This window comes from Pipra filicauda, unplaced genomic scaffold, assembly GCF_003945595.2.
Source record: "Pipra filicauda isolate LSUMZ 115617 unplaced genomic scaffold, ASM394559v2 scaffold598_size243975_pilon, whole genome shotgun sequence".
NCBI classification, from domain to species: Eukaryota; Metazoa; Chordata; class Aves; order Passeriformes; family Pipridae; genus Pipra; species Pipra filicauda.
In genome coordinates, this window is record NW_024104751.1 from 7,193 (window position 1) to 150,535 (window position 143,343).

Genomic DNA, 143,343 nt, shown 5'->3' on the forward strand with positions numbered 1-143,343 from the left:
ACTTCCCGCCGCCGCCCGGCGCCGCGGCCAAGGACACGCAGCCGGAGCCTCCCTCTCTCCTCGACACGGTCAGTGACAATCCCTTGCTCTTGTCTACTTGTTCCCTCCTCCCTCTGCCCCTTTTCTCCTGCCCCCTGGGATGGCCTTGTCGGGCTCCGGGCTCCGCGCCCCTGGCTTGTGGAAGTGGTTGCTTTACAGGTGCTTAAATATGTTAATTGTACCTTTTCATCTGTATCGGATAAAGGTATCGCGGTAACTCCTTGGGGTTCGCAGCAGAGATTTGCTGCTGTGGATATGATTTGTTCTTCCATAGAATGAAATCGCTGCTGATTGTGATGAGAGTTGACCTGTGTTGCCTCGCCGTTTGAGTTTTGGAGACAAAGCTTGCTGATGTGTAGCATTTGCACCCGAGCTTGATGTGCAGGATGGACTGTGGTGGTGTCAGTCCCCAGGCCCTATGTACTGCCTTCTTCCTTATTGCCTTTGCTGACTGCTGACCGTGGTGGTATCACATGTGGCTTTTTTTCTGTCCTCATCTTCTGACATTCTCCTCTACATGACATGTGAGGCAGGGTGACAGTTTGGACGTGTGGTTTAACATATTTTCAATCTCCATGGCATAAATTTCTCCATTTTGGTTGGCCCAGTAGTGTCATTTTGAAAACTGGGAAGGGACTGTGGAGATTTCCTGGGGGTTTAGTTTGTTTGGTGTCTTCATTATTGATTTCGAGGCTGTTTTGTTTTTCCCCCAGTTTTTGTTAGCTGTAGGTTTGAAACTGCGTTTGTGGCTGGACAGAAGGCTTGGTGTACACTCACCTCTTTTGATATTTTTATCAATATTTACATTAGCAGCACCCTTACAGCTTCCACGGAAATTCTGTTTTCCACAAGAACACAATAATCCCTCAGCCAAGTTCTCCTACCCAGGGGATGGAATGGACTGCATTACTGTGCTCCTCAGCATCTGGGTTGTTCTGTCTCTCTATTATTGTGACATCAGTGCCCGTTGCCATGAGAGCTGTCCCGAGCAGAGCTCTGCAGCGAGTGTTACTCACAGGTGTGTGACATTTCCCTCTGAAACTGCTGACCCGAAGGATCAGCTGCAGAGAGTCTGATGGACACCGGGCATGGGATGCCATCTGTGTGGCTTTTACAGTGTTGCAGTTGCTGGGGAGGGTAAGAAAAAGCTGAGCCCTGAGGTGGGAGATTGTGACTTGTGCCAGAGGTGAATGTGGCAGTGACAGTGAGTAGGGCCTGTGCATGTGCTGATGTGAAAGGTGCCCCTGAGCAGTGGGAAGACTTGTGTACACAAGGGAACTGGAAATCCTTGGGAAGACCATGGTTCCTGTCATAAGAAGAGAGGACTGGGAGATGATGGTCTTTTCTGAAAGAATAAATGTTGCAGAGTGAGGAATGGAGGATGATGCCTAGAGGAAAGTGGGAAGCAGGATGGGCACAAAGTGTTTTTGCCCAGGATCTTTTCTCAAGTGTCAAGGTTGTGGAGTTGGAGGCCTTCTGGATCTTGAAAATGTATGTGGTATTGAAATGGCCACAAAGTCCTAGGAAGTTATGAATATTTCCTATCAGAAACGGTTCCCTGTGCTGCTGCAGCCTGGCATAGGGAATGTGTTGGATAAGAGTTGGGAACATGCAAACTGATGACCATTTTTGCACCGTTTTGGGGATGTTGTTGTGGGAGGGAAGCACTTCAACCTGCGGTCTGTGTGTATTGTAAGACACCTGTAACAGCTTCCCCAGCTGTTGCCTCTGTGCTCCTCTTCATAGAGGATATTTAAGGGCAGTTGAGGAGATGAGTGTCATCTCTGTGCTCTGTTCTTCCCTACTTGTGCTCTTGGCCAGTCAGTCTGGGCAGAGCTGGTGTGTCCTGTTACCACACACAGCTCATTCTGGTGTCTGGATGTACACACCAAACCTCCACATCTACAGAACAGCCCAGCTTTGTAGAAATTTCTGTGGTAGAAATTCTTCTACCCTGTTGACACTTTGATTGCACTTGTGCTTCATTGTTTGGTTTGGTCTTCTTGAAGAAGATCTGTGGGGACATTGGTCAGAGCTGTTCACGCCTCTAATCACAGAATATTTAAGCACTCGATTTGTATTTGACATTGCTGCAAAGGCAGAAAGCATCCTGTCCTGTGGGAAGAGTCAAAGAGTCCCAGAGTGGGTTTGCAGCATTCCATGTATTCTTTGTGCCAGTCATGAGAGAAGGTGAGGATGTGGAAAGGTCATTGGGGATGAAAAGGAGAATGTCTGCTTAGCTGTGGAGATCCCAGTTCACAGGGTGCAAGATGGAAGATTATAATGGAATACCTCAGGAAGGGTCCCAGCACACAGTGCTGCTCTCCTGGGGTCCTGTCAGGACCTCCAGATGTTCTGAGTATCTCAGGGCACAGTTGTTGTTTCTGGTGTTGCTGCTTGTGAAGACATCTGCGGTGTTTGTCTTACTTTCTTGGTTTTGATGTGGAATGTTGTTGGTCAAACAGAAGCTTTTTGAAATTTGGATCATGCTGCCAAGCCTTCTCTAAACCTTTCCTTGATTACCTCTCTGCACTTAATCTCGATACACAGGGGAAGGATTGGTCTTGGTGTTCAAGATTTTGACAAAAAATTCTGTTTCACTGCAGCCAAACAGGACCATTTGTTTTCTTGTCTCCTCTGTCAAACTGCCAAAGTTTGGAGTTTGTTTTGGTGTTTCTGTTGGTTGGTTGGTTTATTTCCTCTTTCTCAGTGGCAGTGTGTCAGATATTTGGGCCATTTCCCATCGGTGTGGGGGATGTGTGTTCTGTTGTGTGTCCTGAGCTAAGTTTCACTTTGAGAGAATGTCCGTAGCTTACAGCTCTGCTTCCTCCTTGCCCTGTGAGAAAAATGCATAATGGGCACTGCACAGTGTCCAGCTTTTGTGGAACATGAGTTACTGCTTTTGTCCAGCTTCCCCAGAAACAGATAGTGTTAATTACAAACATCCTTTTAAATCTATTTCCCTCCCCCAAAGATGTTTGTTTTCTGAAGGAGGAATCAGTGAGGCTACAGGTAAGTCACACACCTAAAGTGAGTGTGTTTGAGAGACTGGTGTGCATTAGCTCCTGTTCAGTTGTGGCATCTTTATGTTGAGTCAACACAGTGTTGATCCTATAGGACAACAAAGTACCATTTCCTGCTCTGGTACCTTTTGTGCTGGTTCCAGGCCCAGCCTGAGTGGGTGAGAGCCAGCAGGGCTGGAGGAGGGACCAAAATCCCCAAAGAGATGTGTTGGGGGTCAAGGGGATGTTCTTAGTGACAGTGCTGTGGTGTTTCCTTCATGGCTTTTGTTTGACTGTGTGACAGGTGGATCGTGCTGAGTGATGGATTTCATGGGCATTAATGCTCATAGATACTGAGGTTCTGGTGTGTTGCTGTGGCAGGGAGTGCCTGCCTGAAGAAGAAGGCAAGGACAGCCTGCAGGTGGAGAGTGAGTCAGGAAGGATCGAGGAACATGAAGAGCCCTGAGGAGCAGTTTTGCCCAGTGCTTTTTCAGTCTTTGTGGAGGATTGTGGTGCTGGGCTGTGATGGGTTTGAGTTCCTGAATGAGAAACTGCCCTGGGTGTGTTGGTTCCTTCAAGCCTGTTTGCACAGATATCTCAGTAGCTCTGTCTTCAGGTTGTGTGAGAGAGGGTGGTGGAAGGTGTTGTGATGTAGCAGAGCTGTTGTTTGCCATCTGAGTGCCTTGGTGTGTTCTTGCTGGGTCCTTGAGAGGGCTGGAGGCTGAAGAGTGTGGCCTTGATGGTGAAGGGAGGGGAAGATAGAGGTGCATGGGCGGGAGGTCAGCGAGAAAGGTATTCCTTAGCCAGAGGGATGGGAGGTGGTAGGGAAGAGAAATGAGATCTGTTGCCAAAGAAAGGACATGTCCATGCCTGTGGTAGGATTGCTCTAGGTATTTTTAAAATATTTTGTTAAGGGAAAGGCTGAACAGAAGCTAGAAGGATGGAAGCAGAAGAGAGGGGAGACAACGACAAGGCACAGTGAGGGAAGAAAGAAAACAAAGAGAAAGGAAGAGCGAAAGGCAGAAGAAAAAGAAAGAAGGGGAGGAAAAAAGAAGGACGTGAAGAAGTCAATACGAAGAAGGATGAGAGCTCTTCCCAATCGACTTCTTCATTGTTCATTGTGAGCACTTGGAAGATGTTTTAGGAAAGGGGAAAAAAGAAGAAGAGACAAGGTGGAAACAGAAGAGGAGGGGGTAAACACCCATAGGATAGGGTTAAGGAGAAAAAAGGACATAAGGAAAGAGAACAGGGAAAGAGAAGAGAGAGACACAGAAGGGATAAAAAAGGAATGCAAAAAGGAAATAAGAAAATATAAAGAAAGATGGGAGCTTATTCAAGGAAAAATAAAGCCAGAACGAAAGTAAGAAAGAAAGGAAGAACAGAATGGAATCATAAAGGAGACTAAAAAAGGAAATGACCATCACTCACGGGCGTTACCTGTAGATGCTGAGTGGAGGTGGTACCCAACAAGGCTCCAATGCACTGCGGCTCTAATGCCCCGTATTTAGAGACGATGGCTCCGATTTGATGATCTCCTCTGCGGCACTGGAGGTAACTGAGGAGCTTCCAGCGAAGTTAATGAATAGAGGAGGATGAAAAGCAATGGGAAAAAGGTGTAAAGAATGGGGAACGGCAGGGCAATGACGAAGAAAAAGAAAAAAAGGAAAGAAGAGAAGAAAGTGAAGGAGGAAAGAAAAGAGTATTAAGGAAAAAAGTAGAAAAGAAGGGAAAGGAGACAGGATAAAAAATAGAGAACTGAAGGGAGCAAGAAAAAAAAAGAAAGACGAAGAAGGAGGAAGAAAAAATGAAGGATTGTTTGGAAGGGAACAGCAAGCGATAAGGAAAAATGACTGAGAAAAAGAAAGAGAAGAAGGGAAGCGGGACATGTCAGAGGAGATGCGTGTGTCAGGCAGAGGTTTGGGCGCTGTGTGGGAGCGTGTGAGGCGGCGGAGCAGCGCACGGTGTCGCTGCAGGCTGAGGAAGGGCGTGTGGGCGGCTCCTTGGCGGTGCGGCGGAGAGCCCGGCTGTGAGCGCGGGGGGGCGGCTGGGGCCGGGCAGCGGAGCCGGTGCGTGCGGGCGGCGGCGGGAGCCGTGCGGGGCCCGTGCGGGGTCGGAAGGCGGCGTCGGCGATGGGCGAGTGTTTGTGGGGTGCGGTGTTGCGGGTGGTGGCGGTGCAGGCGGCGTGGGCGCTGTGCTGGGGGCAGGTGCGGTACTCGGTGCCGGAGGAAGCGAAGGCCGGGACGGTGGTGGGCCGTGTGGCGCAGGACCTGGGTCTGGAGGCGGGCGAGGCGGAGGCGCGGCGGCTGCGGCTGGTGCCTGGGGGCCGGCGGGCGAGCGTGGAGGTGAGCGGGGCGAGCGGGGCGCTGGTGGTGAGCTCGCGGCTGGACCGGGAGGAGCTGTGCGGCAAGAGCGCGCCGTGCGCGCTGCGGCTGGAGGTGCTGCTGGAGCGGCCGCTGCGCGTCTTCCACGTGGAGCTGGAGGTCACCGACATTAATGACAATGCCCCCATCTTCCCCGCCGCCCGAAAAAACATCAGTTTACCGGAAAACTCCCCTCTTGGTTCTCGTTTCCCACTGGAGGGCGCGTCTGATGCGGATATCGGAGCGAATGCTCAGCTCTCCTACACACTCAGCCCCAGCGAGCATTTCTCTCTGGATTTGCAGCGGAGTGACGAATACCGTGAATCCCTGTTTCTGGTACTCACGAAACCGCTGGACCGGGAGACGGTTCCCGTGCATGGGTTATTGCTGACGGTGAGTGACGGGGGCCGGCCATCTCTGACGGGGACTATGGAGCTGGTGATCTCGGTGCTCGATGCGAATGACAACTCGCCCCAGTGTAACCAATCGGTGTATAAAGTGCAGCTGCCGGAGAGCGCTGCAGAGGGGACGCTGGTGGCGCGAGTGAACGCCACGGATCCCGATGTCGGAAGCAATGGTGAAGTGACGTTCATTGCAAGCAACATTTTTCCGGAAAAGGGATTAAACCTTTTCCCTTTAAATCCAAAGACAGGCGAGATCCGTCTCATGGGTGCCCTGGACTATGAAGACATCCGTTCGTATGAGATACTAATTGAAGCGACAGATAAAGGGACACCCCCGCTGTCGGGCCACTGCAAGGTGGTGCTGGAGGTGCTGGACGTGAACGACAACGCGCCGGAGGTGCGGGTGACGTCGCTGTCGGTGCCGGTGGCCGAGGACGCGTCGCTGGGGACGGTGGTGGCCCTGCTGAGCGTGTGGGACCGGGACTCGGGGTCGAACGGTCGTGTGCGGTGCTGGGTGTGGCCGTCGGGTCCGTTCGTTCTGGAGGCGACGTTGTCGGGGTCGTACTCGCTGGTGCTGCGGGAGTTGCTGGACCGGGAGCGGGTGTCGGAGTACGAGGTGGAGGTGCGTGCGGAGGACGGCGGTTCTCCGTCGCTGGGCGGCCGCGTTGGGCTGCGTGTGCCGGTGTCGGACGTGAACGACAACGCGCCGTCGTTCGCGCAGGCGGTGTACACGGTGCTGGCGCGGGAGAACAACTTGGCGGGCGCGGAGCTGGCGCGGCTGTGGGCGCGGGACCCGGACGAGGCGGGCAACGGGCGCGTGAGCTACTCGTTGTGGGAGGGCGCGTTGGGCGGGGGGTCGGGGTCGTGGGGGTCGGGGGGGTCGGGCTCGGTGGGGGGTGTTGCGGCGTCGAGCTACGTGTCGGTGGAGGCGGAGAGCGGCGTGTTGCGGGCGCTGCAGCCGCTGGACTACGAGGAGGTGCAGGTGCTGCAGTTCGAGGTGCGTGCGGTGGACGCGGGGGAGCCGTCGCTGTGCGGCAACGCGACGGTGCAGCTGTTCGTGGTGGACGAGAACGACAACGCGCCGGCGCTGCTGCCGGCGGCGGGCGGCGGGTCGGAGGCCGGGTCCGTGTCGGGGGAGGCGGGGACGCTGTGGGCGTGGGCGTCGTGGGGTTCGCCGTCGGGTCAGGTGGTGGCGAAGATCCGGGCGGTGGACGCGGACTCGGGCTACAACGCGTGGCTGCGCTACGAGCTGTGGGAGCCGCGGGGCAAGAGCGCCTTGTTCCGCGTGGGGCTGTACAGCGGCGAGGTGAGCACGGCGCGGGCGCTGGAGGAGGCGGACGGGCCGCGGCAGAGGCTGGGGATCGTGGTGCGGGACCACGGCGAGCCGGCGCGCTCGGCCACGGCGACGCTGAGCGTGTCGCTGGTGGAGTGCGGCGAGGCGGCGCTTGGGCGCGGCTGCGGGCTCGTCGGCGCGGCTGCCGCCTCTCGTGGGCGGGCGGCGAGAGCGGCTCTGGGCCGGCGGCGGCGGCGGCCGACGAACGTGTGGGCTGAGTGGTGGCGATCATGCGGCGGCCGTGTTCAGCCGGTTCCTCCTGCTGGCCGTGGTGTGCTAGTACGGGGCGTCGCGCTGGGCTCCGCGGGCGGGGGGGGACAGTGCTGGCGGGCGGGGCCGGGCCCACGACGCTGGTGTGCGCCCACGAAGTGGGAGCTGGTCGTACTCGCAGGCGCCACAAGCCGAGCCTGGCGTGGCGGACGGCGCGCCAAGAGCGACCTGATGGTTTTTCAGCCCAACTTCCCGCCGCCGCCCGGCGCCGCCCCAAGGACAAACGGAAGCCCGGAGCCTCCCTCTCTCCTCGACACGGTCAGTGACAATCCCTTGCTCTCGTCTACTTGTTCCCTCCTCCCTCTGCCCCTTCTCTCCCGCCCCCTGGGCCGGCCCTGTCGGGCTCCGGGCTCCGCGCCCCTGGCTTGTGGAAGTGGTTGCTTTACAGGTGCTTAAATATGTTAATTGTACCTTTTTATCTGTATTGGATAAAGGTATCCCGGTAACCCCTTGGGGTTCGCAGCAGAGATTTGCTGCTGTGGATATGAATTATTCTTCCATAGAATGAAATCACTGCTGATTGTGATGAGAGTTGACCTGTGTTGCCTCGACGTTTGAGTTTTGGAGACAGAACTTGCTGATGTGTAGCATTTGCACCCGAGCTTGATGTGCAGGACAGGCTGTGGTGGTGTCAGTCCCCAGGCCCTATGTACTGCCTTCTTCCTTATTGCCTTTGCTGACTGCTGACCGTGGTGGTATCACATGTGGGTTTTTTTCTGTCCTCATCTTCTGACATTCTCCTCTACATGACATGTGAGGTAGGGTGACAGTTTGGGCTTGTGCTTTAACGTATTTTCAATCTCCATGGCGTAATTTCTCCATTTTGGTTTTCCCAGTCGTGTCATTTTGAAAACTGGGAAGGGGTTCTGGAGATTTCCTGGGGTTTTAGTTTGTTTGGTGTCTTTATTATTGGTTTCATGGCTGTTTATTTTTCCCCCGTTTTTGTGAGCTGTAGTTTTGAAACTGCGTTTGTGGCTGGACAGGAGGCTTGGTGTACACTCACTTGTTTTGATATTTTTATCAATATTTACATTAGCAGCACCCATACAGCTTCCACGGAAATTCTGTTTTCCGCAAGAACACAATAATCCCTCAGCCAATTTCTCCTACCCAGGGGATGGAATGGACTGCATTGCTGTGCTCCTCAGCATCTGGGTTGTTCTGTCTCTCTATTATTGTGACATCAGTGCCCGTTGCCATGAGAGCTGTCCCGAGCAGAGCTCTGCAGCGAGTGTTACTCACAGGTGTGTAACATTTCCCTCTGAAACTGCTGACCCGAAGGATCAGCTGCAGAGAGTCTGATGGACACCGGGCATGGGATGCCATCTGTGTGGCTTTTACAGTGCTGCAGTTGCTGGGGAGGGTAAGCAAAAGTTGAGGCTTGAGGTGGGAGATTGTGACTTGTGCCAGAGGTGAATGTGGCAGTGACAGTGAGTAGGGCCTGTGCATGTGCTGATGTGAAAGGTGCCCTTGAGCAGTGGGGAGACTTGTGTGAGGGAACTGGAAATCCTTGGGAAGACCATGGTCCCTGTCATAAGAAGAGAGGACTGGGAGATGATGGTCTTTTCTGGAGAATTGCATGTTGCAGGGTGAGGAATGGAGGATGTCTAGAGGAAAGTGGGAGGTACAATGGGCACAAAGTGTTATTGCCCAGGATCTTTTCCCAGTCTCCAAGGGTGTGGAGTTGGAGGCCTTCTGGATCTTGAAAATGTATGTGGTATTGACATGACCACAAAGTCCTAGGAAGTTATGAATATTTCCTATTAGAGACAGTTCCCTGTGCTGCTGCAGCCCATCATAGGGAATGTGTTGGATAAGAGCTGGGAACATGCAGACTGATGAACATTTTTGCTGCCATTTTGAAAAAGCTGTTGTGGGAGGGAAGCACTTCAGCCTTTTGTGTGTGGGTATTGTAGGGCACCTGTAACAGCTTCCACAGCTGCTGCCATGGTGGATCTGTGCTCCTCTTCAGAGAGGATATTTAAGGGCAGTTGAGGAGATGAGTGTCATCTCTGTGCTCTGTTCTTCCCCTACTTGTGCTCTTGGCCAGTCAGTCTGGGCAGAGCTGGTGTGTCCTGTACCACACACAGCTCATTCTGGTGTCTGGATGTACACACCAAACCTCCACATCTACAGAGCAGCCCAGCTTTGTAGAAATTTCTATGGTAGAAATTCTTCTACCCTGTTGACACTTTGATTGCACTTGTGCTTCATCGTTTGGTTTGGTCTTCTTGAAGAAGATCTGTGGGGACAGGGATCAGAGCTGTTCACAGCTCTAATCACAGAACCTTTAAGCACTCGATTTGTATTTGACATTGCTGCAAAGGCAGAAAGCATCCTGTCCTGTGGGAAGAGTCAAAGAGTCCCAGAGTGGGTTTGCAGCATTCCATGTGTTCTTTGTGCCAGTCATGAGGGAAGGTGAGGATGTGGAAAGGTCATTGGGGATGAAAAGGAGAATGTCTGCTTAGCTGTGGAGATCCCAGTTTGCAGGGTGCAAGATGGAAGATTATAATGGAATACCTCAGGAAGGGTCCCAGCACACAGTGCTGCTCTCCTGGGATCCTGTCAGGACCTCCAGATGTTCTGAGTATCTCAGGGCACAGTTGTTGTTTCTGGTGTTGCTGCTTGTGAAGACATCTGCTGTGTTTGTCTTACTTTCTTGGTTTTGATGTGGAATGTTGTTGGTCAAACAGAAGCTTTTTGAAATTTGGATCATGCTGCCAAACCTTCTCTAAACCTTTCCTTGATTACCTCTCTGCACTTAATTTTGATAGACAGGGGAAGGATTGGTCTTGGTGTTCAAGATTTTGCCAAAAAATTGTGTTTCACTGCAGCCGAACAGGTCCTTTGTTTTTCTCCTCTCTTGTGCCAAACTGCCAAACCTTTGAGTTTGTTTTGGTGGTTTTGTTGGTTGGTTGGTTGATTTCCTCTCTCAGTGACAGTGTGTCAGACATTTGGGCCATTTCCCATCGGTGTGGGGGATGTGTGTTCTGTTGTGTGTCCTGAGCTAAGTTTCACTTTGAGAGAATGTCCGTAGCTTACAGCTCTGCTTCCTCCTTGCCCTGTGAGAAAAATACATAAGGGCACTGTACACTCTCCAGTTTGTGAGGAACATAAGTGACTGCTTTTGTCCACCTTCCCCAGGAACTGATAATGTTAATTACAAATATCCTTTTAAATCTATTTCCCTCCCCCGAAAATATTTGTTTTTGGAAGAAGGAACCGGTGGCGCTGCAGGTTAAGTTGCACACTTGAAATGGGTGTGTTGGAGAGACTGGTGTGCATTAGCTCCTGTTCAGTTGTGGCATCTTTATGTTGAGTCAACACAGTGTTGATCCTATGGGACCAACAAAGCACCATTTCCTGCTCGGGTACCTTTTGTGCTGCTTCCAGGCCCAGCCTGAGTGGGTGAGAGCCAGCAGGGCTGGAGGAGGGACCAAAATCCCTTTCCCCAAAGAGATGTGTTGGGGTCAAGGGGATGTTCTTAGTGACAGTGCTGTGGTGTTTCCTTCCCGGCTTTTGTCTGACTGTGTGACAAGTGGATCGTGCTGATGAGTGAGGGATTTCCTGGGCATTAATGCTCATAGATACTGAGGTTCTGGTGTGTTGTTGTGGCAGGGAGTGCCTGCCTGAAGAAGAAGGCAAGGACAGCCTGCAGGTGGAGAGTGAGTCAGGAAGGATCGAGGTACATGAAGAGCCCTGAGGAGCAGTTTTGCCCAGTGCTTTTTCAGTCTTTGTGGAGGATTGTGGTGCTGGGCTGTGATGGGTTTGAGTTCCTGAATGAGAAACTCGCCTGGGTGTGTTGGTTCCTTTCCAGCCTGTTTGCACAGATGTCTCAGTAGCTCTGGCTTCAGGTTGTGTGAGAGAGGGTGGTGGAAGGTGTTGTGATGTAGCAGAGCTGTTGTTTGCCATCTGAGTGCCTTGGTGTGTTCTTGCTGGGTCCTTGAGAGGGCTGGAGGCTGAAGAGTGTGGCCTTGATGGTGAAGGGAGGGGAAGACAGAGGTGCAGGAGCAGGAGATCAGCGAGAAAGGTATTTTCTCTCCAGAGGGATGGAAGGTGGTAGGAAAGAGAAATGAGATCTGTTGCCAAAGAAAGGACATGTCCATGCCTATGGTAGGATTGCTGTAGGTATTTTAAAAATATTTTGTTAAGGGAAAGGCTGAACAGAAGATACAAGGATGGAAGCAGAAGAGAGGGGAGACAACGACAAGGCACAGTGAGGGAAGAAAGAAAAGAAAGAGAAAGGAAGAGCAAAAGGGAGAAGAGAAAAGAAGGTGGGAAAAAAGGGAAGGATATGAAGAAATCAGTGCAAAGAAGGTGGAGACCTATTCCCAATCGACTTATTCATTGTGAGCACTTGGAAAATGTTTTAGAAAAGCGGGCAAAAAGAGAAGAGACAAGGTGGAAACATAAGAGGAAGGGGGGGAAACCGCAGGATAGGGTTAAGGAGAAAAAAAGACATAAGGAAAGAGAACAGGGAAAGAGAAGAGAGAGACACCGGAATGGATAAAAAAGGAATGCAAAAAGGAAATAAGAAAATATAAAGAAAGATGGGAGCTTATTTAAGGAAAAATAAAGCCAGAACGAAAGCAAGAAAGAAAGGAAGAACGGAATGGAATAATAAAGGAGACTAAAAAAGGAAATGACCATCACTCACCGACATTACCTGTAGATTCTGAGTGGAGGTGGTTCCCAACAAGGCTCCGATGTGCGGCGGTTCTAATGCCCTGTATTTAGAGATGATGGCTCCGATCTGATGATCTCCTCTACGGACTGGAGGTAACTGAGGAGCTTCCAGCGAAGTTAATGAATAGAGGAGGATGAAAAGCAATGGGAAAAAGGTGTAAAGAATGGGGAACGGCAGCGCAATGACGAAGAAAAAGAAAAAAAGGAAAGAAGAGAAGAAAGTGAAGGAGGAAAGAAAAGAGTATTAAGGGGAAAAGTAGAAATAAGAAGGGAAAGGAGACAGGATAAAAAATAGAGAACTGAAGGTAGCAAGAAAAAAGAAGAAAGACGAAGAAGGAAAAAATGAAGGATTTTTTGGAAGGGAACAGCAAGCGATAAGGAAAAATGACTGAGAAAAAGAAAGAGAAGGGGAGCGGGACATGTCAGAGGAGATGCGTGTGTCAGGCAGAGGCTTGGGCGCTGTTTGGGAGCGTGTGAGGCGGCGGAGCAGCGCACGGTGTCGCTGCAGGCTGAGGAAGGGCGTGTGGGCGGCTCCTTGGCGGTGCGGCGGAGAGCCCGGCTGTGAGCGCGGGGGGGCGGCTGGGGCCGGGCAGCGGAGCCGGTGCGTGCGGGCGGCGGCGGGAGCCGTGCGGGGCCCGTGCGGGGTCGGAAGGACTGGTCGTGTGCGGCGGCGATGGGCGAGTGTTGTGGGGTGCGGTGTTGCGGGTGGTGGCGGTGCAGGCGGCGTGGGCGCTGTGCTGGGGGCAGGTGCGGTACTCGGTGCCGGAGGAAGCGAAGGCCGGGACGGTGGTGGGCCGTGTGGCGCAGGACCTGGGTCTGGAGGCGGGCGAGGCGGAGGCGCGGCGGCTGCGGCTGGTGCCTGGGGGCCGGCGGGCGAGCGTGGAGGTGAGCGGGGCGAGCGGGGCGCTGGTGGTGAGCTCGCGGCTGGACCGGGAGGAGCTGTGCGGCAAGAGCGCGCCGTGCGCGCTGCGGCTGGAGGTGCTGCTGGAGCGGCCGCTGCGCGTCTTCCACGTGGAGCTGGAGGTCACCGACATTAATGACAATGCCCCCACCTTCCCCGCCGCCCGAAAAAACATCAGTTTATCCGAGAACGCTTCTCCCGGGTCTCGTTTCCCGCTGGAGGGCGCGTCAGATGCGGATATAGGAGTGAATGCGCAGCTCTCCTATACACTCAGCCCCAGCGAACATTTTAGAATACAGGAAGAAAATAGTAACTCGCGCAGTAAGTCACTGTTTCTGGTACTCACGAAACCTCTGGACCGGGAGACGATGGCCATGCACCGGTTGTTGCTGACGGCGAGTGACGGGGGCCGGCCGTCTCTGACAGGGACGATGGAACTGGTGATCTCGGTGCTGGATGTGAACGACAACGCGCCCCAGTTCAACCAGTCGGTGTATAACGTTGTTTTGCCCGAGGACGCAATACAGGGGACGCTGGTGGCACGACTGAACTCCACGGATTCAGACACGGGAATATATGGTGAAACGATTTATGAAATTGATACTGTTGTTCCTCCTTCTGCCTCAGATATTTTCAGCATCGATGCAAATACTGGCGAGATCAGACTAAGGGGAGGCCTGGACTATGAGACAGTTACGATTTATAACCTAAATATTAAGGCGACAGATAAGGGAATGCCGCCGTTGTCGGGTCACTGCAAGGTGGTGCTGGAGGTGCTGGACGTGAACGACAACGCGCCGGAGGTGCGGGTGACGTCGCTGTCGGTGCCGGTGTCGGAGGACGCGTCGCTGGGGACGGTGGTGGCCCTGCTGAGCGTGTGGGACCGGGACTCGGGGTCGAACGGTCGTGTGCGGTGCTGGGTGTGGCCGTCGGGTCCGTTCGTTCTGGAGGCGACGTTGTCGGGGTCGTACTCGCTGGTGCTGCGGGAGTTGCTGGACCGGGAGCGGGTGTCGGAGTACGAGGTGGAGGTGCGTGCGGAGGACGGCGGTTCTCCGTCGCTGGGCGGCCGCGTTGGGCTGCGCGTGCCGGTGTCGGACGTGAACGACAACGCGCCGTCGTTCGCGCAGGCGGTGTACACGGTGCTGGCGCGGGAGAACAACTTGGCGGGCGCGGAGCTGGCGCGGCTGTGGGCGCGGGACCCGGACGAGGCGGGCAACGGGCGCGTGAGCTACTCGTTGTGGGAGGGCGCGTTGGGCGGGGGGTCGGGGTCGTGGGGGTCGGGGTCGGGCTCGGTGGGGGGTGTTGCGGCGTCGAGCTACGTGTCGGTGGAGGCGGAGAGCGGCGTGTTGCGGGCGCTGCAGCCGCTGGACTACGAGGAGGTGCAGGTGCTGCAGTTCGAGGTGCGTGCGGTGGACGCGGGGGAGCCGTCGCTGTGCGGCAACGCGACGGTGCAGCTGTTCGTGGTGGACGAGAACGACAACGCGCCGGCGCTGCTGCCGGCGGCGGGCGGCGGGGCGGAGGCCGGGGCGGTGTCGGGGGAGGCGGGGACGCTGTGGGCGTGGGCGTCGTGGGGTTCGCCGTCGGGTCAGGTGGTGGCGAAGATCCGGGCGGTGGACGCGGACTCGGGCTACAACGCGTGGCTGCGCTACGAGCTGTGGGAGCCGCGGGGCAAGAGCGCCTTGTTCCGCGTGGGGCTGTACAGCGGCGAGGTGAGCACGGCGCGGGCGCTGGCGGAGGCGGACGGGCCGCGGCAGAGGCTGGTGATCGTGGTGCGGGACCACGGCGAGCCGGCGCGCTCGGCCACGGCGACGCTGAGCGTGTCGCTGGTGGAGGGCGGCGAGGCGGCGCTGGCGGCGGCGGCGGGCTCGTCGTCGCTGCTGCCGCGCTCGTTGGCGGGCGGCGCTCGTTGGCGGGCGGCGAGAGCGGCTCTGGGCCGGCAGCGGCGGCGGCGACGAACGTGTGGCTGGTGGTGGCGATCTGCGGCGTGTCGAGCCTGTTCCTGCTGGCCGTGGTGCTGTACGGGGCGTCGCGCTGGGCGCCGCGGGCGGCCGTGCTGTCGGGGCCCGGGCCCACGACGCTGGTGTGCGCCAGCGAAGTGGGCAGCTGGTCGTACTCGCAGCGCCACAGCCGGAGCCTGTGCGTGGCGGACGGCGCGGCCAAGAGCGACCTGATGGTTTTCAGCCCCAACTTCCCGCCGCCGCCCGGCGCCGCGCCCAAGGACACGCAGCCGGAGCCTCCCTCTCTCCTCGACACGGTCAGTGACAATCCCTTGCTCTCGTCTACTTGTTCCCTCCTCCCTCTGCCCCTTCTCTCCCGCCCCCAGGGACGGCCCTGTCGGTCTCCGGGCTCCGCGCCCCTGGCTTGTGGAAGTGGTTGCTTTACAGGTGCTTAAATATGTTAATTGTACCTTTTCATCTGTATCCGATAGAGGTATCGCGGTAACTCCTTGGGGTTCGCAGCAGAGATTTGCTGCTGTGGATATGATTTGTTCTTCCATAGAATGAAATCGCTGCTGATTGTGATGAGAGTTGACCTGTGTTGCCTCGACGTTTGAGTTTTGGAGACAAAGCTTGCTGATGTGTAGCATTTGCACCCGAGCTTGGTGTGCAGGACAGGCTGTGGTGGTGTCAGTCCCCAGGCCCTATGTACTGCCTTCTTCCTTATTGCCTTTGCTGACTGCTGACCGTGGTGGTATCACATGTGGCTTTTTTTCTGTCCTCATCTTCTGACATTCTCCTCTACTTGACATGTGCGGTAGGGTGACAGTTTGGACTGTGGTTTAACGTATTTTCAATCTCCATAATGTAATTTCTCCATTTTGGTTTTCCCAGTCGTGTAATTTTGAAAACTGGGAAGGGGTTCTGGAGATTTCCTGGGGTTTTAGTTTGTTTGGTGTCTTCATTATTGGTTTCATGGCTGTTTATTTTTCCCCCGTTTTTGTGAGCTGTAGTTTTGAAACTGCGTTTGTGGCTGGACAGGAGGCTTGGTGTACACTCACTTGTTTTGATATTTTTATCAATATTTACATTAGCAGCACCCTTACAGCTTCCACGGAAATTCTGTTTTCCACAAGAACACAATAATCCCTCAGCCAATTTCTCCTACCCAGGGGATGGAATGGACTGCATTGCTGTGCTCCTCAGCATCTGGGTTGTTCTGTCTCTCTATTATTGTGACATCAGTGCCCGTTGCCATGAGAGCTGTCCCGAGCAGAGCTCTGCAGCGAGTGTTACTCACAGGTGTGTAACATTTCCCTCTGAAACTGCTGACCCGAAGGATCAGCTGCAGAGAGTCTGATGGACACCGGGCATGGGATGCCACCTGTGTGGGTTTTACAGTGCTGCAGTTGCTGGGGAGGGTAAGCAAAAGTTGAGGCTTGAGGTGGGAGATTGTGACTTGTGCCAGAGGTGAATGTGGCAGTGACAGTGAGTAGGGCCTGTGCATGTGCTGATGTGAAAGGTGCCCTTGAGCACCTTGAGTGGGAAGACTTGTGTGAGGGAACTGGAAATCCTTGGGAAGACCATGGTCCCTGTCATAAGAAGAGAGGACTGGGAGATGATGGTCTTTTCTGGAGAATTGCATGTTGCAGAGTGAGGAACGGAGGGTGTCTAGAGGGAAGTGGGAGGTACAATGGGCATACAAAGTGTTTTTGCCCAGGATCTTTTCCCAGTCTCCAAGGGTGTGGAGTTGGAGGCCTTCTGGATCTTGAAAATGTATGTGGTATTGAAATGGCCACGAAGTCCTAGGAAGTTATGAATATTTCCTATCAGAGGCAGTTCCCTGTGCTGCTGCAGCCTGGCATAGGGAATGTGTTGGATAAGAGCTGGGAACATGCAGACTGATGAACATTTTTGCTGCCGTTTTGGGGTTGTTGTTGTGGGAGGGAAGCACTTCAACCTGCTGTGTGTGGGTATTGTAGGGCACCTGTAACAGCTTCCACAGCTGTTGCCTCTGTGCTCCTCTTCAGAGAGGATATTTAAGGGCAGTTGAGGAGGTGGGTGTCATCTCTGTGCTCTGTTCTTCCCCTACTTGTGCTCTTGGCCAGTCATTCTGGGTAGAGCTGGTGTGTCCTGTTACCACACACAGCTCATTCTGGTGTCTGGATGTACACACCAAACCTCCACATCTACAGAGCTGCCCACCTCTGGTTTTCTATTTTAGAAATGCTTCCAGCCAGTTGAGACTTTGATTGCACTTGTACTTCATCGTTTGGTTTGTCTTCTTGAAGAAGATCTGTGGGGACTGGGATCAGAACTATTCACACTTCTAATCACAGAACCTTTAAGCACTAGAATTGTATGTATTTGAAATTGCTGCAAAGGCAGAAAGCATCCTGGCATGTGAGATGACTCAAAGAGTCCCAGAGTGGATTGCAGCACTCCACATATTGTTTGTGATGTGGAATGTTGTTGGTCAAACAGATGCTTTTTGAAATTTGGATCATGCTGCCAAGCCTTCTCTAAACCTTTCCTTCGTTACCTCTCTGCACTTGATAGGCAGGGGAAGGATTGGCCTTGGAATTCAAGATTTTTTTAAAAAAATTGTGTTTCGCTTCAGCTGAATGGCACCATTTGTTTTTCTTCTCTCCTTTGTCAAACTCCCAAACTTTTGAGTTTGTTTTGGTGGTTTTGTTGGTGGTTGGTTTCTTTCCTCTCTCTCAGTGACAGTGTGTCAGATATTTGGGCCATTTCCCATCGGTGTGGGGGATGTGTGTTCTGTTGTCCTGAGCTAAGTTTCACTTTGAGAGAATGTCCGTAGCTTACAGCTCTGCTTCCTCCTTGCCCTGTGAGAAAAATACATAAGGACACTGTCCAGTTTGTGTGGAACATAAGTAACTGCTTTTGTCCACCTTCCCCAGAAACTGATAATGTTAAGGGAAAATATCCTTTTAAATCTCTTTTCCTTCTCCGAAGATGTTTGTTTTCTGAAGAAGGAACCAGTGATGGTACAGGTAAGTCACACACCTCAAGTGGGTGTGTTTGAGAGACTGGTGTGCATTAGCTCCTGTTCAGTTGTGGCATCTTTATGTTGAGTCAACACAGTGTTGGTCCCATAGGGTCAACAAAGCACCATTTCCTGCTCTGGTACCTTTTGTGCTGCTTCCAGGCCCAGCCTGAGTGGGTGAGAGCCAGCAGGGCTGGAGGAGGGACCAAAATCCCTTTCCCCAAAGAGATGTGTTGGGGTCAAGGGGATGTTCTTAGTGACAGTGCTGTGGTGTTTCCTTCCCGGGTTTTGTCTGACTGTGTGACAGGTGGATCGTGCTGATGAGTGAGGGATTTCCTGGGCATTAATGCTCATAGATACTGAGGTTCTGGTGTGTTGTTGTGGCAGGGAGTGCCTGCCTGAAGAAGAAGGCAAGGACAGCCTGCAGGTGGAGAGTGAGTCAGGAAGGATCGAGGTACATGAAGAGCCCTGAGGAGCAGTTTTGCCCAGTGCTTTTTCAGTCTTTGTGGAGGATTGTGGTGCTGGGCTGTGATGGGTTTGAGCTCCTGAATGAGAAACTCCCCTGGGTGTGTTGGTTCCTTTCCAGCCTGTTTGCACAGATGTCTCAGTAGCTCTGGCTTCAGGTTGTGTGAGAGAGGGTGGTGGAAGGTGTTGTGATGTAGCAGAGCTGTTGTTTGCCATCTGAGTGCCTTGGTGTGTTCTTGCTGGGTCCTTGAGAGGGCTGGAGGCTGAAGAGTGTGGCCTTGATGGTGAAGGGAGGGGAAGACAGAGGTGCAGGAGCGGGAGATCAGCGAGAAAGGTATTTTCTCTCCAGAGGGATGGAAGGTGGTAGGAAAGAGAAATGAGATCTGTTGCCAAAGAAAGGACATGTCCATGCCTATGGCAGGATTGCTGTAGGTATTTTAAAAATATTTTGTTAAGGTAAAGGCTGAACAGAAGATACAAGGATGGAAGCAGAAGAGAGGGGAGACAACGACAAGGCACAGTGAGGGAAGAAAGAAAAGAAAGAGAAAGGAAGAGCAAAAGGGAGAAGAGAAAAGAAGGTGAGAAAAAAGGGAAGGATATGAAGAAATCAGTGCAAAGAAGGTGGAGACCTATTCCCAATCGACTTATTCATTGTGAGCACTTGGAAAATGTTTTAGAAAAGCGGGCAAAAAGAGAAGAGACAAGGTGGAAACATAAGAGGAAGGGGGGGAAACCGCAGGATAGGGTTAAGGAGAAAAAAAGACATAAGGAAAGAGAACAGGGAAAGAGAAGAGAGAGACACCGGAATGGATAAAAAAGGAATGCAGAAAGGAAATAAGAAAATATAAAGAAAGATGGGAGCTTATTCAAGGAAAAATAAAGCCAGAACGAAAGCAAGAAAGAAAGGAAGAACAGAATGGAATAATAAAGGAGACTAAAAAAGGAAATGACCATCACTCACCGACATTACCTGTAGATTCTGAGTGGAGGTGGTTCCCAACAAGGCTCCGATGTGCGGCGGTTCTAATGCCCTGTATTTAGAGATGATGGCTCCGATCTGATGATCTCCTCTACGGACTGGAGGTAACTGAGGAGCTTCCAGCGAAGTTAATGAATAGAGGAGGATGAAAAGCAATGGGAAAAAGGTGTAAAGAATGGGGAACGGCAGCGCAATGACGAAGAAAAAGAAAAAAAGGAAAGAAGAGAAGAAAGTGAAGGAGGAAAGAAAAGAGTATTAAGGGGAAAAGTAGAAATAAGAAGGGAAAGGAGACAGGATAAAAAATAGAGAACTGAAGGTAGCAAGAAAAAAGAAGAAAGACGAAGAAGGAAAAAATGAAGGATTTTTTGGAAGGGAACAGCAAGCGATAAGGAAAAATGACTGAGAAAAAGAAAGAGAAGGGGAGCGGGACATGTCAGAGGAGATGCGTGTGTCAGGCAGAGGCTTGGGCGCTGTGTGGGAGCGTGTGAGGCGGCGGAGCAGCGCACGGTGTCGCTGCAGGCTGAGGAAGGGCGTGTGGGCGGCTCCTTGGCGGTGCGGCGGAGAGCCCGGCTGTGAGCGCGGGGGGGCGGCTGGGGCCGGGCAGCGGAGCCGGTGCGTGCGGGCGGCGGCGGGAGCCGTGCGGGGCCCGTGCGGGGTCGGAAGGACTGGGCGTGTGCGGCGGCGATGGGCGAGTGTTTGTGGGGTGCGGTGTTGCGGGTGGTGGCGGTGCAGGCGGCGTGGGCGCTGTGCTGGGGGCAGGTGCGGTACTCGGTGCCGGAGGAAGCGAAGGCCGGGACGGTGGTGGGCCGTGTGGCGCAGGACCTGGGTCTGGAGGCGGGCGAGGCGGAGGCGCGGCGGCTGCGGCTGGTGCCTGGGGGCCGGCGGGCGAGCGTGGAGGTGAGCGGGGCGAGCGGGGCGCTGGTGGTGAGCTCGCGGCTGGACCGGGAGGAGCTGTGCGGCAAGAGCGCGCCGTGCGCGCTGCGGCTGGAGGTGCTGCTGGAGCGGCCGCTGCGCGTCTTCCACGTGGAGCTGGAGGTCACCGACATTAATGACAATGCCCCCATCTTCCCCGCCGCCCGAAAAAACATCAGTTTATCCGAGAACGCGTCTCCTGGGTCTCGTTTCCCGCTGGAGGGCGCGTCTGATGCGGATATCGGAGCGAACGCGCAGCTCTCCTACACACTCAGCCCCAGCGAGCCCTTTACGCTCGATGTGAAATCTTCTGATGAAAACAGGAAATCCTTGTTCCTGGTGCTTAGGAAAGCGCTGGACCGCGAGACGTTACCGGTGCACCGGTTGTTGCTGACGGCGAGTGACGGGGGCCGGCCATCTCTGACAGGGACGATGGAACTGGTGATCTCGGTGCTGGACGTGAACGACAACGCGCCCCAGTTCAACCAGTCAGTGTATAAAGTGCAGCTGCAGGAAAGCGCTGCAGTGGGGACAGTGGTGGCGCGGTTGAATGCCACGGATGCGGACGAGGGCACTAACAAAGAGTTTTCTTACAGCATCTTGAGTTCTGTTCCTTTGGATAATCGCAATCTATTCACCATTGATCCAAAAGCGGGCGAGATCAGACTGACAGGTAGCCTGGACTTTGAGGACGTTCGTTTACATGAGTTGCAAATAGAAGCAACAGACAAGGGGACGGCCCCTCTATCGGGTCACTGCAGCGTGGAGCTGGAGGTGCTGGACGTGAACGACAACGCGCCGGAGGTGCGGGTGACGTCGCTGTCGGTGCCGGTGTCGGAGGACGCGTCGCTGGGGACGGTGGTGGCCCTGCTGAGCGTGTGGGACCGGGACTCGGGGTCGAACGGTCGTGTGCGGTGCTGGGTGTGGCCGTCGGGTCCGTTCGTTCTGGAGGCGACGTTGTCGGGGTCGTACTCGCTGGTGCTGCGGGAGTTGCTGGACCGGGAGCGGGTGTCGGAGTACGAGGTGGAGGTGCGTGCGGAGGACGGCGGTTCTCCGTCGCTGGGCGGCCGCGTTGGGCTGCGTGTGCCGGTGTCGGACGTGAACGACAACGCGCCGTCGTTCGCGCAGGCGGTGTACACGGTGCTGGCGCGGGAGAACAACTTGGCGGGCGCGGAGCTGGCGCGGCTGTGGGCGCGGGACCCGGACGAGGCGGGCAACGGGCGCGTGAGCTACTCGTTGTGGGAGGGCGCGTTGGGCGGGGGGTCGGGGTCGTGGGGGTCGGGGACGTCGGGCTCGGTGGGGGGTGTTGCGGCGTCGAGCTACGTGTCGGTGGAGGCGGAGAGCGGCGTGTTGCGGGCGCTGCAGCCGCTGGACTACGAGGAGGTGCAGGTGCTGCAGTTCGAGGTGCGTGCGGTGGACGCGGGGGAGCCGTCGCTGTGCGGCAACGCGACGGTGCAGCTGTTCGTGGTGGACGAGAACGACAACGCGCCGGCGCTGCTGCCGGCGGCGGGCGGCGGGTCGGAGGCCGGGTCCGTGTCGGGGGAGGCGGGGACGCTGTGGGCGTGGGCGTCGTGGGGTTCGCCGTCGGGTCAGGTGGTGGCGAAGATCCGGGCGGTGGACGCGGACTCGGGCTACAACGCGTGGCTGCGCTACGAGCTGTGGGAGCCGCGGGGCAAGAGCGCCTTGTTCCGCGTGGGGCTGTACAGCGGCGAGGTGAGCACGGCGCGGGCGCTGGAGGAGGCGGACGGGCCGCGGCAGAGGCTGGTGATCGTGGTGCGGGACCACGGCGAGCCGGCGCGCTCGGCCACGGCGACGCTGAGCGTGTCGCTGGTGGAGGGCGGCGAGGCGGCGCTGGCGGCGGCGGCGGGCTCGTCGTCGCTGCTGCCGCGCTCGTTGGCGGGCGGCGAGAGCGGCTCTGGGCCGGCGGCGGCGGCGGCGGCGGCGACGAACGTGTGGCTGGTGGTGGCGATCTGCGGCGTGTCGAGCCTGTTCCTGCTGGCCGTGGTGCTGTACGGGGCGTCGCGCTGGGCGCCGCGGGCGGCCGTGCTGTCGGGGCCCGGGCCCACGACGCTGGTGTGCGCCAGCGAAGTGGGCAGCTGGTCGTACTCGCAGCGCCACAGCCGGAGCCTGTGCGTGGCGGACGGCGCGGCCAAGAGCGACCTGATGGTTTTCAGCCCCAACTTCCCGCCGCCGCCCGGCGCCGCGGCCAAGGACACGCAGCCGGAGCCTCCCTCTCTCCTCGATACGGTCAGTGACAATCCCTTGCTCTTGTCTACTTATTCCCTCCTCCCTCTGCCCCTTCTCTCCCGCCCCCTGGGCCAGCCTTGTTGGGCTCCGGGCTCCGCGCCCCTGGATTGTGGGAGTGGTTGCTTTACAGGTGCTTAAATATGTTAATTGTACATTTTCATCTGTATCCGATAGAGGTATCGCGGTAACTCCTTGGGGTTCGCAGCAGAGATTTGCTGCTGTGGATATGAATTATTCTTCCATAGAATGAAATCACTGCTGATTGTGATGAGAGTTGACCTGTGTTGCCTCGACGTTTGAGTTTTGGAGACAGAACTTGCTGATGTGTAGCATTTGCACCCGAGCTTGGTGTGCAGGACAGGCTGTGGTGGTGTCAGTCCCCAGGCCCTATGTACTGCCTTCTTCCTTATTGCCTTTGCTGACTGCTGACCGTGGTGGTATCACATGTGGGTTTTTTTCTGTCCTCATCTTCTGTCTCAGTGGGGAGCAGAGGATTCCTAGAGGAAAGGGTTATGGTGAGGCAGGAGTGGAACAGAGCATTCTTGCTGAGGATCTTTTCCAGACTCTAAGGGTCTGGAGTGGGAGACCTCCCTGGTCATGAGAGAGTGTGTGAAAATGGAAATGTCCACAATGTCCTTTGGAGTTATGAACACCTTCCACCAGAGACAGTTCCTTTTGCTGCTGCTGCTGCCTTCCTTATGTAGGCCGTGTGTATGTAAGAGCTGGTGAGATGCAGTGTTGAATGTTGTCTGATGGACTGCTTGTTTCCAAAAAGGTGTTGTGGGAAGGGAATGCTTCAACATTTCTCCAGGCACTGCTCGACAGTCTTGAACAGTTTGGGTGTTGTTTGTTATTGAAAATTGACTACCTCCTCTTTGATTCTGCTGTTATGCAAGGTGAAAATTGTGACTTCAGGGTTTTGTCTGCCTGTGGAAATATAAGCTGTCCGATTTGGTTCTACCACTAGAGTCATTATGAAACTTGGGAAGATGTGGTGAACCTTTCTTATGGTCTCTTCCTGAGTATCTTGTTGCTCTCCTTAGCATTGTAATGTGTTCAGAGAGAGGCGTGTTCTCCAAGATGAAGTGCTAGGAAGTGAAATTTTCTTCTCCTGCTTTCTTTGTTCCCTGGGTTGTGGATGTACTTTACTAGCCAGAAAAGTAGCATGAAACATGCTTGAGTCTTTTGATGTTGTAGCAAAACTTATATCAACAACAGCATAATTTCAAAAGCCGTGGAAATAATTTTTTAAAAAAGAAAACAAACAATCCAGAGAATCACCTCTCCCAACAAAACCCAAGCCAATTTTTCCTACACAGTTGATACAATCTGTTATGCTGTTGTGCTTTTTGGTTCTTATCCCAGAGCGTGTAATGAGGTGGTGGGTGAAATCTTTGTGCACTGGACTTCCCCTCCTTGTGCAGTTGAACGTGGTAGAGGTGGTGTGTCCTGTTGTCAGACATGGCTCATTCTGATATGTGCAGGTAAACATCAAACCGTGCAGAGCATCCCAGCTCTGTTTTTTTGTGATATAATTTGCCTCAGTTGGTCTTGTGAGACCACTTGCGCTTTGGCATTTGATATGGTTCTCTTGAAGAACAAAATCCATGGGGACTGCTCCCAGTCCTGTTCTGATCCCTATCAGAGTTCTAATCACAGAATCTGTAAGAACTGTCATGTGCAGCTCTGAGCTATGTCCATGTGAGATTGCTGAAAAGGAGCAAAGCATTCCTGGTGAAGATCAGGTGCTGGGAAGACACAGCCCGATGCTGTGTGGTATTTACATACTTCATATTTCCTTTGTGGTGATCATGAGGGAAGATGAAGAGGTGCTAAGGCCTGAATCATATGCAAAGTGGGCTTTACAGATGGGACCTGTTGCTGGAGTTGAGCAATGTTTGCTATCTTGGCAGTGATCCTATGAATGGCTCCAAGTAGGGCCTGGGCCTGTGTCATGGAGAGGGTGAGTTTGAGTGGGGAGGAGTGTTGTCTGAGGGAAATGGAGATGCTGGGTAGGACACGGTCTGTGTTATTGGGGAGGAATTGGAGAATGCCTGCTTAGATGTGGAGATCTCATTTCCCATGGCACAGGATAGGAGATGCCCATAGAAAACCCTGAGGAAAGGCCTGGCACACAAGGCTGCTGTCCTGGGATCCTCTCAGGAGCTCCAGTACCTCTGCATCTCCTTGTGCTCTGTTGTTTTCTGTGGTGTTACTGCTTCTAAAGTTACCTGCCATATGGCAGGCATATGCCTTTAATTGCTTTTCTTTGTTGTGGAATGTTGTTGGTCAAACAAAAACTTTTTGAAACTTGTATCATTGTACCAGCTTTCTCAGAATGTTGCCTGAGTCATTTCTGTAGTCTTGGTGTTGCTAGGGAAGGGAAGAAGTTGTCTCTGTATTCAAGATATTGTCAAGCCTGGCATTTCAGTACAGTGGGATGGGTCCCTTTGTTTTCTCCTCCTCCTCCTCCTCCCTCTTCTCTGAGTGAGAACGTTGACCCTTTTTTCTTCTCTCACATTGGCAATGTGTTGATAACTGTGGATGACATGCAGACAGCAGAATATTGGCAGCTATCAGGTGGCAGGTGCTTGAACAGTAATCCATCAGCCTCAGGGAAGGTTTTTCTACTCTCCTGAGCTGAGTTTGCTGTTGAGAGAATGTCACTGATGTTCAGGTGTCCCTCCTGCTTCCCCTGTGATAAAAGTGCAAAAGGGAGCACTACACGCTCTTCTGTAATTTCCAAGCTCTTAGTGAATGTATGTTTTTTCTGTACAGCATCCCCCAAAGTTACTCATATTATTAAGGGAAAATGTCCCTTAAACCCAGTTTTCCTGTTCTGAAAATGCTTCTTTTTCTGAAAATGACACCATTGAGGCAACAGGTACCTGTAGAGGCTGTGTGTGAGAGACAGGTGAACTTTGGTTCCTGTTCAGCTGTGGTGTCTTCCTGTTGGATTGGCTGAATGTTGCCTGGATTGAAATGCCTGTAGGTTTGGAGCACCACTACCAGCTCTCATTCCCTTTCTGCTGCTGCCTGGCACAGGGTGAGCAGGTGGAAGCAAGGACACATGGAGAAGTGACCTTAATGGATTTGTTGGAGTAGCTGTGTCGTGCATGCAGCAGATGTTCTCAGTGGCAATGCCGTGGTGTTATCTTGGTGGCATTTTGTTGGCTGTGCAGGTAGAACATGAGTCATGAAGAACAGCTCTAGCTCTTCATCAAGGAGTTCTGAGCAGCTGTGGTTGCCCAGTGCTTTTTGCAGCATTCCTGAAGGATTGGTGTGCTGGGCTGTAATAGGTTCGATTTCTCAACTGAGAAATTCCCTGGGGTTATTTGTAAACTTTGATGCATTTTTTTCAATTATATGTCCCCTTAGCTGGGGTTTGGGCTTCTGTTCCAGTGGGGAGAATGTCGGGGGGAAAAAAAAGAAATTAAAAAAAAAAAATGAATATGAGGAATTGTGGCAAAGAGAAGAATGAGAGCCCTTTCAGAAAGGCACGTCCTTCGTTGTGAGCATGATGTACACATTTGGAAGTATTTTGGTAGAGGAAGAAAATAACAATATAGAGACTAAGATGGAAATGGAAGAAGAGGTGAAGAAAAAACCAGCAGCGAATCTAAGAGCAGGGAAGAGAAGACGCGGGGAAGGTGAACAAGGAAAGAAAGAAAAGGCAAGAGAAAAAGAAAAAAGCATAAGGAAATGAAAGAAATTTAAATGGAAGGAAGAAATCCATGCAAGTCCAAAGCCATCCAGAAAGAAAGAAAGAACGGAAGAATGGAAGAACAGAAGAGACTATAAAGGACCTGAGCAGCACGCACCGAGCGGAGTCGGTCCCTTACAGCCTCCCCGCCCCGGTTAAAGTACCTCGCTCTGGAGCGGACGTCCCGTAATTAGGGATGATGGCTCCGACTTTGATGGTCTCAGAAGCGCAGGCAAAGGGCGAACTGCCGGGGGATTGAAGAAGAGAAAAGGATGGAGAGAGAAGACAAATTAAGAACAAGGCACGACACGGAAAGGAGGAAAACGAGAAAGACGGAAATGAAGAAAGAAGACTTGAGAAGGAGGGAAGAGCAGAATACAAAGAGGTAAAAAGCATGAAAAGAACGCCTCCCGCCTCCATTCAGTATAGGGAACTGAAGGAAAAAAATAGAAGAAAGTCAGACGAGAAAAGGGGAAGAAGGAAAGAAAGAAATATTTGCAAGGAAACAGCAGGCGATAAAGAAAAATAAGTAAAAGAAAAACCAGCACGGTGAGAGGAGCCGGCAGAGGAGATGCGTGTGTCAGGGCAGAGGCTTGGGCGCTGTTTGGAGCGTGTGAGGCGGCGGAGCAGCGCACGGTGTCGCTGCAGGCTGAGGAAGGGCGTGTGGGCGGCTCCTTGGCGGTGCGGCGGAGAGCCCGGCTGTGAGCGCGGGGGGGCGGCTGGGGCCGGGCAGCGGAGCCGGTGCGTGCGGGCGGCGGCGGGAGCCGTGCGGGGCCCGTGCGGGGTCGGAAGGACTGGTCGTGTGCGGCGGCGATGGGCGAGTGTTTGTGGGGTGCGGTGTTGGTGGCGGTGCAGGCGGCGTGGGCGCTGTGCTGGGGGCAGGGGCGGTACTCGGTGCCGGAGGAAGCGAAGGCCGGGACGGTGGTGGGCCGTGTGGCGCAGGACCTGGGTCTGGAGGCGGGCGAGGCGGAGGCGCGGCGGCTGCGGCTGGTGCCTGGGGGCCGGCGGGCGAGCGTGGAGGTGAGCGGGGCGAGCGGGGCGCTGGTGGTGAGCTCGCGGCTGGACCGGGAGGAGCTGTGCGGCAAGAGCGCGCCGTGCGCGCTGCGGCTGGAGGTGCTGCTGGAGCGGCCGCTGCGCGTCTTCCACGTGGAGCTGGAGGTCACCGACATTAATGACAATGCCCCCATCTTCCCCGCCGCCCGAAAAAACATCAGCATCGCGGAATTGTCTGTGGTGGGGTCTCGTTTCCCACTGGAGGGCGCGTCAGATGCAGATATTGGAGCGAACGCGCAGCTCTCCTACACACTGAGTCCCAACGAACATTTCTCTTTGGATTTACAAAAATCAAATGAGCGAAATATTGTTCCCGAACTTGTTTTAAGGAAACCTCTGGACCGGGAGACGATGCCGGTGCACCGGTTGTTGCTGACGGCGAGTGACGGGGGCCGGCCATCTCTGACAGGGACGATGGAGCTGGTGATCTCGGTGCTGGATGCGAACGACAACGCGCCCCAGTTCAACCAATCGGTGTATAAAGTGCAACTACCAGAGAACGCTTCAGTGGGGACGCTGGTGGCACGGGTGAACGCCACAGATGCAGATGAAGGAAGTAATAGTGAAGTGACCTACACTGCAACCAGCTTCATTCCGCCGAGTGGAAGAGATGTGATTTCCATGAATCCGAAGACAGGTGAGATTCACCTGACGGGTGCTCTGGACTTTGAAGAAGTCAGTATATTTGATTTCCGTATAGAAGCGAGAGACCAAGGGACGCCCCCGCTGTCGGGTCACTGCAGCGTGGAGCTGGAGGTGCTGGACGTGAACGACAACGCGCCGGAGGTGCGGGTGACGTCGCTGTCGGTGCCGGTGCCCGAGGACGCGTCGCTGGGGACGGTGGTGGCCCTGCTGAGCGTGTGGGACCGGGACTCGGGGTCGAACGGTCGTGTGCGGTGCTGGGTGTGGCCGTCGGGTCCGTTCGTTCTGGAGGCGACGTTGTCGGGGTCGTACTCGCTGGTGCTGCGGGAGTTGCTGGACCGGGAGCGGGTGTCGGAGTACGAGGTGGAGGTGCGTGCGGAGGACGGCGGTTCTCCGTCGCTGGGCGCCCGCGTTGGGCTGCGCGTGCCGGTGTCGGACGTGAACGACAACGCGCCGTCGTTCGCGCAGGCGGTGTACACGGTGCTGGCGCGGGAGAACAACTTGGCGGGCGCGGAGCTGGCGCGGCTGTGGGCGCGGGACCCGGACGGGGCGGGCAACGGGCGCGTGAGCTACTCGTTGTGGGAGGGCGCGTTGGGCGGGGGGTCGGGGTCGTGGGGGTCGGGGACGTCGGGCTCGGTGGGGGGTGTTGCGGCGTCGAGCTACGTGTCGGTGGAGGCGGAGAGCGGCGTGTTGCGGGCGCTGCGGCCGCTGGACTACGAGGAGGTGCAGGTGCTGCAGTTCGAGGTGCGTGCGGTGGACGCGGGGGAGCCGTCGCTGTGCGGCAACGCGACGGTGCAGCTGTTCGGGGTGGACGAGAACGACAACGCGCCGGCGCTGCTGCCGGCGGCGGGCGGCGGGTCGGAGGCCGGGTCCGTGTCGGGGGAGGCGGGGACGCTGTGGGCGTGGGCGTCGTGGGGTTCTCCGTCGGGTCAGGTGGTGGCGAAGATCCGGGCGGTGGACGCGGACTCGGGCTACAACGCGTGGCTGCGCTACGAGCTGTGGGAGCCGCGGGGCAAGAGCGCCTTGTTCCGCGTGGGGCTGTACAGCGGCGAGGTGAGCACGGCGCGGGCGCTGGAGGAGGCGGACGGGCCGCGGCAGAGGCTGGTGATCGTGGTGCGGGACCACGGCGAGCCGGCGCGCTCGGCCACGGCGACGCTGAGCGTGTCGCTGGTGGAGGGCGGCGAGGCGGCGCTGGCGGCGGCGGCGGGCTCGTCGTCGCTGCTGCCGCGCTCGTTGGCGGGCGGCGAGAGCGGCTCTGGGCCGGCGGCGGCGGCGGCGGCGGCGACGAACGTGTGGCTGGTGGTGGCGATCTGCGGCGTGTCGAGCCTGTTCCTGCTGGCCGTGGTGCTGTACGGGGCGTCGCGCTGGGCGCCGCGGGCGGCCGTGCTGTCGGGGCCCGGGCCCACGACGCTGGTGTGCGCCAGCGAAGTGGGCAGCTGGTCGTACTCGCAGCGCCACAGCCGGAGCCTGTGCGTGGCGGACGGCGCGGCCAAGAGCGACCTGATGGTTTTCAGCCCCAACTTCCCGCCGCCGCCCGCTCCCGCTTCAGAAAGCGGTTCTGCTGGGACGGGACCATCTCTTTCTCCTCTTACTTCAATCGTGGTAAGCGTCTTCTCCATCTTGTGTTTTAGTTCTCTCTTGGGTTGTTCTGTTTACGTGACAATTTTCATGGATCTTCGATGCATTAAAACACTTTTTCTGCGGTTGAATATTTAAGACGAAGTCTTAGCTTTGTGATGCTGTTGAATGTAGGCTTGATAATTCACGTTAGACATGCGTGTTCGCCTTTTGAAATGTCATTGTTTGATTACCTGAAGGCCTCTCAAAATTTCAAAATTTTCATGCCGTCTCTCTTTTTTTTTTTTAATCTTTCGTAGGACGTTATTTTTAATCATATTTGTTGTAATTTTTTTTTTACCGTCGACTTGGTGTCAAATAGCAGTGGTGGTAGTTAGCGGATATTTTGTTTCCCTGTTTTAATTGTGTTTCAACCTGTGAACCCTCCCGGAATTGCCGAGGCGTTTGGATGTTCCCTCAGGCTGAATGCAGCTATTCTTGAAGGAGGTGTGGTTACTCTTGGTTTGATGAATATTGTGTTTGTATGCGCGTCGACTCACTCGTGGGCTTATTTGTTCAGAAGCCGCTCCTAAGAAGCTGAAATACATGAGGGGATAAATTTGGGCTGGAGCGAGGGCAAGAAATGTTGGTCGAGGTCGTGAGTACTGGTCTGCGTCTGGAAATCCGGTGAAAATGTGCGGTGGGGGAGTGGAGTGAAAACCAGACTGCTTTATGAAAAAATGGAAAACTGTTTGAGGGAGAGGGTGCTCCCCGACCTTTCCACACGACCTGATCCTAACGTTTTTGTAGTGATATGGCGTTTCTTCTACCCTGTCCCTCCCAAAAACGTGCTGTGGAAAGTACAGTCTGCATTTGGTGTGAGCGGAGAGAGGCAGGAAGAGTGTTTAAGGGAAAATTATAAGGGAGAGTTTCTATGTGTGGTGTTGAACGGTCCAGGGATGGTAGATTGAAAACTTTTGGTTCTCCCAGCAGCAGAGCAGAAAAAGCAAGAGAACACGCATTCGATACTGGTTTTCTCAGTAACCCTGCGTGGAGAGCACTTGCTGAATTAGCGGGTGGTTAGAACGCCGTTATCGAGGCAGCTGATCTTGTCCATGCGCTGCTGGCGCTGAATCGACCCTGTTCTCATCTAGACCGGCTTCAAAGCACTCTTTGAGATGAGACGTTAGGGTCACATTTAGTGTTTCTTGTTCGGTGTTAGAAAATGAACACAATTTTTACGGGGAAAAATGAAGATGTCTTCGATTTAATTTTCTCTATAGCTTATAAAACCAAGTCTGCAAAGCTGTCAGGGTAATAACAAGCAGGACTTTTATATAATTTCTTTTCGTGTTACGAGTTTAATTCGCCAAAGATTCCCTTTTGTATAACCACCGTATTTTTAAGACACAGTAGTATCTTTAACACAGTATGTATGTTTTGACAACGTATACTTTATTGAGTTTTGAACTCATAGAAGCTCTTCAGACGAAGGACATGGACTAGAGAAATAAAACGGCAGATCGTTGTTTCTGCCATTGTTTCTGTTACAAGGATGGTGTTTATAGATGCACCAAAAACAGCAGCGGAAGTTGAAAACTTCATATCCTTTTTGAGAAGTATCGTAGGAGTGGGTTCTCTCCCGTTGATCATAGAAAAGTGTTTAAATGTGCCCCACGATTTCCTCTTTCCTTCTCGCATCTGTTTTAGATCACTTGGTACCGCCTTTGAGTTCTTTGTGTATTTGCTGGGGATTGTTTATTTAGTCTCCTTTGATCATGTCCGGTTGCTGACGTGCTTAAGGGGACTGAGTCATCACCTCTTAAGTATGCGGTGAACTGCCTTCACTTGTGAGTAGCGAGGTTTATCCCAGTGCTACAGAACTACCAATTTCTTTCGTTTATTCACTTGAATGTGATGGAAGGCAGGACCATGTGATGGTTCGCAGCAAACCGCGATCTTCTAAAGGAAAAACTTCTGGTTAAGTTTATAAGCAGATTTAACTCATTCTGTAGAAGAAGATGGAAAATCAGCATTTGCCCACGGGAGTGGGAGGCGACTGGTTTCCTCGGGTTATGACTAAGGGTGATTAATGCCGATTGTTTGGGCAGGGAAGGATTTGGTTTCCCTTCGGTTCCTCTTGGTTTCTCCGACTGCAATATTGAATTGAAGATCTTATCGGGGTTTATTATAGACGCACACTGTCAGGAAATATTTCAGTATTTCTTTTAGAAACAGAAGGCAAGCTCAACTTTAGAAACAGCTCGTGGATGCTTTTGCTTCGTGGCATAGTCTGGGCAGGAGTCGTTAACAGAAAGCTCTAGAATATCCAGCAGTGCCTTGAATAAACGATACCAATTTCGCGCAGGGTTGGCAGTCGCTGCGAGCCCAGGCTCTTCTTCCCGCCGCACATTGTTTTGGAGAGTGATGCTGATTAACAGCGACGTTACCAGGCACGCTGCAATCCTGGCAGCGGAGGCACGGCTCGGGAGCGCTGCCGAGCGCTTCCCCGGGCGGCTCCGGGAAGCGGGAGAGGCGGAGGAGCAGCGGCTGCAGCGCTCGCCCGCCGTGGTGGCCGGAGGTTGTTTTGCAGCCTCAGAACTGATGGTTTTACAGGCAGGGAAATGCCCGGCACGGCTGCCGGAGGAGTTGCTGTAGACGCCGCGTGCTCGGCTCGGAGCTGCTCCGCCGCACGAGCAGGACTAGACCATTCCTCCCCGGTGTCTGCCGCCAAGTCCAGTGGTCTCTGACTGGGAGTCACTAGATCGATCTGTACCCTCGCGTTAGAGAGACAAGTTCTTGCCTGCGATACGCTGAATAGCACGTTGTGAGTCCGTATTTCTGTAGCTTGATATGTGTAATGAGGATTTTCGTAGGGTTCGCTGAATTCCAGAAATCCTCTGCCTACGAGATTGTTCTCCCAGGCTCCGGATGGCTAAAAGTCATCTCCGCTCCCGTTGTCCCCGCGGAGCAGCTGCGAGCTCCCGTGGCTTTTTGAAGGGCATCCTGACATCTCCGCCCACTTTGCCGGCAGGCACAGCCTGCCTTGGCGGAGAGGGGCTCGGAGCTGCCGGGGAAAGAGCGGGTCAGCCTGGCGTTGCTGCCCGCAGTTCCGTCCGTCCCGTCTACCGGGAGAAGCGCGGGGCTGAAAGGGAGCCCCGAGGGGCAGAGGGGGACTCCTACGGGCGATAGCGTGGACTGCCTGCCACACGTCCCGATCAGGAGGAGCCCGGTGTTTCGGGTCGCCGCGGTACCCCCGTCTTTCCTCTCGTGTCTGTCCCCATGTGAGAGGCGGTAGCGGGGTCCCTGCACTTGCGTCGGTGGCTCCGCGCTGGCGATTTCGACTCGGTCCGAGGAATAACTCCGGCCGTCCTCAGTCCGCGGGCAGACCCTATTTACTGTCGGGCTCCCATCGCTGTGCGAGCTCTCATCTTCCAGGCGGAGATGAGAGCAGGGGCTGCCGGTGGGTCCGGGGACAGCTGCTGCGGCCATCGGTTCCCCTCGGAGGAAAAACCACAGGGCTGTCGCTCCGTCTGCTCCCCCGAACGGATTCAGCCTCTTCTGCCGTCTTCAGCAGAAGCGCAGTGTCCTAATTCAGTATCAACGGGCGTCCTTGGGATTTTCCCAGGCCCCGGTACCGAGCGGGACGTGTCCTGCAAACCTCCCTCGAAGGCACCGCCTCTGACGGATTCCCCGCGGAAACTGCGCCTTAAAATCATCTCCGACGTAAGGATGACGTTCAAACACGAGTGTCCCTTCGTGTGGGGCGGCCGTGTGCTCCACAGCCCCGACGTGACCCGGTTTTACTATTCGCCTTTAGATTTTTGCCTTTGCTGGCTTAGCAGTTCTTTGTGGCAGCCACTGTTGATCCGAGCACAACATGCAGGGCTGGACTAGTGATGTCTTATTGCAGGAAAAAAGGGGCGGATTGGCTGAAAATGTGAGATGGGGAGGGAGAAAGGATACGGAAAGGATGTTCAGGGCTCTGAGGCGGTGTAAGTGCAGCACTGCAGCTGCCTGTCGGGTGGAGGAAGAGCTCTATGAACACATCGGGGAGTGAGACACGATGAGGGGTCGTGTAGCAGTGAATGAGACCTCAGAGGTCCAGGACCACGCTCTTGGGATCAGAGAAAGCTGAATTCCTTAGTGAGTCATGTCACACTGGCTTTAAGAATTGGTCAACCCCAGGGAAGGGAATAGGGAATATTTTGGATATGGCAAACTGAAGGCACACGTGAAATCAGAGACGGGGAGTTTTAAACAGGGCTTACATTATCCACTCTGATTACAAGAGAAGTGTCTACATTAAAGTCGTTGAATGCAACTGAGTACATTAATACAACAAAAGATACATTAATGCATTAATACAACTGAGTACATTAATACAACAACAAGTGACTTGAGATGGAGAGGAGCCCTGTGAGATTGGAGACCTTGAAAAGAAGAATTAGGTGGAAAGGCAGCCCAAAAAGAGTGTGAGTAGAGAAACTGAGTGTAAAGGCACCATCGGGGCAGCTGAATGTGGAAGGGAAAGCTCGAACAGGCAGGGAGGAACATGCCTGGGATTCTGTTGAGCAGAGCAGTGGCTTTGCACAGAGGGCAAGGCTGGATTCTGCGCCCGGGGCACAACAGTGTTACTCCCTTCCTGGCAGGAGTGTCTGCAGTGTAACTGGCCCTGGATATTTAGTATTACTAAGCACTGGATCTTGACTGTGATCCAAACCTGTCTACCTGAACAGTGGATGGATCAGGCAGTCATCCATGCTGGATTGGGAAGGCAGTGTGGTGGGATCTGGATTTTGAGATGGAGTGGGAGTTGTTCTGACCACTGAAGCTGCCTGACACATCGCTGTCCACAGTGGAAAAGGACAAAAGGACAAGGGATGCCAAAATACTAAAGCAGGGTGGTAAGCTTTAAAAATGTTGTTAAAACCAAAGCAAATTGAAGGCTCTCTTGGAGCCCTGTAAACAGCATTGGGCAATGCTGTGAACTTAGAGATGTAGCAGAAAGATGAAGAATTTATTTCATGGTTAATGAGTAGTAAATGAATAGAATAAAGACTAATATCATTGTAGGCTGCCAGATACTTCTCGGAAGGTGAGTACACCTTGGAAAGAAGTAAATGTGCAATTACTTTGATTTTGGGGCATTCATTAATCAGTTTCTGCCGGCACTGCTGGTATTTTGGGCACCGGTATGCATAACAGCAGCTTGTCATTTTGATGTTACATTTAAGGAAAATCTGCCTTTGAGGGGGTTTGTCTGTTCAAAAGGAGGATGTTGGGCCCAAAATTGTTGTGTTTCTTCACTGTAAACCGAGTGACTGATGGGTGAGTGGAGCCTGTGTGTTTTATCTCTGTGTGCACCTGAGGTATCACCACGTGGCTGTCCTGGCCTTTCTGGGCAGGTGGATTTATTCTTGCTGCAAGACAATGTTAAGGGAAATATATCAGTCTTTCCTGTGACTTTTTTAGGTGTTATTGCATTGATTCAGGGTGTTTATAATGACTGCTTCACTACACAGCAGTAAACCCAGCAACTTTTCAGGTATTGTAGATGACATCATATCTTGGCAGAAGAGGAATTTAGGGCAGATTTGGAGTGGAGAGAGTCTGGATGACAATTCTGTGGTGACTAGGTGGGAATTGGGGGTTTCTGCAGTCAGCAATCAGGAAAAAAAAAGGGGTTAAACAGCATACCATGAGTACTTACATTGTATACCGTGTGCAATGGTTTTTGAACAAATTTGTGACCTGTGTGGATGCACAGCAGCCCTGCAGCTCCAAATCTCAGCACCCGGCCCCCCCCTTCCTCCCTCTCCTCCCCCTGCAAAGGCTTCCCCTGGAGCTGTAAGGGGTGTTGTAACATCAACGCAGTGGAAATAAAATGCAACATTCAGGTACTGCCAGAACCTACTGGAGTTAAAAGTTATAATAGCCACAGACAGTTATGCTGGAGCTGACCAAGACTTGCTTCAGTGTGGGCAGGATAGGAACCTGACCGGGAGGTTTTTGCTGAGTTGTGAAGATGCAAACAGATGTATTGATTATTTTTTTTTTTTTAAATTTAATGTACAACTTTTGGCTGTGCTCCAGATTTTCTCCTGCTTTGAAAGGTTTTGATGCTATGTGTAATTGAAGTGTTCTGTTTCACTTGCCCGGCAATGCTCAGCTGCATAAAGAAACCCCGTGAAAGGGTTAAGATCTGTCCTTGTCACACATTTATAGCCTCTTGCTTTTCCTCGATCAGAAGGAAGCTGGAAACAGAACAGAGGAGGTTGGAGGTGCTGCCAGGGCTTGGGGCCCATCTGTATAAGCTGCTGCTTAAAATCGTTCCAGGAGGATATTTGGAAATATTTTATGCCTTCTGCCACCTGCGTTGGGGGGTAGTTGGGAACCGTGCCCTGCATGCGGAAAGTCGGGGGAGCAGAGAGTCATCATCTGCAGTCTCTGTGTGGTACCAGCTCATCTTTCCCCACAATTCCTGGGCATGCCCTAAGTGCAAGATCTCTCTGGCACCGATATTTACTTCTTTACAAGTAAAGACTGCTGCAGCCTCCCATTTCCCCCCGCCACCCGAGCCATCCTCATCCTGCTTTGGCGGGCTGGATGGGAGCTCGTCTGTGGCTGGGGGTGATCTGACTGTCACAGCAGAGATCTTTCTCTCCAATAATCCGTGTTAATTTACCTTGTCCAGAAGGTGAAGCAGGAAAGAGACTTTTTCCTTTTTTTTTTTTTTTCTTTTTTCTCCTCACCCTCTCTCCGTTTTTTCTTTTTTTTTCCTCCTGAAGTTTAACAGGGGTAGAGTCGACTGCCTCCTTTAATTGTGCTCTTAGAACCCCTCTGGGAAATGTTGTGCTCAGCCGGAGCGTGCCTGGGCTGTGTTGACCCATGTTTAGCCGATGCCTGTCACTTCTCATCCGCCTTTCCCTTCCAGCGCGGTGCTCTGACAGCGCATCCTCTCGCTGCCTCTCCCGCAAGGACCGCAGCGAGGGAGGACGGGGCGGGGGGGGTCTGCTCTGCATCTCTTCACGGAAACGCATCCATGACGCGCACTCGGGGGCTCGGACGACCCCCCACTCCCCCTGCTCCCCTCACCCGCGTCTCCGTCGGGGCGTTAAAAAGCAGGGGAAGGAAGAGGAGCGGGGGGGGGAGGAGGAGAAGCAGCCGCCGGCCGGCGGGACAGCGGCGGCGGGGGGAGCGCGGCCCCTTCCCCCGGTGGCGCAGGTGTCGCCGCGGCCTCTGGGTGGCGTCGCCGCCGCTGCCCGTCTAAGAACCGAGCGGGGCCGGCGCGCCGGGCACAGCGAGCGGCGGGCGCAGCGCTGCGGAGCTGCCGCCTCTCCCCGCACGGCAGCCGCCGGCCCGGCGCGGGGGGGGAGCGGAGCCGCCGCGGAGCCTCCCGCGCTTGCAGAGAACTTCTCGCCTTCGCCGCCTCCCGCCGGGAACTTGGGGGGGTGTTCGCTGAAATTCTGGATTATGTTCCTGCTGAGCCGGTCTGCGGGGAGCTGAGCCAGGGGAGGAAGCATGCGGGGCTATTTAATGGTCTTCTGCCTTATTTGCTGCACCGCGGACGGGCAAATAGTGTATTCCATCGCCGAGGAAACAGAGCGTGGAGCGTCTGTTGGGAACATAGCGAAGGATTTGGGAATAGATGCAGCTACACTTTCAGCTCGGAAATTTCGCATGATCACCGGTTCAAGTAAGCAATATTTTAATATAAATGCCAGCACGGGGGCTTTGACTGTTAACGAGCCCATAGACAGGGAGCAGCTTTGTGAATTAAAGTCTGTCTGTCTCCTGAATTATGAACTCGTGTTAGAAAACCCTCTAGAGCTTTATAGGATGGAATTTAAAGTCTTGGACATAAATGACAACTCCCCCAGCTTTCCCCTAAGTGAATATCATATAAGCGTGCCTGAGTTCCTGTCACCTGGGGCACGGTTTACACTGCCCAATGCCCAAGATCTTGATGAAGGTGCTAACGGTGTCCAGAATTATACTCTGAGCCCCGACGAACATTTCCATTTGGAAATGCAGATACGCGGGGACGGGAGTAAATATCCTGAACTGGTGCTGAAGAAAGCCTTAGACAGGGAGCAGCAAGCCACTCACAGACTTGTGCTTACAGCCAAAGATGGTGGGAACCCTCCAAAGTCCGGCGATGTCCCGGTAATTGTGACTGTGCTGGATACCAATGACAATGCACCAGAATTTGAGCACTCGGTCTACAGGGCGAGTATCTTGGAAAACTCCCCCAGTGGCACTTTGGTAGTCCAAGTGCACGCCACGGACTTGGATGAGGGTCCAAATGGAGAGATCAGGTATTCATTTAGCAATACGACTTCTGCTGACTTACAGCGCATGTTCTTAATTCACCCACACACCGGGGAGGTGACAGTCAATGGCGTTTTAGCTGTTCAGAGACCCCTTCTCGAGATGCTTATTGAGGCAAGGGATAATGGGGCATTTGGCATGTCCAGCACAGCTAAGCTGCTGGTGGAAATCACTGATGTGAACAACCACGGCCCAGAGATTACAATTACATCCCTTTCCAGTCCCATTCCTGAGGATGCTGTTCCTGGCACGGTGATAGCTCTGCTGAGTATTTTGGATAAGGACCCTGGGGAGAATGGGAAAGTAACCTGCCAGATCCCTGAAAACCTTCCCTTCCAGTTAAAGCCTTCCCTTCAAAACTACTACAGACTTGTCACCAGTGAGGTTCTGGACCGAGAACTGATCAGTGAGTACAACATCACCATTACTGCCACAGACTTGGGTTCTCCACCCATCACCACTCAGAAGACAGTTTGGGTGCAGATTTCTGACGTGAATGATAACCCTCCTGTCTTCAGCGCTGACGCATTTGATGTGTTTGTGGAGGAGAACAATCCACTTGGTGCTTTTATCTACCAGGTCTCGGCGTCTGACCCTGATATAGGGGAGAATGGACGGGTTTCTTACATGCTCAGGAATTCCACAGTTGCAGGCAGTGCCCTGACCAGCTTTCTGTCTGTGAACTTGGCCAATGGGAGCATCTATGCAAAACGTGCCTTTGACTTTGAGCAGCTTAAGAGCTTCTATTTCCAAGTGGAAGCCAAGGACAACGGGTCACCGGCCTTGAGTGCTGCCATAACAGTGAATGTTTACATCTCAGACCAGAATGACAATGCCCCAGCCATCCTGTACCCCACCAGCCAGAACGGCTCCATAGCCGTGGAGGTTGTGCCCCGCCTGGCTGACGAGGACTACCTGGTGACCAAAGTGGTGGCGGATGACGAGGACAACGCTCAGAACGCTTGGCTTTCCTATCACCTGGCCCAGGCCTCTGACTCCACCCTGTTCCAGCTGTCCCCGCACACGGGCGAGCTGCGCACCACGCGCTCCATGCGCTCCACCGACTTCCTCAAGCACAAGGTGGTTGTGGTGGTGCGGGACCACGGGGACCCTCCGCTCTCCTCCACCGTGACCGTGGGCATCCTGCTGGCCGACACCCTGCCCCAGGCACTGCCCGACTTCGATGACAGCGGGGAACGGGTGCCGCTGCTCAACGCTACAAACATCTACTTGATCATTTCCCTCGCCTGTGTCTCCTTCATCTTTGCGGCGTTCCTCCTCTTCCTCGCCGCTGTGCGGCTCTGCCGCTGCCGGACTTGCTGCTGCTGTGGCTGCTGCTGCCCAGCTGATGATTATAAAAAATATTGCTACAGCGTGCACATGCTGCCCAGCTCCCACCTCCCACCGGACATGCTGGAGGTCACTGGTGTGGGTAAACTCACTCACACCTACTTGTACAGGGCATCTGTAGGTCTCGGGCCTGGTAACAGCAGCATCCCAAATGGTGATGCTGGGAACGTTCCCAGTGGCTCGAGGTTGCAGGTGCCAGGGCCCTGCATCCAAGTGCAGCAGGTCCAAAGTGACCGGTTGAGCGCTGTCCTCGTGGTAAGTACTTCTGCCTTTGTCTTTTTTTTCTCCCAGGCACGTGGCCTTGTGTCTGCACTGGGGTGTTCCATGCAGAATGTACTGAGGGTGTTTGTAGGAAAACAGCTGTCAGTTCATGACACCTGGAGGAAATTTCAGATTCTTTTATATATTTTCTAAGGCCAAGGATCTCTTTGTCTGATATGTGGTCGTGGGATGACAAAAGAGATTATGTCTGACCTTCAGACATAACTGAAAGTGAAGAAGATAGAAGTGAAAACTAAATACCTTGCAAGTCAAGCCAAGTCTTCAGAGAGCTGGGTAGGGGCATGATAAGAGTCCATGCAAGTTTCTAATCCATGGGTGGTTCTAAGCTACACTGTGTAGAGCCTGTGATTTTATTTTTTTAACAATTTTTTAATCCCCACCCCCACAATGTGAGACTTTTTCATTGAGGGAGAGTAGTTTGCTGAGCCAAGATGTTGGTTTACAATGCCCAAGGTAAGTCTGAGGTGGAATAGTAGGAGTTCTGGCACCTTTTTAGAAAATGTGATTTGTAGTGCTCATCTCTCTTTCCAAGCAATCCATAGGTTTTGTGAATCTGAAATAATTTCCTTCTGAGCCTCTGACCAAGCTGGTTTCTTCTCAGTAGCATCATGGGTGACTTTGCAGGAGGAAAGAATCTTTACTGTGATCAGTGTAGGGCTACAAGGTCTCATCTGCTGGGTCTTGCTCTGTCACTTGTCCAAGACTCAGTTTTCTTACATATTTTTAATAGGTGCTGTGAGTCATCTGTGTATTTTTGTGAACTTCTGAGCTGTTTTGCTGCAGACTGTCAAATTCCTTAGTGTATATAATAGTAACTAAGTCCTGTTGGCTCTGTCCAGGCCAGTACTCTGTGTGTGGGAAGAGCTACTCCAGATGTTTCTAAGGAAGCTGTAAGAACCCAGGTTAGACAGACATGGTATGATCTGCTTCCTGCCATTGTTTTTGACCTAGTTTACAATTATCAGAGCTTGTCCCAAGTCTGTAACCATTACGCTTATTTCCATTTATGAAATATTTAATGTACCTTTAAATGTATGTAAATGCCCAGTCCCCGTTTGAAGGGTTGTAAGGGTAGGTTCAGTAACTTTGTTGGATAATCAAACACACATCCAACTATATAACACTTGGTTTTATGACTCTTGAATTTCAAAGTAGTGCACTATTGTAAGTTTTCCCCTCTAGAAAAGGTTCCAATTAGTTTCTCACACTTTCCTGTATTTCTCTGTTGACAGGGTCAAATTGGTTTGTGGGTTGTATTTTTTGCCCCATCCCTCCCACTTTTTTTCTGAAACCTTTTCCACTGACAAGGAAATATATTTTATGAACTATTTGTTATTTGATTTACACATGATGGTTTTACCTGCTCTTTAATCAAAGCCAGAATCAGTTGAAAGTTCTGTTCTCTGTAGCAGCAGAGGGTTGCACATGTTGTGGGTTTCTCACCATGCAAGGAGGGGTGTGTGGAATACCCAAATCTTGCAAAAGCAGAAGAATTGGTGTCTTTCCATAAGAAATTGTAGAGTCCAGGCAAACAACAGTTGGCAGTAAAGAAGAATCTGTTCCTAATGCATTGGTGTTCTTTGGGGGTGTCACTAGTTATTCTGAGAATCTGAAAAAAGGGTGAGTTAGAACCCTTGTAACAGGGAGTTAACAACCTTTTTTGGCAATCTCTTAACTCAGGTGTCTGCAAGAATCTTGACAGTGTCTTGGGGTGTAACCTTGCCTGGAGAGTAGTTCATAATTGCAAAACTTATATAACAACATTTATATATGTAAAGTCAAAAACTGGCACACCTCATTTCCTTCTTCCCAAAAAGATCCGGAAACTCAGGTTACCAACACATTAAAGAACTTAATTGTAATAAATATGCAAAAGTATCCCTGATCTCCATGATGAGAACAACTAAAATGTGTCTCATTACATCTCACTGTGTTTCAGTCATTCAGATGAATTTTTAAACTTGTAGCATGAGATACTTTTTAAGGAGCTTTTAGTAGTGGGTGAAAAAAAATATCCCAGATGTCATCTTTGGCAATTTTAATTCCTTGGCTCCTAATACTCAGAGATGGGCTACCATAGCTGTGACCTACATGGAAAGTCCAAAGGCTTTGCAGTAATTGAGCTGAGCAGGGGATCAGAGGCAGAGACTGAAAACCCGTCTACCCTTAAAACCAAAATAACGCTGGTTATTATTAATTTGGTGCTGATAATTACGGTGGCATTCCAGCTGGAGAATTAACTACATATGCATATTTACCAGTTGAAATTTCAGTTAAAAAATTAAAATTTAATTTTAGATGTCTGTAAATGCTTTCAGGCTGATTTATTTGGAGATAAAAATATAAATCTATGTGACCCTTTGAGCTTTTGAGGAGAGCTCGCTGTATTGCTCTCAAAGAATATAAATGTAACAAAAAGAAAGCAACAAATATTTAAAAGGTGCTGGGAGCCACTTCATAGTTATAATTTAAAGCACTGGAAGGTATTTCAAAATTACAGTTTTAGCAGAACTCAAAATATACCTTTATCTGATTTTGTTGGGTTTCTTTTAAATTGAGGAAGTGATTTCAGTTTTCAGTACACGTAGAATAGAAAAAGGTTTTTTTATGAAAAATGAAATGAAATTCTAGAAATTAAACATTTTCAAGATTTAGGTTAACTTCTTTGTTCTTTTTCTGCTTTTGCTACTGAATTAAACTATAGGCTTGGGTGATTTTTTCATATGCAGACGCATGAGACCCTTTCTGCTTTTACATTTTTTATTTGGGTTAGAGCTAAAAATAGCTCAATGTATGGCCATAATAGCAGTAGAGTAAACTGTAATTGTATCTCTTTCAGTATTTTGCTGTGCCTTTCTGCAACATGGCATAAATGGCAGATAAATGAAAAGCGTGGTACGCTGGTGTGTTGTATGAGAGACAAAGGCACTGGTGGTTACTAAAGTAAGCAGTGGTCCACTGACTTATTATTGTGATGTAGCCATGGATTGCTGCAGCCCTTTTATTTGCTTGTGTTGCCCATTGTGCTGCACAAAAGGCCTGTAAGATATTTCCACATTGGGAGCATCGTGACCTCTCTGTGACTTGACATTCAATATTTAGGTTACATCCAGAAATAGAGGCAAACCTTGCAATGGAGAATATTTCTCGTGAATCTGTAATGGGAGTGGAATAATTCTGTGCAATGTGACACGCGCTTCCAGTGACAAAAATGGATACACTTACTCTGGAGCAGGGGCAGGCAATCCAGGCTAAACTGCTGCAGGCTAAGCATCAGTTGTTTCCTCTTAAGTGAAGACCAGACATGTGTCCAAGCCCTCCCTGCATCTCATCCTGAGGGGAATATGCCCCCATAACAAAGTCAAATGTAAGAGGAAAGCACCTCCCCCATTTTTTCCTGTCTGTGCTGATGACAGCCTGCCTAGAATCAGCAGTCTTATACCCACATTGTAAAAATTCAGTTTTTAAGAAGATTTCTTGGCTGCAGAAGTTACTCTTGGGGTCAGGCCAAGAAAATCCTAGAAGGAGCGAATATCAAAGAAAATTCAGCAAGGGAAACTGCTGTGGATCTCCCTCTTTCTGACCACTTCAGCTGCCTTTTGCAAAGAAGGATGCAGCTCTGAAGTTGAACAAAGGAACACCGAGTCCTGGAAGGGCTGCAAATGGCTGGGCTGAAACTTTGCTTGTCTGATGTCTGGCTTGGAGTATTATTTTTGGAGGCGGTGGAAAGGAGAGTGGCAGAAGTTGTAGGTTGACACAAGGCCTTGAGGGGACGTGGAGAGTAATATGAGTGTATTTGGAGAAGCAAAAGGCAAAGGCAGCAATGGGCAGGGATGGATGAGGTTGAATGGTGACCTGGGCTGAGGGAGGGTAGATGTGAGTAATTCTTGTATGAAAGCACAGAACAAGGAAAACACAATTTGGATCAAGTACAGTCCTTTCCTGTATACGTCACCATTTAATCTTAAATATTCAAAGTCAAAGATTTAAATATAAATTGCAAAAATGATCATTTTAATTGCAAAATTCTCTAGGCTGTGCCCATTATTCCTACTGGAAAGTTATTCCTCTAAGGCTTTAAAACACTGTTTTGACATCCTGCCAACAGTTCTTTGCTCTGAATTTGTAGACATTTGGTTTTGTGCCAGCAATTCCCTTTTAGTGTAAGTAGTTCTTTCCCTCTCTGCATCTTGCTTTCTCCACGGTTTAGAAAGCAACCACATATTTTCTTAAGCTTTGTTTCACCAGAGTAAACAGGTCAATCTCTTTCAGTCTTTTTTTCCTATGGTCACCTCTGTACTTGTCTGATTACACCGATACTCCTTCTCAGCACCTGTTTCTTGTTTGTGGATATATATTTCTTGCAAATATATGACTAAAATTACATATATTTCAGACAAAGGGCCTTCTATATACATAGAAATACTTCCTAGTCCAGGGCATAGGGAATACATCATCTGATATTTCTTGGGAGGGCAATTATCTTCTCCATAGTTGTAATATGTTGATTTATCAGTGGTGTAAGTGTTATTGCAGAACTTCTTTGGGATAGAGGTGGATGGGGAAAAGTTAATGCCCAAGATGGTGATTCTTCTCTCTAAATTAACCTAAATGCTTGATGTTTGAGCCTTAGATGTTAAAAAGTCATAGCCACCTGTGAGAGCAACTCACCCTGTTCGTCTTAGAAGAGTTTAGACAGTGCTGTTTGTGGGCTGAGACTAAATGCTTTAAATAATTGAAATGAGTTGATATAAGGTAGGAACTTATGGGAATCTGCACTTTGGGTTATTAGATGTCATCCATTTCTGTGACAGGTGTCAAGATTTTGAAGTGAATGATGCCATATGATTGTCTTCTGCAGTTGTTGTTAGAATAGCCCAACTTCTTGTGTGTTAAATATTCTGACATAGCACTGTATTCAATGCTTTTGTAAAATCAGAATAGATGAGATGGATTTGTGTTTCCATTGAAGAAAACTGAAGACCAGCCTAGCAAAGAGTTGTCTTTGATAAATCTATGAGTATTTTCCTTCCTTTTCCGTGTACCCTCTTTTATTCCTTCCTCCAAATTTGTATCCAAACAGGGAAATGGGCTTGTGGTCACATAGGCTGGGTTTTACTGTTCTAAATTCCTGTCTCTGCAGTTGCTTTCCTTCAATCCGATTATTCCACTCCAGACTTGACAGGTTTTTATTAAAAAAAACCCCAAGCAACCCAAGCCAACCCAAATTCTCTTCAATCTTATGCTTCTAATTCTCAGTTCTTTTAGACATCAGTGATGGAAATCAGGCAGTGGGGATTTGAGGATGCTGAACTCCCAGCATTTTGGTTCTGCCTTGGTGACAGTGATTTCCTTTCCCTTGGAGTAATTTGTCACACAGTCACTGTCAGTCTCAAGATACTGAAAATAGAGGAAAATACAGATTAATTGTTGTAGGATGGGGTGGTGGCTCTAGGGGATCACTGGTCTATGTGTGCCATGTTTTTGTACCGTTGGCCTTTGCATCCTCTGTATCCTGTTGGAGAGAAGCTGCTGGGCTTTTAGTGTTGCCCAGTGTAACTGTGCTAATGCTGTGTATTTTGGGGATTACAGGTAGCTTGTTTCAGTGTAACAAAAGGAATTCTGCTAAAGGTGTGACTTGCTGAGGACTGTTTCAAATCACAATTAATCAAAAGAATGGCAACAAAATCCAACATCCCAACTGAAAAGGGAGGCAATCAGGCACGTGGGAGTTAAAATATTCAGTTGAGAATTTGTAAGGCAAAGAAGTGGCCAGGGCAACAGCTCAAAGATTTGGTGCTAGCAGAGGATTTTGTAGAATAAAAGCAAACTTGACCAATAAGGCAAGTGGAAATTAAGTATCAGAGAAAGAAGGTACATTAAGAAATAAAGAAGTAGCTTGTAGCCTCTGGTCTTTGAGCAACCTCTCTAAGGAAAATGAACAAGTTTTTGTTCTTTGGGTTCTTTCTTCTCCAAAGGAATGATTTTTGTATTTTGATCTGTTGATTCTTCCATCTCCCCCATGGCTGGTCCCAGCCTGATGGGTCTTGACACCACGTTTAGTGGCTTTTTATTTCTTTATTCTGCATAAGCTGCCTTCACAAAGTCTTTGCACAACCGGTCTGAAAAATCAAAGTTTAAGATGTTCCCTCACAAAACCTGAGGGTATTGATTCCAAAAGGTTCTGTGCTGTCATTCCACAACCTTTTCCAATTCCTTTGTTGGGGTCAGAAGCAAGGAAGCAGGGGAAGTTTTACAGCTGAGTGAGCTCTTCATCTTTTGAACTACATGGCTGTTTGCCATGTGTCTTGGGAATGTGTTTTAGACACCTTTAGACAGTCTTGTGGAGCATGGCCTACATCAATTCTATTTTATATATATTCCTCCAAGTGAATCCTTCAGTTATTTTGATTTGTTTTGTTGGGGTGTGTGTGTTTGATTTTGTTTTTTGTTGTTTTCTTTCTGTTGGGCAATCATGAATACCCTAAAGATAATCAAACTCTAAAGCTCTTTGTTTTCAATATCATGTTGGTAGAAAGAAAATCTGCTGGAAAAAGGAAGTGATTTCTTCTCTCCAGTCAGAGGAGATTTAACTGCCACCATATCTCACCTTTTTGGGGCTGATGAAGTAAAATCATCGTAGCAAATGACTTGTCTAATCAAAGTTGCCAGCTGGAATAGCTTCAAAGGATTTGGGGTTGTTGGTTTAGGACTGCTATTTGCACTTTCATCTTTGTTTTAATCTTATTATATATTTGTCTGGGGATTAGAATTAGCGAGTTCCTGTCTTCTCTTTTACAACATCATGCTTCTCTACAGGGCATTCAATCTCTTTAATGCATCTCACCTTATTTGATAAACTACAGGAAAAATTAACCTGAGTTAATACGGAACATGGAAAGATGCCAGTTTGATCGTGGTCACAAATGGCTGCAGAATACAAATGTTCACTGAAGAATATTATCATTTTGGAGTCTTAATCAATCTAGTAGTGAGGCACTTAACTATTTTTGTGTAATGTTTTGTGAAAAACATTTCTTCACTCAAGCTGCTCAAAGAGGACCCAGATGTTTTTGGATAAAATCCAAAACCATCAAGCCCTGGAGCTGTCACTGTTGTATGAATTAATAGTTCATCACCAAGTGTTTCTCTTCTGTATTGCTTTGATTATCATCTAGGACATGGGGACAGTGTTCTTTAATGTAGGCAACTGAGGTTCTTGGAAAACTTGGAAAACTGGCGGTGTTGGAGTTAAACTTGATTGGGGGAAAAAACCAGCGACAAAACCAAACCACACAAACCCACAAACCCCACCCAAATCCCAAGCTCCCCCCCCGCCCCCAAATCCCCACCAAAAAACCCTCACCAAAACCCAAAACAAAAACCAAATTCCAAGAAACAATGAGAGGGGAATTAGCAGTAGTTTTCCACTGCCTAACAGGCATTGCAGTGGTGGAAAAAGGGGAAATGATTAAAAATTGCAGCAAAGGAAATACTTACTGGTTATGAGAAAGGAATTCTTTCTTGTGACAGTGTTGGAAAACAGACACAGGACCCTGAGAGGGTCTTCATCCATGGAAATACTCCTAGCTTGACTGGATAAAAATCCTAAGCAACCTAATCTGCCTGTCAGGTTAGCCCTCCTCCCTTTGTATAGAGGTCTCCTAAGGTCCTTTCCAACCTAACTTTGTTTTTCTGTGATTCTTTCCAGTGTGGCAAAATATAAATATTCATAAGTTGTTATACCCTTTCCAAAAATAACACTTAATTTCATTTCCAAAAGCCATGCAGAAGTGTTTACAGGGGTTCTGTATTTTTCCTAATAGGTGCTCAAAATCCTCTATAAAAAATACGAAAATTATGCCATAACATCTGAATTCCTTCCCTGTCAGATGCACAGCTGGTGACATCCTCTTTTGTGGATCCTAATGCTGGGTTGTATCCAGTTGTGTCCAGCTGCAACTACAGTGATGGTTGTACCCCAGTAACACAAGTTTAGGAAGCTCTTGCTTTGCCACCAAGCACGAGATCAAAACCACACAATGTAGCTTTGGGGAAAGTTTTAATATCTGAAACCAGCTTTGTACTTTTATTGTAGCCTTGAGTTCTCTTGTGAAAGAATCCTTTTTTTTTTTTTTTTGCAGTAGAATGGCTGTTTTCCTTTACTGGAAAGTATTTATGCTAATAATTCAGCTCTCACACAAAGCCTAGATCTTGCCCTTATTTTCAGCTCCACGCAACTGAGACAATTTTAATGTTCTTCTCTCTCTCCCCTTATGAAAGGAGACTTCCTTAGATAAAACAACACTGGTGACAGCTTGGAAGCAGCTGTTTGTCATGTGCACTGAGGATTGTAGGGTAACTGTGAACAGGGAAGACAAGGTAATACTCCGTGGAGTATCCTGATTCAGTGGGAAGCTGTGGAAATGGCTCTACTCGAGCTCTTATTTGTGGTGTGCTGCACAAGAATCTGTAGCTCTTGTATTACCTTTTGCAAGGAGATTCTGCTCCTTCTGCTGTGAAATCTGTAGGTTCTGTTGCTCTGTCTTGAACCTGTAGGTAACTCTGGCACCCAAGCAAAGCTGATGGAGAGGGATTATATATGATCCCTGTAGTCTGATTCATTGACAGAAGCAATGATGGATGTCATCAGGGGGTTGGTTAAAGGAGATGTCAGTTTTTATACATGATGCATGCTGAATAATTGAATTTTCTACAAATGGTCTCATTTGAGAGGGTATATTGTGGTAATGTTTTGTGTTTCTCCTGGATGACATTTTGTGAACTGTTAAAAGCAGTGCTAAAGAGGCAGACAAATTAATGGGGTAGAGGTGCCTGCCAGATTAGAAATACCAATAAGCTAAAAGAAAAATAGAAGTGCAGGGGTTTTTTTTCTGATTTAATATAAAACTCCGTTTACAGGACATCATTGTTAATAATTCAAAATGAACTTGTACTTACCTAGGCTTGTACCTGCACTGTATCATTGACACCATCTGAGAGTTAATTGTAATGGTGTCAACTGCACTGATCCTTCCAAACTGAAGTCCTATAAGGAGTTTTTAATTCCTTTTTCCCTTCTGCCAGTTGACAGGGAGGTTTTTGGAATAATTCAAAAATCTCTCCTTTAAAATATGAAGTGATAATTTCCTTTGTAATAACCTTTTGAAGGCTTACTTCTCTACTTGCCATCAAGGTTCTAATTAATTTTATCACAATTTATTCATTCACTGGGCTTCTAACAATCTTGTGGTCAGCAGTGTGAAGTATGGGTGGGGAGAATAAAGAAACATTTGAGCACCTACAAGCCTATTTCACCTCATTTCACAGCCTTATTATGCCCCCTCACAGGATTATTATCTGAGATTACACTGTTGTAAGACTCATGCAGAAATTTAAGATTTACACTGGGTCGAGTATTCAAGATTAGACATTTGACTGAGCATTCAGGATTAGTCAGCTTGCAGATTTTCAGGACTACCATTGATGTTATTCTGCCATTATAGAAAGGAGATGATAATTTGTTTAATGAATCAGCCCTTTTGGACTTGGAGGATTTTGAGGAGTCTTGGATTCCATCTCATGGCAGCCTGAAAAGCTGAAGATAAATTCAAGTGTCCCACTTCTCTCCTAACTGGTCTGTAGAACAGAGATCATGGTAGAACAGAAGTAGTAGAAGAATGGAATTACAATAGCTGAGATTTTGTTGTAGTTCCCCCCCCCCAAAAAAAAAAAAAACCATTGCCATATGTTTTCTCATTTGTTAAAAAATGTACTGGCTCCAAATAAATCATTGTCTTGGCATAAGAGTTTTTTATGTGCGGGCTGGTAAATCTCCATAACTTGTGGCTGTCTAAAACACATTAAAAATCTCAGTCAAATGTATATTACATTATCTCATAATATATTTCATCTCTCTATTCCCAGGGCCTTCAGTCACCTCCTCAAAGGTAGCAGAATTATTCTGTTTATTGGCCATAGTGCTGTATAATTAGATTGTTCCAAGTATATGTTTGGCTGCTGCTAGTGCTCAACCCTCGTTTGCTTCCAATAAAGCTGGGAGAGTTTTATATATAAAAGTGTTCTGTCTGAAAGAACACTTTTTAGTTAGTATTATAAATAGTATTGAGTCACTTAATATCATGAATTTTTAATGTACTATTAATTCTTCCAAAAGGAATGTTTTTCAAAAAACTTTAACAGAGAGAAACTGGACCAGGAGGAATTACTGTCTACAGTAGCATCTTGTGTTCAAGCTAAATTTGCTTCTAGGAGCAAACCTATATTGTGTATAGGGGGATATTTTGCCTAAACCAAAGGATGGGTTAATGAGGCATCTGGAGAGAACTCTCACCTCTGGTACAGGTGGAAGTTCAGCAGTGTGAGCAACTTTATAATGACTATTTTTTTATTTAATGAAAGCAATTGCAATTGGTAGTCTTGGAGCTGTGGAATTCTATGTTTTCAGTTCTGTCCATCATTGAATGAATGAAACCCTTTCAGTATTTCAGGCTGTGTTCATACAGTTATTTTCTAGAAAAGTGGTCTGATGTTATTCATAAAATCATAGAATTATAGAATGTTAAGAGGTTGGAATGGACCTTAAGATCTAGTCCCCCCTGCCATGGGCAGGGACACCTTCCACTAGCCCAGGTTGCTCCAAGCCCCGTCCAACCTGGCCTTGGACACTTCCAGGGATGGGGCAGCCACAGCTTCTCTGGGCAACCTGTGCCAGGGCCTCCCCACCCTCACAGGGAAGACTTTTTTCTAATACCTAATCTACCCTGACTTTTGTCAGTGGGAAGACATTCCCCCTTGCCCTGTCACTGCACACTCCCTTAAATAGTCTCTCTCCTTCTTTCCTGTAAGTTCCCTTCAGGTCCTGGAAGGTCACCCCAAAGCTTCTCTTCTCCAGGTTGAGCAATCCCAATTCTCTCAGCCTTTCCTCACAGCAGAGCTGCTCCATCGCTCTGATCATCTTGGTGCCTTCTCTGGGCTGGCTCCAGCAGGTCCATGTCCTACCTCTGCTGGTGACCCCTGAGGTGGGGGCAGCTCTGCAGGGCAGGACTCACCAGAGCAGAGAAGAAGGGCAGAATCCCCTCCCTTGACCAGCTGCCCGTGCTGCTTCTCATGAAGAATGTGTCTGATCTTTCCTCTAAAAGCCTTGTTGAAGTATGCTTTGGAAAAAGGACTTGTTATTTGTTAGGAAGTGGTCTTTGTGTCATGTTTGATAGCCATTAAGAGCTGCTAAGGTTGGCTGTGTTACAAGCGTTTGAGAAATTATTGTTCACTCTACTTGGTAGATAATCACAAGAGCTGGAAGGAAGGCTCAGTTCCCTCCGAGCCCTGCCAGCAGAGAGCCCTGCTTCAGCCAAGAGCTGGCAGGACCTCCCAGTAATTGCAGTTGCAGGTGTGGCCCAGACCAGAGTTGGGGCTGAAAGTGAGAAGGATTGGAAGGAAAAAAACCAACGAACCAGCACAGTGCCCAGCCCGGGACCAGGGCACGAGGGAGGGTCCAGAATTTCAATGCAGAAGGTTTAGAAATGGGAGTCCTGTACGTGGGTGGTGGAAGGCAGCCCCTTGGCTGTGTCAGTCTGTGTGACTGACGGTGTCACTGCCCTGTCTGTGTGTCTGTCTGTCACTGGGACACCTGCTCAGCTTTGCTACCCGTTGAACCTGCAAGTGAGGGAGCAGCAGCTGCATCTCAGCCTGGGCGTTGGCCCCTGTTCCCTGGGGCACTGGGCTGGGTTCCAGCGACCCAGCAGGAATGGTCCTGGTATCCCTTAACAATGCAATCATATTTTGGGCTAGAATTTAAATAGTTTATTTTAGTACAAGTGGGATTTAGTGAATGGGCTGGAAAACACGTGGATCGCAGCACGACTCATGAGCTGCTCGGGTGTTTCCACCAACAAGGAAATGCAGTGGTCAAGGTACTTGTGGTGGTTCTGGGGGATTATTGACAACATCCTACAAGGAATGGCAAATGCTGATTTTGCCACCTATGTTCAAAAAGGACAGCCAGAATTTGTTAGAGATGTTGCAAAGGGCAATATGTGTGACTGAGGAAAGAAGAGTCCATCAAATGAGAATATAAATGGTAAAGGCTCGAGATATTTAACAAGTACTATTTTATTTGCTAGTGGAAAAGTATAAAAGTACATTAAAAATAACATGATTGGATCGTAATGTGAGTGAATTTTAGATGAATTGCTAATCAAAAACCCAATCCTTAGAAGTATATCAATGGAGAAAAACGATGTAATGAGTACTTTGGTTAATTGAGTATTTACTACATCACTGTCCTCTCTTTGTGTCTTCAAGGTTTGGATATGTGTTTTGGCTGGACAAGGACAATGATTATTTTTAATCTCCTATAAAAGGAAATTTGGCTTAAAACTTGAGAGGCTTGTAAGCCTTGAGGGTCAGTTACCCCACAGAGGAGGTTCATCAGTAGGAAATGTGCCATTAGTTCTTGAACAAGTAGGCTTATGAAGCTTCATGTGGGGGACTAGTTTCAGTGTCACTGAAAATGCATTCATGGAGTGTAAGAAACTGAGAACAGAGAAGTGAACAAATAAGTATCAAAGATGAGCATAAATGAACAGCTTAACTGAAGTAATTGCATGATGCAACAGTGTAGTAATTAAACAGAAGTATCACAATAAAAGATAATACATAAAATATTTGATAGCTCAGAAATTTAGCAGCTTTTAATACTTTTACCTGGAGCGAAGATGCTTTGTTTCAGAGAGATTCTAGCAAGGCTGAAGAGTGCACAGGCTTTTGTATTGCAGCAGCATAAACCCCAGGAAATAACTCAGCAGTATTATCATTTGGCAGAGTTCCCATTCTGGGTGGGTTTATGTGCCAGAATTCTTGAATGAAGGACTAAAGGAGAACTGAAAGTCTTTGGTGAAAATACAATATCAGTATTGCTTCTGCTGTATGTACAGCAAGAAAATAACTGTGGTGTTCGTGGTTGAAGGATCAAGTACCCAAAGGATAGAAATATGGATTGGTTTGTGCCTCCCTGCCTTTCCAAATCTTTTTTTTCTCTCTTCCTGTTTTCATTTTGCCCTCCCCAGTGCTTGTAACTCTTTCCTCACCTTCTCCCGACGTCTGGTTCCTACTCCCAGAAATGTTTTCAGATTTCATGCTGATTTAAAATATATAACCCCCTGAGAGAGGGACCAGACTCAGTCTTCTGTTCCCACTGTGTGCTTTCCAGACACAGAACCAGGCTGCCTTTTTTGTTCTCATGAACTTGGACTCTGTTGCCTGGAGACTGAAACCCTGACCACTGTGATAAGTGGTTTGGGGGGATATGACCTCCTCAGTGAACTGGGTTGAAAGGCCTCTAAACTTTGTGGTTTTAACCAGTGTTCAGTGTGACAAAGAAGCCCAGGAGGAACACTGGTGTTGCTGGATTATTATCTTAGTTTTTTTCTTAACTGTGTAGCCAGTAATGGTTTGTATTCCAAATGCTCAATCCTAAAATCTGTTTCCAAAAAGCACAGTTTACAAAGTATTAAATGAGAAGAATCGTGCTGAGACACTGCAGGTTTATCTGGTTGTGGAGGACAATGTTTTGATTAGTACAAGGAGAGGGGATTGATTTCAGTGGGTACATTTGATATCATCATCCCTGCTTATCACTCAGAGTCTCCCATGTCCTGCTGTGGTTTCTCTGTTCAATGATGGAAGGAATACACTGAGATCAGCTGAGTCGTTAAAAGCTGGAAGTCAGGTGTTCTTTGAGGTTAACAGAGCTAAAAGATGTATCCTTGTAAGGCTGGAAGATCTGTGCCCTTCTGGAAGAGCAGCTGAGGACCAGGCAGGATGCCCTGCCCTCTGCATCACAGAGCCACTGCCTGCTGTTGCAGGAACAGGCACAGTGTGGATTTCCCTCAGTACAGAAGGATTTTGCCCAGTGTATGATCCATGCAAAATGCATAAGGTAATTCTGCATTAATACCATAGCACTGACTTGTGCTAAACACCGGATATAGTCCAGCTTTTAAAGGAATATTTCATTAGGTCAACCACTCTGATCCGTTCAGTAAGAACTCTTGTGCTCAAGGAAACAAATATTGAACTCTTCCTAAATTCAGGTCATAAATATTTTGTGTCACTGAGGTTTTAAGAATTCCAAAGGGAAGTTTGAAAACAGATTTGCTTCATGCTTACTTAAAAATCCCCAAACAGTTCTCTCCCTTCAGCACCCATTACAAATAATAAATTATACATATGTATTTGTACCTTATTCCTTGAGAACGTCCAAGTATACAGTAGTGCTTTAAACCTTGTGGCCGTTTGAGCCCAGATATTGCTGACATCTTTGGAATGAAAATACTTGCCAAAAATCATGAAGCCCCTGATGTAACAGTGAACAGAACCCAGCTCCCCTGACTTCCTGCTTTTATGTCATGATCAACTGCTTCTGCTTCCACCTTGCTTTTGTCTTGTCCTGATTTCTAAAGCTCCATTTTAGCTCCAGGGTACTTTTTTTGCCTTCTTGTTGCTGCATGAGAGCCATTGCTTCTCAGGCCTTCCTCTGGGCTTCAGGTCATAATCTGCCTGACCTCATATATAGAATCTTCCCTTTTCTTTGCTTCCCCTTTCAAGTCTCTCAGATGCTCTTATGTGCTGTGAGTCAGAGGTGAATTTGTTGCACTGATGAATGGGACAGAGCTGTCTCAGCAGTGCTGAGCTGGAGATACAGGTCCTGAGCTGGGCAGCTGTGACTGGTGGCTTTCTGTCATCTTCTTAATACCTTGGCCACTGTTTCACCCCAAGATGTGCCTGTCAGCCTGTGCCACACAGGATATTTTTCATGCCTTGTTGCCAAGCTCTTTTTTAATATTGTATGTGACATTACAGTTCTTGTATTTCCTAAGGTCTGCTCGCCACTGCCTCGGTCCCTGCTGCTGTTCCCACCCAGGGAATGAGTTGAGAGATGCTGCTGACTGTTCCCATCTCATCTCCCTCCTGCTCTGCTCCTTGCAACCTCCCCAGCTGCCTGGAGCCAGTCCTGTTCTCCAGCAGCAATAGTAACAGTGAGTGCTAGAGAGGGAGGAACTGTGGAAAAGGGTGCAGGAGCTGTGCTGATGTCAGTAGGCAAGTGGGGAAGTGGACTTGGAGCAGAGAGTTAATACAGCTGTGCCCCCATCCCTTTCTTAAAGTCTCTCTGGGTTGTGAAAATTATGGTTGCTTGTTCTTCTGTGGGCCCTTCTACAGAGTATTTTCTGTATTTTGGTGATTTCTCACAGCATCTTCTGGCTATTGCTGAGTCTCATCCTTTCAGACTGAACCCTCTCAGGGTCTGACCTTGTGTGCAAATTCAGTCTCACACAGAAGAATCTGGAATTGTTATGTAGGAAATTAATCTAACAGAACTGAATGTGAGATCTCGTGGCAGCGAAAAGTGATTTTTCTTCTGCAAAATCTCTGAAGTTTCCCAATCCCACTCATTTTTCAATGATTTTCACACTCACACCCACATACTCCCAAGCATCAGCCCGTGGGCCTGATGGTGACCAGGATCACTTGTGTGCAGTGCAGAAGAAAGGGGACATTGGCTGTCATGGCTCACAGTCTCATTCACTGGTGACAGTCGACTGATCTGGGATTTGCCATTGATTCCCTTAAGGAACAGGTGCTATTTGGGATCTGTTGCATCATTTTGTCTCACCCCTTTAGAAGTCTGGGGTAAAATTCCTTAATTTCCCAGTTCTCTAGTATTCCCCTGCTGTGCATTTTAAGGCTCCAGTTTTCTTCTCCATCTTCTTGAAAACTTATTTTAGGTCATTTTGTTACCCTGTATTCATTTGGATTAAAACTCTGTATAAGCTCCTCTGTAGTAATTAATGCATAATTTTCCTGTTATTCCTTATTTTGTATTTTCTTTGTGTGCTTTCACATGTGCATACACTTAGTCACACTATCTTTATATAATAATTGTAAATATATTTTTTTTTCAAATCTCTGCACGTGAAAGGAAAGAAAATAAATGGGTGCAAGCAAAATACCATGGGTTACAGACAGGAAAAACTCAGATTAGTTGCGGGTAATGAACTCAAACTATTGATAAAGTATTCACAAGAAATGAGAAAGCTAAATTTTTGCTTTTATTTATTCATTTATTTTTGCATAGAATTATTGTGAGATTGTTTTGGCACATTATCAGGTACTGCTTGTAAGTGCACAGTTGGAATCCAGTTCTCTGTGCTAATGTGATAACCTTATTAAATATGACTGAGATTGTAGAAGTACAGCAAAGGGTATGAGATGGCTGGAACATAGATTCCAGCTCAACAGAGGAAAATAGAACAAGCTTTTGGATATCTATTTAGGATAGAGTTGGGAGGGAGGAGGGTGTGGAATCCCACTGTGTGCCAGGACCCTGAAGAGAAACACAAATATAAACCAAAATCATTAGCAGAGAGTGTAAGTCAGGGTCAAATGCTGCTTCTGCTGAGTAAGGAAATCAATGGGACGTGTCCTGAGGTCAGTTAATATCAGCAGAATCTGCAGTATTAACATTTTGCCCATCATATATGTGGTTATAGGCTAAAAATAGTCCAAGAACAGCAGAGTTTGGGCCAAAGGATTTTTGTAATAGGATTTGAAGTCAAAATCTTCTAAGCTCAGGAATGCCTGCTGAGAATTAGCAAACAAAATGAAATATTTTCCTGCCCTACTTTCCTTGCTCAGCCATTCCCGTGCAGACACGTGGAGTACAGAAAGCTGTGGAGCAGCATACGGGTCTTATTAAAAAATCCTCACAGATTCAGTGTGTTTTGTGGGGCCTGTGCTTTAATCCCCTCCTGCTTCCTCTATGGCTCTCAGCTGCTCTTTAAAATAGTTGCAGGGGTTTAGTTTTCTGTCTGGGTACTGGAGACATGGCACTTGTATCAGAACTGCAGCAAAAACCTGCAGCCAAAAATGCAGCTGCAAAGGGGGTAAGAGTAGAGGGTTGTTGGGTATTTGCCCAGATTGCTGAGCAAAGTCTTTCAGATCTGTGCTAAAAGCTCTGTAGAGTCTGTGATGGAGATTTTCCTCAAGAGGAGGAAAGAGGGGAAGAGGAGACTGAGGGGAGACCTTAGAGCTGTTACAACTTCCTCATGAGTGGTAGCAGAGGGACAGGCTCTGATCTCTGCTCTCTGTGACCAGTGACAGGACCCAGGGGAACGGCTGGAATTGTGTCAGGAGAGGTTTAGGTTGGAGCTCAGGAAAAGGTCCTTCCCCCAGAGGGTGATCAGGGTGAGTCTGCCCTGTGACCAGGCTCCCCAGGGCAGTGTCACAGCCCCAAGGCTGCCAGAGCTCCAGGAGGGTTTGGACAACGCCCTCAGGGACAGGGTGGGATTGTTGGGGTGTCCTGTGCAGGGCCAGGGGTTGGACTGAATGATCCTGGTGGGTCCCTTCCAACTCAGGATGTTATATGACTCTGTCCTTGGGGTCAAGTTTCTTCCTCCCCACCATACAGAGAATTGTAAGTCTAAACAAAGACTCATCCTGAGACCACTGTGAAAGGCTGGAACCAGACTTGCAGAGGTTCATTCCACACCATAATGTGGCTTCTCTGTCATGGCAGGTGTGATAAATACAACCTGTACTCAACCTGTGTTTTTGGTGGTGAACTCTGGAAGCTCAGAGCAACACCTTCATTGTTCCTTTGGTTGCTCATCCGTTCTACAGCAAGGAATTTCCATGATATCTAGACAGTTCTGCCTTCTCTGACTGAGCCTCTGGCTGCAGAAAGCATGGGACTCATGTCTGAGTGCACCAGCCAGAGGTAGAGGTGATGGTTTGCTTCACTTCTATATTTTTAAAAGCATAGATCTAATTATTTAATTTCCTTGCAAACTTTGTCCACCATCAAGAAAAGAGCAATTAAGCAGTTAATTCTAAAGTATAACCTTGAAAAAGGAAGTCATTGCTACTCTTTTAACTCTGATTAAGTAGAACTTGCTCTGTTAATTTGAGAAATTTAGGGCAGCTCTGTGCAACTCAGTACAAGAGCATTTTGGGTCTGATGTTAAATTGAGAAAATCTGACCATCTTTTATGTGCTGCTTTACATATTTAGCTTCAGGAGCAAGTTGTAGCTTGCTGCTGTGTAAGAATATCTTGGTGGTTTGGAACAGACCCTTGTAGCTCAGAGAGATCCTCCCATACAGCTTTGGAGTAGAGGTGTGGAGAGAGGAGGAAGAAATTCTTCCCCATGAGGGTGGGGAGGCCCTGGTACAGGTTGCCCAGAGAAGCTGTGGCTGCCCCATCCCTGGAAGTGTCCAAGGCCAGGTTGGACAGGGCTTGGAGCAACCTGGGCTAGTGGAAGGTGCCCCTGCCCAGGGCAGGGGGTTGCAATGAGATGTTCTTTAAGGTCCTTTCAAACCCAAACTGTTCTATGATCCTGTGTGTGATGGAGAAAGAAAGGACAGAACTGTGACTCAGCTGCTGGAAAAAATTGAGAGCAATGTGAAGAGAGCTTAGCTGTAATCATTGGATGATCCATCCATTTTCCAGTTGTTCATCTTTGCTTTCTGCTTGTGTTTTGGGCTGTCTGGAATGGCTGCAGGCAGTATGGTGAACGTGTAGTGGAATGCACTCCTGCACAGGGAATTAACAGAAAACACTTTAAGCTACATTTTAGTTGTCACACGGGACTGAAGTTGCACAGAGGTCTGCTTTGTGGAGAAAATGCACTTGAATTTAGCAGCCCAGTTATAGGTTAATAGGTTAATACCTGCTTCAGCTGGTGTTTTGAAAACACCAGGAAGGAGAGTGGCAGCAGGTGTGAGACAGGTGAGTCTCAGTTCTGTCTCTTGTCTCTCTCTGTTTTGTTTTTTTTGGGGGGGGTTGTTTGGTTTGGTTTGGTTTGGTTTGGTTGTGAAGTTTTGTTTGGTTTTGTTTTGATTCGTTTTCGTTTTATTTTTGTTTGTGGTTTGGTTTGGTTTTGTTTAGGGGTGTTTGTTTTTTCTTTGTTTTGGGTTTGGGGTTTTGTTTGTTTGTCAGTGAAAGGTCTGCAACATTTTAGATAACTTGAAGATGTGCTAAGGACGGATTAGGCAGGCTTGTAAAAAAAAGTTGCACTGAAAGTATCTTTGAGCAAAGCATAAGTTAACCATTCCGTTCAAGGAGTAATCCTGTTAGTGCCTTAGCAGGGCAACTCTGCTGAAAAAAGGAGATTTTCACCATGTCTTTTTGTGCAGTTTTGCTGGCCCTGAACTGACTATGATTGTCCAGATACAGGGCTCCATAAATTAAGCATTGAAACCAAAGCATAAGATATGCTTTTATGACTTCAATTTATCATTTTGTAACTTGTCCTTTCGTGGATTAAGAGAATTTATGGAGATGCTATTAGGAAGTATAACAAACCTGCAAAAGTCATTAGGGGAGCAGGAAGGCAAGAAAGAAAAGTGCAAATGAAGGAGGAGGAAACACCAACCTCCCAAAAAGCAAAATCTGATCCAGCACAAGGTGTGAAGGCATTGAGAGTTAACACTTCTAACAGACTCAAAGGCAAACTCAGGGCATCATTAAAACAGTGTGATTCCAAACCTGCAGGATTGCCAGCTCCTTGTTAGGTCCAGAGCAGGCAGATTCAGGTTTAGGTGGTTTAACTTCTGAGAGGCACTTTGGAGTAAGCAGGGAGCAGAAATACAACTAACAGATGTAAGTCAGGATGTGTTTTCAAGAGAGGGAATACTTGGGTACTTGTATAGTCTTCTATAATGCAAACCTGACCTCTTTTGCCTCTTAAGGAGAGGCACTGACAGGCTCTAAAGAAAATGCCTTTAGTCCTTCTCAGCAGTGAAGAAGGTGACTGTTCCTCATATTACTCCTTGCCTGTACTTTTGGTTCTCACCCTCTATTTTTATACCTGGATCTCCATTTCCATTGGTTCTGTGCCACTGTTTGTTGCTTAGCTTCCTACTTTATCTGAATTTTGTAGACAAAAATGAAGGGAAAAGGAGACAACAGCATACTTTATCAGCATCCTTTAGGAACACAGTCTGTTTCTTGGCTATCCAGAAGGACAAATGCAAAGGTGCTAGAATGCTGAGGGGAAAGAAATATGGAAAATCAACATAAAGGGAGAAAGTGAGTGGATGACTCAAGCAAAAGTGAAAGAGGTAGGAGGACTGACTGAAAATGGAGTAGGAAATGACTGAATGTGCTAGAGGTAGAAGATGGAAAGGAAAGGGGAGAATATTCAGTGGAAGAAGACAAGATGGAGAACAGCATAGAAACCAAAATGAAAAAAATGGATGGTAGTATAAATAGAAGATGGGAAGCTGAAGTTAGGCTGTGGCTAATAATAGAGAAAACCATATGGAACAAATAGTTAAGAAAGAATAGATGGGGAAAAAAGGGTTGCCTTAAGAGTCAGATCATATATAAGAAAACACTGGCAGATTTAGAGCCATCAATACCATTTGGATGTCCATTTAGGAGAGCTCAAGAGCCATTAGTAAAGATTTGAACTGATGGAACCATCCAATTCTGGTAAAAGATCTTGTTTAATAGGATAAATAAAGCAATCTGTGAAGTATCTTAATACCAGAATGTGTCTGTTTCTCAGGAATATGACTTATTGGCAGATACGTGAATGTCATTGGACAAGCTAGAAAATCTTCCAGAATAATTGGTTTTAAGAGAAAGAGAGGGGAAATAGACCCTTCAGATTTGAGATCTTCTCAGAGGAAGTGTAAAGTTAACAAAATACTAATATTCCTGAACATGAGAATAGAATGTAAGAAATGCTTCACGTACAGGTGTGAATGGGGCTCTCAAAAAATCAGGTCATGTACTATCTGACTAATAATTTATTTTTTTTTGGATAGGGAAAAGATGGCAGAAGTAAAATTACATTCTAACCATAGAGCTCAACATTTTTGTATTAAAAAAATATTCAAAACCTATCAAAGAGTAAAAGGTGTTATTGCACATGCAGTGAGACTGGTTGTGGATATTCTATGATATGTTGTCATCAGGTTCTGGCAAAATGAGTGTGAAATGGGAGAACTCTTGCTCTGAAAAGGGTTTAGCATCACTAACAAACACAGATGTGTGGGTATAAGCAGTAGCACAAAAGTTATAAACCACTGGAACTAGTTCTACTGTGGATTATACCCCAAGGTTGGGTTAGTATAAAGTTAATTAAACTTCTTGGAGAATAAACAGGTTTCTACCATCTCCTGGTCCTTTCCCAGTGAGTACCTCATGTATTAGGATACAGGATGACACTTGTTATATTGTTGTTGTCTGATCTAAAATGGCACAAGTTTTTGTCTTGTTTAAATAAGTAGGCAAAGGACATCCAGTGGCCTGTGATTAAGGCATTTTCCAGGGAGTTGAGGACAGGAGTTAGAACTCCTCAAACCAGAAAACTAAACTGAGTCTTCATTTCTGGGCAGTTGCTCATATTCACTTATGAATTCATATGTTAATATGAATTCATAAGACCTGGTTAAACGTTCAGATGAAGTTTCAAGAGGGTCAGAGCTGCCTTGTCACCTTATCCCAGTTCTCAAACTCTGAAGAGGGGTGTGGAACACCCCTGGATGTAGGTACAGGGAGAGACAGTAGCCAGAGCTGAGAAACGAATTAAATTCTAATCATTTGGAAGAGATTTGTTTGACTACAATATGTCTGACACCCAGTTCACTGAGCTGAAATTTAGTGGTGATTGCTTGAGCTGAAGAATCACAGCCTGCATGTGTGTGGTGAAGACTGTGGCTCTAAAGAGAGATAAAGGAAAAGACACCAAGCAAAACCTTCAAGAAAGTATTAAGCAGTAGAAGTAGCACTTACAGGCCTTGTGGTGACCTTAGAAAGGTGAAAGTTATTCTGTCAGTGTCCAAGTTGTTAATGTCCTTCCATTTAGAACAGCACAATATGGGCAATAAATTACTGAAAGGATTTTTAAGTCATCAGAAAAATATAGCAGAAGACAAACAGAATGAGTCAGAGATATCCAGCCTTAAATTTTAGACTAGAAGTGAGAAATAATTGAATGTACTCTGGTGACTAAGAGAAGAATTTTTTTTCTGTTTATCTTTGTGGTTTATCTGAACTCAGATTTATAGCACCAATCCCTCTCCATACCCCAACCCACCACTTCTTTTTCTTTACATGCCATTTTCTAGAACAAGCAAATATGCTACTGCAAAGAAATTGTGACCTAAATACAAATAGGATTTTTTCTGGCTGTTTAGCAGCCTTGGTTCCCATAACAGCAATGTTTTAAATAGCCTGGCTTCAGATGCTTGTGACAGAAAAAGAAATTCTCACCAGTTAGAGTCACACCAATGGGGAAAATGGATTTAAGGAGAGACATGAAAGAGCAGAGCCAATCCAACTGAGCAATTTGGCATAGGAGGACCTATCTATTTCAAACATGGGAGAGGGAGGTTCCAAATGAAAAGATGACTTGTCAACAAGTAATTCAAGTGTGGAAGATGACTTGAACAGAGGAGCAAAGAAGTTGAGTGTAGAAACAAGTAGTTTACATTGCCTCAGGGAGGCATTTTGCAGTATTTTTAGGAAAAGTGGGAATCCCATGTCCCCAGGAAATTCCATACAGAGAATGCAGAGCATACACTGAAAGCAGGGCTCTGTTTAGGGGGTTCTCAGTGGCTCTGTCCAGACTGTCTGACTGCAGAACCTACTCTCTCATATTTTGGGATCTGTGAGCTCAGGTTGCTAAATTGGGACTGATGGAGGCTTGTCAGGCAGGGAGACACTGTGGGGTGTGAATCCTTCTCACTCCTGCCTTTCCATTGCCTTATCCTAGGCAGTATCTTCCTGATCAGGTAGTGCTTGAGACGTGGGAAGTCACCAGAAAACATTTTGTACATAGTCTCCTTCAGAGAACAGTGGAGGAGGGACCTGACTGCAGTAAGTAGGGTGCAGGAGATTGTAGGAATCCCCAAAATATGAAATGAAAGATGGGGTTGGACTGAAGAAGAAGTGTGTGTGTCCCCTGAAAATAGCAAAATGTTTTTTCCCCTAGATCTCATTAATACCTTTGGGCTAGAAGATGGTGCTACAGTTGCCCATCTCACTGGAAAAAAACCCAAAACAACTTTATATAAGAAACTCCACAAACTCGTCATTCCCTTACAATTTATCATTATTGTTTTCCACTTTGGTTGATATAATCTGGCCTGTGACTGATGGATGTTCCTTTCTCTGGTCTTGATTTAATTCTGAGTAAGGCAGACAAATTGCTGGCACCAACATACAAGCAGGCATTTAGAGAAAATCTAGTTTTTTCTACAGAATGACACCACTTACCTGTTTGTTAATGGCTAAACTATATGGATTCTGTGGACTTGTCTCCATATTTTTTGCACAGAGTTGTGTCAGTGGGCAGAAATTGTGTGTGCATTTATACATACTCAAGCAATCTCATTGCTGCTAATAATCTGTGTGCTGACAGGCACATGCAGAAATCTATAGAGCCCAGTGCTTGGAGCTGGTGTCTTCCCACCAGTTCAGAAAGGAGCTACATCACTGCCCTGAGTCACTGAGTCTGATGTTTAAGGGATATGAGTTACTGCAGGTGAAATTATTTACAAAGAAGTAAATGTCAAAATACCTCGGAGTACCTCACTTTACATGTTGTAATTTTAACATCTCCCTGTTTTCTAATATGTCTTTCTCTCTCCTTTTGCTGTGTGACACTCAGAATTAGCCAGAGGAGGGACTTTGCACAGTGTTCTGCAATGAAGCAAATTTAACAGAGCTTTAATGCTGCCCAAGCAAATTTATGTGATTCTTGTTACAGAAAAATAACTACTTTTGCAAGTGTGATTTGAAATGGCCCCCGTTCTCAAGGGCCTAAATACCTGCAGAACAATCTGTGTATAATTGTAGCACTATGAAGAGAAATATGTGCACACAGAAATATTTCTGCAGCACTGCATTAGACTGCTGCTAATTCAGGCTTATCTCTATGTAGAACTGTTTCAAGGAAGACTTGCACGTGAATGTGAGGACTTTTCATTCTAAAATAGTTTATATTACTGCATAGATATGTATCGATGTATTGCTGTCTTGAGAAATGCTTAATTTTCTTGGGCAGGACTTGATAAAATCAGTGTATTCTTTGCTCCACCTGTATGTATGTTCTTGTACCGTTTAATTTAGCTAAGCCAATTAAAGTGGTGCAGTTTTTGAATGTCAGCAAAGCTCAGAGGCTTGTGCATATAGACACTGCATACAGGCAGTATCCAATCACTTCAGGGGTTATCAGGTTTATCACCTGGTTTTGCTGCAGGGATGAATTCTGATTCTCTTGCTTGTGTGCATTGTTCTGAACTTGCTGGGTACATTTGTCTTTAGTGAGATTTGAAGGTGTTTCAAGATTTGAATTAGATGAAATTTCAAGAAATTCCCGAAAAACAAAACTCTGGGAAAAAGAAAACTCCTGAGCCTCAGTTCAGTTGAAACAGAAATTATATTTTTCTCTGTTTCAATTTTGGTCTTTCACTAGAAAGATCAGTATTACTACAGAGCAGATCCTGATGTATTTTCTCAATGGGAGTTTTTCCTGAATTAAAAGTCCTGGCCTGCAGAACTGACTCAGCATTACCACTGAAGCTGATGGAAATAACTAAAATTATTGTGGCAATTGATGAATTTTATATGGATTTAAAGAGACTTTGGAAACATTTAATCAGAACAGAACACATTTCAATATATCACCTGTAAACTGTGCAGTCAGCATAAACTGCATAAAGCAAGTATTTTGAGAAAGACTGTGACATTTGTACAGTGCTACTGTAAATAAGCCAAGCTACAGTATTAATATATACAATGAATATCAGAGTAACTATTTTATTGGTGCTATAAAACTTACAAAACGGCAAAAGGCCAGACAACCCTAGATCTTACAATTCTGAGAGGAGGAGGAAATTTTTCTAAGAACCTGAGGTTTAGGGATGTGTTGGATGGGAATGAGAATATTATGGAATGTGTGTGTATTATCTCTGTTCAGTTTTACATTCTGTGGTGTTTTGCAAAACTTTGGATGTGCACAGTCTTAGCCGTGCACTGAGAGATGGGACGTGAGGAAAGACGAAACCAGGGAATGTGCAAACAGTGAGGTGGAAAAGGATCTGAGGGTTCATCAGCCCTTCCTTGCTGAAATACACTGTAGCAGGGCCCCAATGTCTATCAGAAGTAACTCACTGAGGTTCAGAAACAGTGTGAAAGATTCCTTGCTGGTATTAAACCCCTTTGGATGTTTCATTCCCACACTGAGTAAAATCAGCTTGTGGACTAGAAAGCTGTTACCTACAAAGACAAGTTTTATTTTTCCACCACTCTTACCCTGGGCATTGTCCATTTCCTGGAGAGTCCTTATCAACATCTTCCTTAAGGCAGGGCCTTAGGAGTTGCCAATATTGCTTTGGTTTTTACCCTTTATTGCTGTTTTGTATCTTTGTTTAGAGGACTTTGTGAGTGTCCACCTGGGAGGTGTGGGGCAGAGATGACTCATGAATTGTCTCTATGAAATCACTGTGATTGTCAGGAAAACTGAGGGTGTGTCTCTCCAGGCTTCAGATTTACATGATGACTGCAAGTTGTTTTGACACACAGCTGCAAAGTCTCTGTATATTAGAGCTGGTATAGCTTTTACTTTTATAGCTTTTAGCAGTGTGTTGTGTTTTTTGATGGGTGGGGCTTTCTTGTTATTAACGGTGTTTGGTTTTCTTTGTGAGACTGTCAAGGCATTTTGTTGTGGATGTGTGAATATTGTGGTTTTGAAGGTGGGTAGCTAGCCAAAAAAATTGAAGTTGATTTTTTTTTAAGTGTTTGGCTCCTGACAACTGGTTGAAATGGGCAGTTTTCCAGGTGTTCTAGGCACTTGGCATCTCTATCTGCCCTTCTTGGTCTGCACAGACCTACATTTATCCTACTTAAAAAGATAAACAGGGTTAGGTGGCCTGACAGCAGTAATTGGAGATACTGGGATACTGGCCACATTAGAATTAATATGAGGGCAAATATTTGGGCCACAAAAATGGGCTGAGAAGTAAAGGAAGCATCAGCCAATATGTGGTAATCCTGCTTTTAATGTTGTCTCTTCTGATAACGGTGGCCACAGATGAAAGCTGATAGACTGTTTGTTAGTGGTGCTGAGTCAGAATTAGGGCAGTTGTGCTCCAGGGTTTGTGCATCAGATATGTTAGAGTAAAAACTTTTGAGATTTGTAGTGCTCTCAGAAATCATCCCATATCGTGAGTGGTGCCCGGGCCAACAAAGCAGTGAAAGAGGTTTTAGCTGAATGTTGGGGTCACCCCCTCCCCTTGATAGACCATCCCAATCCACAGAGGAGTTTTTGGATGTTCCAAAAGACTTTTTTGGGATAAGAAAGGAAAAAAAACCCTCAGGGAAGGAAATACTAGTAGAGAAGCAGTTTCTGCACTAGGTAGTAGGTACAACATAATTGTACACCTGAAGGACTGTATCTTATGATTTATCTCCTTAAATCTGTCAGCCTAGTGACTAAGGTGTTGTATGAATGAAAGCTCAAGTTTATTGTCTTTGCTGGCATCTGGGTACAACTCATTGCAGCTGCAGCACCCTCACCCCCACTGCTGAGTTTGTTTGATTTCATGACTTTGGTTTTTGTCAGCCCTGCATCACAAGGGTAGAGGAGGAAAAAAGTGCAGCTGGAAAACAGATCGTGTTCCGTCTTCTCTCCAGCTGCACCTTGAGCCTGTGTATTGGATGAGAAACTGAGGCTCACCTTAAAAGCTCGTAACTCATGGGTGTGACTTGCAGAATTCTCTCAGCCGAGCAGAGGAGGGTGGAAGCAGCGCAGGGTTGCCCACAGAGGTTGGGCAGGGGGATGGTGCTGCAGCAAGGATGAATCTCCGAGGGAGCAGAGAGGGGCAGGTCTCCAAGAAAGAGGTCGTCAAACCTACTGCAGCATCACACAGACCTGGCTGGAGGCCCTTTTTTTTTTCGGAGCCCTGCGCTGATTTAACCCTCTCAAGCGGATGTACTTCAGCGCTGCAGCAGCAGCAGCAGGTCCACAAGTGAATGCGGTTGGCAGCTCCCCCGCGCCCCCAAAGCTTCAGCAGCGAAGCCAGGGCGGAGACGAGGAGCGGCGGGGGCGGCACAGGAGCCGCGCCCCTCCCGGCTCGGCGGCGAGAGCCCGCGGCCACCGACTCGCCGAGGGGTCCCGGCTCCCCGAGGGGTCCCGGAGCTCCGCGGGGCCGCAACACGTGGGCTCCGGGCGGGGCGCGGGGGCGGCTCCCGCCGTGTCGCTGTTCCCGGCCCAGGTGCTGATCCGGCGCCAGCCGCGGCTTAGCGTCCACCCCCGCCTCCTCCCGCGCAGCAGCTGGAGCAGGAGAAAGCGGATCCGGCGAGTCCCGGTCCCTCCTCCTTCTTCCTCCTCCTCCTCCTCCTCCTGGGAGCCGCCGGAGGGAGAGAGGTCGGAGCCGGCTCTCCGGGCAGCCGGCGAGCATGGACCGGGCGGCGGCGGGGCCGGGGTTGGCCGGCGGCTGCCGCCGCTCGCCGCTTGCATGAGACGGGCGGGCGGCGCCGGGGAGTGAGGCCGGGCCGGGGCCGGGTTCGACGGCTCCCGCACCCCCTCCCCGCCCCGGCCATGGCGGCGGCGGCTCGGCGGAGCCGCGGCGGGGCGGCGGTGCTGGGCCCGCTGCTGCTGCTGGGGCTGTGCGCCGGGCGGGCGGCGGGCGGGCCGCTCCGCTACTCGGTGCGGGAGGAGCTGCCGCACGGCGCCTTCGTGGGCAGCGTGGCGAGCGACCTGGGCGTGGATCCGCGGCGGCTGGCGGCCAGGGGAGCGCGGCTCACCTCGGGCAGCGGCCGGCAGTACCTGGAGCTGGAGCTGGGCCGCGGGGCGCTGCTGGTGCGGGAGCGCATGGACCGCGAGGCGCTCTGCGAGCTGAGCCCCGCCTGCTTCCTAAGCCTGGAGCTGGTCATCGAGCAGCCCATTGAGGTGCACAACGTGGAGGTGGAAGTGCTGGACATCAATGACAACGCGCCGCGGTTCCCCCGCCAGGATTACCGGCTGGAGATCAGTGAGTCTGCCGTGCCCGGGGCCCGTTTCCACATTGAGAGCGCTCAGGACCCTGACGTGGGCACCAACTCTGTGCAGAGCTACCTGCTCAGCCCCAACCGCCACTTTGCCCTGGACCTGAAAGGTTTCCGGAGTGGCAGCAAGCTCCTGGAGCTGGTGCTGCAGGAGCCGCTGGACCGGGAGCAGAGTGCCCTGCAGGAGCTGGTGCTCACTGCTGTGGATGGTGGGGACCCCCCCAAGTCTGGTACGGCCCAGATCTCTGTGCGAGTTGTGGATACCAATGACAACCCTCCTGCCTTTGACCGCTCCACCTACACCGTGAGCCTCATGGAGAACTCCCTGCCTGGCACACTAGTGGTCAAACTCAATGCCTCAGACCCCGATGAGGGCTCTAATGGGGATGTGATCTACTCCTTTGGCAGCTACACCCCACAGAAGGTGAGGCAGCTCTTTACTGTGGACCCACATTCAGGGGAGGTGAGGGTTAATGGCACTTTGGACTATGAGGAGGCATCCTCCTATGAGATCTATGTACAAGCCACTGATCAGGGCCCTGTCTCTCTGGCTGGGCACTGCAAGGTGCTGGTCAATATTGTGGATGCCAATGATAATGTTCCTGAGGTGGAACTGACCTCCCTATACAGCCCAGTGCCAGAGGATGCAAAGACAGGAACTGTGGTGGCTCTAATGAGTGTCACTGATCAGGACTCAGGGCTGAACAAGAAGGTGAGCCTGCGTATTCCCCCCGGCCTCCCCTTCACACTCAACTCCTTCAAGAACTCCTACACCTTAGTCACCCAGGGAAAACTGGACCACGAGAAAGCAGCAGCCTACAACATCACAGTTACGGCTACTGACTCTGGGAGTCCCCCTCTGTCCTCCCAGAAGGTGATCCATGTGGAAATCTCAGACATCAATGACAATCCTCCACGCTTCGAGGAACCTGTGTACTCAGTTTACATCCCTGAGAACAACCCCCTTGGAGCCTTCCTGTGCACTGTCAAAGCCACTGACCCAGATGTCGCCGAAAATGCCTATGTGTCCTATTCTCTACTAGATGGGGAGATTGAAGGGCTACCTGTTGCTTCCTATGTCTCCATTAAATCCGACAGTGGCAACATGTATGCTGTCAGGTCCTTTGACTACGAGACACTAAGGGAATTCCAAGTGGTTGTCCAGGCTCAGGATGCCGGGAGCCCACGGCTGAGCAGCACTGTCACTGTCTACATCTACGTGGTGGATGAGAATGACCATGCTCCACAGATTCTGTATCCTACCTCAACCAACACTTCAGCAGCCCTGGAGATGATCCCACGCTCGGCGTACGCTGGATATTTGGTAACCAAAATTATAGCCATTGATGGAGACTCAGGACAAAATGCCTGGTTGTTCTTCTACCTGGTGCAAACCTCAGATCCAGGTTTGTTCAGGATAGAGCTCCATACTGGGGAGATTAGGACTACTCGCAAACTGGGGGAGGACACCACACCTACTTTCAACCTGACGGTGGAGGTCAGAGACAATGGAGAGCCACCCATGTCCTCATCAGTATCCATCACTGTTGCCGTGGTGGACAGAGTTTCCAAAATCATCCCTGATAGAAGAAGACACTTTAAAAGTCCGAGCAATTACTCAGAGATGACTCTTTATCTCATTATCGCTTTGTGCGCCATCTCCTTCGTTTTCCTTTTCACAATCATTGGGCTTACTATTATCAAGTGCTACAGATACAGTCTGTATGGGAGCTCCTGCTGTGCAGGGTCCTGTGGGGTCAGAGAACGGAGCCCTGCTGAACTGTACAAGCAGGCCAACAACAACATTGATGCTAGGCTGCCCCCAGGTTTAAAAGTACAACCCCATTTCATTGAAGTGAGGGGCAATGGGTCTCTCACTAAGACCTACTGCTATAAGGCCTGTCTGACTGCAGGATCAGGAAGTGACACTTTCATGTTTTACAATACCTGTGGCCCAACAGGAACTACTGGTCCCTCTGCAGTGATGACTGAGAGGCATCTGACAGGACAAAGTGGGCAGAGTGCACAAAACCTGATCATACTTAGAAGTGACTCCATGACTCCTAATGAGGTGAGGCTACGCTGGCAGACGGTTTGCACAGTGCTCTGAGCAAATCTGTACTCCAGGAGAGGTTCCAAATGGGAAACTCAGATGGAGCATATTCCCTCTGGGGCTCACTGACACCCAGCTATGAAACTTGGTTGTAATGGAACTAATCTGTGCAATGCATTTTGTTTCTAGGTAAATGCTGAGACCTTTAGGGTCCAGTTGGTAAGTTCAGTATATGCATCTGTTGTTTGAGGTTCACCTCATTTTTGCGGCGTATGCTGTACCAAGTATTGCGTCCTTCCCTTTTCTCTTACAGATCTAAAATTGCCTGCTGCCCCAGAGTGCTAGGGAATGACACATGTGGTCTTAAAGTTTTAATGCTAAAACTGATATTGCAGGAATGAAATGGTGAAAGTCAGTGATTAGCCTGGGAATGAAAAGGTTACATTATGGCTGTTATAAATGTTTGCTGCTTCGCTGATTTCCTACCTAAACAAAACTGTTGAATTTAGATCACTGCAATAATATGTTTTTCTTACTAATATGGGCATGTTTTATTTGTCTGAAAACTGCAGACCCTCCTTTGATAATGTTTGTTCTAACCAGTGCTGCATTTTGTGCTTTCTGGCCAGTGACATCTTTGTGGAGACTTACAGCAAGTTGCCATCATTAAGTTACAGAGGGACAACTTCCAACCTGCTGGCTTGCTGTTGAAAATTGTTTAATACCTATGGTTCGACCAGCCGTGTATTAACCTTTGCAATATTTTCCCACAGTGAAGAATTAATGGTTGCTTTATTCTGGCGTGCAGGCAGCCTGCAGTTGGTGTGTGGTTTGCATGATCTGTGCAGTTTCCTTGCTGCACATATTGGGTCTGATCTCAGAAGCACTCACAGGAGAGACTAATTCTGGTTCACAAAAGGAAAATATTGCAATTACTGTGTGTTGTTTGTACCCTACAATTGTGGCACTTCATATATTAATGTGTGCTGTGCCTGCAGAGCTGGGAAAGGTAGGGAAATAACTGGTGGGATAGAAAGGAGCCTGACTTGTGTATTCTTGCCATGGAAATAGAACTCATTTTGTTTATTTCTTTATACTTATCCACATATGAAGTGTTTAGCATCTTTTGCAACTGTTTAGTTATGCAAAGATGCCCAAATCTGAAGGTCTAGCAAGTCTTACATAAAAATGCTTTTAGAGAGTAATGATCATCCATTCAACATTATTGCATTTAAAATTAATGCAGTGTTTTTCTGTAAATCACAGTGACAGGGCATGGAGGAAGTATTTTTTCTTTTTGCACAGTTTTTTACCTTAATTTTTCTGAGTGTAATAAAATTCCTGGAATGTGTTTGATGTAGGAGGGAATATGAGACATGCTCTATAAGCATGTATGCTGAAGAATCAAAAAGCAAAATATACACTCTACATATGAGTTTCAGAGGGGAAGAGGAACAGGAAAGAGAAACAATAACTAAAAATGGCTTCACTTTTGATGCAAGACTAAGGAAATTAGTTTAACAAACAGATTGCTATCACATTTTGGGAATCACTCCATTGAATGCAATGAATTAGCAGGTTTTGATTACCAGTGCAGATTAGGCAATGGCAGCAAAGCCAGGCCAAACTTGGAGTACAAAAGTAGAGAGATATACAGAGCAAACTAATGAATGCTGCCTGTGTGAAGTTATGATCCAAAGGAGGAATCAATTATTCAAGTAGTTCTGTGTGATTTAAACAGAGGTGAAGTTTTTACAAGTCCTACTCATCACAAGTTCTTTTCTTAGGTCTCTGCTTCTTGATCTGTCCTGTGGTAGGACATTCTGTGAAGATGCATCAATACCATGTGTACATGAGAAAATGGGCAAATGTAATGGCATTCACTAATTACTAGTTCCTAGCTAATTACATACTAAAAATTGTGTCTTTCCCCTGTTTCAAGCTCAGCATTTGCACTGAAATGCCATCAATTGCTTAGCAACACTGAATTCTACTTTTTTAAGGATAATGATCTTTGTATTATTAGACCTTCAGAGAACTGTGTTTCTCTCTTTAGTTAAAGTGAACTTTGAATCAGCCTTTAAAAGCCGGTGCTTTCACCTGTGAAGCATAAAACCAGGCATCGTTTTCCTTATGTTGATTTAGAAAGTTAATCTCTCTACTTTTGGATAATGTGAACAGGTCTTTTTTCTTAGCCACAGGTTTTGGAAATAGATTTTCTCTTGGTTGTTCAGTGACGAGGATGGGACCAGGTGAATGGGTTTTCCATGTGTGCATATAGTGCACAGGGTTTCAGAAAGGCTAATATTTTGGAAAGACTGTTTCTACAGTGAGAAGCAAAATATTCCAAAGTCATTTGGGATTCATCTCAGTAACAGTCTGGGCAATAAGGTCTTAGTTCTTTTTATATTTACTAGTAAGGTCAAAGATGCTAATAATTACAGTAAGTTGTGGCTGACTTTATTGGGTCATTAGAAGGATGCAGTGGAAGGGAAAATCAAGTGCAGTAAGTTTAGGTAGGGAATTTTTTTGTACTGGGGGAAGCTCTGCCTCTTGTGTGACTATTCCTTTTGTACAGCTGGTGTTGTGATGGTGGAGTGGAAGCTTGTTTCTGCAAGACAAGCTCTGTTTCTGTGTTCACCCTGCTTACCTGTTCGGTCCTTCAGAGGTTTATAAGTATGACTCAAACCAAGAGTGTTTTGTAAAAGAAGAAATGTATTATTGCAGCTGCACAGAAAACCTTGGACACAGTTATTGCTGGCAGGAGGCTGGTGATAAGGATCAGTGATGCAGGGTTAATGGGTATTGCTCTCTCATCAGATAACTACTGCAGGGGGACCAGACAGGCAGTGTAGGCAAAATACAGGGATGGAAAAATACTGTGGCTTCATTTCTGGCGTGGTGTGAAGTTATGGGCAGCCTGGATTCCTGCCCTTCCAAAGGGGAGTGCACACAGCTGTGAAGGGGGGGTGTGAAGCTGTGATTTTATTACTGGGCCCTGCTGCAGCCCTGATCTGTCTTTTTGAGGAAAGGTTTCAGTGCTTTAGTCTGGAATCTGTTTCCTCATATTCCTGTGAAGATGCTGAATGATGTCTGGGTAGCGTCTGGTCCTTGCTTTGTCTTTTCATCTTTCTGTCTTGTTCTTACATCCTGTGCAGTTAAGCTCGTTCTTTATGTCTTGCATCTCATGACAACTTTTTCCCTTCAGCGCAGGAAATAACAATCAAACCAACATGTTTTAACAGGAGTTTTCTGCCCCAGAAGGCAGCCTGGCACATTCCTAATGATGAGTGGGCAGTCTGGATACTTGACAGAGCTAGATATAAACTTTTTATGTTATACATTTAGTTGTACCTTTTTTTTGTGTGGTGACACATGTGGCTGACAAAATATGATATTTCATGTGATGTTCAGAAATAAACTTTCATGTTGCTCAGTGGACATTTTTAAAGAAAGTGAAAAAGAGCTGCACATCAGTGCTGGTAAGACCCAGGGATTCATTGGAGTTTTACAGGTGTTTGCTCTGGTTTTAGCTCTTTCTCTGCATTTTTTACTTCAAAACCAGCTTGCTAAACACATGGAAAAAAACCCCAAGCAACATTTGAGTTGAACACATCTTGATACTGCTTTAAATGCAAGCATATTTTGAAGTGTCTAAACCTAGTACACCCACAGCATTGTTTGTAGCAGTCCTTCCAAGGGACTTCTCTCAGAGGATTTAAAGGTATTAATGGTGGAATATCTTAAAATCTCAGTTCAAGGACTTAAGCCTTTAAGAAATTCTCCAGCCACAGTGACATTGAAAAGGTTAACTATAAATGTTTGTTCTTTTACTTAGTGGCAGTGTCTGAACGTGCTCTGCTAAGCAGGGACAGTGCTCTGTGCTTCAGGGCAGTCAGACGCTCGATTTGATGTTTGCTGCTGTGCCAGCAGAAATTTGCAGCCCTGATTAAGCAGAGGTGTTTTCCTTCTCTTGGAACTCGTTAAATATACTTTACAGAAGCATCTTGCCTGTTTCCCTCACCTCAGTTTTCTCAGAGTTAGGAATGAAACACTGAACACTGCCAGGAAGAAAATCTTCGGGCTTCTTTTCCAGTTTCCTTTCTGATTTCTTGTGTGATAAACACGTGCTCAAATAGTTTGTTCTCCCTATCAAATTCATTTTAAACATTTATAAAAGGAAGGCAGGAATAGAAGCCTCTGTTTCCTCACATCTGTCAGCATTGTCTCACTGGAAAATAAGCAGAGCCTTATGTGGTCAAGAGTTCTGAAAGGCTTTTATTGTTGCTTCAAAGCGGATATATTCGATAAATATACTTCTTGTCATTCTGTTGTGCATTTGTGTAGAAATGGATGTGGAGTGGGATGTTTTCAACAATTTCAGCATCTGGTAACTTTGTAAATGTTTGATTCACATTTCTCTACCTCAGACAGGCTTTGTTCTAACAAGCACTGAAGCGAAATGTGGCATTTACATTGATTTACGTGAATCCCGTATCAGAACAACATTTAAAAAATTTAGGAATTGCCCCCCCCCAGGGACAAATTCTTACTGTGTTGAAGCATCAGCTAAAAAAAGAACTGAGCATAACGTTGATAACAATATATTTTCAACTAAATTTTTTCTCCACAAAGCAATGATATGATTCTTCAATTAAGCCATTTGAAAACAACTGTGTGACATTTTGCATGAGGTTTTCTGCTTTTAAGGTGGCTCCATTTTATATTATGCATTCCCTTTGCTTGTCAGACTTCCCAGTAGGGTTGGTTGTTTATGACTAGTGGCATTAATGCTTGTGGTTGTGTGGTTGGGAGAATGTAAGCCTGGTGCCTGGAAGAGCAAGCAGGAGCAAACTGGTGGCATGAGATGTTCACCTTGTGTGGTGACAACCACGTCTATAGGCACCTGGATAGATTTTTGACTGATCTCACACTGTGGTCGTGTGTGCTATCACTGAATCAGAAAAAGGAGGTGATGGGAGAAACAGGGACTGGTTGATTCTTTCTGTGCTGGATCATGTGATTTTTCTCACCTTCACTGATGAGTGGGATTGACAGAACTACTGGACTTGCTACATGGCCTTCAAAAATCTCTGAGGGAAATAGCAAGCTAGAATTACCTTTAAGTAGAAGAATGTGCTGAATTGTGATAAGCAGAGTCTTGTAATGAGTTGGGAGATGGGGCAGTAAAAGGGACAATATTATCTTCATCAGCATTGCGTGACATAGTAGAAGTGTGGGGATGTACAAGTGGGAACCATCTGGACACTTTCAGAGGGTCTGTTCCTCTTTGTGCTTCCTCTCTGTGCTCACACTTCCTTGTCCACTGTACCTTGTCCTGGTGGTGTTGGTTTATGGCACAGCTACACATCTCACAGCCAAGTCTGTGATGGGGCTTTGCAGAGGAGCCCACTGAGAGCTGCTGTGCAGTCCCCTGGGACTGCCTGAGGACTCAGCTCTGCTTTGAGATGAGCCAGATTATGTCATGGCACAGTGCCCACGTGCTGTGGGACACATGGTCATGTGGCAGGTTTCAGGGAGTGGTCTGGGAAAGGTGGACTGTTCATAGCCAGAGGTATAAGCCAGTCCAGCATTCAGACTGTGAATTCCTGGTGGATCTGTAAGAATCAATACATCTGAGCTTGGGAAAGATATCACTGAGCAGGTTTGCTGCTTCTGCTCTGCTGGACTTCTATTACTGGTCATGCTTCTTTGCTTTAATAGCCCGGTCTCATTTAGAGATGTATTGAAACAACTTTTCTCTTATGACCAGAGGATCCAAAAGAATTACAGTCTGTAGCAGAACGAAAGGAGAAGCCAGTTATGCTGACAAAACAGAAATATCACTGATTTTGACAGCTGAGGGACACTGACCTGTGGTAACAGAAGTGTGGGACAACTGTTTCTCTTGCTGAGCTCTGAAACTACCCAGTCAAGCAGTGAGCACATGGTAAAACTGGGTGCAAACAGGTCTGCACAAAGGCAGACTGGTGCCCAACTGCCTCACGCTCCTGTTCTTCATGCAATGACTTCAAAAAGAAATCACAAACATTGTTTTCTTTTCACAGTTAAAAACTAGCCCTGACAATCAACTGTGGCAATAGACCTCTTTGCCTGCAGAGTATATTTTTCCCATCCTGCCCCCTCTTTCCTTCTTTTCCTCCCCTGGGAGCAGCACTACAGCCCTCCCTAAGGTCATAGCAAAGAGAGAGCTGTTTGGGAGCAGCTACAAGATACCACAGCTTCTGGATAGTAGTCCTTGAAAATACCACTGTCTCCTAATTGCTGTTTCTCTTATGTGAGGAGTCTTGGTCCATACATGTGAAATGAATAAATGATGAATTTCTCACTGATGAGCTTCTCCTGCCATCATGACCCATTTATGAACCAGTGTCTGAAAGTTCCCTTTGCAAACAGAACAGAGATTTTTGTCTTCAAGCCAAGAGCTGGAAAGCTCTCAACTGAAAACCAAAAATCTATATCCTGTGAGTGGCCATTTTCCTCTTTTCTCATTTCTACCCAACCCATGTCAGACTTTTCCAGCGATTTGATGTAATCTCACTTCCTCTGTGTTTTGCCTGGGACTGTGGTAATATTCCTCCTCCTCACGCTGCCCACAAGCCTGTATGAATTAGAACCTGCACCTCTCAAATTGCAAAATGGAACAAAGGGGCTTTCCTTCAGTCCAGCAGTTCCCTTGCTATAAAAAATCCCCAGAAGAAGAAAAGCCAGTTCTTCTGGTGTCAGCACCCTTCATACTCAAGGAAGGCAAGCTCAGGAGAGGATCTGATCAGTGTGGGTTGTTTTCTATCCTCTTTCATTGACTGTTACCACATGGTTGACTTTAGAGTTGCTTTGACATCCCTGGGACTGGTGCCAAAATAGAATTAATCAGAAAATACTAGAACTATGCATAATGGGCTTCTTGTCAAACCACTTTCTGCTAAACTCAGCAGAACCTGAGCATGACAGAGAACAGGGGGCTAAATGGGAAGGAAATTGCTAGCACAGATGTTTAATGTGTGGTTGCAAACAGCAGACTCCTCCCTTTTGTGTAACTCAGACCATAAAGAATATTAGTATGTGCATCATCCAAGAGCATCTCACTCTTGAGTGATGTTGGACCTGGGAAGGTTGGTGATAGAGTGATACTGTAAGTTGTAATTGCTCCATTTTTGTTTGAATAAAACCTATTGATCCAGGGAAGAGCACACCCCAAACCTCAAGAGGAAAGACAGAGTTGGCTTTAAATAATTCAGAACATTCAACACTTTCTTTTTCTCTTTCAAGTAATGGGGCCAAATTCATTTCTGATCTGCCTCCAATAATTTGAAGAGAATTAAACCATTACTGTCATATATTATTTGTGTGCTTGGCACTGTGCAAGACACATCAGGAATGAATGTAGTCCATTATGTTTCTGGACATAAGTTCTGTCTTTGAATTCCAGTGCCTGAACTTAAGCACTGAGTGCAATATCACCTACAGAATAATGTTTTGAGCATCCTGAGAAATAACCTTGCTATGTCCTTAGGGCTTAATTTTAAGGGACCTGAGTTTGCATTCATTGGCTGTAGTTGAAAATTATAGCGATGGTCCCCTGACAACGTGAACAAGATTTTCTGGAGCAATTTTTGATCCACAGAGGATTTCTTCATTATCTCCTCATTTAGCAGGTCACTCTGCAGCACATCAGCATGTGCTGAGGTTTGTTGGTCAAAGGGTACTGCTGGCTGTTTTCCCCTTCTACCTCTTATGCCCTCTCATGACTATGGAGAATCCAGTAGGTTTTGGTATTATGGAAGAACATGTCTGCCTGTAATAAAAGACTTGCTGCAGTCTGCAGATCTGATACCATCCAGTGCAGTCCTCTGCAGTACTCTAAATTCTAGCAGACACCTCACAGCAGCCACTGCCCCACATGTCCCCTTCAGGAGGGGCTGCATTTACCCACCCTCAAGCAGGAGCTGTTCAGTGCAGGAGTTCGAGTGTCCTCGGTTTATCAGGTAAACAAACAATGTGTTTTCTGGATTTATGATGATGTTTTTTTATCCTATGCCTAAAATGTTGATGAATGTATGAAATAACTGCCCACCAGTTTTCAGCATTAAATGTTCCACAGAGATCATCTCTAGCCCAAGGCCTTGGCATTCAAACAAGCTTATTACAGAGATGCTCCCTGTGTGCCCATTCGAAAGGTTCTCTAGATTTATAGAAAGATTTGGCAATTCATAAAAACTGAGTAGATCCACATAGAGTTTCCTGACAAAATTAGCCAGATGCATATGCTTTTTAGCATATATAACTGACACTAACAGAGTTATCCTGGGCTTTTGTTTCTGCAGCCCAAACACCCCAACCCGGACTGGCGCTATTCTGCATCTCTGAGGGCAGGAATGCAAAGGTACGTGTGGTGGTTCTCCAGGGGAGGGGACTTCTGTCTTTGTCCTCTGTGAAAAGGACAAACTCTGGCTCCTCTGATGCCCCAGACTGATGTTATCCACGCTGAGATGGAAAGCACATGAGTTCTGCTGCTGTCACTTCCAATCTCCAAGTGCTCCAGCGTCAGCCTGACTCGCTGTTGTTGCAGTACTGTAGATCTGTGCTTTTTTTTATTGTTATTTTACCTCCTGCCTTTGTATACATCGATTGTCAAGGCATAATTGCTCCTATTATTGAATCATTTAATTGTGATTATATACTTTTTGTTTATTTTAAAGCTGCCTGTAATCATCAATGCTGATGTTTCAATAGGCAGTCTGCAGCACCGCTGCGTTTTCCATTTTCTTTTTACTCATTACCATAAAAGTAGCTGCTCCTGCAGCAGGTTTGTTAACCACATGGTGCAATCAAGAAGATTAATACAGTTGAAAGGACTTTTTGAAGATATGAGATGGATTTTCAGAGAAGTAAGTGAGGCTTTTGTCCAAATCTCTTTAGACATCTTTGAAAATCCGCTGCCTAATATTGCAAGCAGTCTCTGCTATAATTTGCTTCTCAGTACCCCTGGAAAAAAAGAATTATTTTTTTTGGTTTTGTAGATCCTAAATCAAACAGTATTTTTGCTCTCTCTGAGCAGATTAGAAAACTTGTTTTATATTTGTGTGTAAGCTGATGTGATTAATAAGACAACTGTACAGGTTTAGGTGCAAACATAAGGCTGCAGTAGTTTCTAGTGGCATTAGAAAGTGTAGGATGGTTTGCTTTTCCAAAAATTGTTGGTGCAACGGGACTGTAGGCATCACCTTTATCCATTATCCATGGGGCTGAAGAATCTTCATAGGGTTGAAATTTTAAATTCAGTCATACTGTGCTTCATGTGGGTAAGGGCACAGAGTGACTCCCAGCTGACTTGGAGCTGCTTTGTAAAAAGGAATCTAAACCTCAGGGACCAGAAGGAAAAAAAGGCAGAGCTTTTGACTCTGTGGCCTGTTGGGAAACTGCTTTCTTTCTTTTATGTTCCTTCTGTGACTTTCAATTTTTTTTGTAATCCCTGACCACTTACTGCAAAGGGAATGAACAGTGTGGGGGGCAGGATCCTGAAGCAGGAATTCTGCCCATCTGAGCACCTTGTCTGCTGGTCCTGAGTCAGGCATGCTCTTGTGTATTCCCAGCATGATCCTGTGGATCCACATTCCTTTCTATACAGAGTTCAAGGTCTTGGCTGAAGTTACTTGAAAAATCAATGAAAAGTCAGAGCTTATTTAAAGCAATTCGTCCCACAAAGCAGGGCAGCTAATGGAGGCTTTCTGGGAAATCAGATGTGTTTCTCTGTTCTCCTACATCAGCAGCCCCCACCCTTATCTGAAATCTCAGGTTCTGAGCCTGTGTGCCTTGCCCAGCTGATAAAATGCTGATTTTTCATAAGATTTGTAGGAATTTAGTATCTGTAGGACCCTTGGGATCTGCACATTTGGTTGACACTGCCCATGAAGTTCAGCTGGGAGTGTGGAAGGGAGCTGAAAAGCAGATGAGCAGAGGCAGGGACACAGTCACTGAATCCTGTCTCTCCAAGGAACTGCATATAAATACATGCCTAGTTTTGCATTATAAGTAGCAGATTTTTTCTTTTCCTTCCATGTAAGATGAAAATTGGTGCTTTCATGCACTCACGATGTGACACTGTAAAATTGGCTGTAATAGTTTCTGCATTTGAGAAAATGTATTTTTCTTCCTGAAAGTAACCCAGGAAGGTGGGATCTGTTAAAATAGCATAAAGACAGGAGCTCAGAACTAACTCCACCAACTTTTTATCATTTGCTTTAATGCTAATAGATCATAACAGCAAAGGCGTGTAACTTCTTTATTAGAGACTCCCAGTCAATGAGAGCAAAGTGTCTTGCAGGTATGTTTGTTTTATAGGTTATGCCACAACTGGGTTTTAGTAAATAATCAGAGATATTTTTTGCAAGTCAAAGCAGAGCTGGGTCTCCTGTGCTCCAGCAGAATTTGCTAAATCTGTAGTAGCAGTTGCCCAGTGACAGACAGTTTTATGAACTTCGAAGAGCAGCGAGAAAGGGAGATGCTTTAAAGCCCAGGGCAGGGGGGAACTGTGTGATATAACTGTGATTTGTGCTTATCCAGTGCTGTCCATATGGAGGAGGCAGCAGTCCTGCGTGGAGGACCAGGAGGGCCTGATCAGCAGTGGCCAACAGTCTCCAGTGCTACAGCAGGTAAGGGTGTGAGAATGCAGAATACCTGTGAGGAGCTAATATTAACTGCAGTTGACCTCCTGATGCTCCCATCTTAGTTTTCCCTCTGTTTCGTGCCTCGGAGTGAAGTTTTTGTAAATTAATCTGTGGGATCTAAATAGAGTGGAACAATAAAGCATAAAATACATCTTTTGCTTTACTCAGATGAGCACTGGAGATAAGAATCCTTGATCCCAGCTTTGACCCTGCCTTTGGAGGTTATTGGTTTGTGTAATGGAATAATGGAATGATGGTTCAGTTCTGATGTGTGTATTCAGGTGTGTGTACTGTAGAGCTGATTTGTCCTCACTTTCAAAAGAACAGAAAAACTGGGGTAGGAGCTTATCAGCCCTCCTTTTGTTATTTTTATGAACCCAGTAAGTCTCTTTGAATGTCTCTTCTCATTTTCATTTTCTGTGGAAAAAATCAGACCTAATTTTTTTGCTAGCTATTTTCATTCCTAATACATGGTGATGGAAACTAAACTGTCATTTATTTGTCAAAATGACTGACAAACCCCATGTTTTAGAATGTAGCTTCATTGACTCAGTCACTGATTGATGACTTCACAGAGGTCAATAAGAATTGGTAAAAGTCTTCACTGAGTTTAGAGGAAAAAAACATGTATCTTTTACAGGGAAGGCAATAAAATATTCCTATTTTTTATGTTGTAGCAGGAATAATATAGAGACATAGTGGAGTAGCCTGTCACTGATGTGATAAGTGGTTTCTGTCATGTCCAAATTGAAGTGTAAACTTGGTGGATGCCCTGCATAGGTTGGTGAGCCCTGTATGGCAGCTCTGTGAACTTTGTCAGTCCAAACTTCAAATGAGGAGCAATGCTCATATCACAGAGGCAGCTCAAATGCTGACAAGTGGAATCTCTAGCAGAAAAGTTATGAGAGATGCTTTATTTAATTCTTTTTTTTTTTTCTTTTTTTTTTGTGCAAACTTTTCTTTCATCTTCAGTGGGAATTTTACCTGGATAAAAGGCTGAGGAGCAACGTCAGGATTTGCAATCACAGTTAAAACATCAGCCAATTAATGGTGCCCAGCAAAACCTGCAGTGGTGTTGCAGAAGGGTTGTTTGCAGAAACAGATTTGAAAATTAATTTAATATATGATGGGTCCCTAGGCTATAATTACCTGGGGTTTGTGTGCCCTTCCTTCTGGTGCAGACTTTGGAGCAAGACACAGCCTGTGCATGTTATGAAGGGGGTGTGACTGTTGAGCTTGCATCTGAAAATGTCACCACGAGTACACTCTAACCTTTGCAAGGGGTTCCCTCAGGCTTTCAGCTGCACTAACCATCCTTGACTGAGCACTTAGGGTATTACCTTATTCCAAGTTCAGTATAGATGCAAATATTCTCCCAGATGTTTCCTTGCTGGTACTACAATTTCCAAGCCTCTGAATGTAGCTGCAAAGGGTAGGATGGTCCTGTCTTCTCAGGAGGCCCACTGGCATTTGGGTCCCAGAGCCCTGTTCCCCTGTCTGGACTCCTCCCTGCTATTGTTTTTTTTGGGCTTTATAATTTTAGACTCACTTTGTGAACCTGAAGGTGTCTTTGTTTGAGGACCAGCAGTAACCCTTGGCTCCTACTGCTCCTTCCTTCCATGAGGGTGCAGTGAGGCACTTGAGCAATGAAGACTCATTTGTTTTTTGTCCACTCCCAAGGGAGTAGCGACCCTGACATAACATTAATTAGGCCTTTTTTTGTTTGTATGTTTTTGGTTTGGTTTTCTAGTGGGTTTCAGGTAATATTCTTCTCCACTCTGTGTAAGCAAAAGCTACAGATATCCCTGATCCTTAATAACAAACAGGTGTTTCATAGGGAAATCTCAGAATTAATGATTGTGCTACCATTCCTAGCCTCAATACATCACATTTTTAAGAAATTACTACCACTGTTTTAAATTCCTATCTGAGGTTTCCCATAAATATGTCTTTCAATGCTGCTTTTTTTTTTTTTTTTCTTAGATTCAAGACCTGTAATATTTTTTAACATACTCGATTGAGGCTTTTCAAAAGAGATTTAACTCATTAGTGGTCAATCGCAGTCGATTGAGCCATCAAGGGGGCATACATTTGCATATGAATGGAGCACTCCTGGTCCAGAACAACTCCTAGATAAGATGTTTATCTCTGTTATCATCAGCATACTGAGGCAGCTGCAAATCCCTAATTCTGATTACTAGAAACCACTTCGAAGTCTGCTCTGTGCACACACCCTTCATTCGGTTGGTTTAGTCGATAAATCCAAATCAGTTTGTCACTAAACTGTTCATTTTCCTTTAGCAATCCAGAAAAGCCACGGATAAGATGCTTGTGAGAGTTAAAGAGCATTCAAAAATGATGTCATAGGACCACTTTGAGAAGGATGAACAAGTCAAGGGTTGAATCAGTAAATCCTTAGTTCCTATTTCATAGCTGAACTCAAACATCCCATGTTTTTCAGCAAATATGTGTTGCCCAAGCAAAGCCTGGTCCTCATTTGACTGTCAGCACTCCTGTTGATTTTACTGCATAGTTCACCCATGCAAGGGACAGTGAATTTTCATCTGGCATTTTTTTAATTGTCTTTGCATTTTCTTATGCACCAATCCAATAGTTTGTAGGTTTGCAGCCAGGAAACTTCCACATGAGGTGTGACAAGAAGGCTCAAACTCCCTCTGACATTGAGTTTAGCTCCCTGGAGCATCTTTTTTGTCCCCCACAGGTTCTATAGTGAGTCCAAGGAATGCAGACAGATTCCTGATTTTTGCTCTATGTCCTTCAGCAGTTTTGGCAATTCTATCAGGCTTTTTATATGTGACCACTATTCTGAGTGAACTTTGTTTTTTGTTTGCCTAACTCAGAATAAATGGAGCTTAATGTGCAGAAATGGTGGGAGCTCTTAACAGAAACTAAGATGAAAAGAAACTGCTCTAGAGATAAAACAGTGATGATTTCTGAATAAATCAGAACTATGCATAATTCAGGACTTAGAGTAGTGAGCTTTAGCATATCTTTTCTCCTGGTTCCAACCTACAAAACAGAAGTGGTAATGCAAGTGCTTCACAAAATAGTCTAAAGATGCTTTCATAGCACATGTAAGACTCGGGAGAATAACAAGGTTTCGTGATGAAAAACAGCCATGAGACATTTCAAATCCTGTATTCAGTGTAGGCTTTATGGGTGTGCAGTAAATAAGGCACTGGGCCACACACCATTGTTATAGGGAGGGGAAAATAAAATACTTCCATTCAGACAGCTCTGTAAACAACAGAGGAAAGGATCTCGTGATAAAATCTGCATCTGAAATCTGTGTGTAGGTGAAGCTGTGGGTGAAATACTTGCATCTCTGAAGTCCATGGCAAATGGCCCACTGACTTCAAGGAAATTAGGATTTCAGTGTTTAGCCTTACAAATATGCACAAGGGATTGAATTAAAGTTGCCTAGGCAAATGCCATCCTAAAGTACACTAATTTGTACTTCTGATTTTGCAGTGGTAACATTTTTTCTAAGTACACCTGTAATTTTTGTTTCCTGTTCTCAGGTAATTATCTGGGAAAGAGAGGTGATAGCCTTGGTTTTTTAAGCACTCTTATGAGAAAAGCAATTAATTATATTGTGTGAGAATCTACTGACCTCAACATGGACAGTTCTCAGTGCTTGGCATTCATGGTGCTTATGTTTATCCCTTGAACTGGCCAAGTAAACAGCAATAGGAATATAGGTTGCTTTTCCTTAAGGGAAATAAGTAGGAGAGACAGGTTAGCTGTAGGTTTCGTAGCTGCTTGAAAAGACATGGGAATATTATAATGATGGGACCCGAGGGAACAGCTGGAGCTGTGTCAGGGGAGGTTTAGGTTGGATCTCAGGGAAAGGTTCTTCCCCCAGAGGGTGGTTGGGCACTGAACAGGCTCCCCAGGGCAGTGGGCACAGCACCAAGGCTGCCAGAGCTCCAGGAGGGTTTGGACAATGCTTTCAGGGACAGGGTGGGATTGTTGGGATGTCCTGTGCAGGGCCAGGGGTTGGACTGGATGATCCTTTTAAGTCCCTTCCAACTCAAGATACTCCATGATTCTATGAACCAAGAAACCTAGAGACCAACTCTAGGTCTAAAGAGGACTCTGTGTGCTATATATATAAATATATATATATATACACACACACACACGTGTATATATATGCTTATATATCGAGAGAATCTTTATATATATATTTAGAGCTCCCTGCATCGCATCATCCTGAGTCTGAATCTTTTCAACATTTATCCTCTGAAGTTTGTGTTTCTCACAGCTTTCCTGATTTTCTTCAGTTCTTCCTGCCATTCTTTACCTCCTGCCTAACTGTGACCTTTTCACACCTGCCATGCTAGCTAGGGATATTCCATGCCTCTATATTGTCAGATTGCCATGGATTTATGCTGGGAACTACATTTGCTCTGAAGGAGATTTGTGTGCTCTCAGAGGGTGGTTCCTGCTGCAATCAGCTGGAATGCAGATGAGGTCCATTGGTGGGGCGTGAGGTGTAGAATAAGTGATGAAAACTGAAAATTGATTGTGAAGCAGCTATAATTACAGCAAATAAGCAAAGTTATCTGAAAGGTAAAGTCAGTCTTTCTAGTGAGTTTTCTGCTGCTGGTTTGGGGTAGATGTTGTGAACAAAATGACTGTGGGAAAGCTTTGAAGAAAGGAAAGGACTTCTTGTGAGAATTTTAAGAAAAACGTCCAAGATTGCCTTGACAGGGGAAGAAATTATTATGATTATCTCCTGTAGGTTGTGACATGCACAATTCTGTGTTTCACGCACTGATTTGGGTGTCAAGCAAGTAAATCCTACTGGAATGAGAATATTGTATCTGAAAGAGATACTTTGTTCCAATGAAACAGTGTGAGAAGGGCCCAGATAAGAAATACAGTGTTAGTGTCGCAGGTGAGATCTGAGGAGAGAAATCCGAGAGAGTGAGAGGGGACAGCAGTGAAAACCTTGTAACAGGAAGGTGAGCACAGGGGATCTGGGAGAGGGAAACAATTGGAAAACGTATTAGAAGGTCTCCGGGAGGCAGATAGCATTGGGAATGGCACAGTATGGATTTTTAAGTGACTACTGAGCACAGGTCATTGGAAAGGAGATTGGCTGAGGTTACCCGCTAATGGACTGTGATGAGTGGGACAGAAGGCTGCACTGCAGCTGGTTGTTCTTTTCATGGAATAATCATTTGATCTGTCTCCACCTCGGACTCCGTGTAACACCAGCACTGAAGGAATGAATAACATTTGGTTGGCTGGGGTTGACTCTCACTGTTGCAGCAGATGCTGTTCTTGAAACCAGGCAGGCACTACACTCCAGGGGAAGCTCACAGGGTCCCACAGAACTGTCATAAGGCTCTTGGACTCAAAATTAGTCTTCTAAAAATTCAGTTGAAAGAGAAAGAGCCTAAGAAATTAAGTCAGAAAGTGATGAGGCCTGAGTTGTAATGTATTTCATATGCTGTAGCTTTACACTGTGGCTGTAAGTGCAGGACAATTTCTTCCTAAATGCCAGTGAGTTTCTATTCACCTTTTTCAAGTGACCTTCCTGATCTACTGAAAAAGGGTCTGATTAAGGCTCATCAGGCAGTCATTGCAAAGAATGTGCAGAGGCTGAAAGAGCTGTTTCTTGGAGACTGTTAAAGGTTAATTTACAAAGAACAGCAGAGGACACTGCTCTGGCTTAGCTTTAGCAGTTCATTGATTAAAGCTATAAAAGATGATAACTAATTAGCAACCCACAATCTAAAACTGGGCTCCTGGTTTGTTGCAGAATGCTGCAGCTGTTTAAAATGGAAGGGGCTAGAAAATGCAGCTGTGTATATCTATAGTCCCTCTCTATTTTTTAATGAATAACTAATTTTCTATGGAATGTCATAATTCCAACTTTCAAAACCAGAAATACCTACAAATCAAAATACCAGCCCTAAAATTCATACCATAAGTGGCCTAAGAAACACTGTGTAATATTTTTAAAGGACAGAATGGGGAAAATATAGAACAGCCAAATTATTTGTCTTTCTCATGAAAATTAGTCTTCAAGGCAGTGATTAATAAATTCCCAAAATTAAGGTCCTTATCAGTTCCTAAGCCTCCATAGGAAAGTATCATAGGGATTTGGTTCACAGCCTCTTGTATCATGGAAAAAAATCAGCCCCATGAAGCACACTAAAGTAATTATTTGAAGCTGCAGTGTCTGTCAGCTCAATGGAGTCTGGGGAAGGAAATCATGCCAGTTTTCTCTTGTAGATGCAGAGCAACAACACTGTAATGAAATAGAAATATTCTGCAAGGGCCACATAAGGATAAATCCCTTCCCTTTATCTCATGTTTTGATCTTGGTCATTGAATTCTCAAGTTTCTTCCTCCTGGTTGCTGAGACCTTCAACATGATGTGCAGTCCTCAGTTCTGCCCCTCCTCCCAGAACACTTTATTCCCAGGATATTCCCTGCATACTTTCTGCTTTTTTGGCCTTTCCACTTCTCCTTCCTCCATTTTCACCCCTTTCCTGTTACCTGTCTAGTTTGCCAAGCGGGCACCTCTCTCTTCCCTATTTTTCTTCATAACCTTTTTATTCCTTTCATCCAATGACTCTGATCTCTTCCTACTCATCTGTCCACTGTGTCTCCCCTGTGTTGTTATTCCAGGAATGCTGGAATGTAGATCACCAGCTTGGCCCCACATCACCTTTTCAATATTTCATACTGAACTAAGAATTTTCAGGGATAAATGCTTCTCATTTCTGACAGCCTGATGGAAGCTCAAGAGGACTGAGAATTTCAAATGCTGCTCGGGCTGAAGAACAGCATTTTGAAATCAAAACGATTTTTCAAAAGAACATGTCAAATACCCCACATATTTTTATGACAGATGCAGCTTGACATGCTGATCATTATTTTTAAAAGCTGATGACTGTTCTGACCAGAACTCGTCTGCTTCACCACAGCCAAACTACAGTTGAACCAGCAGCTTGGGCTTCCAGTTTTTGGAGTCATGACTAGGTAAATTAATAGCTTAGTTTAGATTTCTGTTCAGCTGAGTGAGCAAAGAAAGGAGGGGGTGATAGATCATATTATACAGCAACTGCAGTCATGACTTGCCTAGAGTTAAATTTACTTTCTCTTAATTTGTTTTTTTTGTCTTTGCTGCAAGCGCCCCATGACTGACCTGAAATAGTGTTTGTGATCTTTATCAAGGGGTCCATTATTTTTCAGCAGAGTGTACCAAGTAAATGAGATGACATGGATGAGAGATTTAATAGTGTGTGATATCTTAGTCCTTGAAGACTCAGTGTAAGGAAAAAAAGGAAGGACTCATCAGAACTTGGGAAAAGCTAATGCTGGAAAGTTCTAAGTTGTGTGGTCTGTTTGTCTTGAAGAATTTGAATAAGACTTTGTGTTCATTCTGACTGTCAAAGGGAATGGTTTTGGAAGAGTTTGTCTTCATATATATTATGGCAAATTCTTGATTTCACCTACTGCAAATATTTGTGAGAAGAATTAACCTTTCTCATCAGGCCCAGGCAATGCAGAATGCATTTGTTTATCTCACAGTTCAGTCCAGCCCCTGTGTATGTGCATCCTTCCTTTTGGATTTGGGTCACATTTGTCTGTGACTGGAGCCAGTTGTTGAATTCTCCCATCTGGAGATGACCACGTCCAACTTCTGAGCCCCACGTGGGGTGATTGTTCCAACGCAGATTTCTTGAAGGTTCATGTAAGACTGATAACTCCAGCTGAATATTAATAACACAGGGGACCTGCAAAATTTCTAAAACCAGGAATAAAATAAGAGTAATGGGGGCAAAAGGCTAGAGGGTTTCCGTGACTGAATAATATGAAAAAAGTCTTCTGAAACCATGGACAAAAGCTGCTGCAGCTCAAGACTTTGTCATTTTAAGGAGTGATAAAGAGATTTTACAAAAGCAGTTTATCTGGCTCTAATTTCTATATTTAGACACTAGGAGAAATTTTAACTGCAATAACCCCTTGTCTGCTTGATTCATCCTGTCCCATAATAATCTCTTTGGCTTCCTCAAAATGGAGGATAGATAAAGTTGCACCTAAAAAATAAAAATGTTTCTCTTAAATGAACAAAAGAAAAAAGAGAGAGGGAATACAACATTTGCCAGATGATGTGATTAGTTCTTAGACATCTGGTAGGAAATTATTTCGTAAATAAACTGAAGTCCAATTTTCAATTCTAAGCAACTGTCCATAGCTCTGGGCATGCAGTTCTTTGAGATCTTGGTAACAATCCCAGTGAGTTTGCCATGTCTGCCTACTGCTAATATTTTGTAGCTACACAGAAGACATGGATTTTGATTCACATCTTTATTATTTTCTCAGCAGTTCCAATAAATAAATAGAAAAATCACTCCCTTGCAGCTGTACTACCTTGGGTTGTGATCTTGTCAGAACTTATAAACTAAACAAGTGTTTATCTGGTCAGTACTTCAGGGAATTGATGGTAATCAAATTGTTTCCACTTGAGGTTACAGCTGCATTATTTCTCCCTGTTGTGCCTTGCTTTTGTGTGCATGGTTTGGGGGTTGTTTTTTTTCCTCTTTCTCTGCTGCTGTGGGCTTAATTTTATTCTATTTAGATTTTTTTTTTTTTAAGGAAGAAAACATACTCAAGTAAATGTTAAAGCAACATATGATATTTATGATCCCAGAGGAATTTCAACCCTGTTATGTCTTGCAATGCACAATTCACTATCTGATAGAGAATACGTGGGTAAAATAAGGATGTTTTGAAGTAATTCTAAGAAATTTTGATCTGGAATGTATTTATATTGCAAGCAGTGGAAGGAGAGAAGAGGCTGAGGGAGTCCAGCCCACTCTGTGATATTGAACCTTCCCTTAATGGATGTCTGCCTGTGTGCAGCACTTTGCTGTACACAGGGGTCATAAATGTATTTTTCATGTGTTTATTTTTGTAACCAGGCATTGCTTCAGTGTCTGCTGTTAATGCTGTAGTGTGGCAGTGCCTCTCAGGTCAGATGGTGCTACACAAAGCCCATACAAATAGCAAAAGACAAGCCTGGCCTTGAGGAACTGGCCACTGACCTGAGCAGGGCAGACAAAGTCTGGGAACACGAGGGAAAGGACATGATCATTTTCCTGGTTTAAAACGAGGAAAAACAAAGTACAGAAAAATTAAAATTATTCTTATCACTCTGTGGGGATGGTGATCAGCATCCACCTGGCCCAAAATGCTCTCACTGCAGAAGGAGTGAGCAAAGAATAAGTGTTGTGAGGCTGTGTCAGGGCTCTCCTTCCCTGCTCCTCTCCAGCCTGCTGAGCCACAGAGAGTCCATTAGGTCAGGGCACCCTGAGCACTGTGCAATTATTGTTTCAGCCCTCCTGTTTCACTGCAGTGCTTTATAGGCCCTTTGCTGTGAAGTCTGACCTTTAGCAGCTCCCAAGTCCTGCTTTTAGAGGGGCCGGCACAGGCTCCTTCACGTTCCTCTGGGCCACCGGAGAGAAATTTTTTACAAGGGCCTGGAGTGACAGGACAAGGAGGGACGGCTTCAAAGTGACAGAGAGTGGGTTTAGATGAGATATTAGAAAGAAATTTTTCTCAGTGAGGGTGGGGAGGCCCTGGCACAGGTTGCCCAGAGAAGCTGTGGCTGCCCCATCCCTGGAAGTGTCCAAGGCCAAGTTGGACGGGGCTTGGAGCAACCTGGGCTAGTGGGAGGTGTCCCTGCCCATGGCAGGACATGGAATCAGATGATCTTTAAGGTCCCTTCCAATCCAAGCCATTCTATGATTTCTCTCTTTTGCACCTCTCTGATCTCTTTGCTGTATCCTTGTCTTGTTGGGACTGCCAGAAGAGAAGAGGGCTGCACAAAGCAGAGAAAGCAATACCACGTGTGTTTTTCCAGCACACATTCTGACTATTTATGTAACGTTGATCCACAGATGCTGAATTTACTTCAAAAGCTAAACCCTGAATTCATTTGGTCATTACTCGTGTGCACTCAGAGGGTGTATTGAGAGATGTAAAACAGCAATAGCAGCACGCAAAGGCAGCCCCTTCATTATGGGGATTTAATTCTCAGAAATTCAGGGCTCTGGCTGTGGAGGGAATGAATCTCAATGCAGCTTCTCTGCTCTTGTCTTATATAATTACAGTCAGCCATCCCTAAAAGCATCCCCTCTTAGCATGCACATGCAGCTAGAAAAATAAATGGGTTGATTAGGAGGAAAAAAAAAAACCAAAACATACCACAAACCCTTTGTGGTCTTGTGGAAATTATTCTTATGTGTTTATACTGAGAAAAGGACTGTGCTGCTTCTATTTGCACAGGTTTGGAGAACACAAGGGAGGCTTGGTACAGCCTGTGTGGAGCCCAGTCAGCATGCAGGGCTGGGATCAGGTACAAAGAGGTGTCCAGAGCAAAACAGTGAAAAGCAGCAGTTCATCCCACCACAGAGATATCAAGGAGACTGGAGCTAGAACAGAATTCACTGGTAGTGGTTTGAATATGATGAAATTAAACTGCTTATATTTTGATGGAGTTTGCAACTAGGAACAGAACAAGTGCTTCGTCAGAACAAGGGCATCTAGTGGGTAGGACAAAGGGGAGTGGCTTCAAACTCAAAGAGAATAGGTTTAGACTGGATGTTAGGGAAAAAATTCTTCCCTGAGAGTGGTCAGGCCCTGGCACAGGTTGCCCAGAGAAGCTGTGGCTGCCCCATCCCTGGAAGTGTTCAAGGCCAGGTTGGACAGGGCTTGGAGCAACCTGGGCTAGTGGAAGGTGTCCCTGCCCATGGCAGGGAGTTGGAATTAGGTGGGCTTTAAGGTCCCTTCCAACCCAAGCCCTTCTGTGATTTGCTGTTAGTGTCCCACTTCTGTCTTGTGCCTGTTTCCCATTGCTTGTTTTTGGACTGTTCTGAAAAGGAGTTGTTGAAGAAGCAGGATTTGTTGGCTGGCAAGCAAACCCTGTGTCAGTGGATTCCCAGGCTCCCTCGTGGTGTGTGCTGTCCTGTTGCACAGAGTGAGGTGGGATTTGAGGGGCTGCAAAAGGAGCTCAAACTCCATTTATAGGTCAGACCTCAGGTGGATAATACTAAAGCACACACAGGAAAGGCCACTGCCCCGGCTGGGAGTGGCACTAATTAGATACCTAATTATGCAGCTAATCTCCTTAGGCTCACTTAGACAATTAAGGACAAGAGAGGTCCTCTGCCCTTCCCTCTCTGCATTTGTCCCTGTGGTTACTAGAGCTGGCCAAGGGATTTTGCCTTAGGTTATGCCTACTTATCCTGTAACCACACCTCCTTGGCCTACTGCCTGGTCCTGCTTATTCTAGCTAGGTTATTCAAACCTTGAAAAAAACCCAGCTGGTGATTTCCAAGAGGCAAGCTCTGATCTTCAAGTAATTTCAGTGGTTTTTTTCACATTCAAATTTTTCATACCTTGGGAGGCACTTGAAAATCCAAAAACCAGCCTGTGCTCAAAAACAATCAGGAAAGTCCTGAGCTTTCTTTAGTTCCCTTGATTAAATTTTCTGATATTTTTGTTTCACATAATCATTAGAAAGAATGTTGTAAGACAGAATAAAATGAGAGGAGTTTTGAACAAAGACAGTGAGTGAAAAAAGGCAAAATATATATTAAAAATACTATCATAATACTGAAAAATACAGAATGAACAATTCCTCCCCCAGCTTTCCTTCAGACTCTGCCTGCAGACCGTACAGCTTTGCTTTGAGGAACCAAAATCCAAACTGGAATTTTCATTACCAAGGAACATTAGACACTAAACACGTCTCAAGATTCGTGGTTGCAAAGTACATTTCTCCTCCTTCCTGCTCTGTGCTTTTCACTGTCTTGTGCTGTATTTGTTTTCCATGATCCAGTGTGCTCCCAGGAGCAGGAGACTGTAGTTTTAGCCATAAATCAACTCGCAGGCCTACAGTGGTGTTTAAGTGGTCATAATTAATAACTGCAGCAACTGAATACTTTGTCCTCACAGTACCATTTCAAACTGCTCCCGCTGTCACCTCAGACAATGTAAGCAGACAGACTGTAATGGTAATCAGTGTCCTTTCCAAATGCCCAGAGTCAAATGTATTCGGTCACATGTAGAGGATAAGCTCACTCAAAAAAGTAACCTGGGTCTGCAGCCAGCACCACCCTACTCCTTTGGTTTCCAGGGGATTTGTTCTCACTGGTTATCATGTATAAAGTCATCTCTTCGTGGTGAAAATTACCTGTTCTCGGTAGATTATTATCTTGCTGCAAATTTATGCTAAGTAGGTAGCAGAGTCTCCCACATGTGTAGCTGGAAACAGAAGAATTAAAATAAATGAATAACATTAGTGTCAAATTATCTGCTTCGTTTATTCCCAGACTTCGGCTGGGAGAAATAAAGCACCATGACCATCCTGTTTTGCTTTTAATTGAACTTATTTCCTGTGGGGGAAGAAAGGTGACAGGAGTTTCCCAAGGACCCCACATGCTGTGGTCCAATTCCTGCCTTTACCCCTTTGAAGAGTGCAGGTGCAGTTATACAGCAAAACTATTTCCAGCAGCAAAGTCTGGAGACAGAACAAAGCACATTTCTGTTGTTCCACGCTGTAAATCAGCCTGTCCATGCCAGTGCACAGGCTTTGAAACTGCAGCTGAACCTCTCCAGAAGACCTGTTCGTGGGAAAGAGAACCATTTACTTCGGGGCTGACAGGCCAAGTAGTTTGGTGATCTTAATCCAGTTCCCCGCTGGCAAGTTGCCACGTGGGAGAAAACACTCTCACAACTGAAACTAATTGGCAGCCCTGGCAGGGAGGCCAGTGGGTCATGCAGACTAAATCCATGCAGGTCAACTTCTGATCTTCTCTGAGGCGTGTTGGCTAGACAGGGAGATGAGAAGCCCAGAGCGTTTCTGCCAGCTTTGTGTTCTCGGTGGAAAATATATTCCCAGCCGTAAATACTGATGCTCTGAGTGTTTGTTTCTTGATGCATCTTTATGAATCTTCAAATCCTATGTCAGATATAATTTTAAAAGCTTAGTCTTCATCGAGGTTTAGAATTAAGCTTGTTATTCTTGCCTGGGTTTTCCTGTTTGTACCATTCCCAGATGGCAAGTGTTTTCAACAGACATTGTAGAAACTGCATCTGGGTCCTTCATGGCTACAATGTGAGATCAGCTCTGGCTGGAGATCTTGTTTGATGATAACTTCACTCTAACCTGCAGATTCTCCTTTCCATTTGTTCGTTTCCCCTGATTAATTTGATTCAATACTAGTTTAAGAGCTCTTCACCATTTCTTCATGTGAAGTGGAAAATCATCAGAGAACAGAATGTAGGTAGAAGTAAAATGTCCAGGCAGCCTTAGACTGTACTTCACTTGTACATTAAAGGAGGGAAAGAGGCAGTTAAGGATTCTGAAGCATTTCTGATAAGAGCTGCAGCAACCCTGTGTTGTTATCTGGTGCTCAGTGCAAAATCATGCAGAGTGGGCCTTCAGAGTTGCTAGGAAACCAAAATAAAAATCCCTGGTCTCTAATGCACAGATATCATGAGCATGACCGTTTTTGCTGCTATTCCTCCCTTTTATTTTCTTCCTTGGTGGTGGTGAACCACAATTGTGGAGGATGGAAAGAGGCTGCAGAAAGCAGTTTGAAGGGAGGGTGATCTCTGTCCTGATGCCAGTAGTCCTGCCTGTGTTGCAGGCTTACTGCAAGGAATTTTAATTTTTTAAAAGAGTTAGTTTTCAACTTTAGGACAAATTAGGACCTGCATGGAGTACTTTCATGCTTTTACCCAGCTTGTATTCCAAGAAACACAGAGGCAGCTGGCAGGGAAGATAGTGAGGCTTGAAGCAGGGAAGATCTTGCCTGCATTTCAGGGAGGCTGTGAGGATACATAGATGGGCTGTGTGTAGTTCAATATCAGCTTACACCCATCTAAGTCTACCCCTGAAAGTGTTCAAAGCCAGGTTGGATGGGGCTTGGAGCAACCTGGTCTAGTGGAAGCCCATGGCAGGGAGTTGGAACCAGATGAGCTTTAAGGTCCCTTCCAATCCAGGTTGTTTATGAAAGCTGGGATTTTTTGTTTTGCTTTTTTTTTTGGTTCTTGCCATATATTCCAGTCCTCTTCTCAAATCAGCAGTGTTTCTCCTCAGAGTTAGCTGGTTCAGGGAACTGATCTACCTGCAAAGGCTCGTCAAAAATCAATTTTCAACTCCATTAGCTGCTGCTGAGAACTAACACTGGCACAGAAAGGGTTAGGGGTACCACAGGGTGAAAGCATGGAACTGCATGTCCAGAACAAAGGGCTGTTGTGCTTGTAGAGAATCAAACTTGTGAAAACAAGGTACAAAGAGGAAATAAGAACTGGTCTTGTTGTAAAGTTGATTGGAACAGATAGTGAAACAAGAGATAAGGACTTTCATTATCCAAGTAAGTAAAACACAAACAATGAGAGAGATACTAAGTCCAAGAGTAATAAAGCATTTGATAAGGGATTTGAGAAGTATAGTAACCTCCTGACAAAATTATTTCTTCTAAAATATGTTGGCTTTGAAGTGTATTTATGAACTAAAATATTGAATAGAAATCTGCTTGAAGATCGTAGAACTCCAGCATTGAGACGCTGATTTTAGGAATTAGAGAGGAGACACAAATGAGTTACAGCTATGCTGTAACAATTTAGATAAATAAGAAACTAAAAATCAGGAAAAAAAACAGAGGATGGGTTCTTGGTTCAGCTTTAGTCTCCTGTGGTGTCAATGGTGTCATCCCAGCTGGTCACACTGACCTGTGAGCTCAAGAAAAGTCTGATGGAGAAAAATTATGTGTTACATTTAGTTTGTCACTTCCTCAAGCAGGTAGCTGAAAGCAATCAGCTGAATTATGTTCACCAAGTTCCTTTTTCACTATTATTCGAGTAACCTATGGAAATGTGGAAATGCTGACATCTGTGTTGTAGATGGAAGTGAAAATACACAGATTCATGATTTCTGAGTTCTTTGTTAAGACTGTAACCTTTGCCCTGTGCTGGGAAAGATGAACAGTGACACTGAGGATGGAGAGATTTAAGTTTGGATACAATAGCCATCCAGCCTAAAACAAACTAGGTACAGGAATCCTCATGGTAACGTGGAAAGGTAGGATGAAGATGGCACCTATGGTGGGATTTAGCAGATCCAGACATTCCCAGTAGATATCCTCATCAGAAAGTGCTGCCAGGCATTCAGCTGCCCTCTGGGCATCCTGCTCAGTGACCAGTTCCAGTTCAGATGGGTTGTGCTGCTGGCTGCAGTATAATCAGTGATGCTGAGAGGCAGCAATACGAGATGGGAGAACGTGGCCAAGTGCTTGTGTTGGATTATCAGAGCTATTTAATGGCTGGTGGGCAATTCCAGGCTGTTGAGAAGAGATCCCCTAAGCATGAGACACTGTTACTTGGAATTTATCACAGCAGAGTAAGCCTTGCATGTGGGTGTAGTGTTGTCTGAGCATATTCACAAGAGAGGAGGGAGAACTCGTCTTGTGTTCCTCCTCCCCTTCCCACACCCCCTGAGGATATGTTTCTAAGAGCAAGATGAAGTCAAACCAGAATCCACTGTTCTTGAAACTACTGAAATGCAGATGGCCATCAGCTGTAGTAATACCATGTAGAAAGAACAGTGGGAAGAAAAGAAATTGTTATATTTGCTAAAATTAGAAAAGCAAATCCACAGCCAAATAATTATTTAAAAATTTGCAGGTAAGCTGAAAATCACTACTGACAACCCATTGATAAAAATATCAGCTGTTTCCACCATCTGAGGACAAGTGAGCTGCCCAAGGTAGTCTTTGGTGATTGTGATGCAAGGACTGTGTTCTGTCAGGCAGAACGAGCTGACTGTCTCAGCTTTTGGAAGGCATTTCTGGGAGTAAGTGCTTAAGGGCATTAGGGCTTGAAAAAAATTGTATTGATATATGCAGATAACAGAGGAACTCCAAGACATCTGAATGGCACTGAATTACCATTTATTGGATAAGAAAGTAAGCCTAGAGAAAAATCACAGAGTCATACCCTAGAAATGCGTAGGAAGTATGTAGCCAACCATCTCCCTTTCATTGCAGATTCAGTTTTACAGTGCATTTAAGTGAGGTTAAAGCTGTCCCAAGACAGGAAAATTTGGACTGAAGAACACAGAAGGAGTCCTGTAGTGAATAAACCTAACATCTGAAAACTTCACTAGTCCACAGGAGACTGAGGGCCTGAATGGACATGCCCAAGCCAAAGGACAAGAAAGGAGTAAGCAGTTTATAGGGTCACCAGCTGCTTTTTGAGTTCTGTACTTTCTTACCGGTATCCTGGAAGCCCTTCAGATTGTTCTTGAAAGAGTAAAACCTCATAGTTCAGAGTTCCTGCCTGTATCCACTCTCCTTCCTACACTATTAACCATTTTAGCTACAGGTTTTGTGATAGTTTTTCAGAATAGAGAAGATCCTTATGTATTGATTCTTCACTTCTGGTGAAATCTCCATCTACATGGCCATAATTTTTTTTTTTGTAATCCACATATGTCTGGTTTCCTCTCTCTTTCCATCATCCTGTTGAAGTGCCAGTGCTGTTTTCATGCACTTGTATCCCACTGTCAGGTCATCAGCATTATTTTCATGCACTGAGCTGTTCCTTTTAACATCCTTACCATTGACTGGAAAGAGGAGACAGAATATCTGACTGTGGAGCAGAAAACATGATGCTTATGTTTTGTTCTCCTTGAACCACTGCTTTTGCTGCTTGTCCTTCCCAAGCCACAGTAGTCTTGTTGCTCTTGGAGGTTCCTTTCCAAGAGCAGGAGCTTTGGTTCCCCCCGGAGAGATGGCCAGTTGTGCTCATGGCCAGGAGTTTCAGCCTTGTTTTGTCATGCCCTTCCTCATGAAACTGTTGTGGTTCATGCAGTGCACAGACTATTTCTGCATCTCATGTTCTAGGAGCAGCCCCAGACCAAGATCATTGAGACCTGGACCTCTGTGAGATCTCATTGTTTTCTGTTTGTGCTGAAAAAAATCGGGTTATCCACTTGCTGTTGTGGGAGAGCCCCAGATTTTCTTTTGAATCTTGGAAATGAGTGAAAATCTTCCATGCATGTTTATCTTGTGCTTTCTGTGGAAAGTGAGGCTCTGTGCTGCTCAAGCAAGTGGCTGTTCTCTCCAGAACTAAAAGGATGAGGCTGTGGCAAGGAGACTCCTAATTGGACACCCTAATTATCTGTATCTTTTCAAATTTTATTTTTAGCTCACTTATGGAATGTAAATCACCCAGTCTAGTTGATGTCTTCCCTAAATGATTCACAGTGCCTGGAAGACCAAACAATTTTTTTCCCCAATATTTTGTCAGTCTTTGATTCCACTGCCTGGGATTTAGGTAGGATGCTGATGGATTCTAGGAAAGTGGACAAGATTGTATTGCACTGGCTGTACATCTACTATTGAGGTGCAGCCTAGGAATTGGAGAAAATAGAAGTTAAATCTTTGCTCTACCATTTTGGCTTCACAGCAATAACCTTTCCTTTGAGCTGTGCAGAACATTATACTTGAGAAGATCCATGAAAACTAATTATTACCAATCCCATGTACAGAGCTCAGTAGTCAAAGGTCATCTGATTTTTAAAAAATTGAACTTCTTGTTTGTTTTTTTTCTATATCATAAGTTTGATTATTTTTTCTTCCTTCCCCTCCCTTCCCATGGCTTTTCCTAAAGCCATAGGGATTATAGATTTGATTTTGTTTAATTCTTTGATTATGTAATGCTGGAGCAGCCTTTGAGCCTTCAAAAACTGCAGCAGCCACCATGTAGCACACAGAAAATGAGAGAACTGGCCATTTTGCATTTCAGATTAATTACTGGTAAAACGTGGAGCTTTGTTAATTCCATGGTATTAATTTTTGTGAGTATTTTGTGCCTTTTGGAAGCACAAATATTTACTTCATACCTTGGGTTAATAGTTGAGGTCAGCTCAGATACTGAGTGAAACTGGTGAACAGATATTCCTGTAGAGCAGAACTTGCTTTCTGGTCTTTATGCAAAGTCCTACTTTCACAGAGGAACTGAGGAGACAAGAGATGATTTTGCTTTGAATGGCCTTTTATTTTACTTTGAAAAGAAGCAGCTGTTGCAGGTTTTTTCCATACAGGACATGTGATCTGAGACCGTGCAACTGGTAAATATGAAAAATATACAACATGGATTAAAATAAGGAGGATATTTGGATGTTGAGGTACATTTAGCATTTGTGAAAGGGAGAAATTATTGCACCTGGCAGTGAGGTCTCCTGTTCAGAGGGGCTGGGCAGAAATTCTACCTCCTCTGCAGACCTGCTGTGTTTCATTTTTGACCTGGAAGAATCCAGGCTAACAGCCACTGGCTTTTTCTTATTTAGGTGTTAATAAGTCTTTCATTTCTCTGCTGAGATTGGCAGTTAGGGAAAGAGATGTAATTGTTATTTGTGCTGTGGAATTTGTCCTCCCACCTCTTGACAAAGACTCATCGCTTTGTAACACGTGGGCTGGGAGGAATAAAGTGCAGGAGATTCTGGAATCCAGAGGTGAAAGCTTCCAAGTGATGCCAATCACTGCAGTTTTTGAGATACAGGTGGCATCACACAGCTGGGTTTTCAGAATAATTCGGGTACACCTTTGTGCTGAGACAACAGTTTGAATGTACAAGCAGAGTTTCCAGATGAGAATGTCACTGCCTAATTGGGAGAAACATATTCAGGTCAAGTGCCAGATACAGTTATGCAGGATAACAGTGTTGGGCTGCACAGCCTTTAGGGAAGCAGCATAATCCTGGAATACTGAAAAACAACCCAGAAAGGGGTGCACAGCTTTGAAGGGAGCCATAGGTTGATATTCTTCTGTCTTGCAGAGCATGGTTATTGATTACTCAGTTCTGTGGTTCTCAGACGTGAGCTCTTCATTGACTGGAATTAGATTTGTGGAGGTGGTTGCTTTCTCTGCAGCAACAGCATATGCATAACATGTTCTGTTTGTCACAGATCATTGGTAAGGGAAAGCACCTGTTATTAAATGCATGATGGTGTAGAGAACAGAATGGATAAACAGACCATGAAATTGTGTTGGGTCAGTCCTAATGCTGCCAAAACACTCAAAACTTAAGCCTCAAGTGACTTCCTTTTATTTACTTTCTAGTGCATTAGCAGCCAAAATTCACTTTTTTTGCAATCCCCATGTGAAACCTGAGATTCTCAGGAAACTACTGATACTTATGTAAAGTGACCTGGCAGGATGAACGGGCCTTACATGATCCTGCATTGCAAGGACTGGAGACACAAAAATCCCACATGGGTAGAAAAAACTATAGGAGAAAATCCAGGCTCAGTTTATGCTCTTTCATTATTTAATTGTGATTAAAATACAACAGCCACAAGGGAACAAGTTCTCTCTGTGTTAGACTATGGCGGTGCCACCTGCTCAGCATTTTTCTATCTTAATGCAGCTTTTTTTTTTACTGAGCCCAAAGCAGAATTACCTGGAGGAGCAGCAGAAAACCTGCAGAGAGGGTTGTGATAGTTGAGGATTAGGAGGCAGGAAATGGGAGATTCACTGAAGACAAGCATGAAATCAAAGCTGTGGGGAGGATATTTGAGAGAAGTATGAGCTGATACCTAAGTTATTTATGGAGGGGGGAGAAGTGGGCTTTGCCTTAAGAAAGCTCTGCAGGTTTGGGTGCAGCTGCAGACATAGTTGGGCAAACAGGAGACTTTGGGTGGAAGGAAAACAGAAGATTCTCACTGTGGCCTTGGGTCAATGAGTTTATCTCAGCTCCTTCAGTAAAGGTGCAGCCACCCCACCTGGCACCATTTGGTGTATTTTGGTGAAAGTCTGAGGCTCTGAATTGCTGAGCTACTCTTAGCTGAGCAATTAACACATTATTTTCAGTAGATAGCAACAGTATTGTTGGTTTTCCCTCTCGTGATTTTTTTAATTGTGTTTGTATCTTTAAAAATTATGTGCCAAAGGGAAAGCTCTGGCCTCTGCAAAAAAAAAAAAGACTAAACCCATCATAACTCATTTCTGTTATTTGATTCTCTCAGATATTATAAGCAAGGCTATATGGCTCATGTCAGTAGAATCCCAGAATGGTTGGGTTGGAAGGGACCTTAAAGCCCATCCAGTCCCACCCCTACCACGGGCAGGGACACCTCCCACTAGCCCAGGTTGCTCCAAGCCCCGTCCAACCTGGCCTTGGACACTCCCAGGAATGGGGCAGCCACAGCTTCTCTGGGCAACCTGTGCCAGGGCCTCCCCACCCTCACAGGGGAAAATTTCTCTGTATCTAACCTAAATTTCCCCTCTTTCAGTTTGAAGCCTTTACTCCTTGTGCTCTTACTACAGTTCCTGATGAAGGGTCCTTCTCTTTGCTATTGAGCTTAAATACTTGTCCTCTCTCCAGGTATTGTCCCCTTCCGAAGAGTGAAACTTGAAGCTTTAAGCCACTGGCAGATTTGCTCAGACACAGAGATAAAAATCTGTTTGCCTGTTCACTGTTTGACTAGAGATGCAAATTGGATAATTGCTGAGGCAAAAATAGTCGATAGCTGCTTGTGGAAGATCTGCATGCAGGATTATACTGATTTTAGAAGAAGAGGTTTTAAATATTCGTGCCAGTTTCAGGAAACATGCAGACATGTTTTTGAATATAAAATTGAGAATTCTGTGCCTCCCTCGTGAGTAGAATGAACTAGATCAAGCACAGCATTTTAAAGCATCCTTTTGCTATCTTTCCTCCTCGGTACAGAGTATATGTGCTCTGACTGCACTTCCTCCAGCCTCTGAGCTGCTGCAGAAATTCCAGCCACTGAGCAGCTGTGTGTATGCTTGAATGAAGTGTGTGCTATTCCATGTGTCAGCAGGAAGAGATATAAATAGAGCTTTTTTCTCCTTGTTGTCATGGTCTATGTTTCCGCTGGCTACCCCGAGCTATTTCTTCTTCAAGTCTGGTGTAAAGGGAATACATTGCAGTGAGGTTCTGTGCTGCAGTTCTGGATCATAGAGAGCATATGAAGCAATTTAAGGATCACAGCCATTTGCACTTAGTGCTTGGTGGGGACAAGGCACATCAAGATTAATGAATGGCAGCTCTTGCTGCTGTCCAGGCAGCTGGCATTTTGCTGCAGAAGTTGCCTTTCCCCCCCCCACCTCTTTCCAGTGAGAGAAATAGCTGGGGAAAAATCCCCCTTCCTGGAACTGTCAGGTTGCAGAGTCTGAGAATGGAGCTCTTTTGGCTTTGTGCTCCCCTTCTGACACATGCTGGTCTCACACCTTTGCAGTGAAAAGCTGCTGCTGTGGCCACCTCATGCACCAAAGCTGAGACACAGAATCGTGGAATCACAAAAAGGTTTGGGTTGGAAGGGACAAAGAAGATCATCTCCTTCCAGCCCCCCTGCTATGAACAGGGACACCTTCTACTAGACCAGGCAGGTCAGAGCTCCGTCCAGCCTGGCCTTAAATATTCCAGGGATGGAGGGCTGCTGGGGGAGTTGATTTTTCTGGCACTGGCATCCCCACATGGGAGAACAGTGTTCCCTGGTGTTGCAGGAATATACATTTATCATCACATGATCTGACATCCATGAGCTGCACCACACACCAGGACTCTCAACTTGAGTGGTCTGCATGGGTCAAAATGGACCAGGACATAGTGCCCACTCAGGGACTGTTCCAAATCCAGAGTTCATAATGTAACAAGCCCTTTAATCCATGGCCTGACCTGGTAGTGGTGGGACTGAGGAAAGGTACTGGGAAAGTAGACTCTGATATGTAATAATTCAGAAATCAGTCACCTCCTCATCTATCACAGAAATGAATGACCCAATTTTATATTTAAATGCATGTATAAAATACACACAACTACAATATGGAAAACAAAAGTATAAAGTTTAATTCAGTGTTAAAATAGTTTTAAAATACTCTACATGTAGGTCCCACCAGATGGTGATTTAAAATTCCTTTTGAAGCAAAGGATTCAAGAAGGAATAATATCACCTTTTAGCCTTTGTGAACACTAAGATCTTTTAAATGTTTCTATTCTTTGACAGCTTGTCCTAGTTACCTGAGAATATGACATGTTTCCTGGAAGGAAAATAACTGTGCTATCAATCCAGATACAGTCTGTCCTTGATTTTCTCCCTGCCCCCTCATTTAAAGGAATCACAGCTATAAGAAATGTAAAGTTTCTCAAATTTAATCAGGGTAGGATTTTTTCCTAAGTCAGCCTGCATTAAACAGTAATGTGGAAATGAAGTTAATTTCCCTTTCTTTGCTCTCAGACATCCATTTTACATCCATTACAATCTGTGTGTAATAATTCACTTTCCAGATTTGATCATCCTGTTCATTTCAAGCCAGTTCTTCCATTTTTAATACTTCCTTCAGCGAAGTGAAATGGCAGGAATATTAAATAAATAAGTTTCTGATATGTTACTACAACTGTTTGAGCCTTTCTTGAGAGAGTTCATTAGCAAATGAGCAGTTCCTGAGTATAATGTAAAGCATCCTTTTACATGGAAGGACAGGTCTGAACCTTTTCTCCAGTTGTTCCACTGAGGGAACAATTCTTCGCTTAAAGCATTATTGGGGCTGTAAAATGAAAATAAAAATAATTGAAATATAAAGTACATCATTTACTAACTCTTAAACTGGGATTATGAGAGCTCTGTTCTGAAAAGGTTATAGTGATCAAAAATCAGCTGAGATAGCTCTGCCCACTTCTGATGGAAGTGTTAAGCATCCAAGAGCTTCCCAGACTTAATACTTACCATCTGATGAATATTTAAGAATTTAGTCTAAGAGACAAGACACAAAGGCATCTGCAACTGTTAAAATGGCTGTTGCAGTGTGGTACCATCCATTTTGAGCAGTTGCCAACCCTGATCTCAGCCTTACTTAGATAACCATACCTTAATATTCCCTAATTGTTTATTATCCTCCCCCTCAACTAATCTTTTTGTTAAATTTTGTATCAGCATCATATGGCCTTTACAGCTCATCACCTGATTTCGGTTTATGTGACCAAGCACTGAACAAGTTAGGAGGTTCATAAACACATTTAAACCAGCCAGAGCTGGTTTTTGGTGTTTGATGGATCTGCATGCAGATCTGTCAAAATTCAGGACAAATACACCTGTACCTGTCCCTTGAAAAACCTAATGCAGACTTTTCATCATGTGGCTCAATTTTGAGAGACCCTTTAGCTGCAGGGGAGGACAAACAGGTAGAAAGCTTGACTACAGTAGGTCCAGACTTCCAGAGCAGTCAGGGTGGTTCATCTCATCAGCACCAAAAAAAATCTGCTTTAAAGGGTTAAAAACCTAGATGACTCTAAATGATCACAATACTGAGATTTACCTACAACCTAAGAAAAATGGGGACTTGCAACCACTTGGAAAAGCAAACCTGTTTCTGCAGTGGGAGGAGGGATGTGGGGAGCCTTTGCAAGGTCACCTCCATTTTCTTCTTGAAGAACGTTTTGAGGGATTCTGAAAAAGAGAGGAATTGTGTAGCATGCTTATCCAGGGGGCTTATCATATTGTATTAGCACTTACTCATCACATTTAATTAAGATTCCTTTTTAACTGGTGCAAAATATTATTAGCTCCATTCATCCCACATCAGTGAAAAGGAATAAAAATGGGATGTGATCCTAACAGGAGATGATAGGAAGCTGCTAATGTGACATATATATTGTGGGAGGGAAAGAGGGCTGTGACTGCCAAAGTCTGTTTTTGAGGGCTGTGGGATCTTTAGTTTTCCAGCCCCTTCCTGTGGAAGGTGTTACAGTGACAGACCTCTTTTCGGGCAGGTTGCTGGCTGGCAGCCATATCAGTGGGAATCAAAATAGACTTTGGATAGTGTTTAGTTAATTGGCTTTCAGAGGAGGAGAATTTGCAGAGGTTTAGTGACAAACTAGTCAAAGTAGGTCAGCTAAAGGATTTTGTGTACCTGTCTGGTATAGTTCACTTTCAAATGAAGAACTCATTTGTGGATAACAAAATTAAACAAAACAGTAATAGTACCCTTTCTTCCCTTTTATGATGCAGATAGAGAAAAGGCCAGTTTCAGGTTTCATCCATAAAATACCAGTAAAATGATCCCTTTATTTGTGACCAGAGCCACAGGGAGCCAGGGAACAGGTGTCAGCTCTGAGGTTCAGAGCACAGAGCCACCTTCAGCCTCTGAGAGACAAGGAACTGCATTTCCCACTCTCTGAAGCTTTGCGTGTTTTCTTTTTCCTTTAAGAAGCAGAAAGCTTTACCCTGTAATCATCTGGTCTGGAGATTGCAATGGTTTGGGCTGCAGGGGTGGGAACCATCTGCAATAGGAATGGCTGAAGTCTGTAAGCTAAACATGGATGATAAAGTGAGAAAAAAAAAATTATCTTTTAAGACCGTTTCTCGTGTGTCCCTGATCCATTACTATTCTATCCTCTCTGAGTGGTGAAGCTCACACATTCATTCATGTTTAAAATAGATGCCTCTAAGAGCACTGACAGAAATGTGTCCCTTTCTCTTTCACTACTACTTCATCCAATTAGTTGGTTAAAATTAGATTCTGCCTTGAAAGGCTAAAATTGATGCTTCAAGTTTCCATAGTTGCTGCCTTTCTATTAACTCTGCTCAGTTAAATGGTGGGGATTCTCTCTTGCCTACCAGCACTGGGTTTTGGGAGCTGGGCTGGGCTTTGTGCACCAGCAGTGATATGGACTGTGCTCAGGTGTAAGATTACCTGCAGAAGGTTTTCAGAGCTGTAGAGACTGGTACATGGCAAACAGTTTTGTTGAGGGGAAGCAGGAAGGACTGAATTAAACTCTATTCTCTCAGCAGTGTTCACTGTCCAAGGTGAACACAAATAAAAACAAGCTGAGCCCGTCCAGGAAATCACTGAATCATAGAATGGCCTTAAAGATGATTTTGTTCCAACCCCCTACCATGGGCAGGGACACCTTTTACTAGCCCAGGTTGCTTCAAGCCCCATCCAACCTGGCCTTAAACACTCCCAGGGATGGGGATCCACAACTTCCCTAAGCAACCTGTGCCAGGGCCTCACCACCTCATAGTAAAGAATTTTTTCCTAATATCCTGATCCGAACCTACCCTCTGTCACTTTGAAGCCATTCCCCCTTGTCCCATCCCTCCAGGCCCTTGTAAAAAACAATCCAACACTAGAACACTTAAACCCTTCCTTTCAAGTAACCTGAATTTTTCCTTCTTTGGGCAATCAAGCACAGCCAGCCATCGAGATGGGGGCTGAGACATCACGGGGCTGCAGTGGCTGTAGGCAGGAGTCTGAGCTGATCCTGTTCACCCCATAGGAGCAGAGTGGCCTCCAGTGGCAGGAGTCGACTGGGATTGCAAGTCTGTGCTCTTGGCCTCGAATCAACAGCTCATCTAGCAGAGAGCAAGGGGAGGAGGGGGCTGGCTGGCTGCAGGGTACTCTTACAGGCTCCAGCAGCAGCCAGGAAATGCTTCCTCCTTTTCACCTTCACGACAGGATTTATGATGCTCTGTGAGCCTGTTGTCTCTCAAATAAAAGGGCTTGTATGTAAGAGTCAAATTATTTGTTATTTAAATTTGACAGAACACAGTAACCAGAATTGGCTTTCCATAACATGAGACCAAGCAGTGCCCAGATGTGTTTTGTCTTCATATTCTTTCAGACATTCAGAGCTTTGTTTTCTGCAGTGACTTTTGCTCTCTTTGCAATATTTCATGTCCTTATATAACAGAGGCAGCCCCCACCCACAGCAGCAGCCTGATGGAAGCAGTTAGAGTACCACCCCTCTTCTGGTCGCATCCAGAGGGACATTTGAGCCACAAAGCAGACATCCTAATTTTTAAAGGTCTGCCTCAAAGTCCACATTTTTGGGATATGTCACCTAGCACTCCTAAAATCAGCCTTCAGCAGAGGTCTGGGTAGCTGCTTTCTGCTGTGGTCATTCAGTTTAGTGCCTTTAAGGACATTTAATTAGGGCATTTAGGCTACATAGCACCTGGTTTGACAGGAAGGCAAAGACAAGCCTTCTCTTAGATGGAGGTCAGCACCCACCACAGGTCCTCAGGGGAACATTGTCCCCAACCACTACCCACACCACCCTCTCCCTTCCAGAGTACTGAGGGGCAGAGCAGTCCCTCCAACCCTAAATTCAATTTTCCTGTGCTACTCCCTGCTCTTTCCCTTATTGTTTGCATTAAAACAAGGGCAGAAGGGCTGGTGCTTTAACTACCCACACTGTATTAACAGCACATTTATGAGATGAAAACAATTTGGGGGTTTTATTGTTTGGTTGGTTTGAGGTTTGTTTTGTTTGGTTTTTTTTTTTTTTGTTATTTTCAGCTATGAACTCTTAAAAAACAGTCACTGTGAGCCTGCAGACATGGGGAAATGCCCAGATAAAAATATATCTATCTTATATTGCAGGGCTAATCTCTCCCTGCTGACCTCTGCATGCGACACAAACATTCAAATGCTGCATCTCCCCCAAATCCAACATTAAATTAGAGCTGAAAAGATGACAAGGAGCATCCTGGGTGCTTGCACAGGCTGTCTCAGTGATGCAGCAGATTAGCCCTCAGTTTGCTGAGGAAAGGGTTAAAACTTGTGCTTTCCAAGGCAAATTCTACCTGTGGTAGCAGGACTGGGCACAGGTACAGCACTAAAAGGATATTAGCTGAGAAGGTTGATATTTTTATAGGAGGAAAAGCCTCTTTTAGTGAACAAAGAATGAGAGGAACTGCTCTGTTTGCTTCTTCAGCATCTGTGAGAAGCCATTTACCCTTTGTTGTGCTCTGGCCACAGCAGGCTGTGGTAGGAAGCAAATTAAATTTTGCTTTCTCATATCTCAGAATATGCTGGCAGAGCTATTTGGTAGCTGAGACAATTACTTTAATGCACAGCCATGTAAGGTTGCTTTCTTATAACGAGGTAAATAATCTTTGTGTTTATTAATTGCCAGTGTCAGCATGGACAGTAACTTGGGAGTGAGCTGGAAGTGACCTCCGTGCCCACCCCCTGCTTTGGGACTGGATGTTGGAGCAGTGGGGGGTTACAGATCTCCTACAACATATGTGCTATAATTACCCTCTTTAATAATACTGACTTTAAATCCAAGCTCTGGATTAAAGCTACAGGCTTCTTTGTGGGGAGAAGTTTTCATTTGGTTCATTCCTCCTGTCTCTGATTCCTTAATGCAGAACAGGTCAAACAGATGGGAGAACAGAAAGTGAGAATTTTTTGGGTGTTTCTTTAAGACTCCAAATTGTCACAGTCACTAGAGAGGGCTGGGATTGTTTGGCAAAGTGATAGTTAAAATGGTTCAATTTTGTTCTGACTGAATCATTCCTCTGTCTTTCAGTTCTATATCTGTCTTTGTATCATGCTGAGGATTTTTATTTGCTTCCTTTTTTCGTGGGTTTGTTGGGTTTTTTTTAATTTGTTTCGTTTTTCAGGGAAAAAAAAAAGATTAAATGGGCATTTTAATCCCAAAAAGGCTTAGGGATGATCAGTGAAGCCAGAATGTCCGCAGAGATCCTCCAAATGACACAGAGAGGGGTTTGCATTGGATGTGCTGTTTCAGAATCAGTGCAGAATGTCAGACTCTTTATCATGGTGAATATTCATTAAGCCTGCCAGAGGCAGAGGCTGCAGTCAGTACAGCATCAGCAGAGGAGGCAGGGAGGAGAGAAATCAGGTTAATGACTAGCTTTCTCTGCAATTTGCTTCCTGCTTATTGCCTGATCTCAGTTTTAAATAAATTCATTTAATTAATGTGTTTTGCTCCTTTGACCTGCGGACAGAAGGGGCTGTGATTAATGATGGGGTGTTCTGAGTCTCACAGTGGCTTTGGTCGGCCTGTTCTGTTGTGTAGGGGAAAGAACACTGAAAAATATCTCCCTTAACTTTAATAGTAACAGAAGTTTTGATTGAAAGCTTTTACCTAAATGATTTTTAAAGACAGGGACAAAGTGGTGAGTGGTGAGAGGGGTGGAACAGGGCGAAAACAAGCTGCTGTCTTGGCTGAGCATGTCACACAGTCAAAAATGTCTCTGCAGGGAGACAGAGCTGCACAGAAATGCTTTCCCTTTCTCCCCCTTGAGCAGGGGCACATCTGTTCTAACATGAGTTAGCCTTCTTCTGACAAAGGTTCTTTAAGAAAGCAGCAGAGGCATAGGAGGCAGAGCCGATGTAATGACGCTCAGAGTATATGGGCAGCTCGCATTATGGGAAGCAAGCACCACCTGTTCCTAGCAAACACCAGATTGGAGCTGTGGGGCTATCCAGGGACAGGAAAAAACCACAAGGCCTCCCCAAAAGAGAGAAAAATGTCAGTTAGATGGAAATTACAGGCTTAGCCCAGACCTGATGGGATATCGATTCCTGGGCTGAGTGATGACATGTGCTGTGAGCAGACATTTTGCCCCAAATTTAGAAGGCATCTCAGTTTCAGACTGTTTGTACCCATCACTCAGTATTACCTCTCAGCTCGGGTGGTTTTACAAGCTGATGGAAGCCAGCCCTTCAGTTGAGTGAATTTGCAAATTCAGCACCTGAAATCTCAGTGACAGACCTGTGCTTTGGAGTTCTGCAGCACAGGTTCTGAGCTGTCCTGGTGTCTTTGCTGCCAGAACTAAAACGTGGCCTTTTAAGGGGTGGAAATGGTGCAATCTTAACAACATGGCTGAGCTCTCTCAGGTATTTCTGAACAGAACATGCCAGTGCTTGCCCAATTGAAAATCCCATGAAAGGATTAGGGCTGAGAAAGTGGCCTCATCTTGCAAACAGTTGCACAGGATTTTTTGTGGCTGTCCCTGTTAAAGAGATTAGTTTTGAACTTCTTCTTTTTTTTGAAATATTCTGGCATGGTCATTAGTACAACACCCCCCAAGCCATGATGCTGCTTAGCTTGCTCCTGAGGGTAGAATTCAGCTCCTTTTTCACCAGCCATCCAAAAGTTAACTGTCTAGTATAAATTTTCTGGCTGGGATTTATCTGTAAGAAGCAAAGGTAATACAGCTCCAGCAGAGAGAGGAGAGGAACAGAGAAAATTCAGTGCCTCTAAAACCAGGCATTTTAGCCAGATGGGTTGAACTGCCTTCTGAGGGTGCCTGTCTCTCTCTTTACATACTGTAGCAACAGTTAAATTAGACAGAGGATGCCTCTGTTTTGGTGACTGAATTTAGAAACGGGATGTCTTACTCTGTGTATCTCTAAGAAAAATAAAAAGAAGGTGCCCACAACTGCCACAGGCTAAATTTTAGGAAACCTGTTCCTTGTAGCAGGTGCCTGGGCTCCCTGCACAGTGTATAGGGAGACTTAGATACCACAGAAAACCTTGTGTGCTGAGAGCAGGACTGCCTGGAGCAGGCAGGGGAGGAGCTTGGTGACACAGCTCACCTGCAACCTGCCCCCATGATGGGATCTTGGGGTCTCTGACATCCACATAGAATCATGGAATGGTTTGGATTGGAAGGGACCTAAAGCTCACCTCGTTCCACCTCCTGCCATGGGCAGGGACACCTCCCACTAGACCAGGTTGCTCAGGGTCCTGTCCAGCCTGGCCTTGAACACTTCCAGGGATGGGGCAGCCACAGCTTCTCAGTGTGAAATGACATTTTCTATCTGACAATGTGTAGGAAATCAGGTGCTTTCAGAGCAATTAGGGCTTGTTGAACGAGGGCCTGCTGACCGAGATTTCTGTGTTTTTTAAGTCCTGTGAGAGGTAGAGGGCTGCAGCATGTGACCAGTAAATGCTTCTGGAAGAGGAAAAAAAATAGCTATACACCATACTGTACTCCCTCAAGCTTTCAGATAGGTGATTTTAGGGTATGTTTGGTGGTTCTTTATGTGTAAATCTGCCTGTGCAGTTCAGACAGCAGTCACGGGATGGAAAAAGAAGTATTTGGAAAGACAGCCTAGAAGTCATTTTATGCCATCTAAATATGTGATCTACTCAACTGCAGAGTCTCTGCTGCTCTGGGTTCCATTTAAAGTCTACTGAGACACTTGTATTTCGGTGAGAGTAAAAGATGGAAGGGGTGAAAAGTTCATCTCCCATTTTAGCTTGCAGACACACAGGCGAAGAAGCATCAGGACCTGCAGGTGCAGCCTAGATTTTGGGTTCTGCTGCATGCAAGCATTTAAAAATTTAATTATTTGGTCATTGAACATGAAATCTGCTGTATTCCTTGAGAATAAAGTGAAGGGGCAGTCTCCAAAGTAATCCTATGAGTTACACCAGGAAATGACCAGACTCTGAACTTTTATGTAGGAACACTGGCAACCCAGTAGAATCCTCTGTACTGTAGGAAGAAAAGAAGTATAATGTCTTAAATTAAGTGTTATGAATATAACTGGCGGGTTTGCTTTATTTAGATTTTCCTCTAAGTTTAATAAACAACTTTGAAGCATTCAGTAAGACCCAGAAAATATGCAAGAGAAGTACAACTAATCCCATTAAATGTAAAATAGCATCTAAGTGGAAAGTTTTTGATTTTGGACTCCTGCTGATAAGAAACAGAAGAGATGTTTGAGGAAGCTTTGGAAATAGGTAGTAGATGACATTTATCCTTGATCTGAAATGCCTAAACATTGTTAGTACAGCTGAACTGTGACCTTCCAGCCTGCCAATCCAGATAAACACACATGTTATCAGGTAAATCACGCAGAAGAGAAATTTCCTGAGGAGACTGGTGAAGCCCCACTGGTAGGAAATGATGGCTATTAACTCATTAGGTTCTGTCTGTCTCTGTCTTTTTTTGTATGTGAGCTCTCCACACAGCTCTAGGGATAATTAGCTTCCTTTGGCTTAGTGAGTATTAAGGAAAATTTTAAAATGCTTAGTTTGTATGGACAACAAACATATTTGGGGTCTGGGAGAAAACCACACAGAAAGGGAAGCAAAGCCCCACAGTCTGACAGAACCCTGATTCCCGGGGTGGGTGTGATGGGTTTGTCATGTTTGGATACATGATGTCAGATGGTTTTGTGGCAAATGTTACTGACTTCATCTGGGGAGTGGATTTGTCCAGGCAGAACCAGATTAAAGGGTCAGTATCCTGCTCTGAATTAGATTTCAGTGATGCAGATGTGTTTGTGCACCCCATTAGTCTGGCAAGAGGTTTCATGCAGGAGATGCTGTACCTTAGGGATACCCTGGGTTCTTGCACTTTGCTGTGTTTGTGTGGGAAAATGGGTAACATAAAGTCACTGTCATTGCCTTACATCTTGTGTCCAACCTAATAAGTTGATTAGAGGGATGGAGAGCTCTCCTGTGAGGAAAGCCTGAGAGAGTTGGGATTGCTCAGCCTGGAGAAGGTTTGGGGTGATGTAATTGCAGCTTTCCAGTGCCTGAAGGGAGCTGAGAGGGAAGATGGAGAGGGACTATTTGCAAGGGCCTGGAGTGACAGGACGAGGAGGAATGGCTTCCCACTGCCAGAGGGCAGGGTTAGATGGGATATTAGAAAGAAATTGTTCCCTGTGAGGGTGGGGAGGCCCTGGCACAGGTTGCCCAGAGAAGCTGTGGCTGCCCCATCCCTGGAAGTGTCCAAGGCCAGGTTGGACAGGGCTTGGAGCAACCTGGGCTAGTGGAAGGTGTCCCTGCCCATGGCAGGGGGTTGGAACAGGATGATCTTTAAGATCCAGTCGATTCCATGATTCTGTGATTCTGTGCTCACATAAAAATGGCACAGCCACACCCTGTGTCATTTCAGCTGTGCTGAGGTGGCCCTGCAGTCCATAGAGTCTTGTCACTCTGTACTCTTCAAAGTAATTTTTCTGCTATTCACTGCTACAGGGTTCTCCCCAACTAGAGCAAGGGTGGAGTCAAACATGGTTTGAGGTCACCTTCAGCTCTCTTTTTCCTGCCAGGAACAGAAAAAGAGCATTGGGTCTGGGCCAGTGTTGTTTAGAATGAATGTTCTATGGGCTTGTTGGGAAAAAAGAAAGGATTTATTTGTCAAATAGGGCTTAATTTATTAGGCACAATATGAAAGCTCACATTTTTGTATTGCTGTAGAAAGCCAATTGATTAATAATTTGGAAAAAGGCCAAGACACACAAAATCACCTTTGTAATTCATCATCTCAGAGAAACAAAAGTGATATAAATTGTACCTGAGCAAAACAATTTATTAAGCAGGAATGAAAGCTGGTTCATATTAACGCATTTATAATGAAAGTACTTTCTAGGACACTGCTGTTACTAAGAGGAAACATGAAATCTGAAGTTGACAGTTAAGGCTGTAAGAAATTCACAGAAAACTACAACTAATAAAATAGAGGAACTTTCACATTATTAATAACTTCAAAAATATATTTGAGACTAGACAGGTTAAGGTCACTAAAACAACTTCAGCTCTTCCTGGAAAGGACATAAGCTCAAAGTTAAAGCTTCTTCATCCTTGAATACGATATTAGGGGGAAAAGAAATGTACAGTCTCTTCTTGAATAAATATCACATTGTAAAACAGTCGTGTCACCACCGTGTGCTGTGGAGGTTCAAAGATGCCAAAGATTCCATGTGCCAAACCTGTTACATAGATGGTCTCAGAGATAGTTCCAATATGTTGTGTATACACATTTCTTTGGCTCTGTAACTTTGGACATCCTGTGCGAGTACAGAAAAGCTTAAAAAAGGAATCATGCTTCCCAGACGTGTTTATTTTGCTGCCAGGCAGGAGAAAGGTTGTCAAGCAGCAGAATATGCTTTTTTTTAGCTTTTGAACCAGGAGACTCTTGTCTGCATGCACAACACAGTTTTTTTCATAAAATAAAAACTGTACAAACAGTGTTACAGGAGATGAAGAATCATTAGAGAATAAGAAATAGAGGAGATACTCTTCATTTCATGAAATAGCTGCTAAAACAAATACAATATTCTTCATTACTGCTACAGGGGTACAGAGCAGCCAGTAGCTGATGTTTACTGGCAAAACCTTGGAGATCTCCCTCTAGATTGTCTGTTTTGTTTTCCTGCCCTCTTTTACCAGCAGGAGACATTTCTTCTTCTTTCAGTGCCCTTCCCTCCTTTTCCAAGGGAATGGAGTCCCTCTCAAATGGCTTTCCAACCCATCCTTGTATCAGCACAGTTCCCACCTCCTTCCTTACCCCAAACATCTTTACCTCTTCAACTGGACAGCTCTGATTCATGATGCTGAGACTTAATCAATGGTATTGGGATTTTTTGTGTGCTATTGCAAGGGTTTGTGTGTGACTGGGAGTGTTACAAGTGTGAGAGGTCCTGTGTTTTAATACTGCATTTTTAGGGTGTAGATAAGAATATTTTCATCTGATTTGAGGGCTTTAGCATCAGTGCATAAACATTGAGCCTTCCCCTGATTAGAGTCCTTTAAACACTTAAAATGATATATTAAAATAGCTGTGCCGTTCCTATTCAAAATTGGGAGTTACATAAATTACAACAAGCTTTCAAAGTTTCAGAGAAAAGAAAACAACCGGGTTTTAAGAATTTCTCTCATGGAAGAACCTGATTTTGTTGCAATTCACTATGCTAGAAAATTGTCCTTGTCAGAGCAACATACGCAAACATTTTAATCCGATTAGCTCAATCTAATCAAAATCATGGAAATAAAATTAAAACTTGCTTCATAGTGCAAAACTGAATCTGGGGAAAGAACTTTATATTGGCCTCTATAAAATGCTGTGATCTGTAAAAAATATCAGGATAAGCTATGAAGAGCATGGATATTTCTGAGACCAGATTGTGCACCCTGATGGAAGGAGTCCTGCAGTATCTCTGCCCAGGCAGTTCAGTTCCCTCCTGGTTTTGCTCTAGGGCCATGTCTGCTGCTCAGCCACATTGCACACACACAGACACAAACATGTGCTACTTGGCCTCAGGTTCCTCTCAGGGATGCACCAGCTCAGAATCACAGGATGGGTCAGGTTGGAAGGGACCGCAGTGGGTCATCTGGTTCCACCTCCCTGCTCAAGCAGGGTCATCCCAGAGCACATGGCACAGGATTGCATCCAGAATATCACCAGTGAGGGAGACTCCACACCCTCTCTGGGCGATCTGTTCCAGTGTGTGGTCACTCACACACTAAAGAAGTTCTTCCTCGTGTTCAGGAGGAACTTCTTGAGCATCAGTTTTTGTTACCTCTTGTCCTGTTGCTCAGCACCAAGCAGAGCCTGGGTCCATCCTCTGACACCATCCCTTCAGACACTCTTTTCCTCCATGAGGAATCCTGGACACAGCTGAGAGGATGGTTTGCTAAAATACCCCAAATGGATGTGCATAATGCCAAGGCTGCCCTGGACACTCTTCTAACCCTGTCCCAGAAGACTTGACACTCTTTGCCATGCAACACACATGCTTGTGTTTCCTGCCTTAAAACATCACAGTGGGCTGCATCTGTAGCTATCTCTTATTTCACATACTTCAAATTCAAAAGAAGAATGAAGAACAACTGTGTTTCAAGGCACAAGAGTCCAGAGCCTCCTGGGCCCAGCAGAGCACTGAGTGAGTCAGTGTGTGCTAACACTGAGCAGCCTGGGCAAGAATCAGTGGGTAACCCCCAGATGAGCAGCCAGGCAACCAGGAGTCACTGTGGGCTGAAGCCAGAGCTTTCAAAGGGGAAGCTGATGCTCACTGAGGGCTTGTATTTAATGATGCTTTAAGCCTTTCTTGCTGTTTTGACTTTTTCAGAACCTGAGGCGGGAGAGGTGTCCCCCCCAGTGGGAGCTGGTGTGAACAGCAACAGCTGGACCTTTAAATTTGGACCGGGCAATTCCAAACAAGGTGGTCCTGGTGAGTTGCCAGACAAATTCATTATCCCGGGATCTCCTGCAATCATCTCCATCCGGCAGGAGCCACCAAACAGCCAAATTGACAAAAGTGACTTCATAACCTTTGGCAAGAAGGAAGAGACCAAGAAAAAGAAGAAAAAGAAGAAGGGAAACAAGACTCAGGAGAAAAAAGAAAAGGGCAACAGCACCACTGAGAACAGTGACCAGTGAGGGGGTTATACTGAAAGAACCCACTTAGCCAGTTTTTGTAATAATGGCAGATTTCTCCTATGTAGCAACTCCCAACTTCTTCCTACTGTTAAAAAATTTCCTGTATGTACAGACTTGAGAAAATCAGCAGGAAATTCAGTGTCTGTCTAAATTGCTTAACAGGTTTTGTCTTAAAAGCTTTATTAAGTCTGGTGTTAACTCTTTTTCTCCACTCTGGCTTGTTTTCAGAATCTAAAAAGCAGACACAAGTTTCCTTTCTCCTACGCCGAAAAGGAGAATCTTCACAGTACAGCCAGTGAGAGGTTGGACTCTGCACTGTGGTTCCTGTGCTCCTGTCTTGATGACACTTACAGGACAGGTTTAAAAGTTTTAATGTTGTGCACCCTCTATCTGATTGGAAATCTTTGTGTGCAGATGTCAGTTAGGTGATACGAGATCAGATTATAAAACGCAAGAAGAGCTGGTAAATATGCAGCAGAGGAAACACCTAATGAACACAAATGTTCAAAGATGTTCAGGCTGGGGAGAAAATACCTGAAAGGAGATGAGCAGACTTGTCAAATCTGGAGAAGTCACTGTGTGGAAGTACTGAGTCCTATACATGACGTATTGTACACACTGCTTTAAATGAAACCTCACATTTACAGCTCTCTAAGATACCATAAATTGTATCTATTTACCAAGCAAGCCATTGGGAAAATTGTCCCTTAAAGCCCTGCATTACCCTGGCAAGACCAGCCCTCAGAGTGTAAGAAGGGCTGGGCTGACATCCCAGGAATGTAACTGTGATGCTCTGTGTCCCTATTTCCACTCTAACATTATTTTGCACATTATGTCTCTGAAAAAGTCAGAGTTTTTCCACGACACTTATGCAAAAGAGAGAAAAAAGAAACGTTAACTATGCTATTTGTTATTTGAGATATTTATTTATAAAGAAATATAGCTGTAAATGTCAAAGAAATATGATGCCCTTTAACCCAAACAGAAGTCAATCTAGAGCCATTATAAATTACAATTGCTGCTATTAAAGTGCTTTAGAAAAATTGCCTGAAACATCTGTATTATATCGGCCACTTGCCAATAACAGCTTTATTCTGTCGGGTGACTTGAGGGCTGCCTCTTGCATGTATTAATAAATACAAGAATATCTTCTCTTTTTTTTTTTTTTTCATTAATCTGCACTTTGAATACACCTTTGCAAACAAACTGTCCTAATATGAAGAAGCAGAAGCAAACTCCTCACACAAATGGATTTATTAACCTGCTAGCTCTGTGCAGTACCTTGGTGTTACCTCCCACACAACCTTTTCTGATTTTAGTTCAACTTTTCTATGAGATTATGAACTTCTGACCCTACTAACACCCCCTATGTAAAATTCAAGTACTGTATGTATGCTGTATGCTCTTATAAGAATCCTGAAATATTTATTCTGTGCTTGTGTATGTGAATGTCAATGCAACTATTATTAGAGTGGACTTTAAGCTTTACCGTTGAATGTAAATTCATTATTTCTTTTTTGTACACTTGTGAAAAAGTGCAGTAGTGTTAATTTTTTTTAAGCCACTGTTGATTATCAGTTCTTTTGTGTATGAAACACAAGTAAAATATCTTTCTTAAACCAAGCCATGCATGCATTTTGGGATTTATTGGTAAGAATCTGTGAAGCTGAAGTTCTGTGAATTAAACCTGAGGGTATAAATGGAGTGTTGAATGTGGCTGAGGATGTTGATATAAAACCAATACATGTATTTTTAAATAGAATATGGCTGATGAGGGAATTCCAAGGAGTTTTCTACATTATTGTACATTCACAGAATAAAGCTCAAGTGTCGTGTTAATTGGAACTGTGTAAGAAACTACATAGCTCTGAAATTTCCAACAGGCCCTTTAATCTAGGATCAAAGAGAACAACTGGATTTCTTGAGACATGTCCTGGATGTTTTAAGTTTCCAAACTGCTGACAGTTCAGAATAGAACAATTCCTATTCATTTTTAAGAACCTGCAGCAAGTCTTAAAACATCACAGAAAAGCTCTAATAAAAGAATTCATATCTCAAAGCATGAACCACCAATGGCCTCATGTGGTCTATTTAGAGTTTTCTTTTGCTACCAGTCTTGTTTTACTGACAATAAAAAGGTGCTACTTGTGAAAGAGAATCCTTGATTCACTTCTAAAGGCTAGACAAGAGGGAAAAAATTAAGCTTTGGGGAGGGAACTGTTCCTTTATGCAAATGTGCTATGCAAGTACATTTAGATGTACTTTTTTTTATTTGGTGACTAATCCAAGAGCTCCCAAAACGTTCATCAGCTGGAGTTACAGTGGTAACTTAAACACACAGAAGGATACAGTTGTTTTATACCCATCATAAAGTCGTTCTCTCAACGCCTCTGGCAAAAATCCAGCACAAGGATTTAATTCTTACAGGAATCTTTAACATTTGATTATTTTTAGATTTTAATTGAGTGTTTGTTCTTCTTTTGAGTGCTTGCATTTTCCCCTCTGCGAGCCGATCCAATTCATTCATTTTTCATCATTTTCCAAGGCTTGCATCTATCAGAGTGAACCAAGAGATGCACTATGTCTCCAATTTGCTGGTTTGAACACAAAATTACATTTGCCAGTGCTGCCTTTGATGCAGGTGCTTACTGCAGGGGGACTGTATGCCTTGGAAGACAAGAGCAGAATATCTGAAGATAATAATTCCAGTATGGAGAGCTGATAGAGCAGAGAAAAAAAACTCTCAGAGGAGAGAAGAGGCTCTTGCTGGAATTGTTTAAAAAGAGGCTGGATTGCACTAGTAGGATATACATTCCACAGATTCACTGTGTTTTCAGAAGACTGAATCAGGCACCTCACCAGATCTTTAAAAGATTTTTCCTTATTTTCCTTATCTGGTGCAACTGGAATGCTGAGGTGTCTGCAGTGAAATTTGGCTATTTCATAACTAATATATAAATCATACCAATTACATCCTTGATTTTGGTTGTCCAGGAGGAGGATAAACCCTTGGCATGAAGTGTGTGTGGAGAACCAGGGGTGGGTGGGGGTGGAATTTGCACATTCCGCCACAGTTTTAGGGGTTACTGTTTGAACACCACACAGCAATGGGAACTGAGAACCAGAGGTGGCCAAGACCTTCACAAATTAAGAAGCAAAAGTTTAGTTTATCCTCCTGCTGACAATGAAATGGGCAAGACAAAATACACTGCAGAGTTTGTTAACAAAGAAATTACAATTGTGGGGCGTTTACTACTTGAACAGTTTATTTCTCTCAGAGTTCACATATGCTTTCTGTGAGCATATTGACCTTGGAAGTCTGGCTTCTGTGCACACAAGATCAGTGGTCAAAACTATTGGGCTTTTATAACAATAAACCTGAACTATGTTGTATATTAATAACATCCTGTCATTAAAAAGAAATCTCATTTTACATTAGGCTTCTAAGGCTTAATCTTGTGCAGTTTCTTTCTGCTCAGTACTTGGGTCATTGCACATCACAGGAGGGGATCCAACTGAAGTTTTCCAATCATCTTACATAAGGGGAAGAACACAGAACCCAAAGTACGTTTCCCAAATTTCATATATGAAAATAAATTATGAAATAATTTTCAGACAGTTTTGATACCTTTTCGGATCATCTTTATTTCCCCTTCTTCCTTCACTCATTTGATGTTTTTCAACAATCACTTGTGTCAACAGCTGGGTAAAATAAACCACGTACAATTATTCTTCCTTTTCCAATTCTCCCCTAGCAGCAGTTTCATAGGTCTCATGTAAGACAGGGATTAAGGAAGGAGCTCATTTGAGTCCTAAAGAATGAGCAGGTTCCTCAGTTTTGCTGTTATTTGTTTGTTTGGAAACTACTGGCTGTTCCTGGACACAGACAGGTTTTTGAGACAGTGCCAAGAGTTCTGTTAAGGCTCCTGTAAATAAGCAGAAATATCACTTTGATAAAAAGTTGGGCTTTGGTGTGTAAATCTACACTGAACTCCTCTGGTTTGTTCTTTTACATCTCAAGGAGAAATGAGTGAACAGCTGATCAGTGTTTTGATGTCACACATAGCTTAATCTGCATGAAGCAAATAGAAACCCTGGAAAGTATAGGACAAGCTGAGGACTCCAAACACTGCATTAATAAATCATGGTTATGAAGGGCTTCATGTGGTGGCTGGAATCACATCAGGACCTGTGTGAGGCTCACAGATACCTGAGTGGCTGCTTGGCCACACCAAAGCTGAACAGACAGAGAATGCATGGCATAGCTATAATAAAATAAATGCTTTATCACATTTTACTGACCTTGAACAGCCTAAACCAGCATAGTATGAAATCAATATCGATAGCATGTACATTCATTTTCCATTAGCTCCTGATATGGGGATGCTGCACTTGCTACTCTCCTGGGTTCTTTCTCCTCTCAGTGGCTTCCACTCCTCCCTAGAGGATCCACTGACACTGCTCTGCATTTGCAGGTGTGTGTGCAAGCATTTTTTTAGAAAACCAACTGTATCCTGGGCTGCATCCAAAGCAGGATGACTGTCAGGTCAAGGGAAGGGATTCTGCCCCTCTGCCCCACTCAGGTGAGACCCCCCTGCAGAGCTGCTCCAGCTCAGGGTGTCCTGCACAAGAAGGACATGGAGCTATTGAAGAGAGTCCAGAGGACACACCAAGATGATCAGAGGGATGGAATAGCTCTGCTGTGAGGAAAGGCTGAGAGAGCTAGGATTGTTCAGCCTGGAAAAGAGAAGACCTAATTGTGGCATTGCAGTACCTGAGGAGAGCATACCAGAAAGGTCTAGAGAGACTATTTACAAGGACTTGGAGTGACAGGACAAGGGGAAATGAGTTCAAGCTGGAAGAGAGTAGGTTTAGATTAGATATTGGAAAGAAATTTTTCTTTGCTTGAGCCCAGGGTAATGAGGCCCTAGCACAGGTTGCCCAGAGAAGCTGTGGCTGCTCCATCCCTGGAAGTGTCCAAGGCCAGGTTGGATGGGGCTTGGAGCAATGTGGTCTAGTGGAAGGTGTCCCTGCCCATGGCAGAGGGTGGAACAAGATGGTCTTTAAGGTTCCTTCCAACCTAACCCATTCAGTGATTCTATATATAAAAATCTGGGACCCAGTTAAGGTGTACAGAATACTGCAACACATACTGTCAGTGGTAATGCTGCTTAGGTATTATGCAAATCTGATTTTTCAAAGTGATTCTACTGCAGGGACATTAGACACCTACTTCTAGAATATTTGTAGTTCAGGTGCCTCTGGCTGGCTTAAAGAACTAAAGAATGAAATCCTTCAGCGTGAAGTACCACAGAATTGTCTCTCTCACACGGTGAGAAGAACATATCTTACACTGCACCATGGATTCCCTTTCATATCCCAGTATTGCCTCCATGCAATCACTCTGACACAGGTATTAACATCAAAAGATGACAGTAAACATCTCTCAGAAGCCACACAGCTTGAAAATATTAAAAATGTTTGCTTGCCAGTGGTGCCCAGAGCTATGTCACTGTTGTCTGCAAAAAGACAGCAAGTGACTCATCCACATTTAAGAACTGATGTCTGGAGTATATTACAAAACAAACATGCTGGCCTTGAAAACTAGATTTTAAAACCAGGGCCCTGCCAAAGAGTTAGAAGTGCTAAGCTGGCCTTCATACTGAATAGAGCAGCCACAGGTCTGTTGTCCCACTCCTGAACCCCCTTGTTCCTTCATTATGGTGGGAGGACATGTATAAAGTGGGACAGGTCCTGAGGAGATAACCCCATTTATGTGTCATGAAGGAAATGTTATCCTACATGGCAATAAGGCACCTGTGGGGATTAGTGTTTGGTGAATGGTGACCATGTCGCCAGTGTGCCACCCCAGCAGGAGTCAGATCTGAATCTCTAATCAAGTGTGAGACCCTGAGGGGCTCCCTGTGGGCTCAGCAGTGGGTGGTGCATCAGTGCTGGGGCATTACACATGATATCAGGCTTCAGCACTGAGGTGGAATAACATTAGAGCTGGCCCTGGCAGCCCTGTTCCAGCTCCTTTGGCAATATTTTATGGACACTTGGAGTGTCTTGGCACCACTTGAGCTGCACTGAGGGGAATTAAAAAGTCCTTGCCCATTAATTATGGGAATGGCGCCGCACAAGAAGCTTGACAAGACATAGTAATTGTTAAAACACATCAATCACAGCCACTCTAGACTTTTAATTCTGCAATAGTTTTCCTGTTAGATAAACCCTTAAGCTTCTCTGTGACTCACAATTCCGTTCAGTGCAGCCTCAATGGGAGCAATGTGTGTGTTTCTGGGGAAAGCTAGACCAAAAATGTGTGTAGATGCAACCCTCTGTCCTGAGACCCCAGTGTATCACAGCCCTCCTCCAGCAAGGCATGAATCACTCCCTACCTTGAACAACTTCCTTCTGTAGGTGTTTAAAGAAGCCCACCTGAAGTCTCTCAGGCATGAAATGGTGAGCTGAGCAAATCCACATCAAATCAATTCTGTACACTGGGACTTAAGGCCTTTCAGACATCCCCACACCTACCCCCAAATTATCTACACCATCAAAGCCTTTACTGACTAGTGTCCTACCTTCCTCTTCATCACCTGTGGTGCAAGCAGCCTTAGGCTCAGTGAGGGCCCAGGATCTCATTCCATGGGCTGGCACAAGAGGCTCAGGACCTGCCTAGAGCAGCTTTGCCAACCTGGCTCTTCCCAGGCACTGTGAACCCCAACTGTGAGCGGCTTCATCCGTCACCAGGACCGCATGGTGAGAGGATGAAGGGGCTTAACTTTGCTGAACTTACTCTCACCTCCCCACCTCCAGTGTGGAAATTACCTGAGGTGCATGTTAGATAAGGGACAAGCCTAAAATAATGAAAAAATCTAGCCTAAAATCTGCTTGTCTTCTTAGATGCTTAAAAGGGGATTACACAACATTTAGGTACCGACATTTGAGGAAATGATCCACAAAGCTCCTGATGGGTGTTTACACAATAAAGAGGATCTACCTAACCCCAAGGGTGTGTAAATTGTGTTAGTCCAGCTACTTGTAGACTCAGAAGGTTCTTTGTAGGAATTTAAGCTGCCACCAAGCATCACTAAAGCTACCTTGATCTTTCCAAAGCCACATGTAACAATCTCCTGTTAATCTACTTCAGAACACTCACAATATAAATGTAGTCTGAAGATGAGCTGCATTTTACCCTGAAGGGTGACTGCACTGAAAGTGGCAGGCGTGAGTGTCTCTCTCTGTTCTCAGGGAGCAAATGACACACAGAGGTGAAACCAGTTTTATTTTATCCTCAGGCCCCCTTCACACACAGAAGGGTAGGTCTCAACTGGCCACACTGGGTCACACCAGCAGCACAAGCAAAGAGACATTTATTAGCCAGAAAGTGGTGAGTGTTATGTGAGTGAATTCTTTCACAGCATTAGAAAACACCAGAGATTCAGTGTGACAGGTCAACCCAGGGCACTAAATGCACTTACTTTCAGTCAGAGGGAGGGGCTAGTCTGCTTATAGATCTTGCTAATGGCCCCCTGGGTCAAGCAAGCTTTCACAAATGGACAGCCTGTATCATCTTTAAAGCTGCCAAATATGCTGTTGGGCTCATGGCAGGAACTGCTGACCTGTGAGTTATATTGCTCCATTTTTTCTGCATCTAAGAAGAAAATTCCTATGAGGTTTATTTGCCTAGGCCCTCATTGTGCACTGCTGGGCCCCCCCTGTGAACCTGCCAAGTCATGTAGGTTCAGTCATTAACATGCACACAGGCTAATTAATGTAAAGCAGCCTGGAAGTAACAGGATATTGCAGTGCTATAATGCCAAAGCCTTTGCAGGCTGATCAATATTGATGGTGCAGTTAGTTCAGCATTGATTAACTTCCAGAGTAAAACTAAAACCCCTCCAGCAAGTGAGTTTTGTGGTGAAGCTCTGCTGCCACTGCCAGAAGGATGCAGTTGTATGGAATAATAAACAGGTCACAGGCACACTGCAGGTGTGGGTGTGTGCAGATGTTACTCTGTGCAATGAGCACTTACAGGATGGCTGCACACCCCACGGGGTAGGCTATGGAATTTGTGTTGTGCAAAGTCTTGTCCTTCCCCAGCACAGAGGTTTGTGCTAAAAGCTCTTTAACCCCAGAGGCATTGCCCGTGCTCCCTGACCTCACTGTGTAAGGACATGTGTGTACCCCACCATATGTGTCTATATGGTTGACTGTAGGTGCCAGTGGGCTTTGGGCTGCTGGTACCTGCTCTGTGTAAAGGCACAGGGCTGGCTGCAAAATCCATACGTGCTGCCAATCAATGGTGGGATTACGGTGGCAAACGGGAGAGATGATCCGATGCTCACCCACCCACAGGGCAAATAATGATTTGCTTGAGCCCATCCTGAAAGATTCCAAGTTTCTTCATGTCTGTGCAGCTGGGTGAGGTCAGATTCCTCTGCTTTGGTAAGTTAGTTCAACCACAAGTCCTGTGTCCCTTTTTAAATGCATGGAGGAAACTACATCTTGATTTATTTTCTGTGTACTTCTTTCTCCTGCCCTAGTCCAACTCCCCGAAAGGGCAGAACTGGGCAAGTGCAGCAAGACTGGATTTCTGCCCATGTCCAGACCCACATTTTAAAGGAAGACTTCCTGTCTAAGCCTATCTTATCAGCTTCTCTTGTGCTCTCCTGTCAACCCAAGTTCTGTTTCAGAAAACTGATTAAAATGCTTTGAAAAGCCATGCCCCTTCCTTCCTGGCAGCTAATGGCTCATGAATTTTTAGCCATTTGTAAATTTGAGTGGCCAATGTCCAACACAGACCAAGAAGTCAAACATCCTTACCTCCACCAAGCAGTGTCCCAATCCTTCCCTGGCAACACTTACACACCCAGGGACAATCCCAGCTGACATGCTCAGCATGAGCTCCAAATGGACTTGTTCAGTGACTAGTCCAAAGCCCTTTTCAACACATGGCTCTCGTGGATATGATTCCTCTAGTCAGACACATGACCTACATTCTTGATCATATGAGATAATGCCTTTGGATGTTGTGAAGTAGCTGTGTCTCAGTTGCTCTCCACCTTCCAGACCAGTTCAGGTTAGTCTGACTTAAGTGCTTCATTTTTGACAGTATGTGCCATCTGCATGTTTCTCCTTAAATAGTTTTTTATTTTCTTCTACATTACTAATTTAGCAGCATTTGGTGAATAAGAAATCCCCTGGAGATACACAGGAGATGCCAGAGAAAGATTCACACTGACCACATTCTATCTGTTATAAAACATTTTGTAGCCAGTTTATTTGCTGATCCTCGTGGGTCCCTCCCAACTCAGGGTATTCTATAATTCTGTGGTTACAGCTTTATTATATATCATCACTGTTGTCTAAAACTAAGGCACACAATTTGATTTGCTTTTTGTTAGCACAGTTTTCTGTATAAATCAGCCCAATGATCCATTAAAAAATTGTATTGCTCTTATTTAACAAGACCTATTTTTCATAAACCCGTAGTTTTACCCTTTACTGTTTACATTCCACACCAGTCTTTTCTTAATTTTTCCAGGCACAAATTTCAGGCCATTTGTCCTCCGATTTTCTAACTGTTGCCATTTGGCCTCTTTCACTGGTCTCTCTCCAGAGTTTTGAGAGGTGTTAAAATAATCAATCACTGAAAGAACATGAGCCAATTCTTGTATTGTTCTTAAATGAAGGTATGGAATCATAGAATAGAATCACAGAGTGGTGTGGGTTGGAAGGGATCTTGAAAGACCATTTAGTTCTAATCCCCCTGCCATGGGTAGAGACAACTTCCACTAGCCCAGGTTGCTCCAAGCCCCATCCAACCTGGCCTTGAACACTTCCAGGGATGGGGCAGCCACAGCTTCTCTGGGCAATCTGTGCCAGGGCCTCACAACCCTCTTAGTGAGGAATTTTTTCCATATATGTGGCCTAAATTTCCCCACTTTCAGTCTGAACCCATTACTTGTCCTATCACTACAGTTCCTGATGAAGGTCCCCCCTCTGGCTGCCTCATCAGCTGCTTCAGACTCTGGAAGGTGCTGTGAGGTCTCCACACAACATCCTCTGCTCTGGGCTGAACAGCCCCAACTTTCTCAGCCTTTCCCCACCCATCTCATGTATCTACCTCACCTGCCATCATCTCCAGGTTCTCTTACCCATCCAAAAAATATAAATGCATGTAAACAGATTGCACTTTGTAGTACTTTGTCTGGTTTGACTGTCATCACAGCAGAGGTTTATTTTATACTTAACAAAGCAGGACAACCATTTCAGGTGAATCCTATGGGCCAGTATTTTGATAAAAGTACTTTGATACTTCTGATAAAATCACTGGTGAAAATCCATGCACAGCACATAAGAAACCTGTCTAGAAAAGTTCTCCTTTCTTACTGTCATTTTTTGCAGATACTTATCAGCAATTTCTCATTCCCTTCAAGGCTTTGTAGAATCAAGTTCCTGCAGCTTCTCAGGGCCTGTTTCTGATCTCATAAAGTCACCCTTAAAATGACAATGGGGTGTACTGAAGCTTGGACTCTAATGAAACCTTTTACTCAGGCCACAGTGGAGTGTGATATTCAATATAATGCCTCTGCCAAATGTACTTCAGTGGAAGACAGGGAAATGTCACCAAACTAATTGTCAAGGCCATGTACGTGCTGCTGCAAACTGAGTCCTAAATCCTACTTTCAAGTATCTCATTCTACAGTCCCCTGGCACAAAAGACTAGAAATTTTGCAGTGGTTTCATTTTCAACTGCTCACATAATCAGTACAGTTCTTCTGAACTGTTTTCTTTAGTATGAAATTACATATATGACACACTTTTCCTGTTTTCTCTAGAGCCCTGATCGTCCTATTCTCAAAAAATAGACAAAATGTCAGAAATTATTAGAGAAGAACTGGAGCTTTTGACACATGAGAGATGTGGGAGGGAGTTGTAGATAAGGGAGCTTTTCTGTAGAAGTGAAGAGAAATGAAAGAGTTAAAGATATTGATTTTTGAACTGTGAATGTTTCATTTCACCATTTTCAGCTCTTTGAGATGTGGCAGCTCACATTTCTCTGGCTGTCTGGTGACTTAGGACAACCCCTTCAAAATGGACACACTCTGTTAAGACAAGGACAAGCAGGAAATAACAGAAATAATGCAGGAATTTGATCTTGCAGTGGGCAAATGGCACAAGGTCTTTCATCAACCTCTAGTTTTCAACAGTAATGAAATGTAACATGCCATGATAGAAGCTGGGGGCAAGTTTGTCTTTGCTGGCATGTTTGGGGAAAAGTGCATTATTACACACACTGCTTTCCTCAGTCAGTGCATTTTCTGCTGCAGTCCCATAGCTGGGTTTCTTCTTCAGATACATCCAGCAAGGGCACTGTGATCATGTCTTATTTTTTTGTGCTAATATAGGGTCATCCTGGCTCTCTGTGAACATGGGTAAGAAAAGGCTCCTGTAAGACTGAAGGCATTAGCAGGCACCATTTCTTTTCCAGCCAAGCAGTGTTAACAGCAAAGGGCTTGTTCTTTGCTTGTGTCTGCTGTGGGCAATGACCACATCAGACATGACAAGAAATCAGGACTACTGTTGTTAGAGAAATGGTCCAGAACTGCAATTTTTGGTCATTGCCTGCTTAAGAAGTCCAGCATTTTTGGAAAATATGTGGTAGCCCCACTGATCATACAGTGGCCAGGTTGTATTTTGTGGGAGATCCTGTCCTGGATAATGAAACACAGTTTTATACACATTTAATTTATCTTTTCTCATCCAAAACAGCTCATCTGGAAATCAAAATCCAGTGGGAGCTAAAGGATTGCTCATCTGGGCTTATTGGTTTTATTCAGGTTAGAAATCTTATGTATTTTCTTACTTTACAATTTGACCCTTTAATGCTTTATCTAATACACTTCTCACTCATGTAATTTTAAAAAAAAGCATAATGCATTATTTTACAAAAGATTTTGGCATTTAAGAGGCAGCTGAGCTTCTTTTAATGCATAGTTTAATACATTTCAGACTAGGAAAGAAGGTTATTCCATGTCAAAACCCTGAGGATAGAGGAAGCAGAAAAAATGCTTTTAACAAAAGTGTGAAAGAATAATTTAGTCACCAAAAAAAAAAAAAAAAAAAAGAAGAAAAAAGAGAGAGAGGGAAAAGAGAGAGAAGAAAACATCTATTAAATAGTGTTTGGAGGTTCTACATCTTAAGAACTTAGTAGCTCAAATTTTAGTATTTCTGTGTAGGGTAGTGGGATTTTTTGCTGCAAAATTTAACTTCCTTTGTTAAATTTTTGAAGCTTGGGAGAATGATTTTTTGAGCTTGTGAAGATCTACTTTTACCACTCAAAATTTAAAGGTGAGTAAACAAGTAAGTCACCCTCTAATGAGAAAGACTGTCTTGGGCCACAGAATATCTATTTGAAGTGCTAGTAGTGGGAGGTTAAACTTCAAACACCTCTATCCTCCAAAAGAGGCAAAGATAGCAAAGATTTGCTGGAAGGAACCCACAAGGATCACTGAGTCAAACTCCTGGCCCTGCACAGCACACCCCAAGAATCCCACCACGTACCTGAGAGCGTTGTTGCTGTAGTGCTAAATATTTGGTAGATGCTTCAATATTGTCCTTCCTCTTCTCCACTTATTCCAGTAAATAAATGAGTCACATCGATTTGTTTTCTCCTCCTTTAAGTCATAAGTGATTGCAATCATTTAGGTTCTGCAATCACTGTTTGGAGGAGGGATAAGGAAGAAAATAAAAATTAGCTCCTCATACTCAGCTCCATAGTTATCATTCCAGAGTGACAGTGTCAGAGAGGGACATAATTGCAGGAAGGATTCGGACTAAACAGGTCTCGAGAGCATCAGCCCTCTCAGACTTTACCTTGCAGCTCAGTCCTAAACAGGCTGTGAGACAATGAGTGAGCTGGAAGGATATCTCCACTCATGCTCTTGATTTTTGGCAAGTAGCAGCTTTTGACTGCAGCACAGAAGAATGTTTTTGCATTTGAATTCTGTATTTGTTATTGTTGTAGTTGTTGTTGGTGTTGTTCTTTCACTGGGGTGGAAACGGACAGAAGTTAAAAGAAGAAGAAAATATTTACACTTAAACTTAAATAATCTTATGTCTAAAGAAAAGGAATAATTTAATTTTGCTTACTTTCCTCAAGCCTGCCAGCAATATTGCAGAGAAAAAACACTTCACATCAAAAAGCACCTGGGCTGGCAGTGGTTCTTTCCACAGGGAAGGGTTCTTTCCACAGAGAGGGGGGAAATTTTGTTTCTGTGTAATCTCAAATTTCCCTTCAAACTCTGGTAGTGATTCTGCCTCAAAAAGGGAATAGGTATTCAGTAGGTATGGCAAGCATTTTAAAACAACTGTGTGGTTAACTCCTATAGTTAAAAATAATTATAGAATTATGCCTTTGGGAAAGCCTGGATTTCTTCTTTCTTATTGCAGATATCTTAGAGTGGAATAGTTACTCATAGCTGCTTTTTTTCGGGTGTGTATTTAATGCCACAAGTTTATCCAAAGGCACTTGACCCGGTTGCTTCTACAGTCAACAAAGAAGAGCATTCCTGGAGGGCAATTGTGCTGAGTGCTTTTACGAGTGAATTATCGCTTGGAGATGCTAATTCTTCTCTTCTAAAGGATCAAAGTCTTTTTTTCTTTTTCCTTTCCAAAAGGGAGGGAGTGTATGGAGGGTGACTTCAGATCAAGCAATTTAGCTAGCTGAAGTCATGCAATAAATGTCTGAAGGAACTGCTAAAATTCTGACTGAGATTTGTTGGTTACAAATAAGGTTGTGCTGATCGACTACACCCTGAATAATTTACTGGAGATCCTAAAAGGGGGACAGACACACAGGACGAGACTTTTTCAGCTGCCTTTTGATGTTTTAAAAACACAGTACTTGGTTCCAAGGTGGTGATAATAAGTTCTGAATTTAAGAAAGTACATTTTAAAAGAGAAGTGCTGAGGCACAAGATGAAGTAGATAATTCAGTGTTGCAACAGAATCAGGGAGTTGCTACCAAGAAAGCACCAGCTCTTCGATGCAGAAAAAAGGTTTCAAACAGTATTAAGTATTACTCAGGTAAGTAGCAGGTGTTAGTTATAGTCTTTATTATGTAGAAGTAATTTCCTTCAGGAAATAATTTTTTTCTCGCAGTGAAAATTTTTAGGAGGACATTTCTAAGACGGGACCTCACATAGCTGGACACTGGTCTGAGTGGTGTCTTTTGAGCTCTTTTTTTTCTGGACAACACCAGGTAAGAAACCTTGGCTATTTTTGAATATTCAGTCTAAAAGAAAATCCCTTGTTTTCAAATATGTGAAATGTTATCCTTGCTTGCTTAGTCCCCAGCGTTGCAAACTGTCACAAATAGTTTTACTCCAAATCATAACTGTGAAACTCTACTGTTGAAGGCTGTTACATTCACAGATAGCTGTTTGCAGATTAGTGTCCTTTTCTGTAATAGTTTTGTTTAATCACCACTGAATTTTTTATGCTCATTTGAAAAGCAAGCACAGAAGACTCACTGAAAAACAAATAGAGTAAACCACTTATTCAAACAGAGCAGCTTGAAGAATGAAGTCGTGTAAATTGTAAATAAGGCTGCAGTTTCTTCATTAGAGTAATGAGTACTTGTATCTTTGGACGAGGCACTTGAGACTGAGAGCCCTTTCTGGAGAAGATGAGGCTTTCAAAAATTCTGTAGCTAAATTGGAGGCCTGTTGCACCCCTGGAAGTCAAAACTCTGTAAGCAGGGTATAATTAATATCAGCTTATTTTGAATTCAAACATGAGGACAACTATATTGCACAACTGTGAAAAATTGTATAAGCATTTTTGTACCTGGTGTCCTAGTAAAAGTAATATTGGCAGTGCTAGGAACTGGTCACAGGCTTTATATGAACTGTGCCAGACTCCAGTCCCTGTCTCTTAGATGTGTCAGCAGCTTCCTACAAAAACTTTATGTGTGAACTCAAGCTTGAGCTGAAGTCTGTAGCTATACACAGAATTTAAATATAGGGTAGCAGTGAAGGCCTTGAAAATATGAGCACATGTTGAAACAGAGCCCCCAGAAATAAACTGATTATTGGTGATCGGACAGTGGTGATTGAACACACCCTAAAAAACTGGGAAAGGGCTGCTTTTGCTGTGAGGTGGGGGGGGATTAGCAAGAGCAGCAGCCTGTCAAGAGATTAAAAAAGAAAACAAAAACAAAACACCTAAATCTTGGCACAAACCAAGAAAGAAGCAGCAGGCCAAGACACATGTAGTAGCCTGGGGAAGTAACACCCCCAGCACATTGCAGTGCACAAGGGAATGGCTTGGAACTGTCTAGAAAATAAAACACTTGTAAAAGGAGAAAACCTTGATTTGGGGGGTTGTAAGGAAAGATTTTCCCCTTTCTCAAACCTGATCACCTTCACCTCACGGACTGAGGTCACCAAGGACTGGAGCTCTTGGCTCTGACAGTATGACACCCTCTCCATGGTATTGACCTCTTACAGCTAAATTAGAATAAGATTTTTAAAATTAGTTATTTGAGTATGTGGTGATGGTTATTAATAACAAGTACCAACAAATGTTAATTGTGTGTATTGTTGATACAAGACAAGTCAAGTGGGGTTGATTTTTAAGGCTTGAAGTGCCCTTGTTTATCTGGCCTCTAAATGCTCCCCTCACAGCAGTCTCCTTTCTTAATTAGTACAGTTGTACTCAGCTGCAGCATGGTAAGGGGTCTACCAAGGGATTTTATTCTCAGTAGTGAGGGAATAAAATATCTAATATTTAATATTATCTCTTATGGTCATATATTTTATGTTACATAGGACAAATGGGAAGTGCACAGGCAAGATTTACAAAATCCAGTGGGATTCATCTCACCTAATGTGAGAAGTCTACCAGCACAGATATCTGCATCTGATCTAATCTGTGAGTCTCCTTTCATATCCAGTGGAGGGAAATAAACTCTTCTGAAATTCTAGTCATTTGTCCTATCTTTGAGTGAGGTGAGGTGACCCCTGAAAGGCCTATTTCTGTCTCTTTGCCAAGAGAGCCCAGACAATGAGCTCCAAGGTGACAGTCTGCACCACCACCATCTCCACTTTGACAGGGGAATCTCACCCTTTGGCTGTTAGGGATGTCTGCTCCTGGAAGCTTGTCTAGCCAGGGGTTCCTCTTCTGTCTGTTCACAAGGGAAGCTCCTGAAATATTAATTTAGACAGAGTAAGGAAGTCCAGCAAGGTTACTCTGTTATTTCTAATCTTCTCCAAGCAGCTCAGTTTTTTGGGTTCAAGTAGATATTGATTAGTTATTAGTAAATCCTAAGTGAATGTTTTATTCTTTTTCTTTTCTTTTTCCCTGCTTAAATTGTCTCTCTTCTCCTTAAGCCTCGCTCTGCTCCCAAGTTTGAATCCCATCAGAGTACTGTTTGAGTGTGAGAGGAATGCAGGTTTCTACATTGATGAAAAGGTTAAGCTATTCTGAGGAGCAAGGTATGATTACAATGCAATTTATACTGGGAAAAGTGAGAGGATGACTAATGGAATGAAGTTCAGGATCATCTGGGGGTCACCAGCTCATAATATAGGACAAATAGGCACAGAAAGAGGCAGTGCTGTTGGAATGGTTGTAACAAAAAAAACCCCAGAAATCAGGCAATGCAGATCCTGAGCCCGAGATTTTCTTTTGTCACAGTTGAAAAGCAATTGCTGACTGAACAGGCTGGACCTCAAGAGGTGCAAACATGGAATATTGCAGTGGAGAAGACTTGTATTAGGCCTGATCCCTTGGGCTACTCCTTCCCCAGGATCTTTGGGCTACTGTGAGCCCGGTAGCACCTTAAACTCTACCAAGCTGCTGTACCCAATGCTTTATGCCATAGGAGATGATTTGGGATAAAGAAACACTGCAACAGGCCATGGATTAATGAAAAATACACTAAAAGGAGAAATATTTGCCATCATCTTCAAGCCTGTTGAGAGAACACAGACATGTAGGAGTGTCCCTGTCATGCTCAGAGCACATGTGCTTGCATTTGACTAAAATAGCTCCCAGACACAGGAAGAAATAAATTTAAAGTGACAGCTGCTAGAATTCAAGGTCTAGTGAAGACTCTGGGGATGTATTCTTCTGCAGACTGCAGACAGATTAAAGGCATGGAACAAACACAAGTGGTTTACACCAGCTGCGTGTTGCTGACTCAATGGAAAAAAAAAAGTTACATTCCTTTTGCATATATTCCAGCTCCATCACCATCTCCCTAACCTGTTGTGCAACTTCAGAACAAGATGCAAGATTACTTCTTTGACTTAAAATCTAAATTATGGTAAACAGGACATGAAGTTACAGGAAGTGAAAGAGTGTAAATACTGTAAAATGTTTTCTGCCCCCTTTTCTTTGCCTCTCTGTCACCAGGCTAGTGGTGTACCTTTGGATTTGCTGAACAATTCCAGCTCCTGGAGCCAAGTGTCCCAGTCTGCCCTTCCCAGGACTCCTGAGGTGTGGCCTGTACAGATCTTAGTGTGTATTTCTGGTCTTATCACACAAATACAATGGAATTTGGGTCTGTTATTATGGGAGACAGCAAGGAGAACATATTCCAACCTGTACCACTGTTATTCCTCAGATCCTGCTGATTTTTTTTTTCTCTGCATTAATAACTTCAAATAGTAGGTGAAAGCCAAAAACTTTTGGATTGGAGAAAAGTGGTTGTTTATTGATGTAATAGAGACTGGCATTGGCTGTCTGGTCCAGCATTTAAAAGGAATCCTTTCCTACCCAGACACAGAGCAAAGCACAAAGCTCTTTAAATACACCCTGTACTTACTGGTGATTTTTGTGCTGTCAGGGTGGGGTTTCTTGCTTTTGTTACAGTGGTAGGGGAAAAGCACTTTTATTTACTTAGCTCCTACTGGGTATCTGAAGTCCTTGGGAGCCCCTGATGGGATAGAATTCTTTTCACAAGTCTAAAACAATGGAGTTCGATATATATATATATATGAAATTCTGAGCTCCTCATTAAGTCATTAATTGCTGCAGCAACTGAACTGGCTTATGTTTGGGCCAGCCTGTTGTTCTGGGTTGTTTATGCACCTTGTTCAGGCTGCTTCACTGTGATTCTTGGCATTTAGGTCTTTCTTTTTTTCTGATAGATCTGTCTTATGATGAATAGCTGCCTCATTAGGTCTGCAATAACAATCTCTCCTTGCATCTCCATCCTGCTGTAATAATAGTAAGCAGACATTGTTTCTTGCCCATTATCTCCCAGTTTTTGTCTTGTGATTGCTAGATCAGGTGTTAATTGGAAGTGCAGGTCTCTCACCTGGCTGTGTGCTGTGTGCATCACTGACTGCTTTTTAAAATAAAGGACCTGAAATGCATGAAAGTGAGAACTGGAGTTTTGAAAGGAGTGGTTGAAGCAGTTACTAATCCTGTAATCATGTGACACATTTTGAAATTCCAACATCTCTTCTTCTTACTGGCGTGACACAAAAGTCCCACAAATGGACAAGTGAAAGATTATGAAAATTTAAGATGGCAAAGTCATTCTCATAGCTCAGTATAAGCTATCAGATAAGTATTTATCTGATTATTTAAATTTAATTTACTTAAAGCACTTACCTTGGACTACTGGACACTTTTATAAATTATCTTAAATATCAAAGTCCAGCAAACTCTGTCCAAAAAATTCTTTATTTCTCTTCAAAATCTAAAGCTCCTAAGCTCAATGTAATAAAACCCACTAACCACATTTTATGTTGAGAGACTACCATTGTGTCTTGTCATATCTAGGAAGGAGGTGAATTCAACATGCAGGTCCCCAAAAGAAAATATCAGGCTAATGGTTCCCTGCCATTTGAAAAGGTTGTTGTGTGTCAAAGCAGCTCAGTAACCAGGAATTCACTCAGTGTCACGTGGGGAGAAAGAGGGTTTCCAAGGAAAAGGAGACACAAACAACTAAACTTTACAGATAAAAATCAATCTATTGAAATTTGCAAATGTGAAAACGTTGCACTCCAAATACAGGTATGATGTACTCTGTGGGTATCAGTTAACACAAGAATTTTGGAATATTGTGAAGTCCAGTGTCAAAAATCCTGTGGCAACCTGCTGACAGTCACAGATTGCTCCATCAGGATTTACCCTGTAATAATTTACTTTCATATGCTTTTCTGGTTCCTGATGAAATGCTGTCATCAAATAATGCTGCTAATGATCCTTGTCAGCATGTGTGTAAATAGGAAATTATACTAAAGACGGTTGGAATATACTCAATACAATTTACCAAACACTTCAGGAAGCCTCTCACAGGAATTCCTGTTAACTCTGCAGTAGAGATGCTGATCAGTGTGAGGTCAGAGGCACTGCCTGGCCTGGAGCATCCCATATAGAGTATGTGCAGTTGCAGTGGCAAAATGACACCAAAGGTGACCAAATGGACTTGTACTTCCCTTGAAACTTCAAATACATGCAGCTCCTGTGTCTGACACAGCAGCTAAAGTTGTTCTGAAAATTCCTTATTGAAGGGATCCTACTAACTCTCCAGTTAGCCTATTCCAGAGCTTAACTATCCTTAGAGAGTCAAGTGCTTCTAGTGTGTAACATAAATCCTCTTTGCTGCAAATTAAGCACCTTACTTGCCCTTCTCCAGAGGACATGGAGAACAATTGATCACTGCCTTCATAGTAATAGCATTTGATAAACTGGGAGGCTCTTCTCACCTTCCCTCAACCTTTCTTATTTATCATTTAAATTATTTTTCAAGCCTGTGATTTTTGGAAAAACCTCGCCTTTCTTGCTCTCTGTTGGATATTCTTTATGTTCTTGCTTCTTTAAATGTGGTGCCCACAGCAGGAACCAAGCTCTCACTAGTAACAAGTAGAGCAGAATAATTACCTCCCTTGTCTTACACACAACACTTCTGATAACATACTCCAGAATGAGATTTTTCTGGGGTTTTTTAAAGTGTCATTTTATGGCCTGTGAACTGCTATAACCCCAGATATTTTCTGCAGTACTGCTCACTCATCTAATTCCTCATTTTGCTCTATTTGTTCTGCCCTTCCTGACTGTACCTTTTTGAATGTGCCTTTATGAAATTTTGTCTTACTTCAGACTCTCCCTCCCAAACTGACAATGTTCTTCTGAGCTCCAAAGAGCTTCTCTTTTCCCCTGTCCCAGTTTGGCATCAGATAAGATTTTGTGTAGCATAGAAGTGCTAATAAAATAGTTTTGTGGAGTTGGATACATGACAGATCCCTGTAGGAGTAGATGTGAAATGTCATTCCAGATTGACAGTAAACCATAGTTTAAACACTGATTGGGTTTTTTTTCTAAGTCAATTATTTATTAACATTATGGTGATTTAAGCTGCATCATTTCTAGGTTATAACCAGGTTGCAAACTCAAGTACATAAAAGTTAAATGCCAGGCTGAGGAGAGGAGAAGAAAGAGTCAGAGTTGGAAGAAATGGTCATTTAAAAGGTGACTGTTAACCTACATTATATTGGGAAAAGAAAATGTACTGCAGAAAAAGAAGATGAGGCCAGGCACAAGGATTCACAAAGGTTTTCTGGAAGAGGGACAGAGGAATATTAGCAGTTAACAGACATACTTAGGTTGAGAAATAAATGTGAAAAGAGATTCTGTTTTCTTTAGTCAGAAATGGACCAGATTTGAAGAACAAAATTAATTTGGAAAATAGACAGATTGTGTCACCAAAAGACCAGTTCTTACAGAATTGCTAAATATCATGAGCAAAAGCAGAAGTGTGTTTGGGACATCAACCCCAACTCTCACGAAAACAAATCCCTTTTGGATAGAAGTGGAACAGAGGAAGCAGGCCAGTAACCTCAGTGCTGTGATGGGGGAGTTCCAAAAGGAGATTGAAATTGTGGATGACAGGTGAACCACCAGATGAAGGGAAAGGGCAGTAAGAGATAATAGATACTTGTTTATCTTCTCCAAAAATAGATGTTGCTCATGATAGCCAACATGGGAATTGAGATGGATTATGCACAGTGCAGGCTTAACTCACACAGGCTTTTTCAAAGCTGTCTTGCTAAACCATAGAGATTTTAATAAGTTTAACCCTTGAAGAAACTGTACTTCATTTACCATCCTGTTGAGGGCCCAATCAGCACCACTGCCAGCAGAAGATGTTTTAGGAGTTGTACCTCCATGCAAAGAACCAAAAACTTACTGAGTAACCACTTCTCATGAAGCAAACCCCTCCTTTACGTGCCATCTCTGTGTCAGAGCAGGCTGGGATCTCCCTATACATTTACTGTCACTTGAATTCCATGTAATCCAGGGTGACAGCACAGTGGGGTAAGCCCAGCTCACTGGTGCCCATGTAATTGGATGCTCCTGTGCACAACAAGCACCTTTTACTGCACAGCTCCCAATGTCTCTCGTGTGTGAATCATTCTGTTCTGCTCGTGCTTCCTTCACTCTGCATCCTTTTGTTGCTCAAGGGCATTTTTTTCTTACTTAAAGAAGCCCATGCCTTCCTTTTGATACTTCACTGTAGTTTAGTTATGTTTGAGCGCTGAAAGGGTTGAATCTTAATTTCAACTCACCAAAGCCAACCTTTAGGTTGTCCTTCTTGGCTTTCTGGGGCACCAGTCAACACAAACTCAGCCTCTGTGCCTAAGTAACCAGCTGTGAGAAAGGTAGATCCTCTTCAGGCATACACAAAGGCACACAAGGTTCTTTAAGTAAAGGAAAATTAAGAGGTGGCTTTATAAATGTTATAAGTGGCCAACTGACACATCAAGACATTTTGGACAAGTGGAAAGTTTCCCCTGCTATTATTCTGGGCACTGGCTGTGGTACAGACCAATATGGGGATACCAGGTAAACGAGATCAAGGAGAGCTGGTGTGGTCAGAGAACATAGTGTGTTTTTTCACAGCTTTATTTTGGCTCCATTATCTGTGTCACAACTCAGGTACCATGAAGGGCAGTAATGGGGAGGATCCAGAAACAGTGAGGAGCTCTTTACTTCTGAGTAGAGAACAAATGGTACAACTTTGGGACGGGATCATACGAGTTACACGTGTAACCTACAGATTATGTGGGTTACAGAGTTGGGGGCAGTTCTGGGTGCCACAATATAAGAAAGATCTAAAGTCATTGGAGAGCTACAAAGCCATTAGATGGGGTACAAAGGTGGTGAAGGGCCTGGAGGGGAAGCCAGAGAGGGAGTGGCTGAGGGCACTTGGCTTGTTCAGCTGGAGAGGAGGAGACTGAGGTCAGACCTCACCGGGGTCTGCAGCTTCCTCACGAGGGGCAGCTCTATCTCTGCTCTCTGTGACCAGTGACAGGACCCGAGGGAAAGGCTGGAATTGTGCCAGGGGAGGGTTAAGTTGGATATCAGAAAAAGGTTCTTCCCCCAGAGGCTGGTTGGGCACTGACCAGGCTCCCCAGGGCAGTGGGCACAGCCCCAAGGCTGCCAGAGCTCCAGGAGGGTTTGGACAATGCTCTCAGGGACAGGACGGGATTTTTGGGGTGTCTGGACAGGCCCAGCAGTTGGACTTGGTGATTCTTGTGGGTCCCTTCCAACTTAGGAGATTCTATTATGCAGCTCTGTGATGTACCTTTCACACACGCACTCTGCAAAGTGTGTAGCTAAATGCCACTCTAGCAAGTGGGTTATAAAGTGTATTACAATGTATATGAAAATACAGGACTAAACTTCCCAGGCATTACTTACTTATTACATCTTATTGGTAAGGAGCTCACTATCTTCCCTTGTTTTTTTCATCTATGAAATAACCACAATATGAGCTTGACAGAGACGAATGTGTTGCTTTCTTGCTGCCAAACTGAGAGCTCTGAGAGTCTGCAAACTGAACTCAGAATGTTATTACAGAGAATCAATATGTGTGGCCCTGGCTCTGATCTTCAGAACAGATAACTGTCAAAGCCTGCATTTAATTTCCTTCCAAATATTAGGCTATTTTAAAGTGATCTTTCTAACAGATTACATTGCTGTAAACAGTACTGTTGGTAAAATAAATGAGTCATTCTTTAACTTTAACATTCTTTGTTATTTTTTTGATATTATCTGCAGTGACCGCCTTCAACCTTAACAAACTTTTATCTAGAACATTTTGGACTTGCACAAATAAGTTCAGTATTAGCTAAGTACAATTCTGGGGCCAAAATCACCAAACTTTGTTTCTCTTAGCCAAGTAGGGAGCTGAGGAGAATTCACTGAAGTTTTTCAACAAGCAATGACCTGGAGTTCCTCTAGAACTATTTTCTGGGTCGTATAAAAGCCTCAGCTAATATAATCCACCAGAGGGTTGCATGGGAGAGTTACCAGTTTTTCAGGTTATAGTTAGGACCTTGCCTTCAGCTGAATATAGGGTGCCTCTTAAGCCCTCACAACATATTGCCCATCCTAAAAAGTAAATGAAAGCTGCTGACTAATTGCCTCTCAGGGCCATACAGCAGCACTGTAAGGGTACAGCAGTAGAAAGGCTTTTTGTTGGCTGTGTGTTTATTGAAGAAATGGTGCCTACTTGATTATTTACTAATGTGTTCTCACTGTATTAATGCACCATTTAATGTCCTCTCCCCACCCCCAGCTGGGACAGTTACCACACTTGGCCACAGCATAAGGAACAGTGGCCAGAAAAATCTCACAGATTTTTCAGAGGCTGAAATCCACTCTGATGGAGAGCCCCTAAGTTGATCCTGGAGCTGGAACACCTCTCCAATGGACACAGGCTGAGAGAGTTGGGGCTCTCCAGCCTGGAGAAGAGAAGGCTTTGGGGAGACCTTAGAACCCCTTCTAGTACCTAAAGGGGCTCCAAGAGAGCTGGAGAGAGACTTTGGACACGGGCATGGAGTGACAGGACAAGGGGGAATGGCCTTAAACTGAAGGAGAGTAAGTTTAGATTAGATATTAGGAAGAAATTCTTCCCTGTGTGGGTGGTCAGGCACTGGCACAGGTTGCCCATAGAGGTTGTGGACTCCTCACCCCTGGAATTGTTCAAGACCAGGTCAGATGGGACTCTGACTAACCTGGTCTAGTGGAAGGTGTCCCTGCTCATGGTCCCTTCCAACCCAAACCATTCTGTGGGATTTGCTAAAAGAGCAACAGAGCAGGACTCAAGCAAGCCAGGAAGATTCTGGAGTTCACTAATGATAACCCCCTGATACAGGAGACTGAGGAATCAAGGAGGAAGTTCTTTGCTAGACCTGGTACTTATAAACAACAAAAACTGGCCTGGAGAGTGGAGATTGGGGGAATCTTGGTTTTAGGGGCTTTGCTCTGGAGTTAAGGATTCTGGGAGGGGCAGCTGGGCAGACAGCAGCCTCGAGGTTTCAGCAGGGTGAGCTTTGGCCTCTTCAGGGACTTGCTGAAGGAAGAACTGTGTAGAAGATGGTTCTGGAGAGGAATTCAGGAAACTCCAAAGTTTTACCTTCAGTGCTGGGCAGGAATGGAAATAAATGAAATTCATTTCTAAGCACAAGGAAAAAGCTTTCATGCTCTGATGGTGGTTGACCACTGATCACCCAGAGATGTTGCAGAGTCTCCATTTCTGAATGTATTGAGAACTCCAACCTGCTTTAGCTTACCCAGGATTTGAGGGGGCAGGGGAGTGGGTGTGTGGTGTTGATGGTCTCCAGAGGGTCCATTCTGACCTCAATAATTCTGTGGCTCTGCGACTTATGGGAAAACTGATTCTTGATAAAGCAGCTTGACAGTGAGTTCTAAGGGAGAAAAGGCAAGGTTGGAATCAAAGAAAGAGGTTGGGCACATTTAGATAACATACAAATTATGCATTTTTAGGCAGAAGATGGGAATTTCAGTTTTGGTGGAATGGTGTATTATGCCTCTATGGTTAGTTGACCAAAAGATATTAGGAGTTGGCTGATACATGTAATTTAATGAGGCTGAGTAAATTAGAATGTGGTCTACACTTTATCTTTTAATTTCGTGTATTAGATTTCAAAGTCAGCTCTTTCCTTTTGCAAGCTTTTCATGCTGTATATACTCTAATCATTAACTTCCTGATTTAACAGCGTGCAGTACAGTGTCAAATCGTTTTTATGTCCACAGTTTCCCTCTGTGATATGTTACCACTGTGAAAAATTCTGTCAGATTTGATAGGAATAATCTCCCATGTGTGAATCCCACTGAGTAAAACTTTCCTTAATTAAATCATAACAGTCCAGCTGGCCTGCTGCATCTCAGCTTAATGGTGTCCTCCCTTACCCTTCCTGCATTTTTTTTTATTCTTGTATTTTCCTTAGTACAAAAGACAGGTGTTACACAGGAAGCTTTCTAAACATCTCCTTGCTTCCAGAAGTGTGCTGAATACATATGCTAATATTGGCCCATTTTTTGGTACTTCCCTCAGGGTACTGCAAGGGAGGTTTTCTCACTTTGCACAGTTGCTTAATCTTCAAGTGCTCTATTTTTTTTTCCTTTTATTATCTTCCCCCTCCCCCCTTTCTTTCTTTTTAAGTACCAGATCTGGCAAGATTCCAGTTTTCTTCAGCAGGTTTTGTTTTCTAAAATAACAACAGCTGTTCCTGGGGAAAGTGGCTTGCTTTAATGATTTAATTTATTTAGTAATTCCCATGGGCATTCTTGTTTCTCACGTGGCTGAAATACTGTTGTCAATTTTGCTGATATTTTGATTACTTCTGAACAGTCACAGGCCATGTGCTATTTGTCAAAAACATGCAGTCTGGTCAAAAAGAAACTTGTTCAAAAATATTGTGTCCTTGCTGGTGATAAAAACAAGGTGGTCACACAAACTTCTTTTGCATTATGATGATCATTTCACACGTGATGCATATAATACATATAATAAAAGGCGCAACTATAAGGCAGAGATAAAACTTCATAATTTTTACTCATAACCTTTCAGTGTCTTTGTACAGCTGGATAAATTTAAACCTAGAAATTTGGTATTAGGTAGGCTAATTTGTTTTAGTAACTACAGCACTTCCTCTTACGTTTTAGGTGCTTCCCTGTAAACTTAATGTTTTTCTAACATAATTTGTAGCTGGAAGAAAGGTGTTAGAAGGAAAATGATCAACTAGGTCAAGAAGATTGTTCTCTTTCATGGTATCTATTTCACTCCGGAATATTCACCCCCCAAAAAAAAATCTACTATAATCAATTTTAGGACGTGCTTTTATATGGAGATTATGTTTGGACTTGCAGGGATCTATATGTAAATAAACCCCAACAGTTCTTTAGCATTCAGTTTACATCTTCCTCCAAGTCATTTTGTGCACATGCTGAGTTTTGTACCCCTGTGCCTCTGCTGCTTCTTGCTTCGGTGTTGGCACACTTCTGATTTTTTTGTAGACTTATATCTCACTTTCTCATCTCTTTCCCCCTAAGCTATACATTTTTAACTTTCTTGCCTCGCATTTAATTTCCTTCAAGCCTTTCATCAGCTGATAATATTTCTTTGGACTGGCTAAGTTTATGAACATGTTGCATTTGAGCTCTTCTGTGTGATGTGGCCATCCGGATATTATAGAAACAGAGAGAATACAAATCAGTCAGAGTTACACACAGACCTGGGAACTCTAGTTAATTAAAAATATAACAAAAGCTTCATAACTCTGTTTAGAAAATAGAAAGCTTACTGGGAAGTCATTGTACCAAACAGAGCACAGAGATACAGGAGCGTATTTGAACTTTTTGTCTTTTTAATTTAGAGTGGATGGCTTAAAGAAATACATGAACAAAACAGCAAGCAGTGATGTCAAAAAAAAATTGCCAAAATATACAAGTGGCTTGCAGGATATGTCATCTCTGACCTTAGGTGACACCAAGTAAAACCAAGGTAACAGCCCAGGTGAGATGCTGCTTTTCAGGATATTTCAGAAGTGCTTCACAAAATCAATATTTACAGATCTGGCATGTAAAATAATTGTGCTGCCTAAACTAGAAATAACAACTGTATTAGTTTTATATTACTCTGAAAAATGTTTTATTAATTTGCATTTCCTTTGAACTGGACAAACCAGTAATTATTAGCAGAAGTAGTTATGTTGTGGCAGAAGAATTTACCCAAAAATCCTACTCTGGAGCTAATGCCATGTAGACCCAGGTAGCTACAACCCCAAAATATGACTATTTTGTCAAACAGCTGAAATTCCAAGTAGTAACTAAGAACATTTGGAGTTTTTCTATCTTTTGTGATATATTTCCCCCATTTCTGTGTTACCACATCTCAGAGTGCCTTTTAGCTCAGTAAATGTGACTTCAGAAGCATTATGCAAGGAAGTATCTCCCAAGGGATGCTGGTTTTGCCTCGAATCCTCCTTTTGAACCACTCTGGATTTCCCAAACAAGGTTTCTGCCTGAGATATTCTCTTTTCTAGCTCCATGTCCAAAGGTCTGCTACCTTCCTTATCTGCTTTTCCACTCCTTCTGGAACATTTTATCTTCAAATACAGTTAATTTCTGTTATTAGATTCGGTCAGGCCATTCTGGGACAGCGAAACATTCACTGTGTTGTACTCCTGACTTTTCAGAAACAGAAGAATTCCCACAGCCTAGGGTTTGGGAGATGGATGTTTCCAGGGTGTAAATGCAGGATTTAAGAATCTCATGTTTACAGTCTGACTGAATACAGATCAAATATATTCCTAATAAAAGCAAGAAATACGTTTTCTCTTGCCAGGAAACACCATTTCTGTTTAAAATGAGACTGTGTGCACTGTCTGGTGGGTGGGTGCAACAGGAATAATGGATAACACATGGATTTCTGTCTTCTTAAAGATCATAATTTCAGAATGAGCAATGGCAGACAGGCAGGGAGCTGGGTGCAGCCAGTGCTAAGGCCAACATCTGGCACTGCAGATGCATCTTCATTAACACTTCAGTTCATATTTGTGATACTGAGCAGGCAGAGTAGAGCTGGCTCTACACACCTCAAAGGAGAAAAAAAAAATAGCAGTACTAATAGCTAAAGAATCAGATGCATTTATACCTACTTTTCAGATGGCAATTGGTGTGGAAAAGTGGTATTT

General features: G+C 45.4%; 2 protein-coding genes and 1 pseudogene across 6 annotated transcripts; all 3 read left to right on the forward strand.

The window, feature by feature from the left end:
- The window catches only part of LOC120324578, a 10,255-nt pseudogene extending 2,401 nt beyond the window's left edge, over window positions 1-7,854 (forward strand).
- A 358-nt stretch (window positions 7,855-8,212) lies between these two features.
- On the forward strand, window positions 8,213-15,257 carry LOC113986530 (protocadherin alpha-2-like). The gene is given in 5 exon segments (XM_039387895.1): window positions 8,213-8,217; window positions 11,027-11,093; window positions 12,647-14,849; window positions 14,852-15,217; window positions 15,220-15,257. Coding segments are annotated over 5 exon segments (2,679 nt in total).
- A 4,532-nt stretch (window positions 15,258-19,789) lies between these two features.
- On the forward strand, window positions 19,790-117,459 carry LOC113991383 (protocadherin alpha-C2-like). Of its 5 annotated transcripts, XM_039387900.1 has the most exons (5): window positions 26,262-29,542; window positions 77,941-77,999; window positions 80,180-80,268; window positions 114,996-115,097; window positions 115,535-117,459. In XM_039387900.1, exons 1-5 carry the CDS (start codon window positions 27,059-27,061, stop codon window positions 115,603-115,605), a joined length of 2,805 nt encoding a protein of 934 aa, XP_039243834.1. In that variant the 5' UTR covers window positions 26,262-27,058; the 3' UTR covers window positions 115,606-117,459. The 5 variants fall into 5 exon arrangements, with proteins under 5 accessions (XP_039243833.1, XP_039243834.1, XP_039243832.1 ...); XM_039387899.1 differs by lacking the exon at window positions 26,262-29,542 and adding an exon at window positions 19,790-22,542 and having other exon boundaries at window positions 114,996-117,459; XM_039387898.1 differs by having other exon boundaries at window positions 26,276-29,542; window positions 114,996-117,459.
- The last annotated feature ends 25,884 nt before the right edge of the window (window positions 117,460-143,343 follow it).

Excerpts from the sequence above, each read along its gene's own strand:
- LOC113991383 (XM_039387896.1), top strand. The coding sequence starts at position 67,097 with ATGGCGGCGGCGGCTCGGCGGAGCCGCGGCGGGGCGGCGGTGCTGGGC. Across the intron at positions 69,614-77,940 it reads ACTCCATGACTCCTAATGAG|CCCAAACACCCCAACCCGGA; the intron begins GTGAGGCTACGC and ends TTGTTTCTGCAG. Across the intron at positions 78,000-80,179 it reads CTGAGGGCAGGAATGCAAAG|TGCTGTCCATATGGAGGAGG; the intron begins GTACGTGTGGTG and ends GTGCTTATCCAG.